This window comes from Microcaecilia unicolor, chromosome 2 (genome assembly GCF_901765095.1).
Source record: "Microcaecilia unicolor chromosome 2, aMicUni1.1, whole genome shotgun sequence".
In the NCBI taxonomy this organism is placed as follows: domain Eukaryota; kingdom Metazoa; phylum Chordata; class Amphibia; order Gymnophiona; family Siphonopidae; genus Microcaecilia; species Microcaecilia unicolor.
In genome coordinates, this window is record NC_044032.1 from 172,962,428 (window position 1) to 173,068,001 (window position 105,574).

The 105,574-nt window shown below is 44.7% G+C and overlaps 1 protein-coding gene across 2 annotated transcripts; it reads right to left on the reverse strand.

The window, feature by feature from the left end:
- Positions 1–5,971: 5,971 nt before the first annotated feature.
- On the reverse strand, positions 5,972–91,474 carry PGGT1B (protein geranylgeranyltransferase type I subunit beta). 2 transcript variants are annotated; one of them, XM_030193499.1, is made up of 9 exons: positions 91,301–91,474; positions 86,345–86,463; positions 78,704–78,771; positions 44,681–44,832; positions 34,730–34,862; positions 15,007–15,052; positions 14,686–14,870; positions 11,175–11,265; positions 5,972–6,842 (listed from the first exon to the last, which is right to left on the reverse strand). In XM_030193499.1, exons 1-9 carry the CDS (start codon positions 91,432–91,434, stop codon positions 6,658–6,660), a joined length of 1,113 nt encoding a protein of 370 aa, XP_030049359.1. In that variant the 5' UTR covers positions 91,435–91,474; the 3' UTR covers positions 5,972–6,657. The 2 variants fall into 2 exon arrangements, with proteins under 2 accessions (XP_030049359.1, XP_030049358.1); XM_030193498.1 differs by having other exon boundaries at positions 11,175–11,283; positions 91,301–91,473.
- Positions 91,475–105,574: the final 14,100 nt, after the last annotated feature.

The following is a 105,574-nucleotide window of genomic DNA, read 5'->3' on the forward strand; positions in this document are numbered from 1 at the left end:
TACAGTTTTATTTTTGTTGAGGACTAGTTTGTGGTCAGACAGCCAGTCAGAAATGAGTTGAAGACAATCCTGGAGTGGCCCGAGGGAAGGGTTAAAGGGATTCATGGATAGAGCAGGAGAATATCATCCGCATAAAAGTGAAATCCTGTAAAGATTCTGGCTGCTTCCCAGACCACCATACCTCTGGGGAAAACGCTTGTTCCAAAACAATGAGAAAGGTTGCAGTGGGCACATGACTCAAAACTTGTGGGGCACCCAGGAATAGAGAACCCTTTGACTTGTGGTACGTAAGTATTGGTGGCCTCAAATGTCTCAAAATGAGATGTAGAACAGTTTGTCAAGTCTTTGTCAACTGTGCCAGAAATAAGCCCACGCATGCTTGCCCTTGGGGTCTGCTCCAGCCTCTTCCAGTTCCTGAGTGGACCTGGTCAATGCCATGGACTTCATTACTGATCTTCCTTCTTCCTGGGGCACACCACTATCTGGGTGGTAATAGATCATTTTTCTAAGATGGCACTTAAGCAAATGAATAAAAGAGGTGGAATGCCATTTTCAATGACCCAGGATATGCTGTGACATATCATTAACAAATGAAAACAAGCCAGAAAAAAAACATGAGATGTTGCTTTGTTGTTTGCTGATAATTAGAGTGCACACTTTGGAAATAGTGCACCCTGAGTATGCACTCTTTCCCATTAGTGGAACCACCATGCAAGCACAAACCACTGTACATGCACACCTTGTCAGGAAAAGAACGTACTTCTTTCCACACAGTCTTCACTATTTCCAAAGAGTGCATACTTGGAAACCATTGAAATGAACAAACTGGCCCAAAATAAAAACAAATAAAAAGAAAAATTCCCATAAATTACATTTCCTGACTGCCCATCCCTAATGATTACAAAAACAGAGCAGGCCCAGAAACTGTTCTCCATATAAATATCTTTATTAAAGAGCCACCCAATGTAGTCCACATTTCACCCCCACATGGGCTGCTTCATGGGTACAGTACCAAAAACAATAACAAACGTATGTACAATACATAACTGGAAAACACACACGTTTTTGTGTATTTGTAAAACAAGCAGTATGTAATACTCTCTGTGCCCTAATCCTTTGTCCTGGTTTCCTTACATTTTTTTAAAAAATTCAATTATGTATTGTATGTTCATATGGTTTTGTTATTTTTTAGCACCGTACCCCTGAAGCAGCCTATGTGTGGGCAAAACGTGGACCACATCAGGTGACTTTTTCATAAAGATATTTATATCGAAAACAACTTCTGGATATGCTGTATTTTTGCATATATTTTTGGTGTGAATCTGAAGAGCCTCTGTTATTTGTACATCCCCAGTGATTAAACAGCACAAGCCTAAGCTCTCTTCTCTGTAGGTTCCTGTTATTTTGCTCATGCACTTAGGATACCCTTTTGCTTTAAATTTTGACCATGGGCTTTTGCTCCCTCAGAGACAGAATGACACTTACGTGTTTATTATTAAGAGTGATAAAGGGAAGGTGGAAAGAAGAAAGGAAGAAATTTTGACCATGGGTTTTTGCACTCTGAGGCACAATGACACTTATGTGTTTATTAAGGGTGATAAAGGGAAGGTGGAAAGGAGAAAGGAAGAAGTTTTACTTAATGACAATCAGGTCAATGTTCAATGCAAAGTATGCATTCTCTAGCTGTATAGTCTCAAGCCATTTACATAACTATACAGCCCAATACTATCTGTATAAATGTCAGCCAGGGTAGTGGCCCAAAAAATGATCTATATAGTGGCAATATTCAGTCACTAATCCAGAGCTTCCCAAACTGTGAGTCACAATCCCAAAGTGGGTCTCAAAACCTTCATTTAGGATCAAGAGGTGGACAGGCAGTACTCACCTGGAACTTGGGGGTCACATGAATTGGAGCTGGGGCCACTGTTAGATTGGTGAGAACTAAATAGAGATGAATTTATTATTATTACAACTACTAAATTTCTCCAGCGCTACAATACATATTATGTACAGGTACTTTCTCTGTCCCTAGTGGCCTCAAACTCTAAGGGTTACTTTTTTGTGAGGCAATCAAGGGTTAAGACCTGATGAACAGCTTGACCCTTGACAATCAGGGTTCAGATGTAATTGCACAAACCTTGAGGACTGGAATGATAAATGATAATCCTATGATCAAGTTGTTATTCCTAATCTGTAAGGTTAGTTGGGGAGAATTGGTGCAGTGACTGGTGATACTGAAAGGTAGGGCTGGATCTCATATATGTTTTATTTTTAATTATAAGCTGTTTTGACATTAATTAGGTTATCAATAGAAATCAAACAAAATAAAACATGGAAAAGAAAATAAGATGATACCTTTTTCATTGGACATAACTTAATACATTTCTTGATTAACTTTCGAAGGCTGCCCTTCTTCATCAGATCAGAAGGGCAACCTTCGAAAGCTGATCAAGAAATGTATTAAGTTATGTCCAATAAAAAAGGTATCATGTTATTTTCTTTTCCATGTTTGATTTCTATTGATAACCTTTAAGAGTGGACTAACACAGCTACCACACCTCTACACATTAATTAGAAAACCAGCCTATAAATGTTAAATAAGAGAGCATGCAGACTAAACTTTACATTGATGAGATATCATTTGGAAGCTAATTTTATAATACAGAAAGCAGGTTTTCTATATGTAGTGGGAATGTATGAAAATTCATCATTTTGGGAAAACCTTAAAGAAAAGATTTATAGGTCTATTGTTCTAGATCCAAATGCTTTTCTTTTAGGGATTACAATAGTATGTCAATAGATAAACACACCAAGCTAATTTTGCAGTTGCTCTTTTCTCCAAGATTTATACTGGCTAGGAACTGAAAAATGCAAAGTGGTCCTAGTTTACGCCAATGGTGCTCTTAAACTTCAAGAACTGAGGTATGAAACGGTATCTATTTCACTGCAGGGACAATATGATTAATTTCATTCAGTCTATTCTCCCTTTCCTCAGACATTGTAACCTGCTCAGAATCAAGAGTAAATGGATACTACTTAGAGTCACAGGTTAAGAGGATACTAAATTTCACAATACAAAGATTTAGATTTAATATATCACTATCTATACAAGAATGGCTTTATGCATCTTTTATTTTCCTACTGATAAGTAACACATTACTTCCGATATTTTAGAACATTTTTTTATATGTTTGCTTTTGAGTGTTCCTTATTTTTGTATCCTATGTGCACTAGTATAAGGGAAGAGTGCCATTACTGAAATCTGCAAGCTTGAAAAATGCATGCCATTTTTTTAATATCATGCTATTGTATGCATGAAATTTTATAAGGGTCCTATACAGAGGTGTTCATAGTCTGATCTTCTATTTAATTTTGTTCTGAAGTACCTATGAAACTTGAATCAGTATTTTGCTCAAGAGAGCTATCAAACCACTATTAAAAATGCACTGAAAAGAAAGTCTGATTCAATCCAGGACAGTTTTGCAATTGATGTTTCTTGATCTGTATCCCGTTGGCATCTGTGGACAGCCTTTCTTAGCGAGTTGCACCATAGAGCTACCCATGCATAGGTAATTTATTATCACAAATCCAGATTGACATTTGGATTGTGTATTAGCCCCATCACAGGCAATAGTGTCACAACAGATCACATAATCAATAAGCCAACCATCACTGATTTTGACTTCTACCTCCAACCTTTGGTCCTGTTTGTGAGATATCCAAATAACTTTAATGATAGCTCATACTCAGTCTGCCTTCCTCTCTTCTGTTCTCATGTCCCTGGGCATAAGCAGCATGGAATCTAATATCTTTTAAGAACCTGACATATACTTGTGACCTAGACTGACAAGATACTGGCCTTGGTGGCACTTTGGTGAAACACCGTATTGAAACTCTTATGCTCTTTAGCAACAAATATTCTTCGTAGAGCCCCCCCCCCCCAACCAACATAAAACAAATTTTAGAGCAGAACAAAGGTTTTAAGGAAATATACAATGAGCTCACCAAGTGCTGTGAAAAAAGTTATTTACCGTTACAATCCACAGCAAATGAGTACTCACATATTTCTAGCACATTTAGTTCAATGTGTTCAGATATACTTTTTTTTTCCTCAATGTTGGAATATCACAGTAGCAGGATTTTTAGTTCACCATTGTGGTTTTTTTTTTTCTAGGTGTGAGGTCTACCAGGATTCTCCAGTTCAAATCCACAAAAAAAAAAAAAACTTGGCTGGTTGACTTGACAGGAACAATTCATTTTTGATATGCGAGATGTAAAATCTAGAACGGATTCAGCTACAATTGGCCTGGTCCAATTGAGCACAGGAATTTATTGCTTCTTCAATGTATGGCAGTAGCGGAAAGCAGGATGCAAGTGTCCTACACCTTCCCAAATGTTCCTTGCTCCTATAGTACCTATGTACTGAAAATATAACTACAGGAGGGCACTGATTATCCAGACTAAAGAAGTTTGGATAATGGAAAATCCAGGTGACTGGACATTCATTTTTCACAAGAGCATACAGACTTTGAGAGTTATGTTTTGAGCATTATTTTTTTTTTTCAATAATAAATGGGGAAAAATACCAAGCTTAGTGGTGTTATTTTATTTTTTTTACTGTCTGACATAATATGATACAGATTATGATAAACTTTAAAAAGAACAGAAGAAGTCTGGATAATTGGACAATCGCAGTCCTATTATACTTTAATTTCAAAAGTGTTTGGTTTCAAGTTTCTTTAAGTTAAAGAATATTGCAACTCTACCTAGATGAAAGACACCACAAAAATTCTAATTGTTTAAAAACTTTTTTTCTCATTTTCATCATTCTGCAGTAGATTATGGAAATGGCTGGTCTGATATGATTAACAAAACAAAAGGGGGGGGGGAACTTTAGGACTACCACAATCTAGGCATTCTATCTTTTAGTGTGAGCTTAGACCCCCCTTCAAGAGCATACTGCATGGCTTCATTTATAGGTTCATGTGTGGACAAAAATGGCCAGTAAAATGGTTCACTGCTATGCCACACTCGCTTAAAAAAAAGAAAAACCCCACCTTACTTGGCCATATCAACAGTATCTCATCCATAACTCAAGTCATAATAACTCACAGGGGAGAGGGGGAATTAAACATAGTTGCTTTGAAAAAACACTGTAGAAATATTTTGAAGGGAAGCTGAAAAAGCACTTTAAAATGAAAATGCAAGTCAAAATCAAGCACCTATGATCAATGTGTAAACTGTACCTCAGACACAGCTTCTCCTTTAAAAAGCGGCTTTCATACATCATCAATGAGGGGTAATGTTATAAAGGGTTTTCTACAAATAAAGGCTTCTTTTTTAAGTTGTGGAAAAGGTCTTTTATAAAATTGTTCCACAATATGTGTGTGTATAAGTATGGATGCCAACAAGATGGCACACACTTGTGTGTAGGCATTTCCAGGGGTGTAGGTTGAGTGGATGAAGGCAGACTTGTGATGTAAGTTTGCTCTGGAACCGGTATAAATGTGTGCTCTGTTCAGACTGATTCTGAGTGCCTGCTTTGTAAAGGCACATAAGAGCCTTTTTTGACTTATGTAAAATCTGGCCCTTTATGTGTAATTCTATACTACAAAATGTGTAGCATTCCCTCTAGAACCAATCCAAATATAGTGACTAATTCTTGGTCTACTGCACATGACAAAGAACAGCAATATTCTGGTCAGAGCTTCCATAGCTCATTATAACTTTTGCTAAGATAAAAAGGAAACAAAATAAGGGGTTTCTTTAAAGCATGAGATATGTCAAAGTTGAACAAGTAAATGCATGGTCTCTCACTTTAAACCCCTCTTCCTAGGTTTTCAGCAGTTGAAAATAATGGGGATCTTTAGAGTAGAAAGGCAAAGAAAAGCAAAATGTTCTTAAGAGAGAAACAGTCTCCTCAAAGTCACAGCCAGACACAGTAGCAAAAGTCATAGGCCAGCAACTAGTGTGCGGTCTTCGCACAACGCGGTACATGTTTATTAGAAATTGCTCTGTACAGTTTCTTTTGACTATCTCTGTATATTATGTAAAACCATATATGTCTCTTGCTAAAATAATGTAAAAGATCAAGTTGCTCTACAAAACAAGAAGGGAGTGGGGGAGAGGGAAGAGTAGGAAGGATTGTATAAACATATCCAATACTTTATCACTATTGTAAGGGGTATGCCTATCAGATATTCTCAAAAAAATGTTTATTAAGAAATCACATAGCTGTACAAGAATACTCAGGACTTATTTTTCTAGGCTAGATACACAAATTATTATTATTCAAGCCTTAGAATGCTGTGCAACCTGCAGAAATGCTCCTTGTCCATGACATAACTTTCCATTTGCAGCTCAAGATCTGAATACATTTCTTTCTTAAAACTTCTTCTCTTCCCCTATGCCCAATAGTGTTACACAATGTTAAAAACAGTAAAGAAAAAACACACCAAAAACCATTAAGGAATCTCTTTGAAGTGTAAGACATCTGAAAAACCTTCATAGACACAGTCCATAAGTGTAAACGCCAACAGAATGCTAAAGATATTCTTCTATTCCAGTGCACAGACATTGAAAGAGCATACTTGGTTAATACATGGCTTTTAAGCCCTTGGGCTACAGTTATGCTACTTAACAAAACTTCAATCCAATTCAATCATGTAGAAGTGTGTATGCTCTCGCAGACTGTTTTGAGTCCTTAGCTTTCCAGATATGATGTAGGTGCTGAAGACGTTCATAGGTTCTTCGGCTTACATTCAGTGCAGGGTGGACTTCACTTACTCCAGATTCTTCCATTAAAGACAAGCCACAGATGCCAAAGTATGCATGCAATGCATCTGAAGAGAAAAGAACCCATAATCACTAAAACAAATGCTTTATGGTGTATCCATGCAACCGTAAAGGCTTTCCATAAAAATATTTCATATGATCATAAGATATGTATATATTGTGCTTTTCATATAATCATTTAATTCCTATTGAGTATGCATGTAGGATAGCATAACTATTTCTTTATGTCCAAATGACTTTAATGAAACAAAAAATTACATCTGAATTATCTTCTCACTTCCAGTGAATGCACATTTAAAGTGAAGTTGTTACTCAGGTCCAAAAGGATATAGCTCAAAATTTTAAAAGAATCTAGTAGACCACAGTACTACTCTTGGAAGAAATTAAGGATTCAGCATTAAAAGATGGATTCCCAGTTCTTTCAAAATAGTGAAATGATTACAGTTGGCCTGAAATCTGGCAAAGATCTGATGATGGACCAGTTGTCAGCATGAGATTGTGCTGTTCTGGGCCTAACCTGGAAGTCAGCCTGAAGACTTGATGCAGAAATCGGCACTTTAGAGCTGCTGGCTGAACGCATGGCTCCCACAGAAAAATTGCTATAGGATGTAGTAGTAATCAACGAGCATGCAAATTACTGCTGCGTTAAAATCAAAACAGTAATCCGCAGCTCATAGCCAAACACTGACAGAAAGGGTGACATTACAAAAAAAATAATGTGCTGGTGGTCTGCATCTGGCCCCTGTCTAGTGGCACCCCTTCCCTGATGTCTAGTAGCACCTCTGTCCGCCACATCCATAATCCAAGCCCTCCCCCAGACCCAGTACCACCACCTAGAATTTAAAGAGTCCCTGGTGGCTAGTGGCACCCCCTCCCCAACATCCAACAGTCACCCATGCTCCCTACCCCAGACCCAGTACCTTGATAAGGGCACCATCTTTCTCAAAATGTGCCCCACCCAATGCATTCTGGATGCATTGGGTGGGGCCAGGTTGCCATAAGGAAGAAATTTCCTTATATGGTATATGACAGAATGCACTGGGTGGGCCAGGAACCACCATCTTGAGAAGAAGTAGGGTTACCATTTTTTGTCCTCATAAAAAGGACACTTGCCCCACCCCTTTCACATCCCCTGCCCCGCCCCTGACGCATGTTCCCCTCCTCCCCCAACCTGAACTTGCACCCATAAGCAAGGGTCTAACCACAATACAAATTATCCCTCCCTGGACACAATGAAGGAGCCTAATACTGGGGGGGGGGGGGGGGGGGGGGGGGGGGGGGGTGCTTGGCAACCCAAATCTGGCTCCTATGCTTCCACCACTCACGTGAAGCTGGCATTTCTTAAGAACTACAAATCCCTGCATGCACCGGGGTGAAAGCCGGGACTTGGTCGATTTTGACAGGCGCATGTGGAGCCAAAGGGAACGCAAGAGTTACCAGCCCAACCCCAGAGGGAGACACTCGCAGCCCGAACCCGCAGACACCAGCTGTTCCCGGCTTCCTCCATGCTCCAGCAGTACCTAGCCCGGAGCGCTGCTGCCAGCTGCCCTGCATCCTGTGGTGAGTCCAGCTCTCGGCGTTTCAAAATGGCCACCGAGTGTTGAAGTCTCGCGAGGCTGCGTCAACTCTCGGCGGCCATTTTGAAACACTGAGAGACAGACTCACAGTATGCATGACAGCTAGCAGCAGCGCTCCAGGCAGGAAAGAGGGGGCTCTTTCCTGCCCAGAAGACGAAGAGGTACCTCTAGACCACCAGGGATAGTAGAGTAAGGGGAGGGGAGTCCCGCTCCCGCCAGCCAGCCAGTTTGTCCAGAAATCCAGACAAACGGGCAGGCTGGCCAAATCCGTCCAGACGCCCGGACATGTCTGCAAAAAGAGGACATGTCCGGGTAAATCCGGACATATGGTAACCCTAAGAAGAAGAGAGCCTGAGGTAAGAGGGAGTAGGCATCTTTCTTGCCTTACCAAGAGGTACTAGGTCAGGTAGGGCCTGGGTGGGGATCAGGTACTTCTCATTTCAAATTCTGGTTGGGTAGGTGGGCTGGTCATGTGGGAGAGGATGCCAAGGGAATTTTTAAATTTTATTTTTTGATATCACCAGGGAAAGGATGTGAGGGAACCGGGTCAGATTGGGTGATTATGGGTAGATAGGACAGTACTTGAATGGCTAGAGGGGAAGGGGCTTGGGGGGGGTCGATGTCTCAGACCTGGCAATAGGTTTCTGGCATTGAGCCCGCATGGTAGACATCAGCGCACAGCACTGTATGCTACGGGTTAGCTTAATCAGCTATTTAGTATGTATTTTAATATGATGTGTGCTGATGTCTATCACTGCAATGTGGAAGCCCTTTTAGCAAACAGCGGCCATTAACGAGCAAGTAAACTGCTCATTACAGGCACGCTGCAGCCTGTGGTAGCTTTCTGCATCTGCCCCTAAGGCTTCAGTACCTAACCAGAAAGTTAGCCAAAGACCTCTGAGAGATACTGCAGGCAGCTCTGACCCCTGGTGATCTCAGTGCAGGTAGATAAGATGTCTCCTGACCTAATGAGATTAGTTTGCATGTTAAAGGACCATTGCTCAAGAGTAACAAAAGAAAACAGACTGTCTCTGAGAACTGGGCCTTCAAAGGAATTCACACCTCTTTGCTAACCAGGAGATGACAGATCAATCCAAGCAAATTATGACACAGGAAGGTGCTGGAAGAGAGAATTCAAGTATATAAACACAGAGGGACATAGACTGACACCCACACATTCTTTCACACAGACATTCATACCTATACAGACATTTTTTATTTATTTTAGTTACATTTGTACCCCGCGCTTTCCCACTCATGGCAGGCTCAATGCGGCTTACATGGGGCAATGGAGGGTTAAGTGACTTGCCCAGAGTCACGAGGAGCTGTGCCTGAAGTGGGAATTGAACTCAGTTCCCCAGGACCAGAGTCCACCACCCTAACCACTAGGCCACTCCTCCACTCCAGACACTCTTATCCTCACATCCCCTCCTCAGACACCTACAGAAAGACAGACACATTCACCCCCACACACATGGACTCAGAGGGTCAAGCAGACAGATATACACAGAATCAGCTCTGAACAACTTTCTGTTCTAACCCCACATGAACATGCTTTCTCAGTTTCTTTTGCCCATTTGTCTTTTATTAGATTGAAAGCTTCAAAAAGCAGGACTGACTACCAGTTGTGTCTAAAGCACCGTACCCACCTAGTACTGTTATACAGATAACTAAGAATTAACAGAAAGGTGCTCTATAGTAAAGGGAAGGGAAATGGGACTTGATATACCGCCTTTCTGAGGTTTTTGCAACTACATTCAAAGCGGTTCACTTATATTCAGGCACTTATTTTGTACCAGGGGCAATGGAGGGTTAAGTGACTTGCCCAGAGTCACAAGGAGCAGCAGTGGGAATTGAACTCAGTACCCCAGGATCAAAGTTCACTGCACTAACCACTAGGCTACTCCTCCACCATTAACAATGCTACAATAAACTACTTTCAGTAGATACCAGATACTACAGTATTATTTAATTATTAGGGTGTGAACCATAGTAACATAGTAAATGACGGCAGAAAAAGACCTGCACGGTCCATCTAGTCTGCCCAACAACATAACTCATATGTGCCACTTTTTGTGTATACCTTACCTTGATTTGTACCTGTCTTTTTCAGGGCACAGACCGTATAAGTCTGCCCAGCACTATCCCCGCCTCCCACTACCGGCTCTTGCCACCCAATCTCGGCTAAGCTCCTGAGGATCCATTCCTTCTGAACAGGATTCCTTTATGTTTATCCCACGCATGTTTGAATTCCGTTACCGATTTCATCTCCACCACCTCCCGCTGGAGGGCATTCCAAGCATCCACTACTCTCTCCGTGAAAAAATACTTCCTGACATTTTTCTTGAGTCTGCCCCCCTTCAATCTCATTTCATGTCCTCTCATTCTACCGCCTTCGCATCTGCGGAAAAGGTTCGTTTGCGGATTAATACCTTTCAAATATTTGAACGTCTGCATCATATCACTCCTGTTTCTCCTTTCCTCCAGAGTATACATGTTCAGGTCAGCAAGTCTCTCCTCATACGTCTTGTAATGCAAATCCCATACCATTCTCGTAGCTTTCTTTGCAATACTTCAATTCTTTTCACATCCTTAGCAAGATACGGCCTCCAAAACTGAACACAATACTCTAGGTGGGGCCTCACCAACGACTTATACAGGGGCATCAACACCCACTTTCTTCTGCTGGTCACACCCCTCTCTATACAGCCTAACAACCTTCTAGCTACGGCCACCAGCGTGTATGTTTTCTTACACCTCCCTCCTCCCCCTATACCACAAGTAAAATTAAAACATTTTTACCTGGATGGCTATCTGGCCATTTGGCAAATCCACCAACAATGCGATCCTGAGTTGACATGATATAATTTCTATTTTTTTCCAAATCTGTAAACTGGAATATGTTCAAAAGCTGAAAATAAAAACAAGTCTAGTGATATATTGTAAACATTTATTGTATTTTGACACTGGCACAGCACATGCCATACTGCTGATTTGTAAAGTTTCCCTGGCATGCACAAATCACATATAAATACAAGAGATCCACAGTATCACAGTACACGTTTTAAGTAAAATGTATTAAAAAAAAAAAAAAAAGGGTAGACAGGCACATAAAAGGGAGGAACAGAAGAAAAATGATACTGTTAGTGGTCAGTCATGTCATGGCAGAAAAGCACTAAACATGTGGAGGGCATTTTTGATATTGCTAAACAAAACAATCTGTAGTATAGATGGCAAAATACTTTTACAAAACTATAGTTCTGTGAAGTGCAATAGAACCTTGAATAAGAAAAAAGGGAAAAAGCCTCTGAACCCAAATCAATGTTTTCAAAAACAAAGGTTGAGGAAAATCAATGGGTTCTCTCTCTACTTCATTAGCATAAAAAACCCTTAATACTTCGGTTCAAAATGCTAAACATCACAGAACTGCCTGTTGATGGATCCACAAAACAGAAGTAAAAACTACTTAACTTGAACTTCAAAGTGCAGGTGAGCAAAAACGTGTATGTGGTCGGTCCGTCACACCGACTATGGCCAGTTTCGCTGCTGCTAGCTGTCAAGGCGTGCCCACGCTTGCCCCCCCCTCCCCCTCCACAAACTTAGCTCTTCTTATGCTGTTCCCATTCTCCCCTGGACAAACAAGCTTTCTAATATTCTCCCTTACTGCTGAAACCTAAAATGATCTTCAATGTCGCCTTCGGCACCTAGCCTCTACACCTCTACCCAGGAAATCTAGACTGCACAACTTGACATTTCGTTCTTTAGATTGTAAGCTCCTTTGAGCAGGGACCGTCCTTCTTTGTTTATGTTGTACAGCGCTGCGTAACCCTAGTAGCGCTCTAGAAATGTTAAGTAGTAGTAGTAGTAACAGCATTGAAGGAGTTAAAGTGACAGTATGTCAGGCCTTGTCCTCTTCCTCCACCGCTTGAGCGGACATGTAATATTTGAACCATGTGTTCCCTGAGGTTGTGGCCTGACATGCTGCCCGTCTATCTCCTCTGCAGTTACAGATTAGGCTCTGGGATAAGGAAAATATTAGAAACAGTTTGTCCCACAAGATGTAGAGAGTGTGCCAGGGCTTGTGCAAACATAGATTCACTGCTGTGTCCTTGGCCCCTGTGCCAGGGGCGTAGCTACGGGTGGGCCTAGGCCCACCCAATCTCGGCTCAGGCCCACCTAGTTTTAAGCACCAAAAGTGCACACACCAGCTCAGCAGCTGCTGCCAAAGCCTTAGTTTTTTCAGCCATGGCAGCCTGCTCAACCACCACCTACCTGCTTTTTTTGGCCATCGGCACTCTCACTGGCAGGCGGCAGCTCTTCGGACTTGTTCTGGAATGGATTCTAGATGGTCACGGTCCTCCCCTCTTCGTCCCTCGGCCAGCGCTGCATGCCTGCATTACCACTATCCCCCAAGCCGCGCCGCTCTTCAAACTCATAGCGCACTAACTAGCAGCCGCTCTGGTGTTGCACACGCCATGCTGCTGTACTACTGCCCGCTCCCCCCCACGGCCTGGGTGGCCCGCAGTGCATACAGCATGATGGCGCCGCATGGGAAGGCTGCTGGCCTGAATGTGTCGCGGCATGGGCGTGGCTCCTTAGTCCACACTGCGCCCGCCAGCCTGTGCTTGCGGTGGGGTCTATGATTTTCAGTGGGTATCTGTTCCCGAGTCAATCACAGCAGTAGAACTTCCCCAGTGGCCCCACAACACTGCTACAGGAGCCAGGTAATAAATACATATATTTTTAAAATGTGTAATTGTACTCATAAAATGCTGGCTGGTGGTGGTGGGCTTCTGGGTGGGTTAAGCACTTCACTGCCTAGGGCAAAAAGGTATATTTAATGATTAAAATATACCTTTTTTGCCCTAGGCAGTGAAAAGCCCACCCCCACCAGCAGGCATTTTGATTACTCTTGATTACCCTAGCATTTTGCCCAGTGTAAAAAAGGGTATATTTTAGTCATTAAATATACCTTTGTAATCAAAATGATGGCTCTGGTGGTGGGCTTCTGGGTGGGGGTAGACTTCACTGACTAGGGCAACAACAACAACAAAAAGATACATTTAATCATTAAACATATCTCTTTTGCCCTAGGCAACGGAGCCCATCCCCACCCAGAAATTCACCAATAATAAATTTTAATAGTGCCCAGGTTAATTTTTAAAAAGTTGTCTATTTCTCTCATTTTGGTGGGTTTTTGGGTGGGGATGGTCTCTGCAGTGCCTAAGGTAAAATAAAATAAAAAAGTGTAGGCAGTTTGATATGGCATAATGTAACTATTTTAAAATAATTTTTTTTTCACATTAAGGGGTATGTTTACTAAGGTGCATTAACATTTTTAATGCACCTGTAAATTTAAGCCACGTTAAACGCTAACGCGCCTATACATTTCTATGGGCAAATTAGCTTTTAAACACACATAAACCATTTACATGTGTTGAAAACACTAACATGTTCGTAGCTTTGAGCCTGCCATGAGTGGGAAAGCGCGGGGTACAAATGTAACAAAAAAAAAATAGCGCTGCTTAGTAAACCTAGCCCTAAGTATGTATGTGGTTTATGTTGCTGCAGGGCAGCTGTTGGGCAGACTACTTAGAAATCCATCATCAAGTGCATTCTAAGGAATTATTTTGTAGTATCCCCAGAAACACTACTCATATACAGTGTCCACCCATATTAGCTCTGGGCTCACCCAAAATGTCAGGTCTGGCTACGCCACTGCCCTGTGCAAAATTCCCCCAGGAGTGCTAAATTGAAACCAAAAGGTGATATTTCTATTGGTTGAATCACAACAAACCAAGTGTTTGGCTTACAAAGTACCTTTCCAATGTACATCAGTACTACTGCATACCAAGTATATTTTAAGGTACAAGCATTTAAGTAAACATTTCTTTTTGAATGGCATTTTTAAAATACATTCAGCTTAACAGTTGCACAAAACCAACAGTTGAACCCAATAGCAGTTTTCTTCTGACTTACTTGGCTGCATCCAGCATTTTCTAATTCTGATATTAGTCAATCTTTCACACACACTGCTATGACCTCTTAGAGCCGAGAGCAGCATTCAGGTCTCAAAGCAGTCCTTGGCCAACAATTACATGTCATGCAGTGTTTGTTTTTTCTCACACCCTTGGGCTGTGAATGCTGTTTTAGCAGCACTTTCAGCTTTACCAGCCAAGGAGCCAGAAGCCTGCATCTGCTACTCAGTATTTCTAGTGCTTGCCACCTTACAGATCACGGGAAAAGAGGGGGTGGGGATGTCTAGAACAATATCAGTGACCGTGTAAACTCTCAAGTTCTCTCACAATCTTACCTTAAGAGTTGCTCCCACCCAAAAAGAGTAGCATGTGTCTACAGGTTTATTAGGTCGTCCATGAAAGCCATTTTGTTGTCTCATTATGCACCATCTTCTTATCCTGTTCAATTCTTTCTCTGAAAAGACTTCCTCCAGTTTACCCATCAGACACAGTGATGCAATTCCACAGAATGTGGAACCACCTGATAAAAAGGAACATGCCTGCCTAAAATTAAGTATGCAAAAGTTTCCCTAAAATTGCCAAAGACAGACTGATGTCTTGCTAAACAACTATTTATTCATACACATTAACATATGCTCAGGATAAGATTCACTCACCATGTGACTCTAGTCCAGCTCCTTGAGCCAATCCATTGTCGTAAGACTGAAAGAGACATTTTTGAAAAACAGTTCATTCACTTTTAAATGGGTGCTTCAAAGCTGTACTTAAAGCTTAGCCAACTCAAAAGCTTACGATACTGAAATTCTCCAAGAGTATTCAGTGCACTTAACAGCAGAAGAGAGAAAAAAAATGTATACTACAAATTATTTTCTCTGTAGCTAATGGGGGGGGGGGGGGGGGGGGGGAGGAGGAGGAGGAAGAGCAGGTTGGCTTTCTTCAAAACACATACAGCACATCTAGCTTCCACATACCCCAAGAGTCAGAATGTGAGCCCAATAAAAGGGATGACTGGGGGCAGTCTCCTTGGCATACACCTATCCCTACATCACAGAAAAAAAAAGCTATTTTCTAGATTTGGGGGTATATTACAATATATTTTGGTACAACAGGAGTAAAGGAGTAACAGGTCCTCACAGATAAGCAACTGCAAAGGATAAAAAGTGAAGTTCAACAAAGCAAAGAATCCTAGATGTGAGGATAAATCCAGTTTTATTAAAAAGTCAGTTTTTACAAAAGATTCGACATGGCCATTTTCAGCAATATCTGCATCAGGAGTCTGTCAAAGTCTACAAGCATCAAAATAAGACACATTAAGTCACATGAATTCTAAGATACACAGAGAAATGTATGGCTTGTTTTTCTTATTTCTATGTGTATTTTAGAATTCATGTGTCTTAATGTGTTTTATTTTGATGCTTGTAGACTTCGACAGACTCCTCATGCCAAAACACAGCCACGTTGAGTCTTATTTTTCGTCTCCTTGGTCTCTTTGGAAGCGTCCTGTTGATCACGATACTCATCTGTTTCTGTGAAAATTCAACTAAGCAGCTATTCAAAATAGTAAGTGGTCTATGATCTACTGCAACTCCCTCAACAGAACAAGTCTTAGCAGTCACAACTGACCTGGAAAGATTTTCTCATGTAATTTGCTAACAAAATGAAAGGTCTCCATCAGGACCTACAGGCAGTTCCATTGTGCTTTTCACAGCTGAGGCAATCATTCCCTTGTCTCACCCATGCACACCCATCTGGGGGACTCATTCAACCATGTAACAGAGGAAGCTCTTGTTAAGCCTATGACAGACATCCACATCCTACCCTCTTGACCCCTGCCCAAAAAAAGACAGTACAGTTAGCAAGAAGAGGCCTTATTCGAGGAGTCACAAAATTGTCAACTACTAATGGAAGAGCAGCTGCCAAGGAGAAATTAGGTCTTACCTGAATTTTCTTTCTTTTAGTCCTTCCCATTATTCCAGAACCTGTGTATAGTTGTGTCCAACAACCAGGAGGAAATTAGAGAACTAAAATTGAGCTGAGACATCTCTCTTGACATCTTAGTATTTACGTACACAAGTAGTAAGGATAATACTCAGAATAAACACAACCACCTTAAACAACTTGCTAACCTAACACTAACTAGACGAGCAAGCATGTGTGGACCTATAATCTCTGGACAACTTGTACAGAACAAGAGATTTGCAGGAAGTACCATGCAAAGCGAGTCATTATTTGGCCCATTACTTCACACTGACTAACCATTTCAGAAACCTCGGGCAGGCTTCTGGAATAGTGGGAAGGACTAATGGAAAGAAAATTATCAGGTAAGACCTAATTTCTCTTTCCATTATGTATCTTCCCACTATTCCAGAACCTGTGGAATGTATAAAAGCAATCCCTAGAGCAGGTGGTATCCTGAGGACCAAAGCCCCAAAACTGGCTTCCAAGTGCGGTGCAACGTCCTCCCTGTAGTGCTTGGCAAAGGTATGTAGTGTCGACCATATTGCCGCCTTGAAAATATCTGGAGACAGTAAGGTACTCTCCGCCCAGCATGTCACTGTATATCTCATAGAATGAGCCTGCAAGGCCTGAGGAGCCTGCTTCCCTGCAAGCAAATGAACTGGCACGATAGTCTCCTTTAGCCTTCTAGCAATTGTGAGCTTGGAAGCCATGAGGCCAAGCCTCTGTTTACCAAAAAGTCATCTGTCCGATTTGTGAAACTCATTCGTGACTTCCAGATATTTAATGAGGACTCTACACACATTGAGAAGCTTTAAGGAAGAATACTGAGCTTCTTCATCCTCTCTGCAAAAGGACGGAATCTCCACAAATTGGTTAAGATGAAATGCTGATACCATTTTCAGAAGAAAGGAAGGAAGGAACCATATGCAGAGAGACCCCTGACTCTGAAAAGTGAAGAAAGGGATCCCGACGAGAGAGCCTGAAGCTCTGAAACCATATATGCTGACTTAACAGCCACCAAGAACGCTGTCTTTAGCACAAGATCTTTCAAGGTGGTCTTCCAGAGTGGCTCATAAAGAGGCTTCTGAAGAGCCGGGGGACTAAATTAAGGTTCCACTCTGGACACGGCATATGAAAGGGATGCCACAAGTGGCCCACTCCCCGCAAGAACTGAATGATATCTGAGTGAGCTGCAAGAGATGTCTTCTGTAGTCAGCCTCTGAAACAAGTGAGACCAAAGGGCAAAGCCCTACACTGGAAATGACGCCCCAGCACCACAAAACGTAGACACCTATAGGCATATGCAAGCACACCTCCTTGAGATCGAGGGCAGTGAGACATTCTCCCGTATGAATCAAGGCTGACTGCTCTTAACATTTGCACGCAAAAGCAGGACACTCAGAGGCAGCGGTTTAGACCTTTGAGATCTAAGACTGGACAAAGAGTTCCTTTCTTCCTTGGGACACAGTATCTGCCTTGTCCCTGTTTGGCCTGGGGAACTGGAACAATGGAGAGCGCCAGCAAGGAATCTTTGGTGGACTAAACCTCGACTGTCTTGGCTTCCTTTCGACAAGGAGACTGCAAGAAGAGAGGCGCAACTCAGTGGGAGAACTTACCTTATAACCTTCTGTAAGAATATTAAGAACCAACTGGTCTGATGTGATTTTGGACCACTCTTCCCGAAACTCTTGAAGACATCCTCCCATCAGAGGAAAAGAAGAGTGTACCAGCCTCACATCATTGCGAAGCTCAGGGGCCATTGAGTACCCTAGCTGTTTCTTGGCAGACTATTAAAAAGGTGGTTTTGCCATTGCTTCCCAAGTCATCTTAACTGGGGAGGAGTAAAGGCCAAGTACTCATTTACCGACCAAAAGTGGGATGAATGGCCGAGTTGGCCAGAGGCCGGCTACCTGGCAGAAATCCCAGTTCGGAATTCAAACTCAGCTCATAGGTACAGTAGGCAAGTGTCCTACTGACTTAATCACCACCACAAGACCTCATTCTTTTTGTGAAGCAAGCTCAAATCAAGATGGGAAAAATTATGCTCATTGTGGAAGAGTTCGGATTTTTGCAGATAAATTCTAAGAACTGGAGGCATTAGCAATAAGTAAAGGAAGAGAAGAGCAAAGACAAATGAACTTTGCCACTAAGGGGTACAAACTGTAATCTCCTGGGAAAACCAGTGATGAACCTGGGTGAGTTCCCCCAGAGGATTAATGAATCATATCTGGCTCCTGGCCAGGGGCTGGGAGGAGTTATGGGAGTGGTTGGTATTGGGGAGGGGGAAGGGGTACACAGCTGATTGATATGAAGTGGCTGTGCCAGGCTACAGTTCTGGTACTGTAATGTCAGAAAAATGTTACTGTGATGACTGACAAGGTCTAATTTGGGGGGGGGGGGGGGGGGGAAGAGTGGAATAAAAGTGTTTGGCATTTTGTGCACAAGGTCTATGGTTGCCCAAAATCCAGCCAGGATTCATGGAGTGAGGGGGTATCCTGCCCGGCATAATAAGCTGTAGCTACTGTGACACAGTAATCTGTTGAAAAAGCAGAGGTTGAAGCAAGAAGGCTCTGCCTTTCCCACCACCCCTCCCGGGAAATGGAACAGGGCAGAGATGGACGAGAGGAACTGCACTTCCGTGGAAGGAGGACCGACAGGGAGGTCTAATCCAGCAGCTAGGGAAAAGCACAGAAGAATGCTTGTCTGGCAAGAGAGTGGACAAGCTGTGGACCCGGACTAACCTGCCAGGTGGGATGGACTTGGAGGGTTGAGAGCTGAGTGACACTAAAAAAGTTGAATCAGAGATTTTCCATCAGATTAGTGCTCCAGGATTTCCCTCTAGGAGATAACGATTTGACTGTTAAGCTGACCTGTTGCTAAATATTCCTGTTTAAAGTTCTGTCAGTAACAGTTCAAGAGTTTACTAAAAGCAACTCTTGGAGTAAGAGTGAAATTTTTCTCTGGAACTGTCTTAAAGTAAAAAAGGTTGTGGCTTAACCAATCCCCCCTTCCCCCCAGGATTTAACCTGGCCCAGCTCAAACAGAAACTCTTTTGTACACCCTGGTCCAGGTGTCTGACCTTAGGAGCTTAGACAGCATCCAGGACTGCCAGGAGAGGACCAGGGTTACACAACTGTCATATTTACTGCATTCCACTTATACACAAGAGAATATTAGAAAATGATGCCTTAAATGGCAAGATCTGCCTCTCACAGGGAGGGCAACCTTGCTAAAAATAGTAATTCTCTCAACAATACTTATCTATTACAAAGTATGCCAATTTGGATAAAGAAGAAAAATGAAATACATTTCCTAATTATTGCTTTGTATTGCATCTGAAAATCTATACGTTCAAGGATTAGCTATTCTAAATTGATCTTGACAGGAGAAGTGGGCTACCAGACAGCGAATGATACATACCTGTAGCAGGTGTTCTCCGAGGACAGCAGGCTGATTGTTCTCACGACTGGGGTTGACGTCCACGGCAGCCCCCACCAACCGGAACAAAACTTCGCGGGCGGTCCCGCACGCAGGCCACGCCCACCGCGCATGTGCGGCCGTCTTCCCGCCCGTGCGCGACCGTTCCCGCTCAGTTGAATGACAAGCAAAAAATGAGTAAAAACGCAACTCCAAAGGGGAGGAGGGAGGGTAGGTGAGAACAATCAGCCTGCTGTCCTCGGAGAACACCTGCTACAGGTATGTATCATTCGCTTTCTCCGAGGACAAGCAGGCTGCTTGTTCTCACGAGTGGGGTATCCCTAGCTCTCAGGCTCACTCAAAACAAGAACCCAGGTCAATCGAACCTCGCAACGGCGAGGGTATATCAGAATTGACCTACGAAGAACAACTAACTGAGAGTGCAGCCTGACCAGAATAAATTCGGGTCCTGGAGGGTGGAGTTGGATTTAAACCCCAAACAGATTCTGCAGCACCGACTGCCCGAACCGACTGTCGCGTCGGGTATCCTGCTGGAGGCAGTAATGTGATGTGAATGTGTGGACAGATGACCACGTCGCAGCCTTGCAAATCTCTTCAATAGTGGCTGACTTCAAGTAGGCCACCGACGCTGCCATGGCTCTGACACTATGAGCCGTGACATGACCCTCAAGAATCAGCCCAGCCTGTGCGTAAGTGAAGGAAATGCAATCAGCTAGCCAATTAGAGATAGTGCGTTTCCCGACAGCGACCCCTTTCCTATTGGGGTCGAAAGAAACAAACAATTGGGCGGACTGTCTGTGGGGCTGTGTCCGCTCCAAGTAGAAGGCCAATGCTCTTTTGCAGTCCAATGTGTGCAACTGACGTTCAGCAGGGCGGGTATGCGGTCTGGGAAAGAATGTTGGCAAGACAATTGACTGGTTAAGATGGAACTCCGACACCACCTTTGGCAGGAACTTAGGGTGAGTGCGGAGCACTACTCTGTTATGATGAAATTTAGTATACGGAGCATGAGCTACCAGGGCTTGCAGCTCACTGACCCTACGAGCTGAAGTAACTGCCACCAAGAAAATGACCTTCCAGGTCAAGTACTTCAGATGGCATGAATTCAGTGGCTCAAAAGGAGGTTTCATCAGCTGGGTGAGGACGACGTTGAGATCCCATGACACTGCAGGAGGCTTGACAGGGGGCTTTGACAAAAGCAAGCCTCTCATGAATCGAACGAATAAAGGCTCTCCAGAGATGGCTTTACCCTCCACACGAAGATGGTAAGCACTAATCGCACTAAGGTGATTCCTTACTGAGTTGGTCTTGAGGCCAGACTCTGATAAGTGCAGAAGGTATTCAAGCAGGTTCTGTGCAGGGCAAGAACGAGGTTCTAGGGCCTTGCTCTCACACCAAACGACAAACCTCCTCCACTTGAAAAAGTAACTCTTTTTAGTGGAATCCTTCCTAGAGGCAAGCAAGACACGGGAGACACCCTCAGACAGACCCAACGAAGCGAAGTCTACGCCCTCAACATCCAGGCCGTGAGAGCCAGAGACTTAAGGTTGGGGTGCAGCAGCGCTCCGTCGTTCTGTGAGATGAGAGTCGGAAAACACTCCAATCTCCACGGTTCTTCGGAGGACAACTCCAGAAGAAGAGGGAACCAGATCTGACGGGGCCAAAAAGGCGCTATCAGAATCATTGTGCCATGGTCTTGCTTGAGCTTCAGTAAGGTCTTCCCCACCAAAGGTATGGGAGGATAAGCAAACAGGAGGCCGGTCCCCCAATGGAGGAGAAAGGCATCCGACGCTAGTCTGCCGTGTGCCTGTAGTCTGGAACAGAACAGAGGCAGCTCGTGGATGGTCTGAGAGGCGAAAAGGTCCACCGAGGGGGTGCCCCACTCTCGGAAGATCTTGCGTACCACTCTGGAATGGAGCGACCACTCATGCGGTTGCATGACTCTGCTCAGTCTGTCGGCCAGACTGTTGTTTACGCCTGCCAGGTATGTGGCTTGGAGGAGCATGCCGAACTGGCAAGCCCAATGCCACATCCCGACGGCTTCCTGACACAGGGGGCGAAATTCGGTGCCCCCCTGCTTGTTGATGTAATACATTGCAACCTGATTGTCTGTCCGAATTTGGATAATTTGACAGGACAGCCGATCTCTGAAAGCCTTCAGTGCGTTCCAGACCGCTCGGAGCTCCAGGAGGTTGATCTGAAGATCCTTTTCCTGGAGGGACCAGAGTCCTTGGGTGTGAAGCCCATCGACATGAGCTCCCCTCCCCAGGAGAGACGCATCTGTCGTCAGCACTTTCGTGGGCTGTGGAATTTGGAATGGGCGTCCCAAGGTCAAATTGGTCCGAATGGTCCACCAGTGCAGAGAAGTGTGGCAACTGGTGGAGAGGCGGATGACATCTTCTAGATTCCCGGTGGCTTGAAACCACTGGGAAGCTAGGGTCCATTGAGCAGATCTCATGTGAAGACGAGCCATGGGAGTCACATGAACTGTGGAGGCCATATGACCTAGGAGTCTCAACATCTGCCGAGCTGTGATCTGCTGAGAGACGCTCTGGTCTGGGAAGCCAGGGACAGGAGGTTGTTGGCCCTCGCTTCGGGAAGGAAGGCCTGAGCAGTCTGAGAATTCAGCAGAGCTCCTATGAATTCCAGAGATTGGACTGGCTGGAGATGGGACTTTGGGTAATTTATCACAAACCCCAGCAGCTCCAGGAGGTGAATAGTGCACTGCATGGACCGGAGAGCTCCTGCCTCCGAGGTGTTCTTGACCAGCCAATCGTCGAGATATGGGAACACGTGCACTCCCAGCTTGCGTAGATACGCCGCAACCACCATGAGGCACTTGGTGAACACCGGTGGGGCAGAGGCGAGCCCAAAGGGCAACACACAATACTGAAAGTGCCGTGTGCCCAGGCGGAATATGAGATACTGTCTGTGAGCTGGCAGTATCGGGATGTGAGTGTATGCGTCCTTTAAATCCAGGGAACATAGCCAATCGTTTTTCTGAATCATTGGCAGAAGGGTGCCCAAGGAAAGCATCCTGAACTTCTCTTTGACCAGGAATTTGTTCAGGCCTCTCAGGTCTAGGATGCGGCGCATCCCCCCTGTTTTCTTTTCCACAAGGAAGTACCTGGAATAGAATCCCTGCCCTTCCTGCCCGGGTGGCACGGGCTTGACCGCATTGGTGCTGAGAAGGGCGGAGAGTTCCTCTGCAAGTACTCGCTTGTGCTGGGAGCTGAAGGATTGAGCTCCCGGAGGACAATTTGGTGGAGGGGAGGCCAAATTCAGGGCGTATCCGCACCGCACTATTTGGAGAACCCACTGATCGGAGGTTATAAGAGGCCACCTTTGGTGAAAAAGTTTTAACCTCCCGCCGACTGGCAGATCGTCCGGTACGGACACTTTGATGGCGGCTATGTTCCCATGGATCCAGTCAAAAGCCCGTCCCCGGCTTTTGCTGTGGAGGCGCAGGGGGCTGCTTAGGCGCACGCTGTTGACGGGAACGAGCGCGCTGGGACTGTCCCTGTGCCTGATGAGGCCTTCGGGCTGGCTGGGTGTACCTACGCTTGTTGTAGGCGTAGGGCGCAGCCTGCCTGGCCCGGGAAAAACGTCCACCTGTTGAGGTGGATGTTGAAGGCGCCCGGTGGGAGAGCTTGTCGAGGGCGGTTTCCCGCTGATGTAGTTGGTCCACCAACTGCTCGACCTTCTCACCAAAAATATTATCCCCCCCGGCAAGGGACGTCGGCCAGTCTCTGCTGGGTGCGGTTGTCCAGGTCAGAGGCACGCAGCCATGAGAGCCTGCGAATCACTATACCTTGGGCCGCAGCACGAGATGCCACGTCACAGGTGTCATATATACCCCTGGACAGGAACTTTCTGCACGCCTTCAGCTGCCTGACCACCTCCTGAAAAGGCCTGGACTGCTCCGGAAGGAGCTTGTCGACCAGGTCCGCCAGTTGCTTCACATTATTCCGCATGTGGATGCTTGTGTAGAGCTGGTAAGACTGGATGCGGGTCACGAGCATGAAAGATTGGTAGGCCTTCCTCCCAAACGAGTCCAGAGTGCGAGACTCCCGCCCCGGGGGCGCCGAGGCAGTATCCCTCGAACTCCGTGCCCTCTTGAGAGCAGAGTCCACGACCGCCGAGTCATGAGGCAATTGGGGCCACATTAACTCTGGGTCCGAGTGGATCCTGTATTGGGACTCCGCTTTCTTGGGGAAGGTGGGGTTAGATAGCGGTCTCAACCAGTTCCGAAGCAGTGTCTCCTTGAGGACATTGTGCAACGGCACCGTGGAGGACTCTCTAGGTGGTGATGGATAGTCGAGGACCTCGAGCATCTCAGCCCTCGGCTCATCCACAGAGACCACGGGGAAGGGAATGCAAATAGACATATCCCTGACGAAGGAGGCAAAGGAGAGGCTCTCAGGTGGCGAGAGCTTTCTCTCAGGTGAAGGAGTGGGGTCGGAGGGAAGGCCCACAGACTCCTCTGAGGAGAAATATCTGGGGGTCCTCCTCCTCCCCCCACGAGGCCTCTTCCTCGGTGTCGAACATGAGCTCCTGCAGCTCGGTCCTCAACCGGGCCCGGCTCGACGTCGAGGCACCGAGACCTCGGTGGCGTCGTCGAGCGGTGGACTCCCGCACCGGCGGGGATGAAGCTCCCTCCATCGACATCGACTCCACCTGCGTGGCGGTCGAGACCGGCGCCGCAAGCGGCGTCGGAATCGAAGGCCTCGGCACCGGGCTAGAGCATGCCGGCGCCTCCATCAATGGCGCCGAGGGCGCAAGCACCTCCGGCGCCGGCAGAGTCTGGCGCATCAGCCCTTCCAGGATCCCCGGAAGGATGGCTCGGAGGCACTCGTCCAGGCCTGCTGTCGAGAAAGACGAGGGGGCCGGTAGAGGTGTCGGTGCCGGAAGCTGCTCGGGTCCAGGAGACTGCACCGAAGTGCTGGCACCCTGACGTGCTGATACCTCTACGACAGAGGGGGACCTCTCCTCTCGACGCTGCCGCTTCCTCGGCGTCGACTCATCCCTGGCGCCGGGAGCCGGATGTGTCGTGGGCGACCGATGACGGTGTTTTTTCGCTTTTTTACGATGCCCGTCATCGGCGCTCGGTGGGACAGAAGAGGAGGAGGTGGATCCCCCTCGGCCTCGAGGAATTGGGTCCGACAGGGTTCGATCCCGAGGGCCCTGGGTAGAGGGAGTGACCGGGGCCGATTGCTCACGCGGCCTCTCACCCCTGCCGTCTCCGGAGAGCCGGTGGGCCGACGAGACCTGTACTCCTGGGGTCGATGCCGTCGGTGCCGATTTCGTAGACACCGATACTGGTACCGAAGATCCAGCCGTCGATACCGATGCCGTTGAAGTCGACGTCGAGGGGCCGGCGCAAGTTCCAAAAAGACGGTCCCGAAGAACTTGCCTCGCTACTTGTGTCCGTTTCCGGAGACCCAGACACAAGGTGCACGTCTTGGTATCGTGCTCCGGCCCGAGGCACTGGAGGCACCAAGCGTGAGTGTCGGTCTGCGAGATATGCCGGCCGCACCGACCACACTTCTTAAATCCACTCGGGACCTTCGAGGACATCGACGGAAAAATCGCGTCGGCGAAGTCAAAGTCGTCGATGGTGGCGGTAAAAATCACACCTCGAAAATAAATCGAACGAGACGCCCCCGCTAAAAGACGAGGGAAAAAAAAAACAAAGTTCAGCGTTTTTTTGTTTTTTTTTTAAACAAAAGAAAGGAGAAACGGAGAACTACAAAAGTAAAAAAAAGTTCGCGGCGAAAGCGCGATCCATTTTCCGGGGCTGACAGAGAGAGAGACGAACGCAGCTCTCTCCAGCGCGGAAAAGAAAAGACTGAGCGGGAACGGTCGCGCACGGGCGGGAAGACGGCCGCGCATGCGAGGTGGGCGTGCCCTGCGTGCGGGACCGCCCGCGAAGTTTTGTTCCGGTTGGTGGGGGCTGCCGTGGACGTCAACCCCAGTCGTGAGAACAAGCAGCCTGCTTGTCCTCGGAGAACTTAGAATACACATATTACTTAAAAACAGGCAGACTGAAGTATTTGGTGGAGGGCTTGCTGAAGTATTAGTGTCTGCCAATCTCTTATTAATGCACATGTATATGAGGGGTACAAAATCCAATGAGAAGCAAGGATAAGCCTTCATGCAGCCATTCCATATAGCATGGAAATGGTGGCATAAACAGGGCCAGAAACTCACCATGCCCTGCCATTTCTTATGATGGGCAATCTAGACTTTTCCCCCGGTATAGGCAAATCTCATTCAGGGATGAAAAGATAACAGATGCTTAGAATAGTCCTTGCAATTAGGCACAAGGAAGTTCTCTTTCTCTGATCAGATTAAGGAGAAATGAAAACTCCCAAATACCAGTTATTACCATAATATTAGTATTATTATTGGAAGAAAAACAAAAAAAAAAAATCACCATCAACGATTTCTCCTCTCTCTCAACGAGATACTTTCCTGAGAAAATGGAGGAGCAGAACATAAACACTAGTACATGGATCCCTTAAGAGGGGAAAGATGCCAAGCCCACAACAGTCAATCATTCCTCACATTTTCTCAGACTTTCCCAATAACAAACCAAATACCCAGGCTTGGCAAACTACATTTGCCTGTGATACTATGTACATATTAATTCTCTTCCTCTGAATGTTTTAGTAAAAATCCTCAAGTTATTTTAAGCTTTTTACTCAGTAATTCCACCAAGGAAAACTGTAAAACAAGATTGCTGGCACCAAGCAGTTAACAGGTTGGTTGTTCTCCTTTAGCCTGGACAGTTTGCTTTTTAGCACAGATCAGCAGTCCTCACGCATGATGAAGTTCAACATATCCAAGGGATTAGTAAGAGAAGTAGTTCATGTTCAAATATCTGTACACTAGGCTTCAAGATTGAAGGTTAACTTAAAAAAAAACAAACCTGAAAGTTAACTTTAAAAAAAAAAAGAACAACTATTACTATGTTTTCATGCTAAGTCAAGAAAGTTTGAAAACTTGACTTTCATTGACATTCACGGCTATAAATAGGCCTGATTAACTTGCAAATAGTGACATAAGATGTGGTCAAAGAAAACCACATCTTCCTATCACAGTAAACAATGCAGGCCCTTTTCCCAGTAATTACTGGCTGTATCCTGACAAAGTAACATTGTAATAACGTGATAAGTGCATAAGGGGTTTAAGCAAGAATGAGTCAGTCCAAAATAGCCAATTACTTGGCTACATGACACATCATCATCCTGGCACATATGAAAGACTCAGTAAAGACTGCACGGGGATGAAAGGGAAGGTTTTTTTTGTTTTCTTTTTTTAAATTGCCACGTGAACACGGTGATACACAACACTAGCAAGACAACATGAGTAAACACAAATCATACAGGTACAATAGGTAAAAATAAGTTCCGTGTCCAAAAGAACTTACAAAGAACTTGGTGGCATAAAATGTTTTTAATCACGTTGCTCCCACTCAGCTAGCAAAAGGTATCAGACCCTGAATATTTCAAATCTGATATAGTATGCCTTATCAACTAAGAGGTAGTTCAATTATTTGTAAGCAGATTGCCAAAGACAAAATTTTCCTTTTGTGGATCACACAAAGATCTGCAACAGAATGGATACCCCTGAAGCAGACAAATTGAAAAATGATCTACAAAATCTGTAAGACTGGTTGATTGCTTGGCAGTTGCACTTCAATGCATAGAAGAGCAGAGTGATGTTTATGGAATAGAAAAAGCCAAAAGGTGCCATATGTAATGAGACACATAGATGTGCACAGGCCAAAAGAGAGTTTAAGGTGAATGGTCTCCAAGAATCTCAAGGACAGTCAATTACACAGAGTATCCACATCCAGAGTGACTTAAAGAAGCAAGATACCAAAGTGGGACAGAGAACATACTATCAGTGCCATCAATAGCTCTATACACCAACGCTAAAGCAGGAAAACTTGTTTTTTTTTGTGTGTGCTTCTTTCTGGAGGCAAAATGAAATGAGAGAACAGGAGAGCTGATCATGCAGGCAAGTGCAGCAGTAGTGGCAATACAGCAGGGCATCAAATCAAGACAGCAGCATAGGTAGTTGTGCTCTGTTTTTGTATGTAGGACTAAGAATCATTTAGAAAAAAGTTGACCAGACAGCTGCAACTAGCAAAACTAAAAGACTATTACTACTACTAATCATCAATTCTATAGCACTACTAGACGTACGCAGCACTGTACACTGAACATGTATGAGACAGTCCCTGCTCGACAGAGCTTACAATCTAATCAAGACATACAAACAGGACAAATAAGAGATAAGGGATTAAAGAGAGAGTGTGAGCACGTATTGCATTAGTGAAACTGTGCACTCAGTCCCCCTCCCAATCACATGGAAATTGAGGAAACCAAGCACATGGAGGTTTGCCTTTAGAAGAATTAGTTTTTCCACCCAGTCTGGTCTAGATTCATGATATCCGCTCCCATAGAAAATATATATTCGTTAGGTACGCTAGTTGGAGGGCAGGACAGAAGAACAACCAAAATGATTAATGGGATGGAACAACTCTCATATACGGAAATGTTAAAGAGGTTAAGGCTCTTCAGCTTAGAATAGAGACGGCTGAGGGGAGACATGTATGATAGAGGTCTACAATACCCCGAGTGGAATAGAACAGTTAAACATGAATCAATTGGTTTACTTTTATAGAGGACACTCCATAAAATTATATAGTAATACTCTTAAAACAAGACAGAAAAAATATTTTTTCATTCAATGCATAGTGAAGGTCTGGAACTTGTTGCTGGAGGATGTGATAAAAGCAGTTACATAGCTTTAAAAAAAAAAAAAAAAAGTTTGGACAAATCCCTGAAAGGTCAAATCAATAGAGCTTTATTAAAGGTAGACCTGGGGAAAGCCACTGCTTATGAGCAGCATAGGTCTGGCTACATTTTGGGATTCTTCCAGGTGCTTGTGACCTTGATTGGCCATTGTTGGGGAAAAAAAAGTTAGGGTAATTCTTATATTCTTATGACTGAAGGTTCTTCTGAAAATTTTCTTCTAATGTTTTAAAACTTAATTTAAATATGGGGAGAGGAGCTATGATGGGGTGAGATAGACAGAAATGTTGCTGTGGCTTGTCCGCTTCCATGCCTAGTTTTACACTCCCTCCTATCTTGCCACCCTAAATATTTGTTTAGAGACACCACTGAAGCAATGGCAATAGTGACCCCTCCTACTAGTGCTCAAACACCATTGAAGGGTTCTGTCCTTGCCTAGGAAGGCTCACATTCATCCTAAGAAAAAGTAATTAAGCAGTTACTAGAAAAGTCATTATACTATGTGCCTGACCCTGCAGACATCATTTATGGTAGCACTAGGTAGCTCAAGGCAGAAGCTACACCACAAACTACAATATTCTTCTATATTTATTCACAGTAGCTTAGAGCATTAAGTATTAAAGCAAAACTGCTGATCGCATCACTTTAAGAGAACTACTTAAGTGATCTGCAAATGACCATTTAACTTTAAAAATAAGCAGTATTTGTATAATACTCTGAAGCAAGTCTCCATTAGTCTAGTGTAATTTTTGTAAACAAATCAATAAATGATTATACCAGCCTTCTATTGTCTCCCCCTCAGATTTGTTGAGAAAACAATAATGCCACTTCATGTGCAATTGTTCTCAACAATTTACATAAGAATTCAAGATCTACCATATTGGCACAATTACTGGGCAACCTTGAATATAAAGTGAGTTCTAGCATTAGCCGATGTGAGAAAAGGAAGACATGAATTTGGAGGAACTCATTTATAATGCAAGCATACACTTATAGCTCTATAATCAGGTAAATATGTTTCAACAATTTTTTATTGAAGGTACCAACCACTTAACAGCTCATCCAATCCATACATAACATATACATACTCAAACCACTTAACCAAGATAAACATTCAGTACCCCAACAAAATGTTTAAATATTTTCACCCCCCCCCCCCGTTCCCATTTCTCATTGCTATCCCCTATATCCCGTTGAACTATACCAATCCTATGTCCCTAGCTCCCTCCTCCCACTCTACCCCCCCTAACCCCCCCTCCTTTCCCCAGGCCAACTTGCATGCTCTTATCCCTGTAGTTCCATTCCTTCTGTGCTGCCCCAAGACAACCTATCAATCAGGTAAATATAACATTACTCTAAATCACTGGTTCTCAACCAAGTCATCAGGACACAGTCAACCCAATCAGCTTTTCAGGGTATCTACAGTTACTACGCATCAGCTAGATTTGCATGCAATGGAGGCAGTGCATTGTCTCTCAAATAAAATCACTGGATATTGATAAAATCTACAACAATAGAGAAACAGCATATATGCCTAAGCAATTAGATGTCTATTTTTGTGAAAAGAAGCCCTCAGAACAGGTATTCACCCAAACTCTTTCCGCTTAAAAGAGAACATATCAAGAATGACCACGTCTCTTTTCTTTCATAGGGCTTCTAAAATGCACCAACAAAATTGCAACAACATGTATAAATATTAATGCTTAAATCTTATGGTGCTATCCACGTGAAAGTGATTAAAGTCTCAGGGCCCGATGCACAAAGCTTACTATGCTGTCAACGTTTCCTTTAGATGGCTTTGTAGCCAGTCTAAGTAAACATTATTCAGCGAGTGATGCACAAAGGGGTTTTCAGTGGCTCTAGTGTGTGTCATTAGCGGCCAACAAGAACCCTATGCAAACGTATTACAACAAGCTCATTAACATTCTAATGAGCATTCTATGCCATGCACAGCTCCAAAGTGCCTAGCTTTAATGAGCTAGATTTTAAGGCTGTTCTGGAGCCATTGGAAAGGGGAGAAACGGGCAGTTGAAAAAGGATGACTGCTTGTGCACCTTACCTCTCCCCACCACTGGTGCCCCCCAAACCAAAAATCCATGATGGTCCAGTGGACCACCTCCTGACTCCCCCTCACTGTAAACATCACTCCATGGTGGTCCAGTGACCTCGTACCCTGCCCCCACACAACTTAAATGCGCAGGAGGCAGGAGCACCACCTCCTCCCTCTGGGCTTGGCCCTCTCAAAATGGTGGTGCCAGCCACTGCCCAATGTATCCTGGGACACATTAGGAGGAGCTAAACATAAGGAGATTTTTCCCTTTACATGGTATTTAGCCCCTCCCAGGATGCACAGGGCAGGGGCTGGGTGCTGCCATTTTGAGATGGCCAGGCCTAGAGGCAGGTGTTGCTCCTACCCTCCTGTGCATTTGATGTACATTTTGTTTTGGTTTTTTTTGGGGGGTGGGGAAGTCACTAGATAACCAAGGAGGGTTTTTATTTTAATTACACGGTGGGGGGGGGGGGGGGGGGGGGGCACTGGACTCCCTTAAGTTTCTCCCCCCTCCAAATGACCTGTTGGCTTGAGCTGGACTCCTTCAAAACTCCCAGCAAGAGAGAGAGCTCTCTATCTTTCCGGGGGCCAGCTTGAGCCTACAGGTTAACACCAGAGTCCTTGAAGACATTTTTTTTTTTTATAACAAAACCTGTTGGGCATTCCAATTAATTCTCAGCCGTGAAGTCCCAGTCTTTTGTATGCATGTTTTCACTGTAGATATCTTGAAAACATGACTGGTGAGGTGCGATTCCAAAGACTGGGTTGAGAACCACTACATTAAGAGGCTGATGTAATACACTGTGTGTTAGGACTGTGCACTGAGCTTCATCATTCAGTTTCTTAATGCAAGTGCTAAAAAAAAAACATTTTTTTTTTAGTCTTGATGAAGTAAAACATTGGCATGAAAATTACTGAGCATTAAAAAAAAACATGCACAGATAGAAGTTATGCACATTGCTAAAGAGTTTTCTGCATACAGTTGAAGTCTTTCTTTTACCCTTTCTATTAGTAATGCATGAGCTGATACACATTCAAAGAAATGAAAGAAAAAAAATGATGCCCCTCACTCTAAAGCACATTATCAACTCCAGGGCATCCTGGACTAGGGCGTTCCCAAAGCTGCAGTATCCCCATGGACCAGAATACCTCTTCCTCTCTGCAATTATAGAAATTGGTGACACCCAACCCCTAGCAGAACACTGGAATACATCCCTAGGGGTCAGTTTGATAACAAGGGAGCACTCCCTTATTAGGTAAGCCAACTCCTTGTCGTGTGTTTTGAGGTAATATGAGGTCAGGTACCATCATTTTCCAATATAGCAACTTCAGGTATGTGTAGGGGTATAGGGAAAGGCCCAGTAGGGCCACTAGGATCTTTTCACTGTAAAGATAAAAGGAGAGAGTGTACTTCAGGGCCTGCTGGGGCCATCAGGAACTTTTTCTCAACTAGGTTATTTAAAGGGTCATTTAAGGTAAAGTGCTGTTCTTTACCTTAGATCCTAGCATGAGAGTTACCAGGTCATTTATTTCAGTTCATGGGGTTATAATAAAGATTCAGCACCGAGAGGGAATTAAAAAGCACACCAAAATGTAGCAGGGATTATTATTTTCTTTAACATTGGCAGGTATTCCCTATATTGCTAGTCTATACTCTATACATATTTGTATGCAAACCACGCTATCCTTTAAAGAGTGGTGGATTTTGTTCATGCTAAAGTCCTTACTACATCAGATAGTAACATTATTGTAGGAAAATCCTAAGTATCCCACTACACTAAAGGATGACACAATGCCTAGACTAACATACAGGTCTAATGGGTCTAGCTCTTGCCTACCTTATTGTCTGGTAGAGATTCAATCTCCCATTAGGGCATGAAAGATCAGTCCTTGAGAATAAAGTAAAATGTACTTCAACATTTCTAGCATAATATGCTGGCAACCCTTAACACTTCATGGAGTGTGATTCCTCTGTATGTTACTTGTACAAACTTCCACTGAATTTACATACTAATGCTCATATTTCTGTTCCCATAAGATATTAACAGTGTTTATAGTTTTTCAAAGATTGAAGTTTTCCAGTATAGCTCTTCTTGCTGGTTGATTGTTGGGGGCTGTGTCTCAAGGATATAAACCCTGCATATTATCTTATGTGCTTTATATGTTATATTTCAATGTGCGCTTGATCTTGTTTTAATCTTTTCACTGTGTCATTATTTGTATATTAAAGTATTTTTGATCGCCACCTTGAGCCCCACGTGTTAAGAAGGACAGAAAGTTGGATTAAATGAAATAAAACAGCCCAGAATGCTGTAGTCCAGATCATCACTGGTTGTAGTGAATGGGAAAGTGCTAGCTCATCTTAAGTGGTCTGTATTTATTGCCAATAAAAACAATGGATTTGATTTAAGATTGAAAGTTCTTCAAATGAATAGACTTGCACATTTATATGATATAGTGAGGGTTTCTATTTTAAGGTATTTATTTTCCAGCTAATTAGTGATTCTTTAAGGGTACAAAAACTATAAGAAATAGGTGTACTTCTGCGATCTGCTGGATAGCTGTAAACTGGACTGGCTGCTGCCAGATACAGAATGCTAGAATCAGCGGATCTCAGCTAGAGTCAACATAGCTTTTTTTTTTTTTTTTTAATGTTTTAATGTTCTATGTCACTTAGGAGTTTTCAATACACAAAAATAAGTGGTGGACACCAGACAAGCGAGGGGAAGGGTGAAAGAGTAATAGAGGAAGTGATGTTTTTCTGGTGTTTACCCAATAAACAGCTATTTTAAATTTTCTGCATTGTAGTGTTTTATTAATGCTTATCAGTTAAAACCTAACGTTGGAAGCCCTACATGTAATCCAGATAAAGCACAAATATGTATCCTTGTCCCCTTCCCTATCTAGTTCACTCTGTTAGATGCTTGTATTACCTTTAAGTTTGTACTTTTATTTAATTTACTGTAAGCCACATTGAGCCTGCACGAGTGGGAAAATGTGGGATATAAGCAACAAATAAATAAATAAATAAATAAATGCTTGGCTAGATGTCAGTAGGTATCCCTTTCTGGATTTTTTTTTTTTTTTTTTAGAGCTCCTAAGCCCTTTAGATAACTGATTTGCAATTTTGGAAAGGTCTACTGATTGAATTATGTCAGGAAACCAACTTGCTGATCTTTAGAAGAGAAAAAAAAATGGAAGACTTAGAGGCTCATTTTCAAAGCACTTAGCCTCCCAAAGTTCCATAGAAACCTATGGAACTTAGCCTCCCAAAGTGCTTTGAAAATATGCCTCTGTCTCTTTGTAATGATTTTCTGTTATCTTATATCTGGTTTTAATTGTGGATAAATATATATTTTTATGTTTTATTATAAATTGCTAAGTTTTTAATTGCAATTTTAGTTTGTCATTGGACGACTTCCTAAAGGAAAAGTCCATAGACCATTTATTAAATGGACTTGGGGAAAATCCACTGCTTATTTCTGGGATAAGAAGCACAAAATGATTTGTACTTTTTTGGGGTCTTGCCAGGTATTTGTGACCTGGATTGGAAACTGTTGGAAACAGGATGCTGGGCTTGATGGACCTTTGGTCTGTCCCATTATGGCACTACTTATGTACACTGTAGTGCATAGAAAGATTATTTGTTGTACATCACTTTAAATAAGCACTAGTTAAAGAAGCTGGCATTCAAATTACACACACATATGGATATAGATAGATATAGAATGGAGGAGTGGCCTAGTGGTTAGAGCACTGGTCTTGCAATCCAGAGGTGGCCGGTTCAAATCCCACTGCGGCTCCTTGTGATCTTGGGCAAGTCACAACCCTCCATTGCCTCAGGTACAAACTTAGATTGTGAGCCCTCCTGGGACAGAGAAATATCCAGTGTACCTGAATGGAACTCACCTTGAGCTACTACTGAAAAAGGTGTGAGCAAAATCTAAATAAATATCTAATAAAAAATAGAGATATATAGAATATAAATTAAAAATATTTGTGCATTCTAAATTTGATTTATCAGTAACAGAAAACAACCCCTGATCTTGGGGAATAGCTGAAGAGAAGAGAAGCAAAGTGATTACTTTATCAAAACTCAAAACTCACCATACTTCGTCTGATATAGTCGATGGATTTCTTCATATCCATTCCAGACCAGTTGTTGAGCATGTAGCAAATGCAAGAGGCACAATACACAAACCTCATGTCATTCTCACTGCCTTCAGGTACTGCACAGAAACTATAAAAAAATATGGACATGTCATTCTCAATGGAAGGGACATTCAACCATATCATCACAGGGCCAATTTCTATACTCTACTGAAAAGTGATAAGCCTATTTTTGCTTTGTGAAATCGTTCTTAAAAAATGTATCACTTATTTTGGCATGGAGATAGGTCTTACCTGATAATTTTCTTTCCTTTAGTCCTTCTCGCTTTTCCATCAACCAGCAGGTGGAAATAGAGAACTGGAAACTTGAGATGAGACATCTCTCTTGGAAGCCAGTCGTATTTACGTAGACAAGCAGTAAGCAGCTGTTGTGCTTATTCTGAGTTTCTCCTTAATAAGCACAACAACCTTAAACAATTCATTAACCTAACACTAATCAGATGAGCAAAGACGTGTTGGGACTGCTGCTTTTTAACATATTTATAAATGATCTAGAGATGGCAGTAACAAGTGAGGTAATAAATCTGAGATGATACAAAGTTATTCAAAGTTGTTAAATTGCAAGAGGATTGTGAAAAATTGCATGGCGACCTTATGAGACAGACTGGGCATCCAAAGGGCAGATGATGTTTAATGTGAGCAACTGCAAAGTGATGCATATAGACAAGAGGAACCCAAACCATAGCTACGAGATGCAAGGTTCCACATTAGGAGTCACGGCCCAGGAAAAGGATCTAGGTATCATTGTTGATGATACATTGAAACCCTCTGCTAAGTATGCAGTGGAGGAGGCTAAGAAAGCAAATAGGAATTATTAGGAAAAGAATGGAAAACAAAATGCAATGTTATAATGTCTTTATATCGTTCCATGGTGCGACTGCACCTCAAATACTGTGTGCAATTCTGGTCATCGCATCTCAAAAAGATATAGCGGAATTAGAAGAGATATAGAGAAGGGCAACGAAAATGATAAAGAGGATGGGATAACATCCCTATGAGGAAAGGCTAAGGCTCTGCAGTATGGAGAAGAAACGGCAGAGGAGAGATATAATAGAGGGCTACAAAATACTGAGTGGAGTTGAACTGGTAGACGTGAATCACTTGTTTACTCTTCTCAAAAATACTAGAACTAGGGGACACACAATGAAACAGTGATCATAACATGATTAAGTTTGAGCTACTATCTGGGATGAACCCGCAAAAGAAATCTACTGTAGCTGCATTTAATTTTTAAAAGGGTGACTATAATAAAATGAAGAAAATGGTTAAAAGAAACCAAAAGGATCAGCTGCAAAGGTTAGGACACTAAAATCAGGCATGGACATTATTCAAAAATAACCATCTTGGAAGTCCAGTCCAGATGCATTCCACGTATTTGCAAAGACGGAAAGAGAAAACGACAGCCTGTATGGTTAAAAGGTGAAGTAAAAGAGGCCATTACAGCCAAAAGATTGTCCTTCAAAGAATGGAAAAAGGACCCAACCAAAGAAAATAAGTAGCAACGTAAGTACTGGCAAGTCAGATGCAAAGCATTAATAAAGAAGGTTAAAAGAGAATATGAACAGAAACTGTCGCAGAGGCTAAAACTCACAGTAACAACTTTTTCAGGTACATCAGAAGCAGAAAGCCTGCAAGGGAATCCATGGGACCGTTAGATCACTAAGGAGCAAAAAGGGCACTCAGGGAGGACAAGGCCATAGCGGAGAAACCTAATGAATTCTTTGCTTCTGTCTTTACGGAAGATGTAAGAGATCTGCCTATATCAGAAATGGTTTTCAAGGGTGATAGAGGAATTGAAAGAAATCTCGGTGAACCTGGACGATGTACTGAGCCAAACTGACAAATTAAAGAGTAGTAAATCACCTGGACCAGATGGCATACATACAAGGGTACTCAAAGAACTCATGCATGAAATTGCTGACCTGTGGTTAGTAATATGTAACCTGTCATTAAAATCGTCCATAGCACCTGAAGATTGGATGGTAGCCAATGTGATGCCGATTTTTAAAAAGGGTTCTAGGGGTGATCCGGGAAATTATAGACCAGTAAAGCCTGACAAAATAGTGGTAATCATTACAAAAAATAAAATTATAGAACACAGACAAACATGGTTTAATGGGACAGAGTCACCATGAGTTCAGCTGAGGGAAGTCCTGCCTCACCAATTTGCTTCATTTCTTTGGAGGCGTGAATAAACATGTGGCTAAAGGTGAGCTGGTTGATGTAGTGTATCTAGATTTTCAGCAAGCTTTTGATAAAGTTCCTCATGAGAGACTCCTGAGAAAAATGAAAAAGCCATGGGATAGGAGGCAAGGTTCTGATGTGGATTAGGAACTGGTTATTGGACAGAAAACAGAGGGTAGGGTTAAATGGTCATTTCTCTCAGTGGAGGAGAGTGACCATTTCTCTGAATGGAGGAGAGTGAACAGTAGATGCTGCATGGATCTGTAAACAGATACTATCTAACATATTTACAAATGATATGGAAATCGGAACGACAAGTGAGGTGATCAAATGTGCAGATACAAAACTATTCAAGGTTGTTAAAACACGTACAGACTGTGAAGACAGGGCATCCAAATGGCAGATGAAATTTAATGTGGACAAATGCAAGGTGATGCACACTGGAATGAATAATCCGAATCACAGTTACCTGATGCTAGGGTCCAACTTGGGGGTCAGCGATCAAGAAAAATATCTGTGTGTCGCTGTAAATAATACCCTGAAATCTTCTGCTCAGTGTGTGGCGGTGGCCAAAAAAGCAAACAGGATACTAGAAATTATTGGGAAAGGCATGGTGAATAAGACCAAAAATACTATAATGCCTTTGTATCGCTCCATGGTGCATCCGCACCTTGAGTATTGTGTTCAGTTCTGGTCACCATATCTCAAAAAAGATATAGCAGAATTAGAAAAGGTTCAAAGAAGAGCGACTAAAATGATAAAGGGGATGGAACTCCTCTCGTAAGAGGAAATGCTAAAGAAGTTAGGGCTCTTCAGCTTGGAAAAAGACGGCTGAGAGGAGATTTGATTTAGGTCTACAAAATCCTGAGTGGTGTAGAATAAGTAAATCAATTTTTTACTCGTTCCAAAAGTACAAAGACTTGGGGACACTCCAGGAAGTTACATGGAAATACTTTTAAAACAAATAGGATGCCTTCTTTCTTTGGGGCAATGAAGTAAATGGAGTACCTGCCTTGTCCCTGTTCAGCCAGGGGAACTGGAAAAATGGCCCAGAGCGCCAGCAAGGAATCTACTATGGTCTGAACCTCGACCACCTTGGCTCCCTTTCGACAAGAAGACTGCAAGATGAGGAGAAACCAGGTGAGAGAACGCCAACTTCTAACCTTCTGTAAGACTATCCAGAACCACTGATCTGACTTGGTTTTGGCCCATTTTTCCCAAAACTCCTGAAGACATCCTCCCACTAGAGGAAGAGAAAATTGAACTAGCCTCGGATCACTGAAAAGCTCTGAAGGCACTGGGTGTTTAACTGACAAGAGGAGGACTTCCTGTTTACACAAAAGGAAGACTGGCATGTCTGAAAGTGGTACTTCTGACCATATTGCTGATGACTGGGTTGATACGGTCTGCTCTCTCACGATTGAGAGACCCCTGAAGAAAGATAACTAGAGGCTTTTGGCTCACCTGCCAACAACTACTGTGGCTTAGTTTCCCCCCAGTTCTTTCACCATGTTACTGAGATCATCTCCAAATAGCCACTTGCACTGAAAGGGCAGTCTGACTAGATGTGACTGAGGCTGCAACTGCTGCCCTATGCTACAACCAGAGTTGCCAACGTGCTGCGACAGCCAAAGACATACTGTGGACCATAACCCGTAACATGTCATAAATAGCATCCGCCAAGTAGTTCAACCCTGCTTCCAGCTGAGCATTATGGTGCCCGACTTGTGTTGCCAACTGCCGATGCCAATTCAAGCATGCTCTTGCCATGAACGAGCTGCACACTGTCGCTTGAACGCCTAAAAAGGCCACTTCAAAGACTTGTTTTAGCGAGCCTTCTAACTTCCTATCCTGTAGGTCTTTTAGGGCAATGATGCATTCCACCAGCAAAGTGGTCATCTTAGTCCGTTGCTTTTTAATGTATTTATAAATGACCTAGAGATGGGAATAACTAGTGAGGTAATTAAATTCGCCGATGACACAAAATTATTCAGGGTCGTCAAGTCGCAGGAGGAATGTGAACGATTACAGGAGGACCTTGCGAGACTGGGAGAATGGGCGTGCAAGTGGCAGATGAAGTTCAATGTTGACAAGTGCAAAGTGATGCATGTGGGTAAGAGGAACCCGAATTATAGCTACGTCTTGCAAGGTTCCGCGTTAGGAGTTACGGATCAAGAAAGGGATCTGGGTGTCGTCGTCGATGATACGCTGAAACCTTCTGCTCAGTGTGCTGCTGCGGCTAGGAAAGCGAATAGAATGTTGGGTGTTATTAGGAAGGGTATGGAGTCCAGGTGTGCGGATGTTATAATGCCGTTGTATCGCTCCATGGTGCGACCGCACCTGGAGTATTGTGTTCAGTACTGGTCTCCGTATCTCAAAAAAGATATAGTAGAATTGGAAAAGGTACAGCGAAGGGCGACGAAAATGATAGTGGGGATGGAACGACTTTCCTATGAAGAGAGGCTGAGAAGGCTAGGGCTTTTTAGCTTGGAGAAGAGACGGCTGAGGGGAGATATGATAGAAGTGTATAAAATAATGAGTGGAATGGATCGGGTGGATGTGAAGCGACTGTTCACGCTATCCAAAAATACTAGGACTAGAGGGCATGAGTTGAAGCTACAGTGTGGTAAATTTAAAACGAATCGGAGAAAATTTTTCTTCACCCAACGTGTAATTAGACTCTGGAATTCGTTGCCGGAGAACGTGGTACGGGCGGTTAGCTTGACGGAGTTTAAAAAGGGGTTAGATAGATTCCTAAAGGACAAGTCCATAGACCGCTATTAAATGGACTTGGAAAAATTCCGCATTTTTAGGTATAACTTGTCTGGAATGTTTTTACGTTTGGGGAGCGTGCCAGGTGCCCTTGACCTGGATTGGCCACTGTCGGTGACAGGATGCTGGGCTAGATGGACCTTTGGTCTTTCCCAGTATGGCTGTACTTATGTACTTATGTCACTGCCATAATCAGGGATCCCACCCTGGGAAGCTGCAATTTCTCTTTTTTCCTCCTGAACCAATGGGTAGAGGTGAGCCATGGCTCTTCCCACTCTGAGCCTTGTGTCCAGCGAGATCCTCACGAAGCTGTAATCAGGTCCTGAATGTCCGCATGCATCGAGAAGGCCTTAGAAGGACCTCTAAGCCCCCTCATGATTGACAAAGATGGAACTGCTGATGCTGAAGCAGAAGACTCCTCAATGGAATGTACCGTCAATGTGTCAGAGAGAGAGAAAAAGTACTAAGCTCCTCTTTATGAAAGAACCTTGGTACTTCGGGTCATAGGAGCCAACTTTTCAAAATGATTGGGGGCGATGAATTTTTTTTTTTACAGGTGGTGCATTCCCCCTCCCCCCATCCCTCCGAGTTCCAGGCCCCCCTCCCTCCGAGTTCCAGGGCCCTCCCTCCCTTTGAATTTTAAAAGTCATCTATCTTACCTCATCAGGGTTTGGGCGGCAGCAGACGTAAAAAGCATGCAGGCTCGGCGCTTAATTGTTTTCCCTTCTCTCTCAGCTCTGGTCCTGCCCTAATTTCCTGTTTCCGCAAGGGTGGGACCAGAGCTGAGAGAGAGAGAAGGGAAAACAACTAAGCACTGAGCCGAGCCTGCATGCTTTTTACTGCTGCTGTTGCTGCCCTAACCGTGACGAGGTAAAATAGATGACTTTTAAAATTTGTAGGGAGGGGGCCTGGAACTCGATGGGAGGGAGGGAGGGAGGGAGGGAACAAACTTCCGGTGGGTGAAATATTGGGGGTGCTCGAGCACCCACAGCACCCATGGAGTCGGCGCCTATGCTTCTGGTCATCCTTCTCAGGAGACAGCTCTCCCTCCTCTAACAGCTCCTTCAAAGATGGCTCCTCTGAATAGGCCAATGTGGAGGAGTGGCCTAGTGGTTAGGGTGGTGGACTTTGGTCCTGGGGAACTGAGGAACTGAGTTCAATTCCCACTTCAGGCACAGGCAGCTCCTTGTGACTCTGGGCAAGTCACTTAACCCTCCATTGCCCCATGTAAGCCGCATTGAGCCTGCCATGAGTGGGAAAGCGCGGGGTACAAATGTAACAAAAATTTACAAAAAAATAAGCAAGGAGAATCAGAGATAGTCTCATCTGCCTACTCCTCAAGGGGTGAATGAGACCTCTTAGAAGCCGGAAGGGCAGCAAGCCGAGAAACCGAAGCACCTTGCAGTACTCCCAAGCAGTTCTGAATCAAGCCTTAGTCCGACTTAACAGTGTTGGCTAATCTGGATGCTCTCCCCAAGCTCACAGTCTCCACAAGTCTTACCACAAATGAGAAAGGCTCAGGAATAATACTCTGTCCTAAGCTCTCTAAAGGTTCTAGTTCTGGAAAATGAGAGCTCTACAGGAAACAGGGGAAAGGTGAAGGTAGAGAAGAAGTAAATTTGTGGGGCACCACAAGACAGGTATCTAATCACCTCCAGATATGACTCGGCAGACTCAAGCCACTCACAAAGCTCAACTGGGGATCAGTTAACCAACTGGATCAGGAACAAATCACTCACAACCAGAGGCTGAAAAGTACGTCATCTATCTACTGGAGACAGAAAATAATGAGGAGCTGGACTGGATGCCAAGAGATGTCTTGGTTCAGTTCTCTCTCTCCACCTGCTGGTTGATGGACACAACTATCCCATATGTTCTGGAATAGCGGGAAGCTATGTAATGGAAACAGCAGTTCACCTCATTGGGTTGCTTGACTTTATTTTCCTGTAGCTGTGTGGAATTCTGCTAGAAATCTAGTTTCATAACAAGAAATATTAAAAGTAATATTCAAAAGAACAAAACTAATACAACTAACGGAAAACACAGTTTTCAGTTCTTATTTTTGGTTTTGATGCATTCTATTTACTTTCACTTACCCTAAACTATTGGTTTAATAAAAGACTACAAATAAAAAACGTAATAAAAGAATATAACAAGCTCGCAAACTCAAAAAACAAGAGTAAAACAAACAACTAAAACCTTCTGAAGAATCCACATCTTAAATCTAAGTAGTAAAAATGATCTTTCGTTAAACAAAAGTTCTTAAGATAACGAGTATTTTGGATTCGAGTATTTTGGATTTAAATCATTCTATTTTCGGCTATAGCTCAAGGCATCATCAACTTTGATACACTGCAACATCACTGATACCTCTAAGCAATTTACAAGTTTCAAAAATTAAGGGGAAAGGAGAATCAAACATACAAAGACCAAGGAAGGACTAAGAGGAGAATTTAAAATCATAATCAAGATGATTACTTGGGTAAACATGCAATTACCATCAAGAAAAGTATAGTAAGACATTGTAAATATTATGTTAACAGGGAATACACATGAAGGCAAAGGAGGAAATAAGACACCATACTCACAAACTAGGAGGGGATAGCTACTGAACTAGTCAAATGCAGAGGTGATAGAAATTATTCTGAGGGAAAGACCTGGTTAAAAGTAGAAAGCTTTTAGGACCAATTTGAACTTAATACAGAAAGTTTCTGGGCAAATATAAAGAGGAAGCCTGTTCTTGATTACTACAGCTACTACCCTGAAACAGCAAGATTACTATCAAAGCAATGCCTAAGATTTTCAGTCAGAGGAACAGGAATGCCAAGAATAGGTGTTAACAGTTACTAGAGGGGAGCAATAATCAGAAAAACACATACATTGGCATTTGAAGGACTGAGTTTTAATCCACTTATAGCAAACCAATTGCCAATTTTCAAGGCTGACAGAAAAGTCAGAGAAAGGATAGGGTGAAGTAATTGAATGCTGTCTATATAAATAAAGCAAACAAAATCCAGTGACTGAATTAACAGAGCCAAAGGAGCAAGATAAATGTTAAACAAAATAGGAGCAAGGATGGATCCCTGAGGAACTCCACTGTGTAAAGGGAAGGGAGAAGAAACAATCTTATCAATGAATCTTGAAAGATCTGTAAGGGAAGACTGAAATCAGTCCAAAACTGTACCAGACATGGAGATCTGCAAGACTGCAGAGAAAAATGGAATGATTTAATAAGTTAAAAGCTGCTGACAGTGAGGAGAAAATCCTGACCTCGGTCAAAACTTTAACGGATGAATTCTCAAAGAGCAAGGAGAGTAGACTCAGTATTGTAGTATGCAGAAAACCTTGTTTGCCTTGGGTGTAAAGCATTAATAGAGTAAGAAGCTCAACCGAGTAGAAACCAACTTCTCAGTGACTTTAGAAATGAAAGAGGAAGACACATTAAATGTGTCAGCCTTGACTTTCAGATGTGGTAGGACAGCCCATTTTCTAAATCCGAAGGTACTAAATTATATTAAAGGCCAATGGAAACCATGATATGATAGTGGAGAATAGGTGAGAGAAATCATTTATGAAACAAGTTGGTACTGGGTCCACAGGTGAGGTAGTGGAGCACACGCATAATACCACCTTAGATAAGGCAGGAGAGGTTGGGGGACAGTAAATCAGCGAAGGAAGACAGGTGTCCAGAAATGATGAGATAGTCCCTTGGGTAGTTCCAGTCATCTGCAGAGAGGTTAGAAGCAAAAGAACTTATTCTGAAAACTAGCAGCGATTTACTCAGCAGTTAAAACCAATGTGTGAGGACTGTGAAGAGGCAAGATATTCAAGTATGAAAGCTAATTTCCTGTCTTTAGAGGGCTTACAATCTAAGTTTGTACCTGAGACAACAGAGAGTAAAGCAACTCACCCAAAATCATAAGAAGCCAATGGGATTTTAACCAGACTTCCCTGGTTCTCAGCTTGCTGCTCTAACCTTTAGCCTACTCCACTCCAAAATACAGTCCATAATGAAATCTGCAGACTGAAAATAAAATGTCCTTTCCTTTTGTTTCTCCTTATCATACCGTTAGCTGATTAGATCACAGAAGAGTGCCATCTCCACCTTCCTTTTGTGGTATTTATTTTTATGGCTCTTCCTTATGTCTCTCACCTCCATTCCATTCTGCATATATTGAAACATTTTTCTTCCATGTCATCTCTTTCCTCTCCATTTCCCCACGTTTCGTTATCTTTTTTCTTTCATCTCCCCTTTCCATCTTATTCCTCTTTATTCCCTGCCCCATGTTCCTTATCCTCAAGTCTCAGCCTCCAGCTTCCTTTTCCTTGCCAGCTTTTACCTCCTTTCCCACCCCTCCATCTAAGTCCCTCTGTTTTCACCTTTCCATTTGCCTCTCCTCACCCTGACCATCAGTTACTTAGCCCAGATTCTATATTTCATTCCAGTTTTTCTTTTTCTCTCATACACATATTTTAACTTATCTTCCCTTACACAGTCCAAACTTTGTCTCCCTCATCTTACTCCTCATCTTTCCCCCCATCTCTATTAATTCTTACATCTCTCTCCCTTCGTGTCTCCCTCTTTTCCATCCATTAATTTTCTTCCCATCATCCAGATCCCTTCTAATTTCTATCTCCTTCTCTCTCATTCTCCATTCCTCCTATCACCATGTTCTCCATCTTTCTCCTCCCTCTTATTTTTCCTCCACACAAAAAACAGGTTCTCCTTGGTTTTGTGTTCTCATCTCTACCTACCACTTGCACCCAAATTTTAGTTTTAAATACATTTTCACTGCTAGGTTCAGATATACAGAACACACCAGTAATGATTTTAAAACATTAGGTCCAACATTTTGATGCAAAGCTCAGAACTGCTTTCAAAGTTGAAAGGGAGCATTAGTTACTAAAATGAAAGAAAAATCTTGACTGTACCTTCCATCTTCTAGCTGAAGTGCTCTTAATCCTGCCAAGCAGGCATCAACGTGTACACGACGCAGATCATCTCCAAGAATAACCAAGGACGACAGCGCAGTATAAGTCATTGCTATGTGTCCACTGTCATAGGGGTGAACTACACCAGGTCGCTAAGAAAAAGCAGAGGAGTCATGCATTTATGCTAATTTTTTATACTTCTTAATTTACATCCCACATTTGATGTCCATGCTTCTTACATCAGAAAATTATGATCATGCATAGAAATACTTGTGGGATAATGGCTTCACATTTTATGAAACTAATTCCTGAGATTTGAATTTATCTAAAAGATGGGAGAAGACACTTGCTAATGTAGTGTAATTCAAAGCAGAATATAGGTCTAAAACTCAAAAATGTAACCTTAGGTTAAATGGAGGCGATAGACGTAGAAAACATATAATAAGCACAGGGGATCCTTAGCCATGGGAAGAGCTAGAAAAAATATTTTGAAAAAACTTAGGTGACAGTTAAGCAGCTCCTCCATGAGACCCAGCAGCAAGGGGGGGGGGGGGGGGAGGTTCTAGCATACACAGGGCCAGGAAGGAGCCAGCCCTATATGGACTCCCCTTGCTGCATAATCACCCCCTCTCTCATAACCCAGATGGGTGCAGATCCTCTGAATAGGCCAACAGTTGCTGCACAAACAGTGGAAGCTGAGTTGTCTTAGAGGAGGGTAGAACAGCCCTAGGTGCCACGTGCCAAAATTTTGATCACCCAGATGACCAGTAGTTTCCAGACCAGTCATGGGAAAATGAAGCTGTAGTCAGAGATCATGTATGGCAGTTTCCCAACCCTGAACTGGAAGCATAACTAATACACAGTGAATATGTCTGAAATAGATATGCATATACTGAAGACCTAATATAGGGAAAATCTCTCATGCATATTTATTCCAAATATCCTGAAAATAAGACCAATTAGGTGTGCTTCTAGAACAGAGCTGGGAGCACTAAAACAGGGTACACAGGACTGCAATTAGGAAAAAGAGGCAAAACTGATATGAATTGCAGTCCCTTTATATCATCATATTCTGTATTTCTAAAACTCGCTTATAAAACAACTAGTAAAAAAGGCCCGTTTCTGACACAAATGAAACGGGCGCTAGCAAGGTTTTCCTCGGAGTGTGTATGTTTGGGAGAGTGTATGTGAGAGTGACTGTTTGAGAGTCAGAGTGAAAGTGTGAGTGTGTGAGAGAGAGAGTCTGGGTGTGAGTGTGTTTGTGAGAATGAGTGTGTGTGCAAGTGTGTAGGTGAGACACAGTGTGAGAGAGAGTGTGTGTGTGTGGGCGAGAGAGAGAGTGTGTGTGAGACACAGTGTGAGAGAGAGTGTGTGTGTGTGGGCGAGAGAGAGAGTGTGTGTGAGACACAGATTCTCTGTTTGAGTGAGTGTATGAGACCAAGCGAGTGTGTGAGTGACTGTGTGGCACATAGAGAGTGAATGTGATACAGTGTGAGACAGAGTGTGTGAGAGTGAGAGTTAGAACGACATTGCATATCAGAGAGAGAGTGTGAGCCGTGCCCTGCCAATCCATGGCCATCTGTCCCCTGCTCCCTCCATTCATCCTTTTCCAGCAATTCCCCTCTCTCTCTGAGCCCTGCCCTCCCAATCAATGCCCATCCATGCTCCTCTGTCCCCTGCCCCCTCCATTCATCCCTTTCCAGCAATTCCCCTCTGTCCCTGAGCCCTGCCCTTCCAATCCATGGCCATCCATGTTTCTCTGTCACCTGCCCCCTCCATTCATCCCTATCCAGCATTTTCCCTCTCTGCCTGAGGCCTGCCCTGCAATCCATATCCATCCATGCCCATCTGTCCCCTCCATTCATCCCTATCCAGCATTTCCCCTCTCCCTGAGTCCTGCCCTTCCAATCCATGCCCATCCATGCTCCTCTGTCACCTGGCCCCTCCATTCATCCCTATGCAGCATTTCCCCTCTCTGCCTGAGGCCTGCCCTGCAATCCATATCCATCCATGGCCATCTGTCCCCTCCATTCATCCCTATTCAGCATTTCCCCTCTCCCAGAGTCCTGCCCTTCCAATCCATGGCCATCCATGTTTCTCTGTTACCTGCCCCCTCCATTCATCCCTATCCAGCATTTCCCCTCTCTGCCTGAGGCCTGCCCTGCAATCCATATCCATCCATGCCCATCTGTCCCCTCTATTCATCCCTATCCAGCAATTCCCCTCTCTCCCTGAGCCCTGCCCTGCAATCCATATCCATCCATGCCCATCTGTCCCCTCCATTCATCCCTATCCAGCATTTCCCCTCTCCCTGAGTCCTGCCCTTCCAATCCATGCCCATCCATGCTCCTCTGTCCCCTGCCGCCTCCATTCATCCTTTTCCAGCAAGTCCCCTCTCTCCCTTCCATGACCCCCCCCCCCCCCCCGCATCCACGCTCCTCTCTCTCCCATGTCCCAGCCTGGCCCGCCCTCTTCTTCCCCCCCCCCCCCCCCCCGCATCCATGCATCGTTTTGTTTTTTTTTTCTTCTTTTTCAATTTACCTCCGTGGCGTTTCCGGCAACGAAGCGTCAGGGAAGGAGGCGGCGCTCCCGACGTCTAGCTTTCCCTTCGCTGTGTTCCGCCTTAAAAAGAAGGCGGAACACAGCGAAGGGAAGGCTAGACGTCGGGAGCGCCGCCTCCTTCCCTGACGTTTCGCTTCCCGATTTGTTTGTTTTGTCGCGAGGGCGGGGCAGAGACGGCTGGCTGGCTTGAAGGCTTCACACCACGAATCCACGAACCCTACAGCCTCAGTGACGTCAGATGGCTTCAGGGCTTCACAGAACGTTGTCCTCAGAACGTTGAGGGTGCGTTTTATTATATTAGATATGCCTACTGGAGGCAAACAAAAGCCCATGTGCTGGGAATAACCACCTTGCACTAGGCAGCCCCGTATTTTCAACCTGCTCACCCTGTGATGGGAGCCAACTTCGCAAAAATCTAGACATAAAGCAAAAAAAGAAAGGAGGCAATAGCATATGAAACCTCAGTAGCTGAGTAACAGCCTGTATGGTTAACATTTTTTTATGCTGACTTTCTTTCAGAAAATCAAACCAGCTCAAAATAATATAATCACTGGCCAAGATCAAGCACTTATAATGTAATTTGCATGCTGCCCTGTTCTAATATAATATTTACTTTGTCATACATAATTTTTGCACAACTGGATTTGTCAGCCCTCAAGAATCATTTCTAAAGCGGTCTTGAAATCTCCTTTCCCTTCTCCAAATGAAAGCCAATTCTCTTCACTCATCTTCAAAAAGCTCCCTATGCTCCCTGCTGCAAACAGTCCTCAATATAATACTGCCATTTCACCACCATGCTTTATTGCAGAGCAAGGTGATATACTCAGTTTTACACCTTGCCTATCGCTTAGAAGACCAAGAAGTTCAACTTCCCCCTTGTGATTGAGAAGCCATCTTTCCTACCCCCTCCCCCCCCCCAATTATAGCTCTGTAGGCACACTGCACATCTGATATGGTTGGACCTGGGGCAATGTAGGGTTTTTGTTTCCTGCTGTCTCACCTTTGCTGGGCTGAGGCCTGGTTAGGCCTGTACCATCTTTGCTGAACCAATATGGATTCTGCAGTCTGAGGCATCAATACAACATGAACCAGGTTTTCTACAAAGGAAACTGCTTTTGGCACAGCTGTGCTAGCAACTTCACCATCCAAGTACATACATGCACTAGCCTTCCAGTTATCTTCTGGGAAAGTGTATAGGAGCACACCTCACAGAGACAGTCTCCGGGAACATCTGTGAACAATGGAGGAGAGTTTGATACTGACTGATGCTGGATGCCCACAAGGCCCCTTACTGTCATGAATGTATGTGACCTAGACAGATGGCGTGTGATTGGTCCATGATGGTCATCTGTAGACTCGGAGGGAAGTGCTAAAGTTGGGCATATGAGAGAGAGAGACAAAGCAGAAGAGAAGAAGATTCCTTGGTGTAAGGATCTCTCTGAGGAAAGAGACTGAATTGCCCAAACACCTGTGACCTGTGCTGAGCACAGCATAAGGTCAAGTTCAAAAGTGGTTCTGTGGCTTTCTGTGAACTGAGTAATCAGCAGTTTTGCTGAACAGAGAGCTTGGGCTAAAACCTGATCAGAAGGCTCGCAGGAGAATTCTGTTGTAGCCTGACATGGGAGGAGCCAATTCATCAGTCCATCTGGACTCCGAAGCTACAGACCTCAAGGGTGAGATACAAGACTTTTCCTTTTATGCTGTTTCGTTAATTTTGGTTTTTGACTGTGAAGGACTGGTAGTCTCAGGGCCTGTGGTCATTAGCCTAACTTTGCTCCTAAATTGGCAAATGTTTTGTTACATTTGTACCCCGCGCTTTCCCACTCATGGCAGGCTCAATGCGGCTTACATATTGTATACAGGTACTTATTTGTACCTGGGGCAATGGAGGGTTAAGTGACTTGCCCAGAGTCACAAGGAGCTGCCTGTGCCTGAAGTGGGAATCGAACTCAGTTCCTCAGGACCAAAGTCCACCACCCTAACCACTTGGCCACTCCTCCACTCCATCTCTTCTAAGGATATATATGGTGATGTAATCCTTATGGTATATTGTGGAGAATATTTTTGTATATTGCTTTGCATATTGCATTATATATTCCATTTTGGCATTATTCCTTTCATTGGTGGACAGCCTAACAAGAATCTAAGGGCCACATTTAGGTACTATCATCTCCTTAGCCAAACGAATCCAGAGTAATTCCTGTTTGAGTGATTTTCTGTTACCAACCGTGCCTACAGCAGAAAGGAAGAGTGCTGCTGTAAAAATCTCAGCACACAGTACAGGGTATCGTCGGAGGAGATGCATCCTCCTAAATTCTCTAAGCCACAGATAGTGAATTAATAGTTGGACATTGTGGAAAACACTTTATGAAGTTAACTGCTATAGAAACCTAAAAAAAAAAAAAAAGAGGTAAAATACTGCATATGGAGGTCTATTTTCAAATAACTTACTTATAAAGTTGCATAGTAATCTATGGAACTTTGTAAATCTAAGTAATTTGAAAATGAGCCCCATAGTAATATATTACAGGACAACAGATAAAGACCTGCACAGTCCATCCAGTCTGCCCAACAAGATCAGAATCAAGTATGAGTTTTATCTGTCCCCGCCACTTCCAGGGCAGAGACTGTAGAAGTCTGTCCAGCACTGGCCTTGCTCTCCAATCACTGAAGTTGTCATCGAAGCCCCACTCCAGTCCATCCAAATCTGTCCAGCCACGATCAGGGCACAGACCAATTACTGGCATTGCCATCTAATCACCACTAAGCTCGTTTGATTCCATTCTTTCCCTACAGGATTCATTTTTGTTTTTCCACACACATTTTTGAATTCCATTACCATTTTCATCTTACCACCTCCCGCAAGTTTACTGATGCATTTTTCATATTCTAGGCAGGCATGTGTAATGTAGATAGGTTAGGTGTAAGGTTTGGATGAATGTGGGTGTGTGTGGAGCTGCTTTACCTTTGATATGTGATTTTAAAGGTTTGATATACTTGTGATATATAATAAAGTGCAATAAAGAATAGTTGGTATATGGTTGGGTATTGGTATTTCTCTAATGCTTGAGATTCTAAATCTGATTTGTTTATTCGTAAGGTAATTGGGAAGCAGATGTCCCATTTTATTGTAATTTGGATAGCAGAGCCTTTCTGTAAACATATTGACTCTGAAGCTTCCTATTTTGCCCCCTCCTTCTTCTATCACAGCAGTACAAAGTATGTACACACTTATTTGCTAATTTTCAAAGAAGAGAGATGCAGGTAGGGAGATTTCCCTATGTGTCCTGTCTGCCCTACCGTTATCCCTTATTGTCCTGTCTGTCCTGATTTAGATTGTAAGCTCTTTTGAGCAGGGACTGTCTTTTCTTCATGTTCAATTGTGAAGCGCTGCGTACGACAGGTAGTGCTATAGAAATGATTTGTAGTAGTAGTAGTAGGTAGGGGAGATTGTGTGAAAATGGGCTGAAGGCTAATTTTGCTTTCAATTTTATGCAAGAAAACATGTTTTTACCATTAGAAGGATCAAAAATATGAAATTTCTTGAGTGTTTATTACAAAGTAGGTTTATATCAAAGATGTTTAAAAAAAATTATATTTAAACTACTCAGCAACAGAGAAATAGTTGAGGCAGGCTTTAAATGTTGTACCCTTGATTTAAACTAAGAGCACATTCATTGAGTTTCTACTACCTAGTTCCAGATTTCTACAATGTCAGAAGCACAAGTATATGTATCAGAAAAAATATTAATGCTTCATGCATACTATAATGATTCTGCCACAAAGGCATTTAAAAAAAAAAAAAAAAAAAAAGGAGGGGTTAGCCTTCTTTCCAAAAGGATAATTTCCTAGCTCTTTTCTTAAAAAGATGCAAATATTTTTATTCACCAAACTCTACACAAATAATTTTGGACATACATTTTTCTAAGTCTCAGATTTGGGTGACTAACGCCCAGTATGAAAAAAAGTTACCACCAATAAAATTTTAATTTTGCCATTGTTTAAACAAGATCCCTTAAATTCTTTATTTCACTAAAGGGAGGGGGAGTAGATAATAAAGTGATTTACAACCATAACACACATTTCCCCTTAACATACATTACTGCCCCCCCCCCCAATTAATATCCCTCCCTCCAGAAGACCCTGTCCTTTCCTAAAAAAAAAAAAAAAAAATCGCCCACACCCCAAAGGCCTACCTTGCAAAATCCCTGGAGTCCAGAGAGGTCAGGGCAGGTATAATTCCCAGTCACTCCTGGCCCTCCCATCAAAGGGTTTAAAACTGCAACAGCAAACCACAGTGGCAATCTCCTGATACTACCGAGAGAGGTCAAGCTGCTGTATAAGGGCCTTTTCTACTTTTTACAGCAACCTGACGCTTAGTGGTAATATTATGAGACTACTGCTAGGGGTCCCCAGGAACCAGCAGGAGCTGGAGCAACTGGGAATTGCTCCTGCTGATCTCAATAGACCCCTGAGGATTTGCAAGGTAGGCCTGGGGAGAGGGGGGGGGCCTATGGGGGCATGTTAGAAGGGGGGGGGGGAACTTCCTTGCAGGTTGGCTGGCCCCTTTAAGCAGCAGCTGGGAGCATAGGGCCAGCCACAGCTTAAGGGCCTGATGCTCCTGGGCAGTTTAAGATTGATTGTGAGGATCTCTCAAGCAGCATTAATCATATACTGCAGGAGTGACTAACTCTGGGAAATTAAGATGCAATAAAAGTCAGACTTTTACCCCACCTTAATAAATACCCTTTAAATGTTTTATAGGGTATCTGATCAAAATATCCCCGACAAAAATGACCCCGACAAAATAGCCCCACCAATGCTCCCAACATAATAGTCCCTGACATAACAGCCACTGTCAAAATGGCCTGCCCACAATATAACCCTTGACAAATTAACCACATGACAAAAGGGCCCGATCAGGCTGCCCAGAATTTGGGACTGCATTTTTATTCCTAATATTCTTACCTTGTCTAACAGGATACGTTGGCAAGACAATGAAAATGATGACAATATCGTGGTTTTTTTTTTAATTAGCATGTTGATGGAAGAATAGTTTCTTTATAGGTACAAAAGTGTTGTCATACTAGGACAGACCAAAGGTCCATCAAGCCCAGGATCCTGTTTCCAACAGTGGCCAATCCAGATCACAAATACCTGGCAAGATCCCAAAAAAAAGTACAAAATATTTTATACTGCTTATCCCAGAAGCAGTGGATTTTCCCCCCAAGTCCATTTAATAAGGGTCTATGGACTTTTCCTTTAGGAAGCCGTCCAAACCTTTTTTAAACTCCGCTAAGCTAACCGCGTTTACCATGTTCTCTGGTAACGAATTCCAGAGTTTAATTACAAGTTGAGTGAAGAAAAGGTTTCTCCGATTCGTTTTAAATTTACTACATTGTAGCTTCATCACATGCCCCCTAGTCCTAGTATTTTTGGAAAGCGTAAACAGACCCTTCACTTCTACCCGTTCAACACTCATTTTATAGACCTTTATCATATCTCCCCTCAGCCACCTTTTCTCCAAGCTGAAGAGCCCTAGCCGCTTTAGCCTTTCCTCATAGGGAAGTTGTCCCATTCCCTTTACCATTTTCGTCGCCCTTTTCTGCACCTTTTCTAATTCCACTATATCTTTTTTGAGATGCGGCGACCAGAAATGAACACAATATTTGAGGCGCGGTCGCACCATGGATCGATACAAAAGGCATTGTAACGTCCTCATTTTTGTTTTCCACTCCTTTCCTAATAATACCTAACATTCTATTTGCTTTCTTAGCCGCAGCAGCACACTGAGCAGAAGGTTAACATATCAACGACGACACCTAGATCCCTTTCTTGGTCTGTGAGTCCTAACGTGGAAACTTGCATGATATAGCTATAATTTGGGTTCCTTTTTCCCACATGCTTTACTTTGCACTTGTTAACATTAAATGTCATCTGCCATTTAGACACCCAGTCTCGTAAGGTCCTCTTGTAATTTCACAATCCTCCCGCGATTTAATGACTTTGAATACCTTTCGGGCTTATTTTTGAAAGTGATCATCGGCGATCTTCCGACATAAAATCGGGAGATGGCCAGCCATCTCTCAAAAGCGGCAAAATCGGTATAATCGAAAGCTGCTTTTTTTTTACACCATCGCCGCTTTCCCGTTGCTGAGCCGGCGAAAGTTCAAGGGGGCATGTCAGCAGCGTAGCGAAAGCGGGACATGGGCAGGCATGGGCGTGGCTACCAGATGGCCAGCGTTCGCGGATAATGGAAAAAAAAAGCAGCGTTAATCAGTATTTCGCCAGTTTTACTTGGTCCTTTTATTTTCACGACCAAGCCTCAAAAAGGTGCCCCAACTGACCAGATGACCACCGGAGAGAATGGGGGATGACCTCTCCATACTCCCCCAGTGGTCACCAACCACCTCCCACACTAAAAACATAAAAATAAATTCCTTTTTTGCCAGCCTGTATGCCAGCCTCAAATGTCATACCCAGCTCCCTGACAGCAGTATGCAGGTCCATGGAACAGTTTTTGTTGGTTGCAGTGGACTTCAGGCAGGCGGACCCAGGCCCATCCCCCACCTACCTGTTCCACTTGTGGTGGTTAATATAGAGCCCTCCAACCCCCCCCCCCAAAACCCACTATACCCACATGTAGGTGCCCCCCTTCACCCATAAGGACTATGGTAGTGGTGTAGAGTTGTGGGGAGTGGGTTTGGGGGGGGGGGGATTTGGGGGGCTCAGCACCCAAGGTAAGGGAGCTATGCACCTGGGAGGTATTTGTGTATATATATATTTTTTTTATTTTTTTTTTTTACTTTACTTTTTAGAAGTGCCCCCTAGGGTGCCCGGTTGGTGTCCTGGCATGTCAGGGGGACCAGTACACTACAAATGCTAGCTCCTCCCACGACCAAATGCCTTGGATTTTGCGGGGTTTGAGATCGCCGGCATTTTTTTCCATTATCGCTGAAAAACAAAAACCGGCCATCTCAAACCCGGCGAACTCTGGCATTTGGCCGGGCCAAACCGTATTATCGAAAGAAAAGATGGCCGGCCATCTTTTTCGATAATATGGTTCAGCCAGCTGTTTGCAGCGGCGCCAAAATAGATTGCCGGCAATCTATTTCGCCGGCGCCGTTCCATTATTCCCCTCTTTGTGATCAGCAAATTTAATTACCTCACTAGTTACTCCCATCTCATTAATAAATATGTTAAAAAGCAGCAGTCCCAGCACAGACCCCTGGGGAGCCCCACTAACTACCCTTCTCCATTGAGAATACTGTCAACCCTACTCTCTGTTTTCTATCTTTTAACCAGCAGAACAGAGCATGAATACCAGTTTGTAGCTATAGAATTTTGTTTATATATGCTTTATGTAATTGAATGCTGGTAGGAGTCTATCAGTGAAGATTTCAGTTGTAGTTTATTATATTTTTTGTGATGTTATTTTTTCTTAGGGGCTGTTTTTGTTAAGGGGACTATTTTGTGTAGAGGCTATTTTGTTAGGGTGTTAAAAGTCAAGGGTTATTTTGTTACAAGGCTGTTTTGTTGGGGCTATGACGACTGGGTGCCGTTTTATACAACTAACCAAATTTGCTTCTTTAAAAAAAAAAAAAAAAAACGCTATTAAACCTCCAGTCAAAAGTAGAGCACAGAGACATTCATACAACCCTCTGAGCAAGAATGTTCCATTCACAAATGCACTCTGAGAATTTTTGTTTTTGGGTGGGGGGGAGGAAGTAAAGGAAGGGGTATGCAAAGTATAAAAATGGGGAACTTAATTTTTTTCAAAGTGGACTGTATAGTCAATTTTATGTAGCTAATTATATTTCTGCTGTTTTGATTCAGAAACACAGTTAAACTAATTTATTGTTAACAGCAACGATCAATAGTTAATTTAAACTTGCAGAGACAACCTAAGCCAAGCCATTGTTTTAACACAAAGAATAAAGCTAAAGCCATTAACAAAATAAGAAGGCACAAACAATAATATTATTTCAACAAATTATTCAAACAATGGACACAAAAGAATCCAGTACTTTGATGGAAATACATAAAGCTGAATGTGTGCACACTGTTGTGCACTGGGAGTGGTAAGAAAGATGTCAATACAGATATAATACAATATGCATAGGCTGGTACTGTTGTGCTCTATTATAAAGAAACACTATTGTCAGGAGAAACTACTGCTTACAACAGAACAAAAATTGTGATTAGGCCATACTCAGCATAAGCCACTCCTCTCCTCCATGTGACTGTCTGTGAAACCTCTCCCTGAAAGCCCCCCTACACGACCTCCATTCTTTTCACTGTTTTTCAAGTTCCCCAGTTTTGTTCTCCACCTCTCCCTTTTACATACAAAAAGTCTTATTCAAAGCAGCATCTCTGCCAGCTACTTTCAGCAACAGTAATGACAATGACTTGATGAACTGTTGGCATATGCAGTTTGAAGATGTGTAGGCTGACGGGAGGGGAAATGAAGGCCTAGACTACTGCAGCAACAATACAGTCTCGATTATTCAACCTTCGCTAATCCAACCATCCAGCGAATAGGACAGACCCCCTCCCCCTGGTGACATCACATTGCTGTTAAAAAGTGTACAGGTTCTCTTCCTGTTTTCCAGCTTTACATGTTGCTTGTTAGTGTTAATAAGCAATACTATATTTTAAATATGATACTTTATGCATAAAGAACAAGCATAGGGTATGTCTTCCATGCATTTTTTAAGGGGTTACCATCTGTATTATCAGACTTAACTTATCCGACAATGGCTTGGTCCTGTTTATGTTGGATTGTCGAGACTGTACTGTATTTTGTATTCATCTGTGTTGATATTCAAAGCAATTTAAATGATCAGAAATTAGATCCTGGCCATTCACATCGCTTGACTAGGGCTAACCAGGCATATTCAGCAGCATTTAACTGGATAGTGCCACTGAAAATGCCTGATAGTACCCAAGCCGAAACCAGCTACTTTGTGGGTGTTCCAGGGGCAGAGTTGGCGCTTTGCTAATTTGTGACAATATTCAGCCCTTAACTGTCTAAGATAACTTTATAAAACAGTTCTATCTTTGTGCAGTTCATCGTAGCCAGTTAAGTAATGTATATTGAACTTAACTGGTTATGTATTAGGTGATCGTGCTATGTTTGGATATTCAAATTTGGTGCCTGGACATGGCCCAGCATTGAATATCTGGAACGGCATTCACACATAGGACTCATCCCTAGGACTACTGTAGGAACAAAGGTTCCCCTGTACTCATGCAGATTAACTTTACTGATGTAAGCTTGCTCACCAACCCGGATATCCTCTTTCCAACTAGCTTTATATTTCTCACTCCTGTGACAGTCTGTTGTGGGAGAAATATTTCAGACCCCCACTATTTCCCCCCCACATTCATCATGCTTTCGTGGCTGTTACTTTCATGCCTGACTGCACTGCTTTTGGCCTATTCACTATCAGAATGCTGTACCATTTTCCCTACTTTTAGCATCGCACGACTGCCTTGTACTAGCCGGTAATCACCCTACTGGCTTTTCTAGATACCATTCACCGTTGCTTCTTGGGTTCTCACTGAAGTTCAGCCACTACTATTTCTCTTAGTGTCAAGAGCTCAGTATGTGTTGGCCTACTAAACTGCAGATCTTTATACACAAACCCCCCTCATTCGAGACCTTATTTCTTCTGGGCTTGACATACTCTGTCTTACTGAAAATGGTGAGGAAAGCTACTTATTTGAATGTCTATCCGATGGCTATGATGTCCTTTCCCTGGCTAGGTTTGCTAAGTAAGGAGGTGGCTTAGCAATTTTCTACTCTACTAAACTCCAATTAGTCAAGTTAGCACCTAAATTTTCCTATTCTGAGGCCTTAGTAGCTAGAGTCTGCATTCCTAATCCTTTTGTTATTGTTCTATGCTATTGCCCACCATCTCTGACCCAGGCTTCATGGGATTCCTTTTACCAGCTGCTTGCTGACGCTTCCATCTGTTATACAGATGTCTTGATCTTAGGAGAATTTAATATCCAAGTCAATAATTAGCAGAATCCCCAATTGAGACTTTGTTTCACTGCTATCCAACCTGAACCTCAGTCAACTAGTTCCTTTTCCCACTCATTAGAAGGGCCATACGTTGGATCTTGTTATGTGCTCTCCAGATTCCTCTCCTATGCTCGATTCCTTTGGCTCCAGTACCATTCCATGGACTGACCACTTGGCGGTCTATTTTACTATTAATCCCTTTCTCCAGATACCTGAGCTGTCTTCCTCTTCTTGTTGGTTTAGGCACCTTTCCTAGGTTGACCAACAAGCAATCACCTCATCGCTCTTCTCTTTTCCACCGGATTTTAGCTCCCAAGATCTTGACGATCAGGTTAACTGTCTTCACTCTGTCCTGTCTTCCTTACTTGATCAGACTGCTCCACTTAAACCATCCAAGGTCGTGGTCTCTCGCCATAAGCAACCTTGGTACCATAGCGGACTTAGTCATCTTAAAAAGCAACTACACAGGTATGAACATATGAACATTCCTGGAAAGACTAAAATTAAATTACCCTACTACCTACAACTCTATAGATCTAAACTGAAGAATTTAATTTTCATCTGCGCAAAGCCAAAGCACTCTACTTTGCAGAACACATTAGGAATGCCCCTAATCTTACTCGAGAGATATACTCCATTTTCACAGACTAACTTAATCTCCTAAGGAGCCTAGCAGCACCTCCCCACCATGAACTGCCTTTCCCAATATTTCTCTACCAAGGTTCAGGATTTACTCTCTCAGTACATCCTTCTGGTCCTCCACTACAGCATCACCTTCTCTCTCTGGCACTGCACCCAGTCTACCCTCCAACTGCAGTCCCTGTATTCCCTCTTGGTGGCCCTTACTGGTGACAAATCCACTTTCTGTGAATTAGACCCTCCTGGCTAAAAATCCCAGAATTAAATCTTTTACCTTATATCCTGCACGTGACCAATGCAAGTCTTTCTTCAGGGTAGGTCCCACAAAGTTTTGTAGTCTGCCATAGTCAGGCTTATCCTTAAGATGCCCACCCTTGATCCACAACTCCCCACTCATTATCGACCAGTTTCCAATCTATGCTTTCTTTCCAAATTTCTAGAAAAAGAGTCGTTTTCCTACAACTGTCTTGTCATAAAATCACTCGCCCTCCACCTAAGAAATCCAGTTTCAGGGCTCATTTCAGCACAGAAACCATTACCACTGCAGTTCTCAATGAAATCTACATTCACTGGGATAGGAACAAGGTTGTCTTGGCCGTCTCTTCTCTTATGCTTTTGATCTTGTGGACCACACTCCTGCTGACTCACACTTCTTCGCTTGGTCTTTCAGGGTCGGTGCTTTTATGGTTTTCCTCTTCTCTCTCTAATTACTCCTATACTGTTACTGTCTCCTCTCGGGCCTCTCCACGAGTACCGACATGTGGAGTCCCTCAAGGTTCTGTATTATCACTTCTCATTTTCAACTTATTCCTTAGTCCACTTGCTACTTTAATCCAGTCCACTCATTTCACTTTTATGCAGATGATATTTTGTTACTCTTTCCTGCCCCTCATTATAATCCTTCACTTGGGCTTCTCAAAAGATGCTTATGGCTCATTTCTGACTGGCTTGTTGCACACAAATTGGTACTAAATAAGGAGAAAACCATAGTATGCTGATTTTTCCATAGGACCTTCTGCACCAACTTCACCTTTGGAATGCTTTGGTTCATCTTTCCAACCGGTTGACTCATTCTGTTACTTAGGGGTTATCCTCGACTCACATCTTTCATTTGTTCCCCAGATCTCCAATGTTTGCCAAGCTGGCCTCTTTATCCTCTGTCAGATTAGAGCCATCCACCGTTACTTTATTCTTTATTCACTCTTTAATTCTCTCACTGCTCACAACCCAGTAAGACTATTGCAATATAGTTTAACTTGGCTGCATTTGGGCTAACATTAAAGTCTGCAACTCATACAGAATATGGCCATCCGGTTATTATTACTTATATAAAGTACTCCTTACACCTTAAATATCTTAAACTTATTTCTTTATTATATTACATATGCCTAATACCTCTACCCTCAAAACTCACATTCTCACGTTGCATTCACACATAGCTCACGGTGCCTTTGTATGTTGCCTTGTCAATTAATCAACCGTTTACCTTCTACATTCACTTTCTGATACAATGCACTAGCTAAACAGTTTCACTGCCTTGTTTCAAAACATTTCAAATCAATGCCTCCAGATCTACTTCGGGCATCCTTCTTAAGTATCGGTTAAAGTGCCTACTAATGTTCATGCTGATTTTATCAGTTCAGTTCCTTAGGTTCAAAGTCCAAACATCTTTGTATTTCCAAATAGCTGTGCTGGAAAGCAATTAAACCTGTGTTCCATGTGGAACCCCGCTGCGTGAGAAAGGCTAGCGAGGGACACTAGTCACCAACATTCACGCCTCATTGAAAAGACCTTTTTAAAGCCTTATAAAGCCAGCTGATATTCTCCTCTTCTCCAGTTTCTCTCTATGCGAGACCGCATTTAAATATGCGAGACCACATTTCGGAAATGTCCTTCATCAGGAGGAACTAGCACCCGATATCATCTGGATTTCAATCCAAATCAGAGTTTGTCTCCCTGCATCAGGAGAAGAGGAGAATATCAGCTGGCTTTATAAGGCTTTAAAAAGGTCTTTTCAATGAGGCGTGAATGTTGGTGACTAGTGTCCCTCGCTAGCCTTTCTCACGCAGCGGGGTTCCACATGGAACACAGGTTTAATTGCTTTCCAGCACAGCTATTTGGAAATACAAAGATGTTTGGACTTTGAACCTAAGGAACTGAACTGATAAAATCAGCATGAACATTAGTAGGCACTTTAACCGATACTTAAGAAGGATGCCCGAAGTAGATCTGGAGGCATTGATTTGAAATGTTTTGAAACAAGGCAGTGAAACTGTTTAGCTAGTGCATTGTATCAGAAAGTGAATGTAGAAGGTAAACGGTTGATTAATTGACAAGGCAACATACAAAGGCACCGTGAGCTATGTGTGAATGCAACGTGAGAATGTGAGTTTTGAGGGTAGAGGTATTAGGCATATGTAATATAATAAAGAAATAAGCTTAAGATATTTAAGGTGTAAGGAGTACTTTATATAAGTAGTTCTAGAGTGCGTACTCTGGTAATAAACTAGGAACCTCAGATAGTAAAGAATTTCATCCGGTTATTATGCCATGCTCAACGACATGACCACATCACTCCATTACTTAAGATATACCGCTGGCTCCCTAACTGTGCATAAATCTTTAAACTGCTAACAGTTAAATTCAAGGCCCACAGATTTGGGCTCCCACATTACTTATCCACTCTTACCATCCTGTACGCTCCACTCCGTCTTCTTCGGTTGTTAAATGACCACCGGCTAGTCCTGCCTAGTCCTAGGTTCGCCCAACTAGAATAGGCAAGACATTGCACATTCTTTTTCGCTGCCCCTTCGTTTTGGAACACCCTTCCCCTTTACCTCCATGCAGAACATTTAAAAACTTTAAAGCATGGCTTAAGGCCTAGCTTTTTACTCAAGCTTTTGATCCTACCAGGAGTAGCCACTGAGCTGTCTGCCGCTGTCCTATATGCCATTATCCATTTTCTCCAGTCCTTCCCCCTCCTCCCCAGCCTGTTCCCCTCTTTCTACTCTACTCTTATCTTTACTCTTTGAGCACAGTGTGTGTTTGTGTGAGAATTCCTTTCCTATCAATATATAGTAGTTTCCCTTTTCTTTGCTTTTTTTTTTTTTAAGTTTGTACACCGCTGTATTCTGCAAGTTAGTCTTAGTGGTATAGCAAATTTTATAGCAAACTATAAATAAAGTTGGCTGCGGTAAGCAAAACACTGACCGCTGCCATCTTAATAAAAAAACTCACTATTAGCAACCCTACTAGCAATCGTCAATTGGTAGCTTATATAAGTACATTAGTATTGCCATACTGGGAAAGACCAAAGGTCCATCAAACCCAGCATCCTGTGCCATACTGGGAAAGACCCAAGGTCCATCAAGCCCAGCATCCTGTTTCCAACAGTGGCCAATCCAGGTCACAAATATCTGGCAAGGTACCAAAAAAGGTACAAAACATTCTATACTGTTAATCCCAGAAATAGTGGATTCTCCATTTAATAACAGTCTATGGACTTTTCCTTTAGGAAGCCGTCCAAACCTTTTTAAAACTCCGCTAAGCTAACTGCCTTTTACCACATTATCTGGCAATGAATTCCAGAATTTAATTACACGTTGAGTGAAGAAATATTTTCTCCGATTAGTTTTAAATTTACTACATTGTAGTTTCATCGCATGCTCCCTTAGTCCTAGTATTTTTGGAAAGCGTAAACAGATGCTTCACATCTACCCATTCCACTCCACTCATTATTTTATAGACCTCTATCATATCTCCCCTCAGCCGCCTTTTCTCCAAGCTAAAGAGCCCTAGCCGCTTTAACCTTTCCTCATAGGGAAGTCGTCCCATCCCCTTTATCATTTTCGTCGCCCTTTTCTGCACCTTTTCTAATTCCACTATATCTTTTTTGAGATGCAGCGACCAGAGTTGAACACAATATTCGAGGCCCGGTTGCACCATGGAGCGATACAAAGGCATTATAACGTCCTCATTTTTGTTTTCCATTCCTTTCCTAATAATACCTAACATTCTATTTGCTTTCTTAGCCGAAGCAGCATACTGAGCAGAAGGTTTCAAAGTATCATTAACGACGACACCTAGATCTCCTTCTTGGTCCGTGACTCCTAACATGGAACCTTGCATGACTTAGCAATAACTCGGGTTCCTCTTTCCCACATGCATTACTTTGCACTTGTTCACATTAAACGACATGTGCCATTTAGACGCCCAGCCTCGTAAGGTCTTCTTGTAATTTTTCACAATCTTCCTGCGATTTAACGACTTGGAATAACTTTGTGTCATCTGCAAATTTAATTACCTCACTAGTTACTCCCATCTCTAGGTCATTTATAAATATGTTAAAAAGCAGCGGTCCCAGCACAGACCCCTGGGGAACCCCACTAACTACCCTTTTCCATTGAGAATACTGACCATTTAACCCTACTCTCTGTTTTCCATCTTTTAACCAGTTTTTAATCCACAGTAGAACAGTGTCTCCTATCCAATGACTCTCCAATTTCCTCTGGAGCCTTTCATGAGGTACTTTGTTAAACACCTTCTGAAAATCCAGATACACAATATCAACCGGCTCACCTTTATCCACGTGTTTGTTCACCCCTTCAAAGAAATGTAGTAGATTGGTGAGGCAAGATTTCCCTTCACTAAATCCATGTTGACTTTGTCTCATTAATCCATGCTTTTGAATATGCTCTGTAATTTTGTTCTTTATAATAGTCTACCATTTTGCCCGGCACCAGCTTATGATCCTGGTGTTGCCCTGAAAAAGGTGAGGTTCATGTTAGTCATGACCTTTCATATGTAAAAGCCCTGAACAAATCCTGATCCATGCCTGTTATAAAGCCTCCCTGCACTATACAATTAAAAAAAAAAAAAAAAACACACAACACAACTTACATTGTAAGTCCATGAGGGACAGAGAAAGTACCTGCAAATCATAAAATGTCAACCACTTTGAATGTATCACAGAAAGGAGGTATATCAAAATCTATGACCCTTTAGCCTTTACTCTATGAAATGCACATTCAGGATTCGGGGGAACAAATCAATATAGTTCTCTCGTATCCAGCAGAGCGTCAACTGGTACTAGACCTTGCCTTGCACAAGATCTTTTTGGTCTTATTCCTAGATTTACTTTTAAGAAGAGTTCTCTTATAAATTATCACATATCCTACTATTTTGTCACTTTAATTTTAAGTTGTTTATCTATTGAGTTTATGGATGAGATTGTTGCCAGAAAAAAAGGAAATGTGGCACAGGGAGAAGAGAAGACAAATGTGGGTTTTGATACTGATTGGCATCCTATTAAAATTACTCACAATAAATGGTGAGAAAGGATAAAGAAAATAAACTTTTACAACCTCTGAACACTAGTACTGTTGCCATAGGATTCATATGAGAAGAACTAATGATTTTGTTTGCTTTAACTGCTTGCCAGCAATTCTGCTTTAAATAAAACACATGCTGTTTACCCGCCTGGCAGCAGCCCCAGCTAGAATTTCCATCATTTTCTGCTTCTAGTGCCAGCAACTATCCTGGGAAGTGTGTGCACTGCTTCTCACAGAGGCAGTGACAAGTCTGATGCTCACAGAAGTGGGCATGTCTTCCCCAGCATGTGAAAAAAATGGGCAACTCTGCTTTACACGGTATACTTTCAACTCACACGGCCTTCCATAAAGTCCATCCTTATTTGGTAAAATATTTAAGAAACTCCTCTGTGCCTAACACAGCAGCTGAGCTTGACCATTAAAAACATTACTGCTGTTGAAGTTTTCTGTTTTGCTTATACACAGTCTCTGGAAAAAATAACATGTGTAGAATCAATTAATAAAGATTCAAAACACTTTTTTCCTGCATTACTATGGAAGAGTGATACTTCATTCCAGTAGAATAGCCAAAGTTCCACTTCTGGATGGGTCTGCCCTCATATTTCCTCTCTGCCTGCTAACCCCCCCCCCCCCCTCGAAGTGGTTAATTTTTTTTTTTTTTAAACCATGGCTGGCAGGATCCCAAAGTCCAGGGTGGTCCCATCCCACTGAACTGTCTCAAACCTGAGGCACTCGATGGTAATGCTTCCAGCCATCACCAAAAGCCCCCTGCATATGAACTGAACGTATGGGGGGCCATCAGTGTCAGTGGCTGGAGGTGTGCCACCAACTGACACGGGTCTGAGATAGTTTGGGGGAGGGGGGAATCCAGAGAAGACTTCAGCTGATGGGGCTTTGAGATCCCCGCCAGCTACACTGACCATGTGCGCTGCAACATGGTGGGCCTCTGTCCACCCAGGCCCACCTGTAACTACGCCACTGCATTCATACAAAATTGAAAAAACTTCTGATCACTTCTACCAGAAAAGCATAATGCACTACACACTGCCATCCAGGATACCTGGGTTGAATGTTGTTTCTGTGACTCAGGCCAGCCAGATTAGTGATGCGGTGGAAAGAGTATTTAGTTTTAACAATTTTTATTGATGACGAGTCCAACAATAAGTGTATACAAAGAATCCAATCACAGATCATACATGAAGAAAAAGGAAGAGTTATCTTACAAACCATCATCACACTTATTTACAATTTTATCCCTCCTCCCTACCCACTATTCTAGTGACGCAGCCCTAGGTGGGCGAAACACGGCCTGTGTCGGGCGATTTGTTCATACACGGTATCTTCAATAAAATCTTTTTGTTGTGATATTGATCTGCTGGCTTTCTTTCTCTCTCGAGGCATAACTATAATAAAGGGGAAGCGAGAGCTCTATTTCTTCCGACTCTCACCGTCCCACAGAAAGATAAGGAGAATTTCCAACAGCCCCCCCACCCATCAGGATCCACCCAAACTTCTCCCCTATCCCATATACATCCCACCCCTTCTCCCCTATGAGAATAAACTAAAGAGGTAGAGCGAAACTGGGGAAAATAGGACCACCACTTCGAGTGTCACAGAGGTAGGGTATTAAGGAGCAGGTTTCACGTTCGAGGAGAAAGGTGCTATACAAAAGGCTCCAAAACCAACCAAAACCATTTTCTACATTTTGCTGTGACACAGGCAGAATGGGCCTCCCAGGTTAATAACTGGACAGCATTACCCCAATGCCACAAATGAGGGGTATCCCTCAAGCACCAAGACACACGTCACACCCACTATACAGGTCTTATAGAGAAAATGTCAGCGCCCTTTTGAAAGGGAGCCTCTAAATGTTTCCAAACCTAACAAAACACTGGCGGGAACAAAATCTGGGGGTAGAGGGAAGATATTCTGTATGAATGTGAGCACCTGATGCCAATATCCCCGAATGGTTGGGCATGTCCAAAGGGCATGGGATAAGATATTCTCCATCGCCCCATAAACACTACACTGAGGAGACTGGATATATCTAGTATGGAATGTTTGTCTCTGGGAAAAATAGGCTCTTGTTAAAATCCGAAAAAGGTATTCCCTAGACCGAGCATTCTAAACTATCTGTGGAATAAAACGTATCATTTTAGATAAAAACTCCTACCTCAAATGATGGCCCAATTCCAAGTTCCATCTTGCCACAATGAGGGCATAAGATTTTGGAAGCACCAACGCAGTGAAGGATTTATGAAAATAAGACACTGACATACGAAGCACCTGAGTGGATGTAAAAAAGGATTGCAAATGGGCGACCATATTCAAAGCACACCCTGTATGTAGAAGCTGTGACACGTAGTGGGCGATTTGTAACTATGCATAGAAATTTCATGGGTATGAGGACAATGCACTAACAATACTGTCATATGGCTTGAAGGTGCCAATTTCAATCGGCATATCTGCAACACACAAATACCCATTGTCTACCCCATTCCTGGAAAACTGAAGAGTGAATTCCCAGGGTGAAATCCAAATTCCCCTCTAAGGGTTAAAAAAAAAAAAACTCAGTATTGGTGGCCATCTTGTGCCAATATCTGAGTAATACCTGCCAGGCTGCTCTCATAGATTTAAGTAGAACATTATGCCACAAGTTTGAAGATGGGGCTGCCCCTGGCACATGTAGAAGATGAGGGTGTAGTGGATGAAAAATCCCCCTTTCTGTAAACCAGGGAGTATGACCCTCAGTCTCCAATATCTCAGGTGCCTAAGGAGACACGCCAAATTATACTGATGGAGATTGGGGAGCCTCAGTCCATCTGCTGCCCAAAGCCCATAAAGCAAATCCATGCACACCTTTGGTTTCTGCCCTATCCAAATTAATCTACTGCAGATCTTTACACACCTTAATATCCTGCTTCAGAACCCAAAGAGGAAGCTGTTGAAGTATATACAACCAATGTGGAAACAAGGACATATGATATAAACTAATCCTCCCATGAAGAGATAGGGATAGAGAGCTCAAGACTGTCAACTGTTGTTTAACAGAGCACATTAACTTCTTAATGTTTATTGAACATAGCTCCGCAGGGTTAACCGGGAACTGGATACCCAAGTATGTAAATTGAGTTGTAGCCAGTCTCTTCATATTGTTGGAGTAGTCAGCAATGCCTCCAATTTATCCATGTTCAACCAGAACCCCGAAAACTTCCCATACTACTAGAGAGTTTTCAGGAGTATCAGGAGAGACCAGATGTACCAAAAGATCATCGGCAAAAGCCAAAATCTTAAAAACCTCTGTTCCTACCCATACGCCTCTAAAATAAGGATTAGCCAAAATCTCCCTAACCAAAGGACAAACAACAATGGGGAAGCGGACAGCCTTGTCTTGTTCCCCTGCCAATAGGAAAGGAAGTGGAGACTGTGCCATTAACCAGTATGGAAGCCTAAGGTGCATGGTAAAGCGCAAAAACCGCATCAAAGAACCCACCCTGGATGCCATATCTTTTCCAGGACTTTAAACACAAAAGGCCATGTCACTCTATCAAATGCTTTTTCCGCGTCAAAACTAATAAGGGGAGCAGAGGAGTAGCCTAGTGGATAGTGCAGTGGACTTTGATCCTGGGGAACTCGGTTCGAGTCCCACTGCAGTTCCTTGTGACTCTGGGCAAGTCATTTAACCCTCCATTACCCTAGGCACAAATAAGTACTTGTATATACTATGTAAAACTGCCTTGAATGTAGTTACAAAAACCACAGAAAGGCGGTAAATCAAGTACCATTCCCTTTCCCTTAGCATTGGCTCGTGACTGACAAGGACTGCCTCTACAGAGGCCAAAATCCACCTAATATTTTCACTGCATGACCACCACACAAAAATCCAACTTGTGGATAGGCAATAAGAGATGGGAACTCCCTAGCCAACCAGGTGGCCAGCAGCTTAGGCCTAGTTCACTTCTGTGTTTTAAGGCTATATGAGGAAGGCAAGGTAGAATCCTTACATGGTTTAGGGAGTACAATGATGTGAGCCATAGTCAAGGAGTACGATAGCTGGTTTAGATTCAATAAACTCACTGAACATGGTTGTAAGGGGTTGAACTATATCCGGAGCCAGGAGTTTATAAAAAAAAAAAAAAAAAAACTCTGCTCTATAGCTATTTGGGCTAGCCAGTAAAGCGTTTGCCAAGTGTCACAGCGAAAGAAAGTAAATCTGGGGGATTCCCGTCCCAGCCTACAGGATCCCCCTCTTCCACTGGTCCAAAGAAGTCAAAATCACCTCTCTACATAAAAAAAAATCCACTCAAATAAATCAAGCCTTATAATACTCCCCATAGGACTAATAGTCAAACCAAAGATCCCCAACTGCCACAAAAAGTACCCTAGATAGGTCCCTCCCTACCCCCTTTCCAGAATTTTCCCATCCCTCAATCCCCTTATCAAAACCCTAGAAAACCACATCATAGGGGCCCAGTCACTTAACGACCCTGTCCCCACTCCTCTCGCCAGCGAATGCCACATCCAATACATGTGTCCCGCTATCAGTGTTAATCTGCAGCCGCTTTGGGCCTTGTGACAGTACAGAAAAGATGCCCCCCTCTCTACTTCAGCTATGCCCCATCGTCCGCCTAACCCCAAAGAAGGAACGTGAGGAAGAAAGAAGAGAAAAAAAATTTACTCCCTTTGTAAGTCGAAAGGTAAACCCTGTGAACCCCAACGTATCAGATCTGTAACCATTAACAGGAAAAGGAGAGTCCTGGGCTCAGATCAAATTACTCTCATTGACAAAGTCTCTAAACAGAAAAGCCCAGAAGCCCTGGAGACTTCTGGGCTTTTCTGTTTAGAGATTAGGCGGATGATGGGGCATATATATCCCCCCCCCTCTTTGAATGAACATCCATGAGCTTAAATATATAATTTATTGTGGGACCAATTAAAACAAACAGGAGTACTGGACAAATAGGGGGTTAAGGGTCAAAAGCAACCTCAAAAAGGCTTTTAGCCCAGCTGTAGACCTCAACTAGGAGAATGGTGAGAGGCGACACGCCATGCGGCCTGCGCACTCTGACCTGGAGACCCCCCTCTCCCTTACCGAGGAAATAGGTTGAGGCTCAACAAAAGGTAGGAGCTACATGTAGCAGGCATAGGAAGGAGACATGAAGAGGATGGAGTTGACGACAAACTCTTGGCGATGACCACGAGGGCCGGACCCGAGACCCAATAAAAAATGCAGAACCAGAGGAACACACAAAGAACAGGCATCTGGACTGGTCTGATTGGAATAAAGGAAAGAAAATTATCAGGTAAGACAATTTTTCCTTCCTTGTCATCCACAAGACCAGTCCAGACTAATGGAATGTGCAAAAGCAGTGTCCCCCCCATCAGGGTGGGAGAAGCCCAAGAACTAAGGTCCTGGGAGACCCACATCTAAAGACTGGGAGTCCCCAACCAATGGCACGGGCAACCACCCAAGAAGGGCCAAGGACGAGAAGTGGACCGAAACACCCTGTGCACCAAAACAGGAAGGGAAAAGAAGGTAAAGATCCCCGCAAAGGAACCCAGGAACAAAAAAGACAAGAATGCCCCCTACTGAGGAGAGAACTATGACAAACCTCCGCCCTTGGCTACCGAAATGGCACTCGGGAGATGAACCAAAGATGGAGCAGAGCTCCCCAGGCCAATGAACAGCCCCGAGCAAAGAACAGAGACATATCCACATGCTACCTACAGAGGTGGGGCAATGCTGCGAGCACAAGGAAAGGTCCAGGCTAAGCTGCTGAGGCCAAGAGCGATCCCCTCTCCACCTGCCACTGAGACAGGTGAAAGAGTCCCCAAGATAGATAAGACCCATGCTGTCTAGACAACATGAGAAGCATGCCTCATGTCTAGTGAATGCCATATAGACTAGGAAGGAGGGATGCTCAAGAGCCCGAGATGAAGCCAGAGGTGATGGTATGCACCCCGGCAAGAGTCAGGCTCACCGGCCAAGCCACAGTGAAGCCCAACGGCCAGCAGCAAAGATAGACGCAATGGACCAAGCCTGATTAAAAGTTCAAAAAATGGAGCCGAAGCAAGGCTCGATGGTCTGGAATGGAGCTATATTTCTAGGCCAAACCCGATGGTCAGAACTGGAACTAGGCTGGGTTCGACGTCCCAGGCCAGAGTCCAGTGGCAGCCAGGAGAGACCTTGTGGCCAGGACAAGACAGAGATCTGGCAGCCGGGACCGACGGCTAGAACCAGGACAGCCAGAACTAGGGCCAACACAGACAAAAAAGCCGCAGGAAAGCTCCACAGTCAAAAACTTGAACTAGGCTCCATGATGGGAGCCAGAACCAGGAACTGTGGAGACCAGCCAATCAGTGCTCTGGGGCCGGAGCCAAGAATTGTAGCAGAGGAAGAGCCAGAGCTAGAAACCCTAGTGAAAGCTGGAGCTAGGCTCTATCACCCGAGATGGAGCTAGGTACAACAACCGGAGCAAGGTGCCACAGATGAGGCCAGGGTGATGCCTAACAGGTGGAACCAGAGTCAACACCTGGAGATCACCCGGGACACCTAGGAGCCAACGAGTATGGAGTAGGAGGGAAAGGCGTTACGTCCACCTCCAGAAAAGTACACAGTCTGCCAGGCAGACAAGGACCCAGGTCCTGAGGCAAAGGAGAAGAAGAGACTCCACCAACCGTGACCGAGCCAAACTCCGTGGGAAAAGAAGAGCCGTGCTAGGCATGGCAGGAGCATAGAACAAAGCCAGCTTGCTGAAAAGAAGCATGTTGGCCTCAGACCATGAGGAAGGTAAAAAGCATCTCCCTGGAGGCCACCGAACGCTTACTGAAGCGCATATAGCCCAGAAGGTAATTCCCTACAGGCAACTGAAGGAAAGGGCAGGCAGGCACTCGCGTGTCACCCAAAAGAAGTACATGAAGGAGCCAGCACCACCTATGAGAGTGAGGACCTAAACAGAGAAGGGGCTAACAGGAAGGAATCTACTAGAACTCCCACAAGAGCCACCCTGAAACAGAAAACCTAGGGCATGAAAGAGTCCACAGAGGCCAACAGGGAGGCAAACCATGAAAATCTCATATCAAAAGGTTCCAAGCTGCTGTGCCCCAAACAGGCCACCCTCAGCATTGCAACCCCAAAAATGGAGCCTTAAGGCCTTGAAAGGGAAACAAAGCCTTAAGGGCACAAGAGCAAGCCACCTACAAGATGCTCCCCATAAACTACAGGAGACGATACTCCAAGGTAGACTAGAAGTAGGTCACACTGACCTGCAAGAGACAGGCAAGAAAACAGCGCCTGAAGCAACCAGGCCTACCACCAAGAGGTAAGGCAACCTCATTGACCCCCCGACTACTGCTGAGCAGTTGCTGAAACAGGACATCCACAGAAACACCCCAAAAGAGGCTTGATGTGCAAGCATGCCAAGAGTTCAAAAGATGCCACCATCCAAAGAGGGCTGAAGACTGTACAGAATCACTGCCCAAAAAGCACGGGAAGTGGAAAAAGGGGAGCCACGATGCTAAAGTGGCAAAAAAAACCCAAAACAAATATTTACTGGAAGAAACACTGGTCAAGTTGGAACACAGCAATGTGTCCCTCCCATTCTACATGGGTGTTTGTTTGGGTTTTTTTTTAAACGCGCGCCCTTGCTGTCCAGCATCAGAAAACTGCCCTTGCCAGGAAGAGCATGACTGACCGAAAAAGGTGAACAGCTTACACCCTCCGAGGCAAGAATCAGCTGGAAGAAGACACCACGAACCATGCTGAAACCTTGCGAGTAACTGGCGGGAACTGCAGACAGTAGAAAATCAGCCCAACACCAGGAGAGATAATCACCTGCAACAGACCAACAGCTGGAAAGAAAGTACCTCAGCATTAAAGCAATAAAAACCACAGGAGAATACTTGCTGCTTCAACTGTCCTTTCCTCGAGGAATTCAGATGCAGGGCCAAAAGTGGACTTCATAATTCCTCTGTACACCCGTACTCCAGGCAGGAGAGGAGCCAGTACCACTGGGTATCACCCCAGCCGAGAAACAAATGAGCCCAGCTCCACCAGGCATCATCCATCCTTTCAGGAAAGTTCAAATCATCGGCATAACCCCCCCTGCTTGACTGAGAAATGGACAAGCCAGACTACGAGCCATCAGCTAAGCACCAGCCAGAAGTTGCACAGTCTGTCCACCATCCACTAGGAGACAGAGAAAATACTGAGCATTCCAGGCTGCATGATACCCTTAAAGGGTGAAGTACTTGGAACTATTTTCTCTGTTTCCTTCCGCTTGTGGATGTATATAATCCATTAGTCTAGACTGGTCTGGTGGATGACAAGGAAACAAATCAGCAAAGGGCTGAAGGGACATATAATAGAAGTCTATAAAATGAGTGGGGTGGAATGGGTAAACGTGAATTGGCTGTCAACTCTTCCACCAGTCTTGCTATTCTCATATTAGCCCTCCTCCTCAAGTCACTTCATTGGCTCCCTATCCGGTTCCACATACAGTTCAAACTCCTCTTATTGACTTTTGTGCATTCACTCTGCAGCTCCTCAGTACTTCTCCACTCTTATCTCCCTACACGCCTCCCCAGGAATTCCGTTCATTGAGTAAATCTCTCTTATCTGTACCCTTCTCCTCCACTGCCAACTCTTGCTGCACAATACCTGGAATAGACTTCCTGAGTCAGTACATCAAGCTCCATTTCTGGTTTTCAAATCTAGGCTAAAAGCCCACCTTTTTGAGGCTGCTTTTATCTCCTAACCCCTATTCATTAGTTCATTACCCATGTTTATAGCGAATGCTACATACCTGTAGAAGGTATTCTCCGAGGACAGCAGGCTGATTGTTCTCACTGATGGGTGACGTCCACGGCAGCCCCTCCAATCGGAAACTTCACTAGCAAAGTCCTTTGCTAGCCCTCGCGCGCCCGCGCGGCCGTCTTCCCGCCCGAAACCGGCTCGAGCCGGCCAGTCCAGTATGTAGCAAGACAATACACTTCAAGGGAAGACTCAACTCCAAAGGGGAGGCGGGCGGGTTTGTGAGAACAATCAGCCTGCTGTCCTCGGAGAATACCTTCTACAGGTATGTAGCATTCGCTTTCTCCGAGGACAAGCATGCTGCTTGTTCTCACTGATGGGGTATCCCTAGCCCCCAGGCTCACTCAAAACAACAACATTGGTCAATTGGGCCTCGCAACGGCGAGGACATAACTGAGATTGACCTAAAAAATTTACCAACTAACTGAGAGTGTAGCCTGGAACAGAACAAACAGGGCCCTCGGGGGGTGGAGTTGGATCCTAAAGCCCAAACAGGTTCTGAAGAACTGACTGCCCGAACCGACTGTCGCGTCGGGTATCCTGCTGCAGGCAGTAATGAGATGTGAATGTGTGGACAGATGACCACGTCGCAGCTTTGCAAATTTCTTCAATGGAGGCTGACTTCAAGTGGGCTACCGACGCAGCCATGGCTCTAACATTATGAGCCGTGACATGACCCTCAAGAGCCAGCCCCGCCTGGGCGTAAGTGAAGGAAATGCAATCTGCTAGCCAATTGGATATGGTGCGTTTCCCTACAGCCACTCCCCTCCTATTGGGGTCAAAAGAAACAAACAATTGGGCGGACTGTCTGGTGGGCTGTGTCCGCTCCAGGTAGAAGGCCAATGCTCTCTTGCAGTCCAATGTGTGCAGCTGACGTTCAGCAGGGCAGGAATGAGGACGGGGAAAGAATGTTGGCAAGACAATTGACTGGTTCAGATGGAACTCCGACACGACCTTTGGCAGAAACTTAGGGTGAGTGCGGAGGACTACTCTGTTGTGATGAAATTTGGTGTAAGGGGCCTGGGCTACCAGGGCCTGAAGCTCACTGACTCTACGAGCCGAAGTAACTGCCACCAAGAAAATGACCTTCCAGGTCAAGTACTTCGGATGGCAGGAATTCAGTGGCTCAAAAGGAGGTTTCATCAGCTGGGTGAGAACGACATTGAGATCCCATGACACTGTAGGAGGCTTGACAGGGGGCTTTGACAAAAGCAAACCTCTCATGAAGCGAACAACTAAAGGCTGTCCTGAGATCGGCTTACCTTCCACTTGGTAATGGTATGCACTGATTGCACTAAGGTGAACCCTTACGGAGTTGGTCTTCAGACCAGACTCAGACAAGTGCAGAAGGTATTCAAGCAGGGTCTGTGTAGGACAAGAGCGAGGAGCTAGGGCCTTGCTGTCACACCAGACGGCAAACCTCCTCCAATGAAAGAAGTAACTTCTCTTAGTGGAGTCTTTCCTGGAAGCAAGCAAGATGCGGGAGACACCCTCTGGCAGACCCAAAGAGGCAAAGTCTACGCCCTCAACATCCAGGCCGTGAGAGCCAGGGACTGGAGGTTGGGATGCAGAAGAGCCCCGTCGTCCTGCGTGATGAGGGTCGGAAAACACTCCAATCTCCACGGTTCTTCGGAGGATAACTCCAGAAGAAGAGGGAACCAGATCTGACGCGGCCAAAAGGGAGCAATCAGAATCATGGTGCCTCGGTCTTGCTTGAGTTTCAACAAAGTCTTCCCCACCAGAGGTATGGGAGGATAAGCATACAGCAGACCTTCCCCCCAATCCAGGAGGAAGGCATCCGACGCCAGTCTGCCGTGGGCCTGAAGCCTGGAACAGAACTGAGGGACCTTGTGGTTCACTTGAGATGCGAAGAGATCCACCAGGGGGGTGCCCCACGCCTGGAAGATCTGTCGCACCACACGGGAATTGAGCGACCACTCGTGAGGTTGCATAATCCTGCTCAACCTGTCGGCCAGACTGTTGTTTACGCCTGCCAGATATGTGGCTTGGAGCACCATGCCCTGACGGCGAGCCCAGAGCCACATGCTGACGGCTTCCTGACACAGGGGGCGAGATCCGGTGCCCCCCTGCTTGTTGACATAGTACATGGCAACCTGATTGTCTGTCTGAATTTGGATAATTTGGTGGGACAGCCGATCTCTGAAAGCCTTCAGAGCGTTCCAGATCGCTCGCAACTCCAGAAGATTGATCTGTAGATCGCGTTCTTGGAGGGACCAACTTCCTTGGGTGTGAAGCCCATCGACATGAGCTCCCCATCCCAGGAGAGACGCATCCGTGGTCAGCACTTTTTGTGGCTGAGGAATTTGGAAGGGACGTCCCAGAGTCAAATTGGAGCAAATCGTCCACCAAAACAGGGATTCGAGAAAACTCGTGGACAGGTGGATCACGTCCTCTAGACCCCCAGCGGCCTGATACCACTGGGAGGCTAGGGTCCATTGAGCAGATCTCATGTGAAGGCGGGCCATGGGAGTCACATGAACTGTGGAGGCCATGTGGCCCAGCAATCTCAACATCTGCCGAGCTGTGATCTGCTGGGACGCTCGCACCCGCGAGACGAGGGACAACAAGTTGTTGGCTCTCGTCTCTGGGAGATAGGCACGAGCCATCCGAGAATCCAGCAGGGCTCCGATGAATTCGAGTTTCTGCACTGGGAGAAGATGGGACTTTGGGTAATTTATCACAAACCCCAGTAGCTCCAGGAGGCGAATAGTCATCTGCATGGACTGCAGGGCTCCTGCCTTGGATGTGTTCTTCACCAGCCAATCGTCGAGATATGGGAACACGTGCACTCCCAGCCTGCGAAGCGCCGCTGCTACCACAGCTAGGCACTTTGTGAACACCCTGGGCGCGGAGGCGAGCCCAAAGGGTAGCACACAGTACTGGAAGTGGCGTGTGCCCAGCTGAAATCGCAGATACTGTCTGTGAGCTGGCAGTATCGGGATGTGTGTGTAGGCATCCTTCAAGTCCAGAGAGCATAGCCAATCGTTTTGCTGAATCATGGGGAGAAGGGTGCCCAGGGAAAGCATCCTGAACTTTTCTTTTACGAGATATTTGTTCAGGGCCCTTAGGTCTAGGATGGGACGCATCCCCCCTGTTTTCTTTTCCACAAGGAAGTACCTGGAATAGAATCCCAGCCCTTCTTGCCCGGATGGCACGGGCTCGACCGCATTGGCGCTGAGAAGGGCGGAGAGCTCCTCTGCAAGTACCTGCTTGTGCTGGAAGCTGTAGGACTGAGCTCCCGGAGGACAATTTGGAGGTTTTGAGGCCAAATTGAGGGTGTATCCTTGCCGGACTATTTGGAGAACCCACTGATCGGAGGTTATGAGAGGCCACCTTTGGTGAAAAGCTTTCAACCTCCCTCCGACAGGCAGGTCGCCCGGCACTGACACTTGGATGTCGGCTATGCTCTGCTGGAGCCAGTCAAAAGCTCGCCCCTTGCTTTTGCTGGGGAGCCGCGGGGCCTTGCTGAGTCGCACGCTGCTGACGAGAGCGAGCGCGCTGGGGCTTAGCCTGGGCCGCAGGCTGTCGGGAAGGAGGATTGTACCTACGCTTGCCAGAAGTATAGGGAACAGTCTTCCTTCCCCCGAAAAATCGTCTACCTGTAGAGGTAGAAGCTGAAGGCTGCCGGCGGGCGAACTTGTCGAATGCGGTGTCCCGCTGGTGGAGAGACTCTACCACCTGTTCGACTTTTTCGCCAAAAATGTTATCCGCACGGCAAGGCGAGTCCGCAATCCGCTGCTGGAGTCTATTCTCCAGGTCGGCGGCACGCAGCCATGAGAGCCTGCGCATCACCACACCTTGAGCAGCGGCCCTGGATGCAACATCAAAAGTGTCATAAACTCCTCTGGCCAGGAATTTTCTGCACGCCTTCAGCTGCCTGACCACCTCCTGAAAAGGCTTGGCTTGCTCAGGGGGAAGAGCATCAACCAAGCCCGCCAACTGCCGCACATTGTTCCGCATGTGTATGCTCGTGTAGAGCTGGTAGGACTGGATCTTGGACACGAGCATAGAGGAATGGTAGGCCTTCCTCCCAAAGGAGTCTAAGGTTCTAGCGTCCTTGCCCGGGGGCGCCGAAGCATGTTCCCTAGAACTCTTAGCCTTCTTTAGGGCCAAATCCACAACTCCAGAGTCATGAGGCAACTGAGTGCGCATCAGCTCTGGGTCCCCATGGATCCGGTACTGGGACTCGATCTTCTTGGGAATGTGGGGATTAGTTAATGGCTTGGTCCAGTTCGCAAGCAATGTCTTCTTCAGGACATGGTGCAAGGGAACAGTGGACGCTTCCTTAGGTGGAGAAGGATAGTCCAGGAGCTCAAACATTTCAGCCCTGGGCTCGTCCTCCACAACCACCGGGAAGGGGATGGCCGTAGACATCTCCCGGACAAAGGAAGCGAAAGACAGACTCTCGGGAGGAGAAAGCTGTCTCTCAGGAGAGGGAGTGGGATCAGACGGAAGACCCTCAGACTCCTCGTCAGAGAAATATCTGGGATCTTCCTCTTCCTCCCACGAGGCCTCACCCTCGGTGTCAGACACAAGTTCCCGGACCTGTGTCTGCAACCTCGCCCTGCTCGACTCCGTGGAACCCCGTCCACGATGGGGGCGTCGAGAGGTAGACTCCCTTGCCCGCATCGGCGAAGCTCCCTCCGCCAACGTGGTCGGGGAGCCTTCCTGGGAGGTGGCCGCGGTCGGCACCGCACGCGGTACCGACGTCGGGGACCTCAACCTGGGCGATGGGCCAGCCGGCGCCACGCTCGACGGTACCGGAGGCGCAAGCACCGCCGGTACCGGAGGGGTAGGGCGCAACAGCTCTCCCAGAATCTCTGGGAGAACGGCCCGGAGGCTCTCGTTTAGAGTGGCTGCAGAGAAAGGCTGAGAGGTCGATGCAGGCGTCGACGTCAGTACCTGTTCCGGGCGTGGAGGCTGTTCCGGGCTGTCCAGAGCGGAGCGCATCGACACCTCTTGAACAGAGGGTGAGCGGTCCTCTCGGTGCCGATGCCTGCTGGGTGCCGAATCCCTCGGCGACCCAGAGCTCTCGGTGCCGACACGGGGAGGAGACCGGTGTCGATGCTTCTTCGATTTCTTCCGAAGCATGTCACCGGAGCTCCCCGGCACCGACGAGGAGGACGTCGAATCCATCCGTCGCTTCCTCGGGGCCGAGACTGAAGAAGGTCGATCTCGGGGGGGCTGTACCGCAGGAGCCCTCAGGGTAGGCGGAGACCCACCCGAGGGCTCACCGCCACCAGCAGGGGAATGGACAGCCCTCACCTGCACTCCACCCAATGCACCACCGTCCGACGACATCAGCAGACGAGGTCCTGGTACCACCGACGTCGATGCAGCTATCCGATGTCTCGGCGCCGATGCAGAGGCCCGATGCCTCGATGCACTCGATGCAGGGGCGGCCGAGGAAGATGGTCTGGACGCTGACGACGTCGATGCACTCGAAGATCCCGGTGCCGATGCCGACGAAGAGCCCGAGAACAACACGTTCCACTGGGCTAGTCTCGCTACCTGAGTCCGCCTTTGAAGCAGGGAACACAGACTGCAGTTCTGAGGGCGGTGCTCGGCCCCCAGACACTGAAGACACGACGAGTGTCGATCAGTGAGCGAGATAACCCGGGCGCACTGGGTGCACTTCTTGAAGCCGCTGGAAGGCTTCGATGTCATGGGCGGAAAAATCACGCCGGCGAAATCAAAAGCCGAAATGGCGAAAATTGAAGCACCAAAATTTAGAGGGAGAAAAATCTCGACCGAGGCCAAAAAGAGGCCTACCCCGACGACGAAAGAAAACTTACCGGGGCAAAAAGCTGGAAGTACGGGGAGGATTTACACGAAACCCGGCGGGGGGTTTCCGGAGCACTTCCCGACTAAGAGAAAACTTTCCCGAAGGAAAAAAACACGCTCAAATAAATTGGACGCGCGAGGTCGACTTTCCGGGGCTCGACACGGCGAAAACACGACCGTACCGAGTGCGGACAAAAGAAGACTGGCCGGCTCGAGCCGGTTTCGGGCGGGAAGACGGCCGCGCATGCGCGGTGCGCGCGGGCGCGCGAGGGCTAGCAAAGGACTTTGCTAGTGAAGTTTCCGATTGGAGGGGCTGCCGTGGACGTCACCCATCAGTGAGAACAAGCAGCCTGCTTGTCCTCGGAGAATTTATTATTCCCACCTTAAGTATTTCCCTAATTTGTCCTGTTTTTCTGTCCTGATTAGATTGTAAGCTCTGTCGAGAAGGGACTGTCTCTTCATGTTCAAGTGTACAGTGCTGTGTACATCTAGTAGCGCTACAGAAAAGTAGTAGTAGTTAATGTAGCTGGGTTTAAAAAGATGTTTGGGAGACTTTCTGGAGGAAAAGACCATAAACCACTTGGGAAAATCCACTGCATATTCCCTAAGATAAGCAGAATGGGATCCTGCCAGGTATTTTTGACCTGGATTGGCCACTGCTGGTAACAGGATATTCAGCTAGACGGACATGGTCCGACCCAGTAAAGCAAATCTTACATAAAGATTTTCAAGCAAAATTACGCTGCATCAATTCCTTCATGCAATAATTACTCAGCCAACAATAAACTGCAACAATTACTCAACACTTATATAAAAAAAGAAAAGCAGACCGTGTTAGAACTAACCTTGGAAGGATTAAATGGCATTCCCAGATATGAAGAGCCCCGGAACCCGCAGCGATTTAAATTTGAATCTGGGGAAAATAAAGTTTAAAAAATAAAATAAATGAACCTTCTACAAAGTGTATAGTTCTTGCATCACAAAACCCATGGAGTGAAATCAATCTTCAATATACTCAGAAGGTGGCTAAACTTGACGGACATGTGTCCAAGTCTAAAACTACAGAAATAAGTTGCACCAAAAGATGACAAGACATCATTTTAGTACTGCAATAATAGACATTCCATTAGCTGACTATTAACTGAATAAGAAGTTATTATGATGGCTTGCACCTTCTCACCAGTGGTGTATCCATTCAAGGTGCATGTGTTGCATATGCACCCCGTCAGACAGTTTATCTGCATTCAGCCTCCTGCTCTCTACTCCGCAATTCTCCCCACCCATTCGCCCCCTCTGCTCCTGCCTTCAAATCACCTCCACTCCAGTCTTCACCTGAGCAGTGGCAGCAGCATTCATAGGCTGCCTGTGCCTGCATCGGGACTTTCTCACTGCCCCTTCTGACACGAATTCCTGTTTTATGAAGGGCGGGATGGCTCAGAGAGAAAATCCCAATGGAGGCAAAGGCATGCCTATGAGTGCCACTGCATGGCCAAAGACTGGAGTGGGGGTGTTTTAAAGGTAACGGGGGGGGGGGGGGGGGGGGGGGGGGGGGGAGAAGAGATGCACCTCTTGCGAAAATTTCCTTTGCCTAGGTTATGCACAGCCTCCTCCTGAATGGAAGGTCAAAGAGAACCTTCCATTCAGGAGGTTCAGAGCAATCTTTGAACCAATATTGCATTGAAATGGAGCACACTGTAGTGCAAGAAACCTATATTCAGGACTCCTCTACTGGAGTCAGTAAGGCTGGATGCACCACAGAAGTGATATTCTCAGGGTCTGCAAACAAGGGGGGGGGGGGGGGGGCTCATCTCATGTAGCCTGGACACTTCCTAATGGACAGCTTTGAAAAAGGTTCCTTTTCTAGCCACCCTTCTATGCTTCCCCTGTGGCTGGAAAGTAGCTGTTCAATTATCAGAGGAAAAACTGTTGGGAAGAGGAAAACAGAGTAATATCCTCTTCCTCCATTCTACAGTTTGTCTTAATATTTAGTTTTGCACAACAAATCAACAAGGCAGTCTGATGATTTATACCACTTTTGAAGCCTGAGGGTGAGAAAACAGGGGAAGGGGGCAGATTACAGCTCTGAGCCTGATCCTTGTCCTCAGCACTGAAAAGCCCCAGGCTAATGATCAAATATTATGCTTTAGTTGGGCAGGTATTAACATCATTCAGTTACCCTTATAAACAGGTGCTCTGCTGTTGCCTTTTCCACCCTCTTTCACTTCTGGCAACCTTTCCCCAATGACTAAGTAAAATATCTCCAGAGGTTACAGGCATTTAGGCCTCCTGTACATAGTTTTCCTTTTGGTGTGTCTAGCCCATTCCCATACAAGGGCCTCACTGTAAATGCTGCAAAGTTCTGCCCACCACATTAAAAGTAATTATTTTGGCATACACTGTGTTTTTATTGTGTGCACAATAATGTAAAAAAAATACAGAATGAAGTCAATATGACAGCTCTTTAGAAGGCATTTGGGTGCTGATGCAGAAAGCTACCATGGGCAGATGCATGTAATTATCTTTGAACATTACTGGCCTCACCAACTAATGCAGTGTGTGGGGGGGGGGGAGTCAGTAATGCAGTTATCTCATGCAGTAGACATCTGTGCACAGCATATTAAAATGTATGCTAAGGAGACTTAGTTAAACTGCCCCAATGCAAAGTGACGGGTAATGTAAAGAGTTTGAGGGAGCATAATGAGAGAGATTTACTGCCAGGTCTGAAGCAGTGAAAGGGTAACCCGAGAGCCCCCTCAACTAGGAAAAGGGTGGTGATCATACATTTAAAAAAAAAAATCTGGTACTCTTGTGGCCCTTCCTCCCCCCCACTACTTTTCTTGTCCAGCAAGCACCTTGCCTTCCTCCTGCCCCAACATGAACACCCTGCCCTCAAAGTCCCTTGTAGTCCAACAGCCCCCCAGATATGACTCCCAAGAAGAGACCCGGAGTCATCCAGGTACAGGAGAACACAAAAACCTGTGTCTCCGCAGAAAGACCACCACTATGAGCATGTCCTCAAAAAGGGTCCTCGGGTCCGACGGAACCACCTGGCAGGGTCCAGAACAGGACCCAAACAGTGCTCGGCAGGAAGGACAGGAACAATGGCCCAAAAGGAAAGCAGCACCTCCACTGCTCTTCTGCTCTGAGCAGACAGAGGCCCCCTCTGACAAGGAGACTGCAAGGAGAGGGGCTACCAGAGGGGAGAACACCAGCCAGAAGCCAGTACCCCGAAAATCCAACACCTAAGCCAAAATGCCCGAAAGCGGCTCCATGTCGGCCCAGATGGGCCAGCCAGCCAGGCCACCCAAGGATGGCCGGGAGACAGCAGCCAGTCACCTCGAATGCCCTGCTGGTTCCTGGTTCCCCATCCCCCGGAAGGGAGAATGCCAGGCCCGAAACAGAGCCTTCTGGCCAAAATTCTGAGGACCAGGCCTACCCCTAGTGCTGACACGAAACCAGGCACTTGCCGAGCCCACAGGGCGGTCCAAGAACGAGGAACGTCCCCTGGCAAACACTGGAGCCCGACTCACCGAGCTCCTGAACTAAATTGCTGAGGGTGTACCAAAGTGTAAACCTGACCACGCAGGCCTTGGAGGTGGCAACCACCGCCTATGGCCGCAGGCAGAACTGACAGCTTGTGGTGAATGCCAAAGACATACCCTAGGCCGAAGCCTGTAGAATGTCATACACAGTGTCCACCAGACAGGCAAAACGTGCCTCCAACCAGGCAGTCCAGGGACTGTCCTGGGAAACAGACTGCTGCTGCCACTGCAAACAGGCCCATGCCGCAGCCCTCAACTCAAGACAACCAGCAGCGGGAAAGACAAAGGGCTACCAACAGAAGCCTGCAGCTCCTAATGCAAACACCTCCAAGACGGGCTACAAGGTCTGATTCAGCTTCCCATCTAGCAGATTCCACGCGGCAATGCCGCCAGCAACCAGGAAGGGAAAATTCAAGGCGACTGCAGACACTGAGTCCAATGTAGGGAACAGAGCTTCTCCTTCTCCCTTCACTAGAGAAAAGAAGTGGGCCATGGTTCTCCCAACCTGCAGGCCTGAGTCAAGTGCACTGTACATTGTGGTAAACAGGCCCTGCATGACCATTACATGGGGAACACCTTGGACAAGCCCGAGGCCCTACGCAAGGCTAGCCGACAGACTCTCCTCCAGAGAACCCGAAGGGTTTCGCTATGGGAAGTGCTGCTAGCGCCACCAAAAACAGGGAGCCGAACTTCCCCCGCTGAAACAGACCAAGCATCTGAGGGTCATCCCCCTCCCAGGGATCTGACAGAGGAGACCCCATAGAGCAGCCCAACTGCAGCAAAACAAAACGAAGATTCCACGTGTTATCCGCTGCGAACTCCTGAGAGCCGGTGGGGAAAACCCCATCTCCTGTCCCCCAGGAGATGCTAGGGCCACTGGAGAAGGGACTACTTGCACCAACCCAAAGTTTGGCAGAGCAAGAGAACAAGCCCAGAAGGGTAGGCTCTGACTCAGGGCCGGGCCCGGCCCGCCCCCCCCCCCCCACCCCCCCCGAAATCACCACTGCTACAGCTGTCTGCACAGGCCCTCGCGCTGGCAGAGAACAAAATGGCTGCCATTCCCGCCTCCCTCTGAGGCGAAGCACCGAGACGCTGCACTGGGGACCAGAGCTGCAAGAAACGCATTGCTGCGACTGAGGCACTCTGTGTGCGTGAGCCCCAACTCAACCCCTCCACTCGGGAACTGGACTGCACACCGTGCAGCAGCCCAAGGAGGAACCCTGCCCGCTGCAAGATGGGAAGCTCCTCATACTCCCAGCGGGGGGCTGCCATGAACGAAGAATGTCGCAGCACAGGAAAGCATGTGGCGCACCGCGCTACCCACTCTTGTCTTTTTTTAAACCAGAGCGCAGCACAACTCAACCATAAAGCTTTTTTTTTTTTGTGAGCACAGACACAAATCGCTCCCAAGGGAGGCCCAAAGCACAGCAGAGAACACACTAACCAGGGGACATTGCCACCCCCCTGTCACGGCAGGGCACAGCACCAACAGCCCGCCAAACTCACTACGCTGCCTGTACTGTTCCTTATCTTCTGAAGCAGACTGGTTGCTGAGCAGGATACCATAAGAACGCAAAACACTCCAAGGGGGAAAACACCACCAGGTATGTCTGCCCACTATGCTCAACCGGGAACCAGTTGACCAACTGGACCAGGAGCAAGGCCTCAGAACCAGAGACAGAGGAAATCTGTCCATCCACCTGCTTGGAGAGAGAAAATACTGAGGAGCTGAGCTGCTAGCAGGGAGCTATGTAGTGGTGCTCAGTTCTGTATTCTCTATCTCCATCTGCTGGTCGATGGACACTTGTCCTGGAATAGTGGGAATGAATGTAATGGAAGGTTTTGTTTTTGGTAAAGGCCATTTCAGCCCACAGAGTCCTTGAGCTCCAAGCCCAAGCTGATCTGCCATAAACAAGATATCACAATAGAATAGACCTCCGCCTTCATTCTAAGTGCCTTCCTAAGATGGTGGTGTAGTTCCATCTTAAACTAGTCAATTGTTCTGCCAGCATTCTTCCCGAAACCCCAAGCCCATCCTGGCAAAAATGTACGACACACTGTGGACTGCAAGAGAGCTTTGGCCTTCTATCTGGAGTGGACTAAAGCCCATAGAGAGAGTCCACCTAGCTTTTTGCTTCTTTTTTGGAGAAAGCAAAGCTGTTTTCCAAGGACAACAGGATGCATTCTTATATCCCCGCCCTCCTCCCCTAGGAGTTGTATGGAATCAGCTAGTATATTAGACTGCCTGGTCCTGCATGGTGGTGGCAAAGTAGGCACATAAGTGCACATGCGAGGTAGACTGTCCCAAAGAAATACTGAGGAGCATCTCCACTTAGGGCTTCAATTCCATTTCCTTAAAGGATAAAATTAAGTAAATGAACAGCTGCTCTTCTCTCCCCATCTAACCATAAGCTAGTCTTAGATAGATCATAGTTCACCTTTATTATACTACAAATAATACAAATAAGCAGCTTACATTTTAAATTTTTTTAAAAGAAAGAGGGAAGAAGTGGGAAAACAAAACAAAGGGAGTCTTAAGTTACTTACATTAATCTATTAAAAAAATGGGAGGAGAAGGACTATGAGTCAAATTAACAATCATACTAAGATACAACAGAAAGGGGGAGAATGAAACATGACAAGACAAAGGAAGTGATGCTGTAGCAGTGTAAAATCATATAGAATTAATGGGGACATCTACTAATGGTAATTGATAAGCTACAATGAAAAAGCATGTTTTTTTTTTATAATGCTTTAATTTTTTAAAATGATAATTCAGAACAAAGATCTAAGGGTAGAGAGTTCCATAAACTTGCTGAAGCAACACTAAAATAGGAAGGACAGAATGTGAGTGTATTTGCAAAAAAAAAAAAAAAAAAGAAAAGAAGGAACAACCAATAGATGCTGATGTGCAGAACAGAGGGCATGCAATGTGGTACAGGGAGTAAGAAAACTAAAAAAAAAAAAAAAAAAGACAGGATTCCAGAGTGCAAAATTTGATAAGCAAGAGTGGTGATTTTAAACTGGATCCTATAAAAAGGCAGGAAGCCAGTGTTCTTTTATCAAAAGAGTGGAGGCACGGTCATATTTTTTTTGCACCATAGATCAATTTAACTAATGCATTTTGAACTACTTGAAACCTACCAACCTGATATTGGAGTAGACCGTAAAGGAGGGAATTGTAATAATCAAGATGGGACATAATTAAAGAATGACTCAGCAGTCGAATAGAGGCCAAGTCAAGAAGGGAACAAGCTGCGTGAGGGTGGGACACAGGGAGGGAAGGCCCGAAGAGAGGCGATCTGCAGACTGCCACTGCTGTGCATCTTTCACATGGAGCGAGGTCGAAGTGAGGCGCTATGATTTGAATTCAGGGGGGCCCGGCCCGGTGGTGGACGGAGGGGGGTGGGTGGAGGTGTGCATATTTATGGGCTGCTCCAAAAAAGGAGACACACACACGGGCGGATCAGGGGCATTCCTGCAGTTTATGTGCACTTTATAGAATAAGGGGGATCTATGTCTAATTTAGGTGTGAGGATTTACACCAGGGTTTAGTTGGTGAAATGCACAGGTCCTGGTGCTAAGCGCTATTCTATGAACAGCTCCTCACTTAGTGCTTAGCACAGGGTTTTTTTCACTGCCATTTATAAAATTTGGTACTTAATATATATGTCACACTGAGTGGTTTCTAATCTTTAAACAAAATGTAATATTAGACAAAGGAAACCTAAGTGAACACACAGCACAGTTTTTTTTTTTTTTTAATTATAACTTCATTTATTTAAAGAACAAAGTTATCCAACACCCTTAGCACCCATACAAATAAGCAACTGCCCCCCTAAACTTGACTGGACGCACTGTGTCTTTCATTTTGCTGTTGAGAAATCTTAGCCATTCTTCTTTGCAGAACTGCTTTAATTCAGAAACATTTGTAGGTTTTCATGCAAGAACAGCTTGTTTCAGGTCCTACCACAGCACCTTATTTGGGTTCAAATCAGGACTTTGACTAGGCCAATACATGACTCTCAATTTTGTTTCTACTCAGCCAGATGTAGACAGCTTACGGATAGATAGATTTATTTATTGTGAACATTTATATCCCACATAATCCCACCAAGGCAGGCTCTATGTGGTTTACAACGTTGAAGGAAGAGTACAATACAATAAAGTCATATGCAAGATGGAGTAGACAGTAGAGGAGGGGAAGAGAGGGGGGTCAACAGGGGAGAGGAATGAGGGAATGCAGGGGATCAAGCAGGAGTGGAGTGAGAAAGATTACACAGGTAAGTCTTTAGAGATTTCTTGAATAGGCTGTGTTCGGCTGTCTCTTTTAACGGTGATGGTAGAGCATTCCAGAAACGGAGGCATGTGTAGCTGAACGACGAGGCAAAGAGCAGCTTATATTTCAAGTTCCTGCAGTTAGGAAAGTGGAGAGTCAAATAGGTGCGGGAGGACTTCACGGAATTCCTGGGCGGGAGGTCAATAAGGCTAAACATATAGGTTGGGGCCTCCCCGTAGACAATCTTGTGAACGAGAACACAGACTTTGAATTCAATTCTTTCTTTGATCGGGAGCCAGTGGAGCTTTTCACGGAGGGGCTTCGCTGCCTCAAACCGCAATTTGCCAAATAGCAGTCGCGCCACTGTGTTCTGTGCAGTCTGAAGTTTAAGGACGTGCTCCTTGCAACCAGTATAAATTCCATTGCAACAACACTTTGTTGGCTCTCTTAACTAGTTTTATTCTTGGTGGGTTAGCAGAGTATACAGTTATATCAGATTAATTCTGTCCATGCATATTGTTATGCACAAAGCAAAAACACAAGATGGGTACAATCTGCTTACTAAAATTATTGCACAACCTCATGAAAATTTTTTCTTCCCAACTGATATGAAATTGGTCTGTGAAAATGATATGCGTTATCATAGAAAAAAAAAACTCACTCACTGTCTTCTGTGGGAAGGACCTGCAGTGAATAAATCCATTCTATTATATCAGCTTTGTTCACCATATCCAAGGCATCTAGCATATCCAGGCCAGAGAGGGCAAAGAATGCAATTGTCAATCTATTAAAAACAAAATCAAGTATATGTTAAGGATTTATTTTATTAGCTTGATTTGTTTGGAGATCTCTAGTCCTTGTCTTAATTATATGGTTCATGTACACCTAGATTAAATTCTAAATTTAAAAATATATATGTTAAAGATGCTGCTTTAAAATGGTCAGAAAAACCTACACAACTAAGGGATATACCCCCTCCCCATTTACAAAGTCACAAAGCAATACAGACACAGCCCATTAAAAGTGAATGGGCTGTGTCGGCATTATGGCAGCAGAAGCTGCTAGTGCAGCTTTGTAAATGGGGGTATTTCTCCCAGAGACACAGAGGGTCATTTTATAAACAGGCTGCCTAGGTTGGAAGTCCAAGTGCATGCCTATTTTTAGGATATTTGTAGCCAAAATGCACCCATTCAGACATGTATAAAAACATATATACGCTCCCCCTGGTAATAAATGAACCAATCAAGGCAGTGTACATGGTTAAAACAAACATTTTTATAAACTATATGCCCGATAGTAAAAAAAAAAAAAAAAACTAAGCTCCTAAAAGTTAAGCTCCTAAATTTGATCCTTATTTTCAGCTTAAAAGTTATGCTTATAAATTTAGGACTGCCATTAATTTGCATAGACTTATAAGCCTAGTACTGTAAATAGTGTTAAGCTCCTATTTCTCCACCCAAAAGCCTTTCAACTACTTTTTGTGCTCTTAACAGGGACAGCAGAACATCTCTTTGGTTGGAAGGGCAAAACAAACCAATCTGAAGTGCCCATCCCCCAAGCCCTCTAGTGCCAATGTTCTGGGCACAATATTGGTGGGGGCCATGGTTCCTGTGACCCACCCCATTCTGCTACCTATGGATCCTAAATTTAGTTTAGTGAAATTTTGAGCATAAAAACTTAGGCACCTCAGCCCCAGTAAATTTTGACAGAGTTATGCCAATTTAGGAGTATAATCAAAGTCAAAAGCAGAAATCCTTTGAATATCAGGTCCCATAAGTACATCTCCTGACTCTGCCCACACTCCACCCAAGCTACATTTCCCTGACACATGGGTCATGTGGACAGTAAATCCCAAACCTGTTCCTGGAGGAACCCTAGTGTTCAGGATATCTGCAATGAATTTTCACGAGATCGATTTGCATACACTGCTTCCACTGCATACAAATTTCTCTCATGCATATTCAGTGTACATATCCAGAAAACCTGGCTGGCTGGGGTTTCCCCAGGACAGGTTTGGAAACCACAGAAATAAACTGTGCCTCATCACTTTATATACAGTTTTTAGGATAATTTTATAAGAGGGTGTTTATGCTTAAAAAAAATCTATTAACAAATTAAAAAAAAAAAAAAAGGATTACCCAAAATGTAAAAGAAAAAGCCTTTTACATCAGGTCCACAGTGCTAAATAATCCAATATTCAAATACATAAGATACGTCAAAAAATATACCAATGCAAATTTTCTCATTAAGAACTACGCAATAAACCTTCACTTTCCCAACTGGGAAAGGAAAGTTGTTTACTGATAACAGGTGTTCTTTGTAAACACACAATAAATGAGCCATGCAAGCAGGTGGTGTCATCATGTTCATTAAAAAAAAAAAAAAAGTTAAAGATTTGAGTGTGGTGGAATTTCTCACATGCTGTGTGAAACCCCCTCTATAAAGGGCATTTCCATAGGTGTGTTTAAAAAGACTGCTACTTGGTTTATTTGACTCCTCTGTGAAGCAGTTTGAAGAAAATATGTTTGTATGCTGGACCAGGTTGCTGTTGAAATGCTATCTTTGCTTTTTCTCCCTAGCAAATTCACTCTGATCTCAGCGTGTGTGATAGAAGAGTCTCACAACTTTAAACAAATTACTAAACTTACTATGTGAAAAAGAGTCATTGCTATGATCATACTGTAGGCATAAAAATGAATGAATATTTATTTGGATTTATTTATCGCCTTTTTGAAAGAATTCACTCAAGGCGGTATACAGTAAGAATAGATCAAACAAGCAATGGATAATTAGAGCAGTAAAAATAATCAAATAATACAACGTATGGCATAGTATACCACCAACAATGTGAACGCAATATGTAATAGAACATTTTAATAGACAGCATAGGGTATAAGAAAAGATGGAACATATCGACAGGTAAGAGAGTAAGGGGAGTTAGAAAATAAGGTGACTAATTTAAAGAAAGTTGCACATGAGATCAGAGAGATGATTAAATGTCATCTCAGCTAGGGCAGGAGTGGATAAACATGTCCTGCTGGAGCACAAGCATGTGTGTGTGCATGTGCGCACACAGGGAGAGCATTCCAGAGTGTGGGGGCTACTCCAGAGAAAGCTCGCTTGCAGGTATCACATCATGTAATGTCTTTTGGAGACAGTGTGGTTAGGGATACATTAAGATGTTTTCCCTTCCCCCTCAGCACTGCATAAGCCTATTTTGTAAAAGGCATATAGGTGCCAATGTAGCATTTATAAAACTAGCTGGCCAATATTTAAAACAATTTAACCAGCTAGAAAACAGCCACCAACCGGTTAAACTGCTTGTTCGCGGCTATCCACACTTAACTAGTTATCTTCACTGAAAATGACTGGTTAGCGCTGAATTCAAAACTGGCTAACTTGTGGGCATTCTGGGGCAGAATCAGATTAAGTGCCGATATTCAGCCACTCATTACACAAGTAAATCACTTACATTGGGCTGCATAAATAGTGGTCCTATCTTTAAGCGGTTTGGCTTATGCGGTCAAGGGCTAAATATTGACTTAGCCGGCTCAAAAAAAAAAAAAGAGAACAAAAATGGATATTCAATGAAGTCTGGACAGGGTCCGGAATTGAATACTCGGGAATAACTCTGGCAGTAAACGCTGAAACACCCATTATATTCCTATGGGCGTCTCAGCATTTATTGCCAGCTAAAAACGCTAGTGCAGCTTTGTGAAAGGCCCCTTCAATTATTACAGCCTCAGAGACAGTACCCTGATGCTCGATCCTTACCATTGCTTTCATGTGAAGCAAGCCTAACCGAAGAAAAACCAAGTGACCCAACCAGTAGGAAAAACTGTGAGCACACCTTCCTGTATACTCCTCCTTGACCCCATCACCTACAAGTGCATAGGTTTCATACCATATGTAATATTTTCACATTTCAACTTTATTTAACTTACTGCAAACAATATGTAAGTAGCTCACAATTAAAACAAATAATTATTGGGTTAACAGTAAAGAGGACTCCACATAAGAAGGCTTAGATTACAATCAAAAATTTTAAAAGACACCTCCTATACCTCTCTGAGTCTGGTTTGAAAACCAACTCTATAAGGGTTCATCTTGGTGCATATGGATGGCACTTACCATCACTGTGTAGGATTCAAGTCTACCTCTGTATAGCTTTTAGTTGTTCGCTTCATGAGAGGGTTGTTCAGTGCGTTTTTCCTAGTGAAAAAGGTGCCAGTACTCAAACGCCAGGCCACCCTTCAGGGGTGGGGTGATCATTGAGGGACCCACCCACAATAGCCAGGCCCCCTGCAACAGTCACAGAATCTATGACAAGGCAAAATTGGTGTTTAGAGCCTGAGCTCTTTCATTAAAACTTGGGGACCATAGGTAAATTTTAGCAATGGAAAAGGTGCCGGTACTCAGTACCCCCTCAAAAAAGGCCCTGGGGTTGTTGCTGACAAAGCTCCATACCTAACCTCCCACTGTGTCATAGGATCTCAACATAGTCCTCACCTACAGCAGCTACAATATCTCTCTCCATATATTGAAAAGATTAATCTGACCACAGTGGTCCATGCCATGATAACATCACGACGATTTTTAAAGGTTGGGGTGGGGAAATCCAATTCTAAGATACAAAAGGAAGGGAGAGAGTGTGTAATAAGAACAAGGACAAGTGCATGGTGATAGGCACAGCATTAACACTGTACAATTAGTCCACTTGAGTAACAGAGAGAAAAAGTAATAGGAATTGAGAACAGCTTTACATTTCTTAGAGAGCTCTGAATGGAGAACCATCAGGAGAGCGTACCACAAAGGCCAAAAAACAAAAAAAAAAAAGACATGGCCATGCAGTAAGAGTACACTTACCACGTGGCCATGTGTGTGTGTGTGTGGGGGGGGTCACTTACTGTGGTAGCATTAAAGGCTTCCGCACTAACCAGGTAGCGCATAGCACTGCCCGTTTACCATCAGATTAACGCCTGCAGAAATATTTTTTAAAGTATTTCTGCTAGTGTGGAAGATGACACACACTGGGGCTTGAACTACTATTCGTGCCCGCACTGGGCCGGCAGTTGTGCCACATTAGCATGCAATAAGCCTGAATTGGGCTTACTGCCACTTTTGTAAAAGTGCCCCTTAAGGAGACTTGACAGCTCGTACAGAACAACTCCTATTTCGTTTGTTGTTGTTTTTTTTTTTTAATATCACGACCTCCAGTTTCCTACAAAACCAACACAGCTAGAAGAACTAGACAAAGCACATACTTACAAAGTTACATGTACTTTGAAAATGAGCCTCCACTGGTCAGCGTCTCCAATGCTTAGCTCTTTGACAGCAGAAAATAAAACCAGCCAACACACATCCCCCCCCCCCCCTCCCAAAAAAGAAAGGCAAATACCTCCAAAATCAACCACACTGTCTGATCTGATATCAAAGTGAAAATTTAGGCAGCTCAAAGACACCAACTAAATTAACCTTGGTAAAAATATCCAAATCAATGTACTGTATTTGCAATAGGGTTCGTGCATTTCTTGCCGGCACAGGGGAACAGCAGGAAAGAGCTGATGGTAGGGTACGGCCACAGACCGGGGCTGCGACTCGAACCCACAACCTACTGTTACCTGCTAGTCTCCAGCGAAGAGTAGCCCTCAGGCAACACCTGAAGACAGCGCAGGAAAAACCGCACGTGACGCTCCCGCAAAAACACCAACCGCTCTTCGCACTCCGCCTCCAACTCCTCGACCCCGTCCGCCATCGCGCCGCCTCCCCCACTTCCGGCGCGAGCCTTTGACGTCACTCACACCACAACTCCTCGCAAGTAGGCTGGCTGAGCTTACAAAGAAGGTTTAAGAAAACGAAGAGATGGGGTAATCCCACGGAGATTTAATAAACAGGAGATGAAGTGACGTCAGAACGCTGAAACCACTTAGGTTAGTCCAAGTTTCCCCTTCCCAGCGCAGCTGTCATTCCCATTCACTCAACGCAAAGCAAGCAAACCTATGAGCTGCTACATCCACCTTGTCGTTCTTTATTATTGGTAGCATTTTTATTTGATCTGACTTATATTTTTAAACATTCCACTTCCATATCATCAAGCTGATCAATCCATAGACTGGTGGGTTGTGTCCATCTACCAGCAGGTGGAGATAGAGAGCAAACTTTTGCCTCCCTATATGTGGTCATGTGCTGCCGGAAACTCCTCAGTATGTTCTCTATCTCAGCAGGTGGTGGTCACACACAGCAGCAGCAGCTCTGGCTAGGCCTCCAAGCCTAATTTTTAGGTTTTGTTGAGTGCCTGGGGTTGAGGGCTCTTTTGAGCAAGTGCAAACCTGGTGGTGCCAGGTCCCTCCTTTTCTCCCCCCTCCCGCTGGCTCCGTTAAAAAAAAAAAAAAAAAAAAAAAAAAAAATTTTTAAACGTCTTTAAAGGCGTTTATTTCGACGTTTATTTAAGCGTCTATTGCAGCTACTCACTGGGACACCAGGTCGTTACAACTCGGAGCGGACAGCAGGTAATTTTACCTTTTTATAGCGGGCGGGGGTTCCCCGATTCTTCTCCTCGTGGCACATGGCGTCGGAGGGCGAGGGCGCAAAGGGTCGCTCCCCGGGTCGCTTGAGCGCTTCTAGAGGGGATGCGGGGGTCTTAAAGCCTGATTCGCCCTTGTTGGGTGGCAGTTTCGTGACCGATGAATGTCCCGGTCCTTCCTCCGGCGTGGCGGTTTTCCCGCCATAAACGCCCATCCCCCGCTCCTCGCCTCCGCCATTTTGGCCGGCCACGCGGCTCGGACGGCTTCTTCTTGGGCCGCCCTTGAGGTTGGAGACATTAATGCCATGAACGCCCTTAATTTGGGCGACGGCACAGAAGCGGCTAAAGTTAAGAGCCGTTCTTCCCGCGCGGCTCCTTCGCGGAGTTTCGCGCCGGACGCCATTTTGGATGCGCAGCAGGCCTCTCCCCCGCTGTTGCGAGCGCCGGTTGAGAGTGCGCCTAGGGCTGTTGCCCAGGCTGCGGAAGTGCACAGTCTGGGGGGTTTCTCCCCCGAGTTTGTTTTGCTGCTGCATCAGGCCTTCCTCATGCACAACGCTGCCCCCGCTCCCTCGTCTGGTAAAGAGGTTGAGGTTCCCAGAGGTAAACGCCCTCGGGTTGATTCCCAGGCCTTGGAGGAATTTGTCTCCTCCGATGTAGATGAGGGCAGCGTGTCTGAGGTCTCCCAACGGTCCTTTGCGGATTCCTTGGAGGAGACGGATCCCCGCTCGGATGGAGCGGATGACCCCTCTGCAGCGCGGCTTTTTCGCCCAGAGGATTTGCCCAACCTGTTGTTACAGGCCATGGACACTTTGAAGATTTCCTCTCCGGAGGACGTCTCTCCCTCAGCCCCTGTTGGCTCCGCCATTATGCTGGGGACGAAGCGCCCGCCGAGAACCTTCCACGTGCATGATGCCATGCACACCTTAATTTCGGCTCAATGGGATGTCCCAGAAGCGAGCCTTAAAGTGGCTAGGGCTATGTCCCGCCTCTATCCTTTGGCTGTGAGTGAACGTGAGGCCTATCTGTGGCCTACCGTGGATTCTTTAATCACTGCGGTGACTAAGAAAACGGCATTGCCGGTGGAAGGTGGCACGGCCCTAAAGGACGCCCAAGACAGGAGATTGGAGGCGGCCTTAAGGTCGTCCTTTGAGGCGGCTGCTTTAAGTTTGCAGGCCTCAGTTTGCGGCTCCTATGTGGCCAGGGCGTGCCTGACTATGGTGCAGCGGGCTTCCCCCTCGGATCATTCCTTGAGGGATGATTGGCCAGCCCTGGAATCGGGCTTAGCCTATGTGGCAGACTTGCTGTATGATGTCTTGAGAGCCTCAGCTAAAGGCATGGCTCAGACAGTCTCTGCGCGGCGGTGGCTTTGGCTGAAACATTGGTCTGCTGACCACGCCTCTAAATCCCGCCTGGCTAGGTTGCCTTTTAAAGGCAAGCTGCTCTTTGGGGTCGAGCTGGACAAAATCGTGACCGATCTCGGCACATCTAAGGGCAAGAAGTTACCAGAGGTCAGGGCTCGGGCTAGTGCTCGTCCCGGTACCTCCAGAGGACGGTTTCAGGAAGCCCGTCGGTACCGCCCGGGCAGGTCGGGTTCTTCTGCCCCCTCTTCCTTTAAGAGGCATTTCTCCCCCAAGCAGCGTTCCTTTCGCAGAGACCGCCGTCCCGGAGGTGCTCCCTCCGGTCCTCCCCCAGGGTCTCGTACCCAATGACGGGGTCTTGGTCCACGCCCCAGTGCAGATTGGAGGACGGCTGTCCTCGTTTCTGGGCGAGTGGACCACAATAACTTCAGACGCTTGGGTGCTGGAAGTCATCAGAGACGGCTACAAGCTAGAGTTCTGCCGACCCTTAAGAGACGGGTTTGTACTCTCTCCCTGCAAGTCTCCGGTCAAAGCTGTGGCAGTGCAGCAGACTTTGGGCAACCTGATCCGCCTGGGTGCGGTCGTTCCGGTGCCAGAAAGTCAGCTTGGCAAGGGGCGTTACTCCATTTACTTTGTGGTACCAAAGAAAGGAGGTTCTGTCCGGCCTATCCTCGACCTCAAAGGGGTCAATCGGGCCTTGAAAGTGCGGCACTTTCGCATGGAGACTCTCCGCTCTGTTATAGCGGCAGTGAAGGCAGGGGAGTACCTGGCTTCCTTGGACATCAAGGAAGCGTACCTGCATATTCCCATCTGGCCTCCTCATCAACGCTTTCTGCGTTTTGCAGTCCTGGGCCGACACTTCCAGTTCAGAGCCCTCCCGTTCGGGTTGGCTACTGCTCCGCGGACCTTTTCCAAAGTAATGGTGGTCATAGCGGCCTTCCTGCGAAAGGAAGGAGTACAAGTCCATCCTTATCTGGACGACTGGTTGATCCGAGCCCCTCTTATGCAGAGTGCGGCAAAGCTGTGGACCGGGTAGTTGCTCTTTTGAGCTCCCTGGGATGGATCATCAACTGGGAGAAGAGCCAGCTGCGCCCGACTCAGTCCCTGGAGTATCTGGGAGTTCGATTCGACACCCAAGTGGGCAGAGTGTTCCTGCCAGACAATCGGATTGTCAAACTTCAGGCTCAGGTGGACCAGTTCCTGGTAGCCTCTCCTCTTCGGGCTTGGGACTATGTGCAGCTGTTGGGCTCTATGACGGCCACGATGGAAGTAGTGCCCTGGGCCAGGGCTCATATGAGACCACTACAACACTCTCTGCTGCAGCGCTGGACTCCGATGTCGGAGGATTATGCGGTGCGTCTTCCCTTGGATCCAGCAGTGCGCAGGGCGCTGAGCTGGTGGATGCAGGCAGACAAGTTGTCTGCAGGAATGCCTCTGGTGACCCCAGAGTGGATTGTCGTCACGACGGACGCCTCATTGTCGGGCTGGGGAGCCCACTGCTTGGGAAGGACAGCGCAGGGGCTCTGGTCTCCTGCAGAGGCGAAGTGGTCTATCAACCTCCTGGAACTCAGAGCCATTCGGTTGGCGCTTTTGGAGTTCATCCCGGTACTGGTGCTGAAGCCTGTACGGGTACTGTCGGACAATGCCACGGCTGTGGCCTATGTCAACCGCCAGGGAGGTACCAAGAGCGCCCCTCTAGCCAAGGAGGCTATGAGTCTATGCCAGTGGGCGGAAGCGAACCTGGAACAGCTGTCAGCGGCCCACATTGCCGGAGTCATGAATGTCAAGGCGGACTTTCTCAGTCGCCATACCTTGGAGCCCGGAGAGTGGCAGCTATCTGCTCAGGCGTTCTTGGACATCACGAAGCGCTGGGGCCAGCCGAGCCTAGATCTGATGGCGTCATCGGCCAATTGCCAAGTGCCGCGCTTCTTCAGCAGAGGACGGGACCCTCGATCCCTGGGAGTAGATGCTCTTCTCCAACAATGGCCGACACAAGAGCTTCTCTATGTGTTCCCACCCTGGCCCATGTTGGGCAGGGTCCTAGACCGGGTGGCAAGACATCCCGGCAGGATAATCCTGGTGGGTCCGGATTGGCCCAGACGTCCCTGGTATGCGGACTTGATCAGGCTCTCAATCGACGATCCTCTGCGGCTGCCAGTGGAGCAGGGCCTGTTACATCAGGGTCCCGTGGTGATGGAGGATCCCTCCCCCTTTGGTCTTACGGCCTGGCTATTGAGCGGCAGCGTCTGAGGAAGAAGGGCTTCTCAGACAAGGTCATCGCCACTATGCTGAGAGCGAGGAAACGCTCTACTTCTACTGCTTACGCCAGGGTTTGGCGTATCTTTGCAGCGTGGTGTGAAGCAGGCTCACTTTCTCCCTTCACTGCTCCAATTTCTTCAGTGTTGGCGTTCCTGCAAGAAGGTCTGGACAAAGGCCTGTCGCTCAGTTCCCTTAAGGTCCAGGTAGCGGCTCTGGCTTGCTTCAGGGGCCGCCTGAAGGGTGCTTCCCTGGCTTCCCAGCCAGATGTGGTGCGCTTTCTCAAGGGAGTTAATCACCTGCGCCCTCCTCTGCACTCAGTGGTGCCTGCGTGGAATCTCAACCTGGTGCTAAGAGCATTGCAGAAGCCGCCGTTTGAACCCTTGTCGAGGGCATCTCTGAAAGACCTGACGTTGAAAGCAGTCTTTTTGGTGGCTATCACTTCAGCCAGAAGAGTTTCCGAGCTCCAGGCGCTCTCATGTCGAGAGCCTTTTCTGCAGTTCACTGAGGCAGGAGTGACTATTCGCACAGTGCCTTCCTTTCTGCCCAAGATTGTTTCTCGCTTCCATGTGAATCAGCAGTTCTGTCTCCCTTCCTTTCGTAGGGAGGACTACCCAGAGGAGTACTCTGCTCTTAAATATCTGGATGTGAGACGAGTCATCATCAGATACTTGGAAGTGACCAATGATTTCCGGAAATCGGATCATCTGTTTGTCCTGTTTGCAGGTCCTCGTAGGGGTCTGCAGGCTGCTAAGCCTACAGTGGCAAGATGGGTCAAGGAAGCCATTGCAGCGGCTTATGTGGCCGCAGGGAAGGTGCCGCCTATCCAGCTGAAGGCTCACTCCACAAGAGCTCAGGCGGCCTCGATGGCAGAGGCCGGTTCCGTCTCCTTGGAAGAGATATGCAAGGCGGCAACTTGGGCTTCGGCCCATACATTCTCCAAGCATTACCGCTTGACTGTGGCTGCTCGGGCGGAGGCCCGGTTTGGAGCTTCAGTGTTGCGGTCAGGGATTTCTATGTCCCGCCCTGGGTGAGTACTGCTTCGGTACATCCCACCAGTCTATGGATTGATCAGCTTGATGATATGGAAGGTAAAATTATGTATAATCATACCTGATAATTTTCTTTCCATTAATCATAGCTGATCAATCCATAGCCCCTCCCAGATATCTGTATTGTTTTATTCTGGTTGCATTTCAGGTTCAAGTTTAGTCTTCAGTTACTTCAGAAAGACTTCGTGTTCAAGTTTTTTCACTTGGATTCTTCAAGAGTTAAGACGAGTTTGTGTTACAGTGAGCTGCTGCATTCCTCTCCCCTCCGTTTTACGGGGCTGGATTGAGACTTATAATTCTGCCGGCACTCCCTCCCGCTTCGTGCGGCTGTAGGGCAGTTTTGTACCCCTCCCGCTTCGGCGGTGTTCGGGTCAGTCAGCTCCTCCCGCGGTTGCGGTTGCAGGATAAGCCAGATCCCCCCGCATCGGCGGGGTGGTGTCCCTCCCCCGCTCCGCGGGGATGAGCTGGACGGATTCCCCTCCCCCACTTGTGTGGGGATGAGCTGGGTTAATTCCCCTCCCCCGTTTCGGCGGTGGTGAGCTGGGCAGAGTGTCCCTTCGTGGGTGTAATTCTCTAAGTGCTGAGTCCTGCGGATGGAGCTTTGATATCGACATACTGAGGAGTTTCCGGCAGCACATGACCACATATAGGGAGGCAAAAGTTTGCTCTCTATCTCCACCTGCTGGTAGATGGACACAACCCACCAGTCTATGGATTGATCAGCTATGATTAATGGAAAGAAAATTATCAGGTATGATTATACATAATTTTACCTTTGTGCAGCATACGGATGTACACAGAGGAAGTATAATAACTGAGTAACTTTTCATAGGTAGAGTAGTAATTTGTTATAAATCTTAATCAGTGGTCAGTTGGAGGGGCTGGTTACAGGGACTGACACCCTAGCATTGTTATATTTATGTAGAGATTTTTTTTTCTCCTGGTAATGGGCCACTAAAACAGACATCATGTTTATGAGAATCAGGTGCTCAACATTCAGAGTTCCTATCTATTTATGACAGTCATATCCCACATTTAACATGTATTAGGTTAAAACCAGGGAGCATTTGAAAGGTTTTTTTTTTTCCTGTGCCTAGATAGATCAAAAGAGAAAGATGGTTTGTGGGAACTTTGCTCCTTCTATTTTGAATGCAATGATATATTATAAAAATGCACTTAATATTGTTTATTACTATTATTTGCTACTGGTTGATATTTATTTGAATTTTACTCGCACCTTTTTTCAGTAGTAGCTCAAGGTGAGTTACATTCAGGTACACAGTATTTCCCCTGTTGCTGGAGGGCTTACAATCTAAGTTTGTACTTGAGACAACAGATGTGATTTGAATCAGCTGCCTCTGGATGTCAAGATGGGTGTGCTAACCACTAGGCCACTCCTCTCGACAGCAGAAGTGAACCAAGTCAACTTCATGCTTTGTAATATAATTTTTAATACCATTTTCTCAGTTACTACCCAAATAAAATTATAATGTTAATTATTTAACCATGTCTGCCTCTTATGGTAGTTAGGATAACCTGGTCCTGGAGTTGCCCAAGGCAGTCATTCATGAGAGAGATTTGCATATAGTGGAGGCAGTGCTTGTTATGAAATTCTTTCAGTCCTACTGATCTGCACATCTGTTGTGTTATTTTGATTGGATGGAAACAGGAGGGCTTATAGGGAGGGAGGGGAGTACGAGAGGGGAAGGGTTCTTGGGGTATGTTTTCTGTAAAAATTTTTATTGTGCCATGTTGGATGGTTTACAGGTTTTTTGTCTTGTTCTGTAAGAAGCTTATGTATATCATAAAGGCCATAAAAAGGTGCAAACCATACATATTTCTAGTTTTTATTATAAGCTGTTTTGCTCTTCTTGAGCTGGGAGCAGATCTAGAATTATAAAACAGCATTTTTATGGCAACTACTTTCTAAGGCTGTAGAAATTTGTGGTTTGACATTTTGGCCTGTGCTAACTTGTGATAACTGAGCCAGAGACTCCTATGACTAAGGACACCTGCTGTATCCAGATAAACAATCAGAAGGAGAAGTTGAGTGGGTGTGGGCACAAGGGTGGGGGTAGTAACTTGGTAACATACCCATTATCTAATGAAAACTTATGCTTATATGCATGACAGGCCCTAACTGCCAATATAATAAGGGAATAAATAATAGCATTTGATGGAACATGTTGGAACATGAGACATAACAGGAAACAGAATATTCTGGAAAGATGCATATTCATTAGGTAGGAAGGGTAATTACAATTAAGATAATGAAGAAAGGAAGAAAAAAGTATTTAAGAGGAAACAGAACTGAGGATGGCAAACCTCAATGTGCCTACACTAGCAGGTGGACATATTGACAGCTCCCAGGGAAAACTCTTGTTTTTATTTGCTACATATTATACTGTATTGGGAGTTTGTGTTACTATTTCAATAATTACTGATTGGCTTCTTTGACAATTTGAATAAACATTTATTATGTCTAATAGTTATTTAGTAGCCAGAGTTTTTCTTGCCTGGAGAGTAAAGATTTACTCTTTCAGAAGGTTACTTCTGTTGCAGAGGCAAGACAGAAGTGAATACTTATCAATCAACATGTTTTGCTTTTAATAAACTACTAACCTAATAAAGTGGAGGAGTGGCCTAGTGGTTAGGGTGGTGGACTTTGGTCCTGGGGAACTGAGTTTGATTCCCGGCACAGGCAGCGCCTTGTGACTCTAGGCAAGTCATTTAACCCGCCATTGCCCACTGCATTGAGCCTGCCATGAGTGGGAAAGCACAGGGTACAAATGTAACTAAAATAAATAAACTAGATGTACACAGCGCTGTACACTTGAACATGAAGAGACAGTCCCTGCTCGAATAAAGATGATTAAAACATAAAAAATAAGTTTTGGATGTTACTGAATTCTGTCTCACTGTATTTCCAGTTTTGGTACAGTATAAGCCATCACAAGAACAAAATATAAGAAAATCAATGGACTGCATTAGGGGCTTATAGCACATTTAGTTATGTTTCAACAAATGAGAGATCTGTCAGAAAATATTTTTATTATTTTGACTTATAAACCTCTTGTCTCTGAAACATGCTCAAACAGAATAATCCATTTGTGTATCTAAAAGGTAAACTTCTACAAAACAGGTGAAGATGTGATTCCATGTGCCGCAATAAAAGGAGAGTTTAATTCTACTTCCATTTAATTTCAATATATTCCATCATCTTTATAACACCAGGCTTCCCAAGGCAGATTACACCAACATTTAAGATGAACCCATCAGGAAACAGGATATCCTTACTGAAATGTGGCCATCTGTATTGTATACAGTGTATTTATTTAGTTTTTAAAGTAGAAAATGAGCAGAAAACACAGAGTTTAAAACTGCTGTTTCTACCAGCTATGATAATTAATTAAGCTATTTTAGTGATATTCAATTGTTATTTCATGATATTAATATCTACATATGGGAAGCTTTCAAATACATTAAAAAGCTGTCCAATAAGTAAAAAAAAAACAACAACAACTTTTGTCCTCCACCTTTTAAGGCACTGCCTATCCAATTGATACAGCTTTAGACTTGTTACAGATGGACCAACAATAAAAAAACGACAATGTGAATGCAGCAGCTCATAGGTTTGCTTGCTTTGTTTTGAATGAATGGGGATGACGGCTGCGCTGGGAAGGGGAAACTTATAGTGGACTAGATAGGCTCACTTCCAGTCCTGTTTATTAAACCTCCTTGGGTAATCCTATTGTTATAAATTGCTCCCAGATAATCTAAGAACTTACACAAAAAAAAGAACTTCCAAAAGCAAATTGGTGAAACAAGTTTTAATTAATTTATTGTTTCAAAATACACTCTTGCAAGAATGGGTGACTCTAAAAGCAAGCAGGCACACCCACAGTTTATATTTCTTTCTCTTTGTAACACAGGTTTCTGCCCCTAAGTTTTCATTGGATATTGATTTCATATCTATAACATTGTATGACAGCCTCCACCCCTCATTTCTGTTCTCTTCTGAGAACTGAACATTTTCCATAGAAAGAGCCTCTATTTATTGTTTAGGTTTTATACTCGGTTTACATTTTCTTATCTCAGTCTTCAGACCTTCATGTGAGATCTCTGCATCAGCAATTTCAGCCTATTGGGCTTCCTTCCCCCCACTGCTTGTTAGCCAGCAATATCCTGTCTTTTAAAACTGCCAATTCTTCTAGTCCCCCCCTCCCCGTCAGCAATTTTAAAGCCATCTTAAAATGTTATATTAATTTCTATGTATTAATGTGGTAGTTCTTATTAGAAATGGCTTGCAGTATTAGTACACACACACACAAATATAGTTATACTTTTATCCCTAAAGATTACCTTTCTACAAGGGCATTTTACCTTTGCAATTTTGTTAAGTGAAAAAGCAATATATTTACACATTTCTCATACTATCTAGTCCCTTATATGATCTTGCCAGCAGTAGGCGGAGCTTGCTGCCGTTTTAATACATCCAAAACAATAGCAAGTGCTATTGAAAATAAAACAGTAGCAAAAGATTATTAGAAATAATGGACTGCCTATGCCTAGTCCATCTGTAAAAAGTCTAAAGCTGTTCCATTTGGATAGGCAGTACCTTAGAAAGTGGAGGACAAAAGATTATTATTATTTTATTTTTTTACTTATTTGACAGCTTTTTAATTTACTTGAAAGCTTCCCATATCTAGATATAAATATCATTAAATAAAAATTGAATATCACTAAGACAGCTTTCAAAAATTATTGTAACTGGTAGAACCAGCACATAAACTCTGTATTTTGTTCTCATTTTTCTACACTGTTTTATACTATACAGATGGCCAAATTTCAGTGAGGATATCCTGTTTCCTGATGGGTTCATCTTAACTGTTGTAATGCGCCTTGGGAAGGCTGGTGTTATAAAGATGGAACATATTGAAATTAAATGGAAGTAAAATTAAACCCTCCTGTCATTGTGGCACATGGAATTACACCTTCATCTGTTTTGTAGATGTTTACATTTTAGATACACAAATGGATTATTCTGTTTTTTAACATGTTTCAGGGGCAAGTGGTTTTATAAGTCAAAAGAAACATAAATATTTCGTTTCATGCAGATCTCTTTTGTTTAAACATAACTAAATGGGCTATAAGCCCCTAATGCAGTCCATTGGTTTTCTTATATTTTGTTCTTGTGATGACTTATACTGTGCCAAAAATAAAAACTCTTATCTCTATCTGGTTGATAATAAAAGGAGCTCCTTAACAGGTTTAGTGGCTGTACATGAGGAAGTGTGATAGTGAATAAATACATTTAAGTTTGTGTCCCTAATCACGCATCCAAAGTTTATATAATCCTTTCAAGAAAGTCAATCATTTAGGGGCCCCTTTACTAAGTGGCGTAGGCACCTATGCGTGCCAATTTGGAACTACCGCCCAGCTACCACGTGGCCCAGGTGATAATTTAATTTGTTACACGTATTCACTACATGCACTGGAAATTTTCCAGTGTGTGGCACTAACCGAGCTATGATCATCATTGTGTGCGTGCTGATTACTGCCCAGTTAATGCGCGAGACCTTACTGCTAAGTTAATGGATGGCGGTAAGGTCTCAGGCCCAAAATGGACACGTGTCAATTTTATTGTGCCACATGTCCATTTTTGGCCCCCAAAAAAGGGCCTATTTTGCAGGTGTGCTGAAAAATGGACCTACACACATCTACACCAGCACAGGCTACTTTTCGATGCACCTTAGTAAAGGGACCCCTTAACTTATTAGTGGAACATAATCACAGAGGCACACTATGGTCACATTTTCAATATGGTAATACTAGGGCCCATCTAAGGAACAGGTTATTTTGAGTTAGTCTTCACTGGACCAAACTTGCTTTCCTTGTGCCATCACCATCCACCTAGATAGGCAGTGTCTTAAAAGTTGGAGGATAAAGGATTTTAAAAAAATATTTACATCACACATTATCCCAAGCAAAGTTGGGTTCAATGTGGCTTACATATGAAAATACAGGGAGACAGAATAACAGAATTCAGTTATATCATGGGAGCAAATATATGGCTATGTCTGAAACATTTAACAAAGTTGAGATTAGAATATACCCAACTGGGCATTTAAAAGTCTGTCATTTAATGATGCCACATGTTCAGAAATCAGATCCATAAGTATAGACAGTTATTCAAATATCACATGCATACACCAGAACAGACATCCACACACACATTGCAATAGTAAACAACAATTTCTAGAGTACATCCAAAACTTAGGGCCCTGTTTACTAAGCTGCGTTGTACGCACGCTGACTTTTTAGCATTCACTAAAAATTAGTGCATGCTAATGATAGAAACACCCATTGGGTGTCTCTAACATTAGCGAATGCTAAATTTTAGCACATGCTAAAATGTTTGTGCGCCTACAGCTCAGCTTAGTAAAGAGGACCCTTAATTTTTATTTTCTCATTTCCATCTTTCAAAATTCCAGACAGCAGATGTACAGATCAGCAAGACCCAAAGCAGTCCAGAACAAGTCAAGTCAGAAACAACACAGTTTATACCTAACTGTTCAACCATCCTTAGGATTCATCTTTTGGTTTAAAATCAAAACCATGTGCATATAAGGACTGGATAAATGAATTAAAAGAAAGTTTAAAGCAAATGCCCTTAATATGTAATACTTGGTAGCAATAATGAAACAGTGATGGGATATTCACATAGCAAGCAATCTGAGCCAACAGATTTATTTTCCATATAACATAATTAAGAGCCCTGTTTACAAAGGCGCATTAGCGTTTTTAGCAAACGCTAACTGTGGCCCTTTGTATGAACTTGGTGGTATGGTATAATTTGGCTTGCTCAACAGAGAGCCTCTGTTTCACTGTTAGCTTCCTCAGGAGTCAAATCCCCACGCCTCTTTATGTCTTGCCCGAAGGCGGAACAGAAAATAATAAGAAGGCAAGAAGACATAAAGAGGTGTGGGAGGTTGACTCCTGAGGAAGCTAACAGTGAAACGGAGGATCTCTATTGAGCAAACCAAATTATACCATACCCGATTAAGATAAGTGCCCTTGAACAGTTACGTTCTGGATAATAGATATAATACATTTTGATACAGAAATAAAAAAAAAAAAGTAAAGTAAAATTTAACGATGGGAGGTTTTTAAGACTGATGAAGAAGGTCACCTGGCATCCATATTTTTAATCACACCATTGAGAGCAGAGCATCTGAAGTCTTCCCCCCGTTAAGTAAATGCATCAAATATAAACAGGAGGGGATGTTGTGCAATGTGGAGAGGGCATCTATAGTTTGTGTGGTTATTCATAAGAGTTTTTGAAGAGATAGATTTGACGTGGAAAAGGTAGTGGTAATTTTTGTGTTCATTTGTAGAGTTTTGGTGATATTTATTCATATAGTTTTTGAGAAGGTAGATTTGAAAGAAGATGACTGTATCTTTGTGATTAGCTGTAGAATGTTTTTGAAGAGGTTTTAATTTCTTCTCTGAATTGGAGATTTGTGAGCTGTTTATGGTTTTTGGTATAGAGTTCCATCATTTGGAACCCAGGTAGCTAAATCCTGCTGTGTAGATAGTTTTGTAGATGATGTTTCTGCAGTTGGGTAGATGTAGGAGTAGACAGTTTCTGTTTTCTGAGCATTTCTTGAGGATAGTTCAATCATGTTAAGCATATATTCAGGTGCCATTCCGAATAGTATTTTGAAGATTAGAGTTGCTCTTTCATATGCTTCTGAATTTTGTTAACAGGTGGTTAAGCCCGTTTCAGTGCTGTGTTGTGGTCTGAAACCTGATTGGGATTTATGAAGAATTGATAATTTTGTCAAGTAGTCTGTTAGTTGCTGTGTTACTACACCTTTCATCATTTCGCTCAGTAGTGGTATTGAGGCTACTGGTAATTTTTTTTTTTTTTTTTTTAGTTACATTTGTACCCCGCACTTTCCCACTCATGGCAGCCTCAATGCGGCTTACATGGGGCAATGGAGGGTTAAGTGACTTGCCCAGAGTCACAAGGAGCTGCCTGTGCCTGAAGTGGGAATCGAACTCAGTTCTTCAGTTCCCCAGGACCAAAGTCCACCACCCTAACCACTAGGCAGTGTTTTTGGGGATAGGTGTGAGTACTATGTCACCTTATGCTCTGTTCTCTTTTTCAAGTTGCCAGTTTGGAATCACTGCAGTCAATAGAGAGGGGCGGGGGAGATGAGCTGAATAGGACAGTTATTTTGAGAGAGGAGAGTAACTGACCTTAAGCACTTCTTGGAATGCAGCTATGAGAAAAGCTTCCACAAAGCTTGTTTTAAATCTTTGTTTAAATCAGAAACATGTTTTTCTTGAGGCTGTTTATCTTCTTTCCCAGATTACTTGGGTGTATGAAGATCTTTAATTCATTTGGCCAGAGCAGATGTTTGTATTAGAAACATAGAAACATGATGGCGGATAAAGGCCACATGGCCTATCCAGTCTGCAACTTCTAACTCTTCCTTTTCCTAAGCGATCCCACATGCTTATCTCCCATGTCTTTTTAAAATTCTGACACAGTCCTTGACTCCACAACCTCCACTGGGAGGCCTTTTCCATGCCTCCACCACCCTTTCCGTGAAATACTTTCTTAGATTACTCCTAAGCCTATTTCCTCTTAACTTCATCATATGCCCCCTCATTCCAGAGCTCTCCTTCAGGTGAAAA

Excerpts from the sequence above, each read along its gene's own strand:
- PGGT1B (XM_030193498.1), bottom strand. The coding sequence starts at position 91,434 with ATGGCGGACGGGGTCGAGGAGTTGGAGGCGGAGTGCGAAGAGCGGTTG. Across the intron at positions 86,464-91,300 it reads TCTTCGCTGGAGACTAGCAG|ATTGACAATTGCATTCTTTG; the intron begins GTAACAGTAGGT and ends TGTTTTTAATAG. Across the intron at positions 11,284-14,685 it reads GGGTGGGAGCAACTCTTAAG|CTTTTGAACATATTCCAGTT; the intron begins GTAAGATTGTGA and ends TTTTATTTTCAG.